The sequence below is a fragment of the Hermetia illucens genome, chromosome 4 (assembly GCF_905115235.1).
Source record: "Hermetia illucens chromosome 4, iHerIll2.2.curated.20191125, whole genome shotgun sequence".
Lineage (NCBI taxonomy): Eukaryota > Metazoa > Arthropoda > Insecta > Diptera > Stratiomyidae > Hermetia > Hermetia illucens.
The window spans coordinates 120,949,237-121,093,415 of record NC_051852.1 but is presented as its reverse complement, the minus strand read 5'-3'; the positions used below and the strand labels follow the sequence as shown (position 1 = coordinate 121,093,415).

Genomic DNA, 144,179 nt, shown 5'->3' with positions numbered 1-144,179 from the left:
TTTGTGTTAAACCTTAAAAAGCAAATACCGTGAGGGATAAATGTTTTCTTTTTATGCAGAAATTCTAGGTATATATATGATTTTATCATATAACAGGAACAATCTACGGATTTAGATGGTTCCATCAAGCATAATTTGGATGCATCCAGTGCCGTTGTACACACTTTTACACAAAAAAAAAGGATGGAAGAAAGTACGAATTACAATATATTATAATAACTATTTTTCTAATTACCATCTTCTGACTTTGTTAAAAAATTAAAATATTAACGCGGCTGGCACGATTCGATTGAATCGGTTTTACGAACTTCCACTTACGAAAGATAAGTTGTCTATGAAGAAGGAAAGGGGATTCAGTGAGGCTGTCACTGATGGAAAGAAGTGGTGATTAGTTTAGTTTATTGGGGGGATACGCAGCTCCGAGCATTCAGGCCATTGTTAGGCGCATTATACTATCCCCGTAAATCGCCTATTCAATAGCTTCCTTAATCCGTATGGATGAGGATGATCCAGTCCGGAAAGTCTTAAAGAGCAATATCTATGGTAGAAAATGGAGACGAGGCAGACTCTGCCATAATTGACATGTCATAAAATTTGGTTGAACTTTTTTTACTTATTCTACACAAAGCAAAATTAAACCATAAAAAAAATTTTCTTCCGCGAAAGGTTGTAGGACTGAAAGGGTTAAAATCGCCATCCGGTTTATCCAACTCATTCCCCAAATTCCCACCGATTAACAGCAAAGACACACACCAGTGGAATCTAACGTTCTGTCGGTAAAGCAGTTTATTGATGGTTCGAAAATTTGCAACAAGTGTCAAAATATGACCTTCAGGGTATGCACCGGGTAGTGAGTCGTAAGTTTCTGGAGCTGGAGCCGGCGGTCACCTCAATATGGAAATCTTAAAACTTTCCACCGAAGCCGATGTCGTTAAGGCCCTTGCAACGAAAATTCAAGAGTGCGCAAAAAAGGCGATAGAAGAGAGTGGAGTGTTCCGTGTTGGTGTTTCAGGTAATTGATGAAATCACACATTTTCCCCACAATTTACTTTCTAAATATTCACTTTACCCACTGAAACTATGTAAGTGCGCTATGTCCTTGAGGAGAAGTGGTTTTCGCTACTTAACTCTGCGAACATATCGTGCCCTTCGTCTTTGCCAATTGTATCATTCCAGGTTCGCGTGACCTTTCTTTGGAAAAACTTCGTTTTTGTTTCGAGCAGACAAAGATTCTTTACTTCTTGTTAATAAGCGCAGCTCCTTTTATGTAGTCCAAATTCTGAAGGCCGCATCTAGATACCACATATTGCCTGAAGTTGCCTGTGTTATATATTTATTTTGGCTACATTCTTTCTGAAATTCAGCGTTTAATATTTCCTATTGCCTTTCGAAAGTTATGTAAGGAACTTTATATTACGAATCCATAAAACAAAGAATCTCTTCTTATAGACTTACTTACGTAAATGCAGTTTTCTTGTAGTATCCACGTCGATGGAAAATGAACTAAACGCAGCCCGACAATGGTTTTAAAAACCCTCGGTCCCCCTTAAAGAGAAGAGAGGAACAAAGTGAGCTCGATATCGAAGTTGACAATCACAGAAAGGTTTCACTGACTTGGTCCCCAATAAAGTGTCTATTAAAATAATATTAAGAACAAATCATCTGATTGTTTTAGGATATAATCAAAATTCGCCTTACAAAATCAACCGCGACAGTCTCATAATTCAAATCCCAATGCTATATAAATAATGGTGGCCTTTTACCCCTTGGTGAAGTCTCAAGACTAACTGAACTTGCAAATCCGATCCATACGGGTGGACCCTTTTGACGAATAGGATAAAACTTAGAGGGCATATCGCAGTTATTATTTTGAGACTTGTTACGGACACAGCAACTGTGGCTCCACGTTGGGTGCCAACCTTTCCGACACGGTTACCGAGGCTGCCGACCAACCAAACCGACTGCGCGAGATATTATATGGAACCGGACCTCACGTGCTGGAGCTAACCCGATTGCCAGTAGATGTGTACCATGGTTCTTGATTCTCACATAGCTGGGGGCCTTCAATTTATCCGCGCTGGCTCAGCAACACCATTACATCTGTACCTCCGAAACCTGACTGGACGATGCCATATTAAACTCCGAGCTCCACGAAGGGTACTCCACTTTCCGCTCTGACAGGGACCGGGATGTATCACGTAAGTCCACCGGCAGTGGGGTCCTAATTACAATAAAAGATGCACTCCCCACCGAGCTCATCTTCTCCTCTTCTGTTTTTCCTTTTGACTGTGATGCTCTTCGTGTATCCCCGCCCAACGTTCCCTCATTCATTGTATGTTGTGTATACGTTCCCTGTGCTTGCCTTTCTCACCTGTATGAAGAATTGTTTGACAGTTTGTCTGAACTCCTTACTGTCAGATTCCCTTCCCTCCCTTTCTTCATTTGCGGAGATTTTAACCTCCCAATGCTCCACTGACCCAATCATCCTAGCCTTTCAGTTCCTTCCAACAACCTCTCCCATTCTTCCCTTCTACTTTCTTCCTTTATGAACACTTGCTCGGCCCTGAATTTCAATACCACCAAAAACTCCTTGGTCCGCACTCCCGATCTCTTCCTTTCCAACCTCCCCGAGCGCCACCTCTCTTTATTTCCTTGCACATCCCCGTATGTCAAAACTGACGCTCACACCCTCACTGAAATTTTAAGCGGAGCTCCCTCGTTCAAAACCCAAAACCAAGCGTAAATCTCGTTCAACTTCCGCAAAGGTAATTTTGACGGTCTGAAGTAAGCTTTAGCGTCTTTCAACTGAGTACATATGTTAAGCAACTCATCGTGTGAGTGCCTACGTTCGTACCCAGCTTGGTTCACAACGGAAATTCTTATTAACATTCGCCTGAACATGCACTGTCGAAGACGTTTCGAGCTTCTAAGAATGACGTCAACCTTGCTCACTTTAAGGCTATCGCTCTGCTGTGAAGTCAATGGTTAGAAAAGCGCGTAAAAAGTACTTATTGAGCGTTGAAGTCGCCCTTGCCTGCGGTAACTTAAAATCCTTTTGGTCTCACGTTTGCAATTCTCGTAATCCCAGTCAATCTCTCCCTTCTATCAGTTTTGCTGACTCCATTGCCAACTCCCCACAACAATCCTCCGACCTTCTCTGCACCTACTTCCCTTCAGTGTTTTCTTCCTCGAGCCCTCCAACCTCTAGACCTCTCATAACTGCAGACTGCTCCGAATCTCTGACCATTCCTCTCCTTATGCCTTCCTTGGTAATCTTGATCCCGATGCGCTTCCTAACCTCTTCCTCCTTAACTGTAGAAAACACATTTCCCTCCCCCTGAGTATAATTTCCAACGAAAGTCTAGAAGAATGCCAACTCTGGAAAGAGGTCCTTATCATCCCTATCCTCAAGAGCGGAGACCCTTCTCTTGCTGTGAACTACCGCCCCATTTCTCTTCTCTCCCCTTGCTCTAAAAACCTCGAAAGATACGTCAACGACTGGTTGACCGCGCACTTCGGTCAACTCATTGTCAAAGAGCAGCATGGTTTCGTGAAACATAGATCTACGGCTTCATACCTTCTTGTCTTTATCAACTTTGTTGCTAAATGGTTTGATTTACGACAGGAGGTACATGCTATTTATACCGATTTCTCCAAAGTTTTTGATACCGTTGACTATAACAGTCTCCTCTCTAAACTTTCATTGCTAGACTTCCCTCCCTCAATCATCTCCTGGCATTCTTCCTATCTTTCGTACCGTTCCTGCAAAGTTTCTTTTCATGGTTACTCATCTCGTTCCTTCTCTCCTTCCTCTGGTTTTCCCCAAGGCTCTATACTTGGCTCGCTACTTTCCCTGTTTTTTATCAATGACCTCGTCTCCATCCTCACCTACCCGTATTTGCTTTACGCAGACGACCTTAAATTGTTTGCCTCTGTTTCGTCTCCGCTGAACTGTGCTCTCTTACAGTCCAACCTTGATAATTTAGCCCGTTGGTGTTCGGTCAACAAGCTAACACTGAATGTCAATAAATGCCATTGGACGTGCTATTCGCTTAAACCCTCCCCAACATCCTTTTCCTATTCTCTCATTAGACAACCCCTTTCACTACTGACCTCCTTCAAAGACCTGGGTATAATATTCGGCGACAAATTTCGTTTCAATTCCCACTTCGTTGACATCATCAACAGAGCTTCCAAAATGTCTGGTTTTATCCTACGTTCCTCCTCCGACTTTACTTCAATTCAGCCATCCTTAACACTCTTCTATTCCCTAGTCAGAAACATCCTTAAATATTCTTGTGTAGTCTAGTCCCCCTTATGCATTCGTGACTGCCCGCTCTTTAAGTTGTACAACGCAAATTCATCCGGACCCTCTTTTACAAAAAGAACGTTCCACGGGTTGATTATCCGTCACGATTCCGCACCCTCAATCTCCCCTCTCTGCAGCAACGCCCTATCTTCCTTGATATGTGTACACTTTTCAAACTCTGCAATTGTCTGATGGACTGCTCCGCCAACTCGGATATTATTTTCCGTATCGCCTCGTCTCATAACACACGTAGGGCGGACATTTTTGATGTATCCTTCGCGGAGCTCGAGATTTACTTCCACTCTCCGATCCCGAGGCTATGCTGGTCCTATAACGCCCTACAGCTTGGGTCCTTTGACTCTATTTCCTTCTCTAGTTTTAAGCGTAGAAAAAAGCCATTCAATTGCTCCTTCGTCTGAGGACAATATGTAATAAGGAATTTGTTTTCTTTGCATTGTTCTCATTAAATAAATAAATAAATATTGTCTCCCTCTCAGGGCACAGAAATTTTATCACTTGCCTTGACTCACGAGTCAACAAAACTAAACCCACCCGAGGTCAACTACTCTATTAGAGACGTGAGGTCTCGAGACGGAGTGATGCCATCGAAGATTTAATTCCCAAAAGAGCTAAAATGCCAAACGGCCTAATGAGGGAGAGGACTAACTAACAAAAAAACATAACGTGCCAGGAATGGACGGGGAAGAATCAACTCTGAGCCGATTCGAACATCTACGCGACGAGTGGCCCCCGTCTTGCTTTCCTCTTCATGGGGGCCAAATGATATGATGGCCCTGCGGCGGAACTCCAACCTGAACGTTTGTCCCCTACCGCTTTAAATATAATGGGGGGAACTCTAAAGATTCCGGAGGATTGACGCTTTCCTGGGAAGTGCCAGAGCAAAACTTTGTTTCTCTACATATTAACATAGTATGGTGGTTCCAAGTCCAGGTAAAGGAGGAGGGCTTGAAGCAACGTACTTTGTACTATCTTCAATAAAACAAAAATAAAATGCTGAGATCAGGGAAAGAAATAAATAAAGTATAGTTGGAGTTATTCCACTATGCTAAATCCTACCCGATCTCTCTTGGTAACACGTCTCGCGACAGGTCAACCAAGCAAATGCATCCTATGTCGTTAGAAATAACACCTCATCGGATTGAGTAGCAAGCTTCGGAAAAATACTAGGGCATCCACTTCAGTTGACGCGGCAGGACGGGCCCCGGTCCTGTCGAGGAATGGACAAGGATTAGCCCGAGCAAAATAAATACGTGTCTGCACGCTAAATGTTGGCACCCTAACTGGAAAGACCAAGGAACTTGCAAGAGCCTTTCGGATAAGGCGCATTGAAATCTACGCTCTACAAGGAGCCCCATGGTTTGGTACTAAAAGAACGCGAACGCGGTAAAAATGACTATAAACTTCTCTATTTTCGTAGCCCACACACTAAATAAGGTGCGAGCATTGCCATCTCAGAGGGTTTTCGTGATGCCATTAAAAAAGTCGAACGATTTGATGATCGGCTGATGAAGCTCACCATTATATCAGCTGATCGCTCTATTCACTTCTTCATCGAATACGCCCTACAGACAAATCGACCTGATGTCGAGAAAGTTACCTTTTGGCAACTTCTCGATTAAAAAACCTGTAACGTGCCTGCTGATGACTATATTATCATTGCCGGCAACCTTAATGGTCATGTGGATAAAAAGGCAGACGATAACATACGCCATGGGGGAAAGAGGTTTGGAGCGCGCAATGAGGGTAGCGAGCGTATAATCGAATTTGCGACCTTATACTTATGAATGCATGGTTCATCAAACCATTGTCTCATCTTCCTACATTTTATAGTGGGAATAGTAAAACGCGAATCGACTACATTCTCATAAGACGCCGACATTTTACCACCGTCATTGATTGCAAAGTCGTTCCCTATGAGACCATCGTACCTCAACATCGGCTATTGATTACAAATTAAGCCACTGATAAAACAGCATGAGGAACGCACTGGCCCGCGCATTAAATGGTGGAAGAAATGATCTCACGCGATTACCAATCATTACGAATGTGGAAGAATCGTGGAACCAAATGAAAGACACGACAGACAATATAGATATATATATGGCAACCATATTAAAGCGTATCTGACGTCTGTTTCTTGACTGACATAAGTACTTTCTTCTTATATTTCATTTTGATATAGATAACATTCTGGTCCATTGGGCGAAGAAGAGCTGTGCAGTTAGCAAGTATGAGAACCATAATTAAGCAATCTTTCATTGCCTAAACGTGACGTACTCCCGAGAAAAACGTTCCCTGAAACAGTCATTGAACTGTTGTTTGGTCATTCATGTATAAGCTGAATTTACATAGGCAAATTTACCCCTTTGAAAGGACATAGATTTTTACACTTGCTGATGATAAGAAAACTACGGTTGTGGGTTTCAAAGGCGTTCCTCTGATATCTTCCGCCCCTCACCCCCGGAGTAGTAAATAAACGCAAACTCTCACTACTTGTTGAAACGTGCCAAACCAAAACTCACACTGCCGAATGGCGTCCTCCCTCACAAGAGTGATATATTGGTAGGCTTTGCCGCTTGCGTAAAGTTTTTCTCATTTAGGGCTAGAAAAATTGCAAGTTGTGTTCAAGAGATGAATCCGCTGAAGAATGTTTCACCTCCTACAACAGAATGGATGCATTTCGTAGACTATGTAACGGCAAAATTTATGAACGATATCACGGCCGTCTGGTTGTAGATAAAATTCGGTTAAAAAGCCTGCGCTGATCGAGTCACCTAATCCGTAAGGCTGAAGATAATTCAGCCCGGAAAGGCTATAAGGGCAATATTTACGGCAGGCTAAGAATCGTGTATGCCACGACGCTACAGAGCTACAAGGGATATCGTATTGGTCCACCTTCAGTTGCTGCACTGTTGGTGAATGTCCAGAAAGGTATCCTTTGCTAGAAAACTACTTTGATGTTGAATCTTCTTAACGGCATTTTAGTTATCTGTAGTCAAGTTTCTAACTAAATGTGCGCCCTAATCTTACATAATTTTTGTGTGTGATTGTCATTACTGCGAGTTTTAATTAGTGTCGCACATACTTTTCGAAAGTGTTTTTCGCTATTCTACAAGGCACGTGAGAAAATCAGTGTTATTGGACTTTCACGTCCGTATGGAATAGTTTTTCGATATGTGGGCAACATCGCCGTGTAAGCTGATTTCTCCCCTTCAAAAGGTAACCAATTCATGGTTGGTATATTGACCAAGGAATATCCATTTTGTATAAAAAAAACCGTGGTTCATGACGATCGCAGATTGCCGTTGGATGAACTTCCTGCAACTTTCACAGAAACCCCCGAATATCGGAAACTATCTGTGAGATAAGTCCCAAAACAGCACACAACACAAGTTGAATCGTGAGCAAACATCCAAAGAGTTTTTGGCGCGATACAAACTGATGGTGATGATTTTCTCCATTTCGTTGTTACTACACGTCTGAAACAAAAAGACATTCTCAACATTGCATCACACCTTTTCACCTTCCGCCAAAAAATACGAAACCGATTTAATTATTTAAGCCTAAAAAAATGGCATCTATGTTTTGAGACCCCATAAAAGCATAATTTTGATTGAATATCTGGCTCAGGGGAGACCATTAACGAAACCATATACTGTCAAACCCTAAAAAAATGGAAAATACGATTCAGAATAGAATGCACGACAACCCTAAGCCTCACACGGCCAAGACCACAAAGTGAGCCCTGGATTCCTTTGGATAGAACGTTTTGAACCCTCCGCTTCTCTGACCTGTGTTCTCAGCTGCTCGTTTCCTCGAAGATGTACATGTGTGGAGCAAGATGCGGTGAAGAAGTAAGCGAACGGGCTGTCGGGAGACTTATCAAGGCATGCATAAAAAACATGTAAGGAAACCGGAAGCTAGACGATTCAGGTATAAAAGGTTTTGTGATTCCTTATATGAGGGACGATAAGTATATGACAGTTTCACATGGACACAGTTAAAAATTCAATTGCGCTATATTTTCCAAAAAGCATTCCGAATTTTATCAAGGCGCGCTACTCCACTAGTCCAACGCAGCATCTGTTATCTTTTATAGTCGGCCAACACTTAGAACCATAGAGAGCGACAGGACGGACGATATTGCGGTAAATTTTAAATTTGAAACGTTCGTCGATACGTCGAGCACAAAGAACACCAGTTGTGGAACGCCACTTCATCCAGGTTGCGTTAATGCGTGAAGCAATTTTATAATGCAGTTCTCCTTTGGCTGATAGCATTGACTCGAGATATTTAAATCGCTCAGCTCTGGGCAGGTCACTGCCGCTGACAGTGATAGTGCCTGTTTCATGAGGATCAGTTATAAAAAATTCAGTGTTATTCAATCTGAGACTGTCGCATGAGGCAATCATTCCATTTTTGAACGAGTTGCACGAGATCATTTCTGCTATTAAACGCTAGGAAAACATCATCGGCATAAAGCAGTGTATAGGGCACTGGATGTTGGATGTCCCATGTGACAGTGTCCATAACAATAACAAAGAGAAGTGGTGAGATGAACACCAACAGAGACACGAAGCGACTTTGATACACCCGCCACACTTCGAATTATACTTTTCGTAACATGGTAAACAATTGAACCCAGCGCACGAGTCCTTCTGGCACTAAGTGTTGTTGTAGAGCATACCAGGTGAGGTGAGTGTGGTACACGGTTAAACGCTTTCACTAGATCCAGAAGTTCAATGTAAAGAGGGCAATGTTTTTCAGCATGTTTCTCCATGAGTAAGCGCGCAGACTATATTGCGTCAGTAACTTACAAATTCTGCCCAACACTCCTATAATAAACTTTTTACCATATAATATGTTGTTTAGTTTTTTTAGAAACTTCTAAACGTTTCTTTATATTTTGGCCTCTACAGTAGTTTACCCCTTTAATTGTACTGCATGATGCTAACTCTGTAACAGATGTAAAGCTTTTTTTTCTGCGGATTTGCGGTCCTGCCATAGAGAGTAAATACAGGGTAGCATGGGCTACGAAGTCGACTGTAGTTGATGTCCAAGTGAATAAACGCATTCTATTGTGGTGATACTCCAGCAGCAATATTGCGGAATCTAAACTGTGGCTTCGATGACTACTTTGGAGAGCCCTGATCTTCGCTTCGCCTTCCTAAAAGCTCACGCCAGTTATGGAACGTATCCTATGTAGATTTTAGATACAAAGGAATTTTCGTTTGCACAAAACATACTTAACTGACCCCGGTTCTCAACAGCAAGAGGCTTGTTGTTTATTATTTTTGGACATGACATGTTCCCATATTGAGTCTCTCTCTATTATAGATCCTTAAACCATTGACGAACTTTACCCGAAAATTGATTAAAAATTCCTTTACTCTATCATCCTAATTTCTAATTGATGAAACCAATTCACTTCCACAATAAATTTCTCATTACTTTTTAATTTTCAGGTGGATCGTTAGTCAAATTCTTAGCAACCGGACTACCAAAAATCTCCACTGACTGGTCCAAATGGGAATTATTCTTCTGTGATGAGAGATACGTCCCAACAAATAATCCAGACTCAACATTTGGTGCCTACAAAGAACACCTTGTGCCTAGTGTACCTTTGAATGAATCTCAATTTATCAGAATTAATTCCGAGCTGCCTCTTTCCGAATGTGCCGCCGACTATCAAAATAAAATTCTACAAAAATTCAAATCAGACATTCCTAGCTTCGATCTCCTGCTTTTAGGAATGGGTCCTGACGGGCACACGTGTTCACTGTTTCCTAGTCATCCACTTCTAGAAGAATCAAAGCTCCTGATAGCTCCTATTTCGGACTCACCGAAGCCACCCCCGGAACGAGTTACTATGACATTCCCATTAGTTAATAATTCAAAATGTTGTATTTTCGCCATGACAGGAAGTGGAAAGGCAGATATGCTTAAGGTTGGTATCAACGTTCACCCAAATGAGTCTTTCTATTAATTAATTTCTTTCTACAGAGGATATTAGTAGATAGAGAACCATTGCCAGCGGGAATGGTTAACCCGAAGAATGGAAAATTATATTGGATAGTAGATGAGGCTGCTGGTCACCACTTACCATGAACATATAAAATATGACAAAAAGAAATTATATTTAAATTTTATATATTTAAATTGTTTATAGCAATAAATTTTTTACGTGGATATAGAGGGAACAAATTAAATGTTTAAATAAAGTAGACTAGTCAACCGCTATGGTCTAGAAATGTGGTAGTCTAACACGTTTCAAGGACATGGTTTATTACAAGATTGGCTGACCCAGCTTTATTTCTGAAGCGGTCGAGTTGTTTGTTATTCTCACTCGGCTGTTGACAGTGGACGATGCAGCCTATTCTAGCTAGTGTGTGAGCCAGTTGATCTGCTTTCCCTTTCGTGTTCGATTTGCTAAAAGGAAGTCTAGGATCCAAAATAGAATGTCCGTAGGAAATGCATGAGAATTTAAGCAACGTTTCGGGTCATTGAGATCAACCTTTTCATAGGAATTTCGGATGTGAAAGGAAACGACAGATACCATTTTTCCGAAGAAGCCTTGTCAAACATCCAAACTCCTCTAGGAAGCAGTAGAGCCTTGACAATTGAGGGGTTTCGTTAGTACGTTAATCAACAAAATTGGTCTTATAGTAAGTTGCGGACGTTTACCAGGTCTTTCTTTCTTTTTGGAATCGATACTACACGAATGATTCTTCATTAGAGTTTATATACTCTAACAGTTGCGTGAAAGCAGTCTCATTCAGGCTGCGCAACGTGCCATCCATCTCGGGCTCACTACTGCTACGGTGGCTTTCCGTACTTGAGACTGTAGACAGGCGATTTGGTTAATTTTTGGAAATGTGATGCTTTGTAAAATTGTTTTGAGTAAACTATGGGCGACCAGAGGCTCTGTCTTTTGAGTAACAGAGGAGGTTGAAATGAGAATTAACTTATTGGTTGTTGTTTATGTTAACTGTGAGGTCCTACGCTAGGGTTGTTTGTTATGATTAGATCCGCCACCCAGCACCACTGTCTTGTTGACAAGATGGTGGCAAGTGAATTTCGCGTAGGCCTTTTTGTGTTTCCTATTCATTTCTTAGTGGAGTATAAGGGCATCCATACAGTCAGACTGTTTCTGTTTCATTATCGTCGCACTTAATGCTGTGCTAGTGATAAGTTCACAGTTGCGGGACAAACACAAGTCGAACGCAGACACCCTTGACGACTGGAATTCGAACGCAGAGCAACGAGGTTGAGAAGTTGAAGCTCTACCCAATAAGTTTGGCCTGGGTTTTACAACGGTATTCAAATCAAAAATGGAAAATCACTGCTCCGTTCATCATACTATAGTTCAAGGTTGTTGTCAATATAACTATCTCAGCATTAATGTTATTAACATGGTATTCAAGAGAGATTTTGTTTTTGCGTAGACTATATTTTATTTTCAAGGATTGGCACACTTTTCCTGCTTTCACAACCACTAAATCACTGGAAATGTCGATACTGTGTGCGATTCTCAGGAAAGGAAGTAGCTCGATTCTGAAATTTGATTTAGCGACTTCTGATAGTCAGAATTATCTGATTTCTTGGGTGATGATTCGTGTCCTTCCTGTAATGAGGAAGCAGAATCCACGGAACATTTTCTATGTGAGTGCCCCGCTTATGGACGCATCAGACATCAGATTTTTGGTGCTTATGTGCTCCAACTGCAGCCGATAGCGCCACATCCACTAAAGGAATCCTGCGATACATAAACGAATCCGTGATATTCCATTAGACGGAATCGAGTACAATGGACTACTGAGGTCTGAGTAGCCAAAAGCTTTGCCTCTCCTCCACCTCAAACACACACATGCAAGTGCTATGGACAAAACCTTACCTTACCTACCTTAAATGATATATTGACAAGAAATTTTGCTGCAGGCCATGCAAAAACTGACTTTTCTATGAATTGCAAATGATGTCGCGTTATGTTCGAACTGTTAGTTTCCCCGTGAGTCATTCCACTTGATGTCCAACTTAATGGGTTATTTTATGACTTTTATGATGTGGTGGAATGCCTTCACCGAAAGCGCTACTATATTTTTGTGATTTAATGGCAATGTGGATCTCGACGACACTTCTGCTAGCTCATCTGGTCAGCAAGACTGACTAGGTAGCCGTCTCAAAAAGTCAACCAGAGTTCGAGTCAAGAAGACTACATTCAGGAGATTCGACGTCCGCGCGTTGCTTGAATTTTCATTGTGGAATAAAAGCACTGTACATGTTCGACATCCTACAATTCCTTGAAAAATGTCGGCCATTTGTTGTGGTATTAGTGAAGTGTACAAGAAAACTGTCTAGTCGTCATCAATACACGCGCCAGTTAGCTACTCCGTACATAATCCGCAATAACATCCGGCGATCATCAACGGCGCAACAACCGATATCCGGTCTAGGCCTGCCTTAATAACGAACTCCAGACAACCCGGTTTTGCGCCGAGGTCCACCAATTCGATATCCCTAAAAGCTGTCTGACGTCCTGGCCTATGCCATCGCTCCATCTTAGGCAGGGTCTGCCTCGTCTTCTTTTTCTACCATAGATATTGCCCTTATCTACTTTCCGGGTGGGATCATCCTCATTCATACGGATTAAGTGACCCGCCCACCGTAACCTATTGAACCGGATTTTATCCACAACCGGACGGTCATGGTATCGCTCATAGATTTCGTCGTTATGTAGGTAGGCTACGGAATCGTTCATCCTCACGTAGGGGCCAAAAATTCTTCCCAAGTCTCCGAGGAATACATGAGGACTGGCAAGATCATTGTGTTGTACAGTAAGAGTTATGACCCTATTGTAAGACGTTTCGAGCGGAACAGCTTTTGTAAGCTGAAATGTTGGCTGACAACAATTGTGCTCGGATTTCATCACCGTAGCTGTTATCGGTTGTGATTTTCGACCCTAGATAGGAGAAATTATCAATGGTCTCAAAATTGTATTCTCGTATCTTTATTCTTCCCGTTTGACCAGTGCGGTTTGATGTTATTGGCTGGTTAGTTTTCGGTGCTGACGTTGCCACCAAATATTTTGTCTTACTTTCATTGATGTGCAGCCCAAGATCTCGCGATAATTACCGCCTGCTCGATCTGGCAGTTTGTACGTTTCGGGTGGTTCCTCCCATGATGTCGATATCGTCAGCAAAGACCAGTAGTTGGGTGGACTTAAAGAGGATCGTACCTCTTGCATTTACCTCAGCATCACGGATCACTTTCTCGAGGGGTTAAAGAGGAGGCATGATAGGGCATCCCCTTGTCGTAGATCCTTGTTGATGTCGAATGGTCTTGAGAGTGATTCTGCTGCTTTTATCTGGTCTCGCACATTGGTCAGGGTCAGTCTAGTCTATCTTATTAATTTCGTCGGGATACCGAATTCTCTCATGGCCGTGTACAGTTTAACCCTGGCTATGCTATCATAGGCGGCTTTAAAGTCGATGAATAGATGGTGCAACTGTTGTCCATATTCCAACAGTTTTTCCATCGCTTACCGCAGAGAGAAAACCCGATCTGTTGCTGATTTGAGTACCTGCCGTGAAGGCTTAATCCCACGGTCCTCTTCGGACACGGATTGATTTTGGGACTACAATCAGGGCCCCGCCATGCAAGCACAGCGGTCCTGGTTTATGCTGAGTGCAGGCTCAGCATTCATACCCGTGGATGCGAGGCCTATTTAACATCTCTGCCGCAACTGAGGGCTACGGCACCCGACTTGTGCGGCGCAACTCCACGCTCGAGCTCTAGGGGGCCAACCGCAAATAACCGGGCCGAGAACACATCCTCCAGGAATTCTCCTGGAGCATATGCTCTCAGAGGGCCATCCCGATTCCCATGGTACCAGATAACCTCCGGTGAGGCTTCGTGGCAGAGAGCCACTTCATATGAGTTCCTTGCAGACTCGGGTCTGATCGCCCTCCTCGAATACGTGGGGACGGAACACCCCAACGGGTTAACTGAATGTATGGGACAGATAATGCCTCGTTGCCAATCGTCAGGCATTGATTCGCTGTCCCATACCTTGAGCACAAGTTGATGAACCAGTTGGTGTAACTGGCCGCCTCCATATTTAACCAGTTTGGCTGTAATTCCATTGGCTCCAGGCGACTTATGATTTTTTAGCCGACGAATTGCACGGACTGTTTCTCCTAAACTCGCCAATGTTCTGATTGTTCAGTAGTTCATCAAAGTACTCAACCCATCGCTCCAATATGCCCATTCTGTCGCAAATCAGATTTCCCTCTTTGTCTCTCACATCCCGTGCCGCCTAGAAATTCGATTTTGTTCCCATGTACGGTATGTAGTTCCCTTGGTTCGAGTACAGATTAATATAAACTAGGAAGCTTTCTATGTGGCTAATTCCATTTACTGGAACAGTTTTGCGTGTACATTTCAAGAAAAAGTAATTAAGTCGGAAAACAAATAACTTCATTTCTTAATACTTTTTAATTACAAATGTTTTTAAAAGTAAATTAGACCTACCTTAAAATTATTTAAAAAGATTTCTGAATATTTTCTTAAATATTCCACCATTCTTATGATCTTCCTCTTCCGCTTCCGCCCAAATTTTTCTATATTTTTCAAGGGTAACAGGATCTGTTGGTCCCCAATTTTTGGTAGGCTTAAATGCGTCGCGAAACTTTTCTGCGAATGTATTACCCGGCTGTCTTATGACTGCAACACACATCCAAATTGGAAATTGAAGAATGCCAAGAGCCGATAAACACCAACCAACAGCTGAAATGAAATTATTTTCAATTAGAAATACAATATTCTCAGATATTTGAAAGATTTTTGCAAATGATATCGAAAATTTGGTTAACAAATGTTGGATCTTAAGAATAAAAACTAGGCATCCAGTTTTATACGATTAAGTGATGATAATTGAATGAAGTAGCGTTCCGCGTTCACCGTCTCTGTGATCGACGCATCAACGAGCGTCTCAAATTGTCCTGTCGTCCTTTATAGTTTAGTACAATGAACGGCGCCTTGCGGTAATTGTGAAAAAGATATTGCGTTGGACCAGTGGCGTAACACGTTATGATCACATCCGAAATGAGTATCCGTGATCACATTTAGAATTAAATGTCAAAAAAAAAAAAAAATCCCGCCCTACTTACCATAAGACCAGGTAGGGTAAGTCGTCCCTTTGTACTCCAGTGGTTCGTATGAAACAAATGTGTAGATTAAAATGACTACCATCAGAAGAGGTGTTATTATTCCCCAACACAGTCGCCAGTATAAACCAGGATTCCTGCCAGTCATGAATTGAGTATCCTTGCAAATCCTTCGAACACCATAAATCCAACCCAAGCAGGTCAATTCAGCAATGGCTAATACCAGGGTAATTAAAGATGCACCGAAATAATCAACTAAGTTCAAAATAAACTGACCACCCTGAAAAGGATAAGAAAACATTGGTTGTGTCCATTGGAATATATAGCAGATAGTGAAAGAAATGTGACCTTAATCTAAGGTAACTCTGGGTTAAAAATAAAAGTAAAATTCATCTTATTACTTACCGGTGTCACATACACCAATCCGATAATGACACTTAGTACAGAAATGCCCACGGCTGCATGCCAATTGCGAACTTTTGGAAAATTGTCGCGGATTGAGGTCATAACACATGATGTCATCGCAATATTGCTACCCACCCCCAATACGAATAACATTAAGAAGAAAAGCACCGAGAAAGCTTGGGGTAGTGTTTCAAATTTCGAAATTGCGTCAGGGTATGAAATGAATGCCAAGCCCGTCCCACCCTTAACGACTGTTCCAACATCTTCTGTACCAACTTCGTGTGCCAAGTGGCCTAAAATTCCAAAAATTGTGAATCCTGCCAGTAATGAAGTTCCGGTGTCCAGTAATGTGACGATAGTTGAATCTCTGGGGAGAAGAAAAGGGAAATTTATGAAGGTTTGAAAGCATTGATATATTGAAAACAATTTTTCTATTAAAGTGAAAACAAGATACATCTCTTTCCTAGTGAAAGTTTGGAATTGAAGCTTATTTAAACTACATGTTTATCGTTTTACTTTCCCAGAAAAGGGGAGCAAATCACTAAGCTTGCTTTGACTACTAAGGCACCTAAAACCTTAAGCATAACCAGGCAGAGATAGGTTTATTGTGGTTGATGACAAATGAGTAAGACTGTACGAATTTATTAAGGAAGCCGAACATATTATTATAAGAGATATAGTCTTGACGTACCCAGGAGAGAATCCACCCATATTGCATTTACACGCATTAAGTATCTAAGTGAGTCAGGCGTGATGAAAAACGGTAAAAATAGGGTATGGGTGGGTGCTCTCCACTCCACACGGCTGAGAGAAGGTAGTCTTCTAATCGTTCCTCGTCATTGATGACATCAGTTCGGAGAAGGTAGGCAGGAGGAATGGAAGAACCTGTTATTATCACATCCGTTGATCGGGATGATCGGAGTGTAAAAGTCTGGATGAGCAGGTTACTCTTGAGTCTCTACGGGCTTTACTCATATATATATCAACCATTCGCTTATGCCAAAAATATTCTTTGTCTTCATTGATTACAAGGTAAAAATCCATCTTTACGTCTTCATGTTCCAACCCAAAAACATTACCTCGCTACATCATGCTTATTCAGATTTGCCGAAATCTATATTAATTTATATGTACGCCAACAAACAAGATCAGAGAAAATCCGGATCCGGGGTGAAAATTATCGGGACCCCCTTGAAACCGCAAAAGTAATCTAATTTTGTTAAAGTGTCCATTCGCAAACTCCAGAGAAAATTCTGGGCTCGATGGAAGTCAATTCCTCCTTCCTCCTATCACGGCGGAGCAACAGTTTTACCAGTTTAAGATTGAGTGGAAGAAAAAGTGTAGGCAAACCTCTTTACGCTAATCTTTTTAATGTTTCAGATAGACGGAATATTTTATAGGGCTTGGAGCTTTTAGTTATCCCAGACGGCAGTGGGCTCATGACCACTGGCTATTCTGCTAGGACTTCTTGTTTCTATTTGATAACCACTAAAACTCTACTACGAAATTTGCTTTTCACGAGAACCAGAGTCAGGCTTGCGATGTCTAGGGTTTACATGTAGAGTGACTTCCCGCCTTTCTGTAGTTAAACCTTCATCCCTTCAAGCCCAAAGTCTAATTCGCGCAGTTGGTGAAACCAACTCTCTAAGCACTTTTGTGCCATGAGGAAAGGCGATCGGAGAAAATCCAGACCCAGAGAGGCTCCTCTCGACTTAATTTTTTCCTATTTTTATCTCCCCAGTTCAGGGATAATCATCCTCCCCCTTCCTCTCCCAGCGGATCTGCAAGCATGAATCAAACTGGTGCATGCTCCATTTTCTCCAGGAGACACGAAAGGAGCTTCGGACTGGATCGACAACACAAAGCCAAACCTGGCAACGAAAACGAAATAACGATTTGCGCATTTCCACATGAAACGTGCGCTCTCTGTACAGAAAAGAAGTTACCAAGCAGCTAGCCGATACATTGTACCAATATAAGGCTTATGTAACAGCGATGCAAGAGACGCGATGGACGGGGACCGGTTTCTTGAAGAAGAGCTACTACACCATATATTATAGTAGCTACCCGGTAAACTATGTGCTTGGAGTAGGTTTTCTAGTCACCAAAAAATGAACCCTGTTGTTATCGGCTTGGAAAACATAAGTGAATGGCTACGCACTCTGCGTTTGGGAGGTAAATTTAGAAATATAAGCCTAATTAACGTTCATGCCCCTACAGAGGAGACTGCAGAGTCGTAGAAGGATACCTTCTATGAAGCAATAGAATGAACCCTGTCCCAGGTATGATATCAAAATTATTCTTGGACATTTTACCAACTAATCGCGAATGCTGCCAAATATGAACGAACCCAAATACGTCAGTAGAGTGTTGTTATCTCGAGTCATTAGCTCAGTCTTGCTCTATGCCGCTCATATATGGACTGCAACATTGACGACTAAGGAAATCAGGAGAAGCCATTTTACACTCGTACAGATTATGTGCTCTGAGAGTGATTTGCTTCTTTCAAACGATATCACACGATGCGGCGTTAGCATAGCTGGGCTGTTGCCGGTTGACATCTTGGTTGAAGAGATGCCACGAAGCTACATCAGAAGAACGACAAACCAAGACGCTGTGCAATTGATCAAGAGCGAGGAAAGGGCATCATCAATAATCAGATGGCAGACCCCATGGGATAACTCAACGAAAGGCCGATGGACGCATAGGTTAATTCCCATCATCCGTATGTGGGCCAATCGTCACGGAGCCTGTAGTTACCTATTTGTTGATTAGATTAATTTCGTCGAGAAACTTGCACTCCTCCTCCGTTGTCCTGCAGGGCTTATGTAAAGTGATAAACTTGAAGACTATCCTGTGATAGTTAATGCCACTGCATAGACCAGCCCGCATTAGAATTGTCACCCTTCCTCAATGTGTGGCCTATCCACTCCCAACTTCTGATCAACACGTCTCCGTATGTCAATGAACTTGTTCATTTTATATTGCCGCAAGCCAGATGAGATGACGTAGACACGAGCTGATAAAAGCTTGAAGTTTTCAAAGTGGTGAATGAAAGGCACATATGTCGATGCAGCGGAATCTTGAACTTTGGGGCTACTACGATTTAGGTATCTCGTCGTGAAATTGCTTTACGCATCAACATAGCCTACAGGAAATAACGCTTCACGACTGTCATTTTTGCGATTGACGCATCAAGGCAGCGTTGTTCACCCTATGGCCTCTACGATACCAACTGCTAGGGAGGTGCCCAAGACAGTAAATGTCACCTCGCGGTCAGTGACCGAATAACCTGTATTCGCTGGTAAAAAGCTGTCATTGAAGCGACGCACATATGCCACTACTACACGATACAAAGGCTAAAAAACAAAAAGAATTCGTTGTATCCTTTATCCTGGAGGTTAGCAACTTGTAGTTTTAGAAATTCGCTAAGCTTCGGAAACGGCTACCACGCCTCGGAATTGGACTAATCTTCCAACTACTGCCTTTCGCTTCTTTGCCATTGAATTGGTGAACGCTCTTCAATGATAGAATTCAAGGTCTCCACAATATTTACATGCTCCAACTTCAATGAAAATTTCAGCGATAAAGGTTGAACATTCTGAGATTCATTGATGTATGTGTATGTGTTTGTGGTGGAGGAGAAACTGTAGCCTCTGAGCACTCACGCCAGGGTGAGCCATTGTACTCGACTCCCCCGTCTAACGGAATTTCCAGAGTTCGTCAACATATCGTCGAATTTCGATTATGTGAATATGATGCTACCCGTTGCAACAAGAGGACATCGCCACCGAAGATGTGATGTCCGATGCGTCCATAAGCGGGGCATTCACATAGCAAATGCTCCGCGGATTCCGCTTCCTCATTACAGCAGGGACACGTATCATCTTGAATAATTCCTATTCTGAAAATATTCCCAGCTACTGAAATTTGGGTGTGTCAGAATGCCTACAATACTCTTGCAAGTCCTCATGCTTTTTGACAGGATAAACTTAGCGGTATACATCTTAATTATGCTTTTCTTCTTCTCCTAGTCCTTTCTAAAAGTTAAGTTTCACCAAGGGTGGAAAAATTGTTGGCCATGTCCGTGTTTAGCCTTTTTTCGGGGAGAATTTTCGAGATATGGATATGGAGATATTTCGAGATATGTCTGGCAAACGTGGACTTTATGTGTTGGTTATTCTTATTTTTAGCGGAATCGCCTCCTTTATATGTCCTAACACCACCTCCTTTATATGTTCTATATAACTCTTGTTGCAGGCTAGGCAGTAAATCTTATAAATGCGTTTTTTCATTACATTCTTTTTGTCCTTGACTGATTATAACCAGGTCCTAAGTAGATATCCCCTGCTAGTCGAAGTGACCCGGAATCAACGTTTGTGAAGCCGCCTTTTGATGTTCTGCGTCCGAGCAGGTCAATGTTATCCATTGCCTAGGTTCTGTGCTCCCATGGGGTTTTGAAAGTTACTGTCTTGAGGTTCTGTTTGATCCGGTTTTCGACGAAGTTCCCCTTGTATCTGTTTTTGTTGACTATTTCTAGGATGTAGATCATCTCTTCTCTTCGTTGGGCAGTGTTGTGACTATCTTGTGAATCATAAAGTTTTATGCCGCCGTCGTATGGTGAAACTCGTGGTTTGGCGTGTATATGATGGTTCGTTGTGTCTGGGTCCTGTAGATGTCGAATTCAAAATCCCTTCTTTCCCGGATTATTTCTAAGTCCAGGAACGGTATCTCCCCTTTCTTTCCGATCACCATAGTTAACTCAATGCTCCTGTGTGCCCGGTTGAGTTTCTCGAGGATCGTTCACGCTCCTTTCATTTTGATGATTGCTAATACATCGTCCACATATCTGATCCAGAATCTCGGGAGTGCCCCAGCTTCCTCGAGGCCATTCTCCAGGTTCTACATGAATATCTCGCATAGCAGCGGTGAGAGGAGGTTACCCATTGCTGCCGCGGAGGAAAAAAATACGTTTAGCCAATAAAAAGGAAAATATCTTGAAAGGCAAATTTTTCACTTATACCAGATGTTTTAAAGTAGATTAAATGACGCCATGGTGAAATTAGTTGCAACCCAACACAATTTCTGAGCGGTAGCGAAAAATATCAACCATACCTTCAACATTTCGGGCTTGACGACTGACCGCTGTGATTTGCCATGCACAGGATGGAGGTGGGAACTATCGCAAGAACACTATTGTAATTAGGCAAGAAACATTACTAGCCTATTTATATTTAGAGTAGACATTTTCTTTCTAAAATAAAACCAAAAAAATATTCTAGCACAAATTGAGAGCTCGCAATAAACAACATTGACAACAGTACGACTGGCTGGGCTTTTGACTTGTTCTCTTCAGCTAATCTCGTCGGTAAACAAAAACAATTAAATTAAGTAATAAAAACTTGTTGTTTCTTTTTCGTTGGTGTGGGTATTTATTCTTGCAAATACCGATATTTCGGGAACCACTTGTTCCCTTCATCAGTGCTAACAAGTTTCGACGGTATTTGCAAGAATAAATACCCACACCAACGAAAAAGAAACAACAAGTTTTTATTACTTCATTTAATTAGTCGTTGGAAACACCGCATAATTTCACTCTGAAAAACAATTAGTTTTATTAATTTTAAAATCGTTGGAAAACTTTCCTACTAACATACCAAAAGCACTATAACTGAGCCAAGATAGACACGTCTGATTTTTCTGGCCACTTACTGAAGCCAATCCAAAACAATATATGTAACCTTCGTGTCAGTTGTCTTTACGACAAACGCGGCGGTCGTTACGATTTCTGAACTTGATAACTTCCAATTCGACCATTTAAACCCGCACTTTCTGGTATTCATCGATCCTTTCAAGCCGCTGCTTATAATTTGTATTAGGAAGAATTACGTAACAGCTTAATACATTTTTTGATGCCCCATTCGGGTTGACCATAGTCAACCGCGGAAGCAGAGTTATCCCAAAACCTGAAGATAAGTGCCTAAGTTCATTGCGCAAATCCTCTAGAAATCTACATAAGTGTAGCTCCACTGAAGTGTCATGTGCTTGTATGAAAACAGGCATACAGGGTTCGGGAATGGATGGTTGGTCCTTTTGGACATTTGAGTTTCTTGGACGTCATTATCGAAATTTCACGTTCCTTTATCAGATTCAATCGCTGGTACTAGAACCTGGCAACGCAATATTGCAGAAGATTAAGCAAACGAATGCGACGCTAAATATTAAAATAAAAACAAACGGCCCTATTATGCGCGAGGAGCCGTGGAAACTTGATCAGTTGTTGACCTGAGTGCCGAGAGAGGGAAGATCTACGACGGATCATAACCTCAATCGATATTTCTCTTTTCGCAGATGTTAATGAGGCGCAACCCTTCAGGCTTTCTTCCCATTTCGGCACCTTCCGGAAATTGTGAGATGCTTGAAATTGTACAACCTACTGGATCTGCCTAGTGTGGTAGACATTATCTCCAAAGATTTTGAGACGAGTTTTGGATGAACATGGTAGGAGATCCACAGCGTGGCCTCCAATAATATGAAGGACTCTAGTTTTTATACCCATTGTTGTCGGTGTAAAGAGAATATAATATCCTTGAAATAGTGCCTACTATGAAATACGAATGAAATACTGTAAACTTACCTGTAAACATCGTGTCCAAATCTGTTGTATGACGAGTACATAATGATGTTTCCAAAGCATACTGACAGCGAGAAAAACACTTGCGTCACTGCAGCATACCAAACCTAAAAACCAAATTTTAATTAATCTGATATCGTTGAGTTTTAAAAATTAAAATTGTTATACTTGTGGATCCAAAATCTTTTCCCATTGAGGTTTGATAAAATAAACAATTCCATCCGATGCACCAGGTAATGTCACAGCCCGAATTAATAAGATGAAGAGGACGACGTAGGGAAAAATGGCAAGAAAATAAGATGCCTTTCCAGAAGTCCTAATGCCACGGATGAGTAGCACACAAACAATAATCCAGGATCCAACTAAGCAAAGTACAAGTTTCCAGTTAGGAGCACCAACGCCTTCGTCAAGAGTATCGACTTCTTTAAGTACTTCTTTCCTACATGGAAAAAGGAAGTGTAATTTTAAGGTTTGAGAAAAAAATTGTGATTATCCGTATCATATTTATACTGTATAACCAATCCCGAGTACTACAAAGTCCAGTCATCCCCTAATTTTGGAATTTTATTTGGAACGGTTTAAGGTGTTTAAATATTATGAAGTGTTAAGTTTTAAGCATTATTTGACCAGCAGAGTCGATAAAATTGGTCTAATTTTCAAGCCCAAAAGCTTAATGAAAGCAAATGAGATGGCTCACAAATTATCACAAAACGAAAATTATACTGAAAAAGCAAAGATTAAAATTACCTGTAAATAGCAGTAGGAGTATATAGTAGTACATAGTTTCTAAATAACAAAAATTCTTAGAAATGTTAGAGTAATAGTAGCGGAAAGAAGCAAAAACCATTTTTGAACTCATTTTCATTTTAGATTTATTAAGCTCATGAGGATGGACTATTCCGTAGTCTACACAATGATGAAATCTATGAGCGATACCATGACCGTCCGGTTGTGAATAAAATCCGGCTCAATAGGTTACGGTGGGGGGGGGTCACTTAATCCGTATGGATGAGGATGATCCAGCCCGGAAAGTCTATAAGGGCAATATCTATGGTAGAAAAATAAGACGAGGCAAACGCTGCCTAAGATGGAGCGATGGCGTAGGTCAGGACGCCAGACAGCTTCTGGGGATATCGAATTGGTGGACCTCGGCGCAAAACTGGGATGTCTGGAGTTCTTTATTAAGGCGGGCCTAGACTGGATACCGGTTGTTGCGCCGTTGATGATGATGATGATTAAGCACATAATCTAAAGAATGGTAAAAACGATTAACAAAATAACTACAGAAAGATATTAACAAGTCGGGAAACCGGAAGCTGGACACTTCAGGTATGAAAGCTTTTGTTTGCTTCTGAAGTAAGTATATTTGAGTGCAGAACTATCCCATTTGTACGTAGCCCGTAATGTATATATTAAGCATTTCCAACTACTCACTTTAACGTAATATTAATATTTAGTATTTTTGGGTTACTGTAAATTTACACGGAAAAGACAATTTTGAGCTACCGTAACTTTATTAGTAACAGTACGATTTTGATCAAAATTGCGGATATCATCATCATCATCAACGGCGCAACAACCGGTATCCGGTCTAGGCTTACCTTAATAAGGAACTCCAGACATCTCGGTTTTGCGCCGAGGTCCACCAATTCGATATCCCTAAAAGCTGTTTGGTGTCCTGATCTACGCCATCGCTCTATCTTAGGCAGGGTCTGCCTCGTCTTCTTTTTCCACCATAGATATTGCCCTTATAGACTTTCCGGGTGGGATCATCCTCATTCATACGGATTAAGTGACCCGCCTACCTTAACCTATTGAGCCGGATTTTATCCACAACCGGACGGTCATGGTATCGCTCATAGATTTCGTCATTGTGTAGGCTACGGAATCGGAATCGTCCATCCTCGTGTAAGGGGCCAAAAATTCTTCGGAGGGTTCTTCTCTCGAACGCGGCCAAGAGTTCGCAATTTATCTTGCTAAGAACCCAAGTTTCCGAGGAATACATGAAGACTGGCAAGATCATAGTCTTGTACAGTAAGAGCTTTGACCTTATGGTGGACGTTTCGAGCGGAACAGTTTTTGTAAGCTGAAATAGGCTCTGTTGGCTGACAACAACCATGCGCGGATTTCATCATAGTAGCTGTTATCGGTTGTGATTTTCGACCATAGATAGGAGAAATTGTCAACGGTCTCAAAGTTGTATTCTCCTATCTTTATTCTTCTTATTCTTATTCTTCCTGTTTGACCTGTGCGGTTGGATGTTGTTGGTTGATTCGTCTTCGGTGCTGACGTTGCCACCATATATTTTGTCTTGCCTTCATTGATGTGCAGCCCAAGATTTCGCCCCCATTGCCGCCTGCTCGATCTGGATGAAGGCAGTTTGTACGTCTCGAGTGGTTCTTCCCATAGTTGGGTGGACTTAAAGAGGATCGTACCTCTTGTATTTACTTCAGCATCACGGGTCACTTTCTCGAGGGCCAGGTTAAAGAGGACGCATGGTAGGGCATCCCCTTGTCATAGACCATTGTTGATGTCGAATGGTCTTGGGAGTGATACTGTTGCTTTTATCTGGCCTTGCACATTGGTCAGGGTCAGCCTAGTCAGTCTTATCAATTTCGTCGGAATACCGAATTCTCTCATGGCTGTGTACAATTTTACCCTGGCTATGCTATCATAGGCGGCTTTAAAGTCGATGAATAGATGGTGCAACTCTTGTCCATATTCCAACAGTATTTCCATCGCTTACCGCAGAGAGAAAATCTGATCTGTTGCTGATTTACCTGGAATGAAGCCTCTTTGGTATGGGGCAATGATGTTCTGGGCGTATGGGGCTATCCGGCCTAGCAAGATAGTGGAGAATATCTTATAGATGGTACTCAGCAACGTGATACCTCTCTAATTGCTGCACTGCGTGATATCTCCCTTCTTATGTATGAGACAGATCGGATATCATGCTTGATATTATACTCGTAATCTATATTACTGCAAATTTTTGCGACTCTTGGGTAAACTTAAGGGGGGGTGTTTAATCAATTTCCTGAAAAACATATCAATATGCTATTTTTAACTTAATTTGAGTAGATATCAATATGGAGAATTTTTTGAGGCCTGGACAGCGTATTACAAACAAGACCTTAAAAAAGTTGCAAACCCAGTTAAAGCAAACCCAGTTCAGTCCCTCACATATCACTGAAAAAAATTTCTGGTAGCCATAATCCAATGCGTAGAACCACGCCACAACCTGAGGAACACACAGTCGCGAGAATTTACCGGAAAGATATGGGAAGCTGAATTGGAAAATAAAAAAATAATAGCTCGACGGTCCGCGTGGAGCCAGAAAAATCTCTTCTTAAAGAGGGTAGATTCACCATGGTTCACATCCATAAGCGATCCTATCCTGTCTCTGATGTTGATGAGTCCCAGCTTTTCGGATCTCTTCTATGCCATCGCATCTTGTGACCATTAAAATTAAAGATATTTCTTTATCATAATGTGTGACTCCAATAGGGAGTTAGGGGGAAGAGGAGGATGGATCCTCAAGAGTTGGAACGTGGATTGAAATTTTATGTGGTTCAATTTCGAAAATAAATTAAAAACAAGTTGGGAAACCGGAAGCTAGACACTTCAGGTATAAAATCTTTGGTATTTCTCTATGTGTCAATTGCCCCTTTTTCCAAAAAGCCATTTACACAAATAATTTGATCTGGAAAGCACTGTAATGATAATAGTCAACCTCATACGCTTCACCGCTTGGAGTTCAATATTATTATATTAGCAAATGTAAAGAAGTTATCCTATAACAGATACAAAACAGGTCGAAATACCGGAAGCTGGTGCTTCAGGTATAAAGATTTTCTACGCGTATTCACACAAAATGTAAAAGTTTCACCTTCTATAACTTTGTTAATAATAGTTAGATTTCCTGTAAACTTATCTAAGTGGCAAATTTGTTAATTAATGTAGTTCTAACATGAACTTAAGAGGGGTTTCCAGATGAATTTCTAAACTATGCTCATATACTATTATTAACTTGTGTGTAGTATCGGAATGGAATGGATTTTGAGGCCTAGATTTCGTTTAGATGCACTACTATGATTTTTTCAGATTTTTCGGTTGGATAGGTTCTGAGGACGAGACCTGTTACCCTTTTTGAGAGTCATATTTTGACCCCTCGCTCCCCTATGTTTCACCCGATATCAAATAAGGAACCAGTTTCGAAAAGTACTAATTGAGCCCTTTCATTTGATACACCACATTACCATATTCTGTGGGAAAGAATTTAAATGAGTCCCTTGCATGTAGCTGTTTGTAAGACAGATTGCGCTCTGAATCCACTTAACTTAAAGGATCGATCCACAGTTAGATACTAGACAGCTACCTCACTCCCCCTTGCCCCTCAAGGGGGGAAATCAGTGCGAGTACACACGATTTCAAATTGTTTTGCCCTTGAGCATGAGCGAGATGTACCGAAAACCCGATCAGCTGTGTTTGACAAACCGCCTGGACTTGCCAATGTATTGGTGAGATTGGCAAGTTTTTGCTTATGCATAAGTGAATACGTGAAACAACTTTTTGCTATATGGGTGAGCACGCCGTAGTACCAGAATAGCAAAAGCTCGCCGATCTCTCTCTTGCCAATACGATTTGACGAAGATTATACCTTTTCCTTATTTAACGTCTCTGATGTGTACAGATAAGCTTCTGCAAGCACATTCGTAAGTGGGGTCATTTTAGTGTGGATACTGCCTATAGTAGATCTACTGTGCCTCTGAGTGCGGTGAAGTCGGAAGTCAAAGGCAATGCACAGCAAACACATAAATTGCTAGTGGCAGCCATTTGTCGATTTGCATTTGTTGAATAGATGGCTGTGTGCTGGAGATTTCTTCACTGAGACGGAGGGATACATGTGTGCCATTCAAGATGGCGTGGTCGGCACCCAAGTTCATAAAAAGCTCATAATGAAAGAGCGGGTGGAGAACGACCAGTGGAGAATGTGTAGTTCGACGTTAGAGACGTTACACCATATCATTTCTGGCTACACTGTTATGGCACCGGCGCAATATATGAAAAGGCACAATGCTGTCGGTAAGGTGATTCACCAAAATTTTGCATACAACCATGCATGTATTGAGACTGAGAAGTTCTAAGTTCTAACCGATCTCCACATACTGTACAACAAACCTGAAGTGCTGTTAGTTGACGAGACGGGTGGTAGATGTAATACGTGGAGAAGAAGGTTAAATAGAAGAGAAGGAATATTTTGAAGCCCGGTATGGATAATCGGCCTGAGTCGTAACTTGGTGATTGGATTTGACTCCCAAGGTGGCTGCCACCGGCAGTCGATTCGACGTCTAGGTTTTACACTGATCGGGAACATGACTCAGCCTGCTGCAGTTATTATGTCACAGCCTATAAAGACCCCTTCAGCAGGTTCGCATAGGCAGCGAATGAAATGGACTGACAAAGTGAACACATCTGTCAATGGCTGCTACTAAGAAGTTACAACGGCAAGTAGTATAACATAATCATCGCCATTGTTACTCCAAATAGTCGTGTTTCCTGCAATATGTGCACGTGATCAAAGGGAGATCAGATCAGAGGGAGCTTGAGGTTATCGCGAAAGCTGACAACCAAGAGTTGTTGCGAGCTAAAGTCGCTGCACCAACAACACCACGCCGCAATGCGGGCAATGGTTTCAATATTCGCAGAGGCACTCCTCTTCACCGTCAGGTCAAAATCTTCGCTGAAGTTTGGGCCGGACATGACGACTACTAAGAAAAGAGCCCAAGCGGTCATGAGGTCGCCCAGGAGTCTTTCTATTCTGCGGAGCATATCAGCGAAAATAAAATTAAAATTTTAATATTGATATTTTAATAGATTAATAGTTATTAGAACAGTAGTGTTAAATTTCCACAAAGGTAGCCGCCACGTGATCGTAACAGGCAACCTTCTGATAACATATTGTGACGAAAATCACTTTGGAAAATTATGTGTGACGCCAATGTAAATCGTAAAGGTCCAATCGGTGTCAGCAATGGGATTACGTAAGGGAAAAACGTAACAATATTAATATTAAAGTAGTAATTTTATTTTCGCTAATATAGTCCGTTCTCCTTAACAGTGAAATTATGCGGTGTTTCCAACGATTAATTATTTGAAATAATAAAAACTTGTTGTTTCTTTTTCGTTGGTGTGAATGTTTATTCTTGCAAATACCGATATTTCGGGAACCACTTGTTCCCTTCATCAATGCTAACAACTTGTTATGAGCTTAGGTAGAGGCGTACTGCACTTTGCGTGCATAAAGTTGACACGCTGTCCTTGCGTTCGGCCGTTTATAAGGCAGCTTTTCCGCAGTCTACACTTAACATGAAGAACCGATTTTTCAATCCTCTGAGAAGTCAGATACTTGTTGCGTCAACGATGGTTATCATAACCTTCCGCCGTAAACAAATATTTCATAAAGGCTTTAAAATTCAGTTATGCGTTTAGTCTCCTTCATTATCAAAAGCGCCGGATCCTAACGGGGAAGAATTAGGTTCCATAACAAATTCTGCCTCAAGTACAATCGGTGATAGCACTCCATTATTGATTAACTAATGTCTTTTCAGCAGCGAAATTATTGACTGTCTGGCAAGTATTTCTGGTCTAGTGACTTATCTGGCACCCTGACTAGGGCAATGAGTTGGGTTAGGTTGAGTTGAATCGACGTGGTAATTACATGTTGGCAATGTGACGGCTCCGTACTGCCAAAGCTTGGGGTAAAGGTGCTGCGTCAATGGTGCGAATGAAGACGACTAAGATACCAACCTCTTATGCAAGCTCACTCGCGGGGAAGAAAGCTGTTATTTTCTTCGAGAAGCGATGCTACGAATTTCTCTACTTTCAAATATTTTCAACAGATTTACCTTAAAATATTTCTTTTTTTTTCCTTCTTTCTGTTTTTTTCCTTTGTTTAACTCCAAGATTTGACTCGAATGCTTTTCAGTTGACAACGCAACGCCGAATCCCTGGTACTGAAAACGTTTTCCCCGTCATCTCTTCGTTGACAAGTTGGTCCACCGGAAACGAAGAACCCGCTATCCTCTGCCTTATATCACCGGTCTCCCATGTTCCATCAGGTTATCAACCAATCATCTAAATTTAAATATTGTGAGGTCAGGATAGGATATGGGAAATTGGAAATGAGATAGTGGAAATTATTAAAGATGCTGGGCAGTTGAAAAATGGGGTACGTTGCGTACAATCAAATGAATTCCTCCCCAGCCGACTCAAGACAATAAGGAAATAAGAAAATGAGCACGTTGTGAAACCGCGGATACTACAAGGCAGCTGGGTTTTCGCGACCCTCTCGAGAAAACACAGCTGAGGACCAACAAAGACATGGCTGCTATATGATATCGAGCTACTTCAAAACAATATCACCAAATACCTGTAAATCGAAGTGTAAATGTCGAAGCCAATCTAGCTGAATAATGGCCGGGCACTAGAAGGGTAATGCATGTCGGAAGAAAATAATACAATATTGCATAGCATACAAATGATTTGAAATTTGTCGTAATTCTTCATGCTTCTTTCAATTACCTATAAATGTTGTAATCGCGTTTAAACAATTTTCTACTTATACAGTCCATCTCATTGTGATTTTCAAGCGCTTTGGTATCGTCTCAGTTTAACTATCTTTGTCAAAATCGGCACAATTGGGTTCAAAACTAAAAGGACTTCGTAAACTGAAAAGATAATCCCATCACCAATAAACACAAATTTATACATACTTACGTGTATTTGTGAAACCCACCACCGAATCATTTTCGAATTCAAAATTTGCCAACTTACAAAAAATACAATTCCGCAGAAGTTACTTTTTCGATGGGGTCAACATTTCTCGTTTGATTTTCTAGGGACGAAATACAACTTGGACCCCATTCTTCTCGGCATATACTCCATGGTAAGATTTTTGCGAATGATGCAAAAAAATAATAGATTGTAAGCGCCATCAAAGATGCATAGTAAGTCGTTACCATGGATGTCGCTATAACTTGACCAACGCCAATCCCTACAGGATATTAGAAGAAAGAATAGTATAGCATAAAAGGGTTGTAATTTTAATTATAAGTAAAAGGAGAACTAGAAATCAATAAAATGCAAGTGTTTTCTCAACAAGATTCAATGGGACTGCATATGACTTCAGGGGAAAATTAATTTGAAGAATTATCAATAAACTTTCGGGTTTCCATATTTTCAAAATTAAAATTGCATCACTCATTACTCTTACTGTAATAATTGAGAATTTGGGACTAAAGTTCAAGGCTCCACTCCGGCTATTATCTCACCAAAACAAATTTTCATGAAGACTGTTTTGAATGCATTATCCTTGGAAAGATGAATTGGATATCTAAATTGCCGTGAAAGCTTTGGTCTTGATAGCACCCCAAGGCTTTAAAGGTTAGTGCTTCCACTGCTTCAGGGTAGGACATATGGCTTAAGATTGCTGGAAGCCTCGAAAATATCCAGGTTGTCCAAACTTCTAGAGGGAGAAAACAAGAAGATAGTTAAACCATCGACAAACTAGTAGCAGTCAGTTTGAAAGACCATGAGCTGACTCCCACAACGGACTGCCTCCGTATCTCCGTTTCCCAACTTGCGCAGAACGTCAACAGCCTAGTGGTAGATGGAACTTTTAAAGGACGAACTTTTACAATAACATTGGATATAGAAGCATTCTATCATCCGCCGCAAGAATTCATCTGAAGACCGCCACTGGTGAAAATACACCATTATGGCAATTGTGAAACATGAATTTAGAATAGGGAAAATTGTTGACGATAGAATTCTGAGCATGGATTTCATGGTAAGGATCCTTAGATCTAGAGTAACAAATTTCAGAACACAGAAATACCCTTGAATCTAAGCTGTGGAAAATCGCTTCTATTATGCATTGTTCTAGGTACCACGGAAGCCATATTGTGGATAAAATTGAGTTGAGATTCTGGTGTAGGTTCATTGTGGTTAGTCGAGGTTGATAGGGAAAATATACTTACTCGAATTATTATTGGACGAACCTTGGTTAAAAGGAAGAAAACTAAGAGTTGTAAATTTGGTAATACGCAAAAACTGTTAAAAATGAAACAATTATTCCATAAGAATTTGCAACTATAACTGCCATAGTTAAAACTGGATTATTTTCAGAAACCAACGGTGGTACAACTTGCAATGATAAAGTGGGATGGGCGATGATCAAAAGACCTTCCTATGTGGAGATGACTAAGAGGAGAGCTATCCAGAAAACGTAAAACTATGGCGAAATTGATCGTGAAGGTCCGCCTGCAAATGATGAAATTCCATCGAAGTGCACCTTCGACACGCACTTGCATGTCTCTCTGTAGGGGGAAGGGGCGGTCCTTTGAAGACTTCGATCCCTCACATATCATCATACAAAATACTACGTGTCCTTTTAACCGATACGTTGGTCCACACCGGAACCTGAAAATTTACAAACAGGGGCATCCTCGAATATGATACCCTGAGGATACTGAGGCATGGCGGCAACTTCGAAGGGCACGGTTCACAATACATTACAGGCAGGAGAAGTAGCGAGCGCGGCACTCGAATCCGGACTTTTATGGTTCCACGCTGATGGTCACGGTAGGTTCGCGGTTCGTGGACTTTCGGGATTCGGTGCGGACCAATGCATCGGTTGGAAGGACATGTGGATATTTGTATGATGACACGTGTATGATGCCATTCCCGAGCCTGCCAAGCATATGTCGACGGGACACTTCGATAAAGCTTCAGTATTTGCGGGTGAAGCTTCACGGTAAATTTCGCAATTTTTTAGGTTTTTGGGATAGCTTTCCCCTCTTGGTCTTCTCCAGCTACTCACAATGGTCTTTTGATAATTGCCAATCTCCATTTGTGTCATTACAAATTTCAATTGTAAAGCACAACTTTGATACTGGTGAAACGTATCCGATCCGTCAAGCTCCCAAATATTACCACTGGCAAAGCGGATGAAGGGGGAAATGTTGATAGAAAAAATGCAGCAAAGTGATTTTATTGTGCCATCAATAAGTCTGCAGAGTTTCCAAGTTGGGCTTGTGAAGAAGAAAATTGGCGGTACTCAGTTCTGTATAGGTTACAGGAAGAGAAACGACATACCGATAAGAGATAGTTACCCATTGCCTCGAAACCATGATACTGTGAACACATTTTCCAGTTTTTTATCTTGGACCTTCAAAGCAAATACTGGCAAGTGGAATTATACGAAAAGGATCCAGATAAAACTGAATTCAGCATTGGTAATGGATGCTGGCGAGGTTAGTGAATATTAGTACATGTGCTGAAAGGTTTGCAGTAAAAAACATGCATACTGTACTTGGACAACATTTATGTAAAGGAAAAAGACTTCGAGAGCTACCTGGAGAACTAACGGGAAGCGCCACAGCTAATTCTAGAAGCCGCACATGGTAAGCGCAGAGAACTGCTCACTGTTCCAGAAAGAGTGAGGTAATAATGGTTATAAAATTACAGCGGGAGGCATATGTACCAACGAAGAGAAAATTGTAGCAGTTAAAAGTGCGCTAAGATCCAGTACCGTACACGAGCTAAGAAGCTTTCTTGGCTAGTCTACTTATAATCATGCCCAGCTTTAAAGACGTTGTAAGCAGTTTGCATGAGCTAACGATGAAGGGTCGTAAATATGCACGGAGTAAGGGGCAATGGGAACCACTTTTGCAACTGAAAATCGATTTTGCAGTATATTGATTTTGGCATGCCTTATTCTGGTAAAGAAATTCGTGTTGTTCCGAGATATCCTGAAGGGAACTATGGTGTCGCGTGAAGATTATTCGTTGCTAACCTATTACTGTGGCTGGTTTTAGTAGAAAAACCACAGGTCTACTTGGAAGAAAGTTTCAAGTGAAAGTCTAACCACATAGGCTTATTGTGCTCAAAAGCAAAGCCTCCATCTCCAGATGAATGTCTTTACCGTGTCTGGGAAATTCGGAATGAAGAAACTTTACAAAAGCTGATCATCGTTCTAAGGGCGAAAATAAATGACATTATTAAAGAGTACCTAAATAATAGTGGCGAACACCTGGGTACGACCAAAAGCGCTAAGCAAATTAGGCCTTGATTTTACTGGGTCGGATGCCAACAGCCCGTGGCCGACTGGGTAGATCGTGCGTGTAACGTATATCCGTTATACATGTGCTCGTCGTTATCGACTATTTTAGCAAATGGTCAAAAATGTACCTAAAACCTGGCCGGTTTGGAGTTCTGCTTGAACTAAATGCAGACCAAGAGAGGAACTTCAAGTCAGAGTTTTTCAAAAACGTACATATGTTAATTATTAGCCATCCGGGAGAATAGAATAACGAAAATACATGATCAATCATATAGATTGTCGACAGATTTAATAGAACATTAGAAGAACACCTTAAGAAGGTATATGCCAAGGATCAGAAGAGCTGGATGAAGCAATACCACTTTTTTGACAGCATATTGATCAGCAATTCATGGTGCAGTCTTAAAAACCCCACCGAAAGCAAAGTTGATACTCAGTATTTCCCAACAAACGTGAGCGTTTACAGCTCCCATCTTTTCGCGAAATTTGGTGCCGCTACAACAGTCTCGGAGAAAAATGCGTGTGACGGATAGGCAGGCAGACAGACGAACCTGTGAGGAGTGGCCAGATCTTCCATCAAGTGCGACCCCAGCTGACGGGTTGAGGCATACCTATTGTAGTGTAAATATGTGTTCATGCACTTTTCTTTTCTGACTGTGCATGGGCTGTGTTTCCTCATCTCAGGTGCAGGGACCAAAATCGCTTTAGGAAGGATACCCAAAACATAAATCCACCACGGAAGACGTGAGAAAGAGGAAAATTACGGTGCAGGGGCTCGGAGCTGGCTTTTGGGAGTGAGCAGGCGGGCTCCCGGTCGTCGATATCCCTCGACCGCAGTGCCTCGGTAGTGGACAACTTGGCCACCGTGGTATTTAATACTACAAGTGTTTCAAATTTGGAACAGGAAGTATTCAACCGAAGTACCACTCTAAAAAGGGCACCAGTAACAAAATTGAAGAAGGATGACGACAAAAACAGCAATAACGCCAACCGCACATATTCAAGGAGGACCAGCTGGAGGTACTTCAGGACCAGGAAAAGGATCCATTCAGAAGAGGCTCGTCAACTTTGAGATCTTCGCGAAAGCCAACATGAAAAAGATAAAACGGAGAGAAGGTCAATGAATGCCAAATGTAAAAGACTATTTAAAAGTACTAATGCGGTTAGGACAGAGGAGTTACCCTTCACACAACTTCTGAGCTGTCCGAGTTTATCAAGGACAAGCACAACGTGCACCATAAAAAACATGGTGGGGGCTATTAGAGTGCTCTACAACAAATCACAGCAGTAGGAACATAATTCCAAGGGCAAGTCGAAATCTGCTGCCCCAACGGTGTCATAGGCGACCCAAGTGACACCTAATCTTATTGCAATCAACCTGCCACCAAACAAGATAATTCGGGAAAAAGATGTGGATCCTCTGGAAAATCAGCAGGCACCTAAGAGGAAAAAGGGCATACAAATAGATGCGAAAAACAGAACTAAATGCACCGAAGTGGAAAAGCAGGTCCCCCAAGTACGAGCTCCGGCGATCGAATCGGCAAAATCCAAGGGTAATGAAAACGGTAGACGGACTAAGGTAGTTAATAAAAAGGCGAAGAAAAAGACAAAAGTGCAAATTCGACCAGAAGCAATTGTGATCTCCAGCAGCGGAAGTTTTTCCTATGCGGAGATACTGAAAAAGGTCAAAGCTGACCCCGACATAAAAAAATGACGGAAATGTCAGCAAGATTCCAAGGACTCACAAGGGTGACCTCATATAGAAACCGTCACGGTGGCGTATGGGTTACAGATTCGACTGATGGAACGGCGATATGGGCATGCAGTCGGCAAACCACACAATGTACTGGAAGTCAGACATACAGCGGCTTTGTGTGGGTGAAAATAAGTATATGTTTACAGCTTTTACGCCCCACCAAGTCTGATACTGTGCGAATTCGAGGAAATGCTTGACAGTATTGTTCTCGACGCAAGGGGTCGTAGTCTAAGGGTGATCGCTGGTGACTTCAATGCTTAGGGCCGTGAATGAGTTAGCAGAGGAACAAATGCAAGGGGCTGCAGTCTACTAGACGCTTTTGCACAGTTGGATATAATTCTGGCCAACGAAGGTTATGTAAATACCTTTAAAAAAAAGGGGGGGAGGGATCTGCCTCAATCGTAGACCAAACTTTTGTCATCCCTGCACTGGAACGTTGTATGTCCTAGTGTGTGTCAGCAAGGACTACACCCACAATGATCACCAGGCAATCTTCTTTGAGCAATTGGTGGAAACACCGGGCAAGAGAGCATCATGTCCGAAACCGAGGAAGATGTCAGACTGGCCTGCTAAAGGTCTGGATAAGCAGACCTTCATAGAGGCGTCGCTAGATCAATCTAACAAAGCAGGCGTCTCTACGGATAGAGCGGCTTATGTAGCCCAATGCATCGTCAAAGCGTGTGGCTCATTCCCCCAGTAGAAAACCAAACTACTGGTGGAATACTGAACTGGGGTCAGAGGCTAGTAGGCAGAATCGACCAACGGAGGAAGAGGAAATGCTTTAAGAAACTCTGTTCGGAAGCGTACGTAAACCCGTGGGAGAGCGCCTATAGAATTGTGATGGGGCGATTCAGAGGCCGATCATTTCTGTAGATTACGTGCCCTTCACTCTTGTTCAAAATTGTCCAGGGGTTATTCCCTCAGCAATAGGAGGGCACAGACCGCTTCAAGCGACCTCTGAATGTCACCAGTCACGAGCTCCTTCGCTAGAATAGGAGATAACAAAGGTCCGGTTGTGATGGCGTGCCGAATAGGGTCCTTAAACTTCCCATGAAATCCAGACCGGACATGTTCGCTGAGTATTTCGAAGCGTGCATGTCCGAGAGGATATTACCTGCATCATGGAAGTGACAGAAGTTAGTGCTACTGCCTAAGACTGGCAAACCTCCAGGTGAGCCAACCTCTTACAGACTTAGGGAAAATGCTAGAGCGGGTAATCTATAATAGATTTCTCCTGGTTGTTGAGAGCCAGGGAGGCTTCTCAGATATGGATTCTGTAAGGCCAGATCACCCATTGGTGCCATCAAAATGGTTACTGGCTTCGCCGAAGATGCAATCCACGAAAAGGGTAGTATTAGCAAATATTGCGTGGTGGCGACCCTGGACGTGAGAAATGCATTCAATTTGGCCAATTGGAACTTAGTATGGGAGTCTCTGGCGAAGATTGGTATTCCCGCCTATCTTGCAACTATTGCCAACAGCTATTTACAAGAACGGAGGCTTTGGTACAATACTGATGACAGGAACCAGGAGTACATTGTCCCTGCTGGTGTCCCACAGGGCTCCGTACTAGGCCCACTGCTGTGGAGCATCATGTACAACGATGTACTTAATCTTCCCTTCCGAGAAGCCACGATGGTGGGTTATGCCGAAGATATAGCGCTTGTTGTGGTCGCAAAGCATCTCGAGGATGCTGAGTTATACTCATGCGAAGCAATCAATGCTGTTAAGGGTTAGATAGCGAGTTCTGGCCTGACACTTGCGGAGGAAAAAATGGAAGCGGTCCCTTTCACCAAGCACCGTAAACGAAATTATGCCCGTATTCCAATTTGGAATCGTATCATCATTTCTAAGCCCGCGATCAAATACTTGGAAGTGATGATAGACGGGAAGCTTAGGTATAAGTGTCCGAATAGCTAGGCTGTCGTACGGAAGGTCGCGGTTCAAATCTCGCTAGCGGCAGTGGGATTTGTATCGTGATTTGACGTCGAATACCAGTCGACTCAGCTGTGAATGAGAACCTGAGTCAAATCAGGGTAATAATCTCGGGCGAGCGTAATGCTCACCACATTGCCTCCTACAGTGTTATGTAGTGTACTGTTACGGTCTTGAATGAAGTGCTCTAACACATTTCAAGGCCCTGATCCAATATGGATTGTGGTGCCAACGATTATTATTTCCGAGTTATCACAATCTCGGCAGATGCCGGATTTTACCTTTATTTAGGCTCGGACGATCCTACCTGCTTAAAAACTAAAGGGGCGCTGGTGGTGGTGGCCGGTGGTAGGTCAGTGGGAGAATCCGTCGAGTACTCCCCGCAACATCGAGCACGTATGCAGAATAGTGTACTTCTGCATGGTTTGAACCAGACTGTGCGAAAGTCCCAGGACATCAAGGGAAGCCGTGAGGGATTTAGGTACAATACCTGTAGCTGACAATATTATGGGAACTGCAACATCCCGCTCGAGACGCCAAATTTCTCTGATTTCCCGAGCCAATGGCTCATATTTCACCTTCTTCTCCACGTTTTTCCGTTCAATGTTGCTATTATGGGGGATAGCAACATCAATAATATACGCGGAGCGACCCGTCTTGTCAACTAACAGTACGTCAGGCTTGTTGTGTGCGGTATGGCGATCAGTCAGAACTTGCCGGTCCCAATACATGCTGTAAGCAGAACTATCAAGTACTGCTTGCGGCTCGTATCGGTAAACCGGACATGTCCCCGTGATCAGCCCATGCTTGTATGTAAGGTTTTGATGGATAACCTTACATACAGCATTATGCCTGGTGATGTATTGCACCGGTGCCATAACAGTACAGCCAGAAATGAGATGGTCCAACGTCTCTAACGCCGAACCACACATTCTGCACTGGTCGTTCTCCACCCGTTCTTTCATGATGAGCTTTTTATAAGCTCGGGTGGCGACCACGCCATCCTGAATGGCACACATGAACCCCTCCGTCTCAGCAAAGAGCTCCCCAGCACACAGCCATCGACTTCCATTAATCGATCCGCTCTTGGTCCGACTTCACCCCACTCAGAGGATTGAAAGATCGATCCTTCAAGTTAAGCCGTATGCAAGGGACTCGCCGGCTCTTTGCTGTAAAAATAAGCGCGCAGCGAGTCGACTTGGCGATGATGTTGTGCCGCCACGTCAACCACGCCCCTACCTCCGATGTCACGAGGCAGGTTCATCCGCTCCACGGCAGACTTTGGGTGATGCATTCGGAATTTGGACATAGTTGTCTGTATCCGCCGCTGGACGTTTTCCAGGTCGGTCTTCGTCCACGGCAATATTCCGAATGCATAAGCCAGTGAAGGGATAGCGAATACATTCAACGCACTTATTTTATTCTTCCCCGAGAGATGCGATTTCAGCACCAGCTTTACACGTCGCAGGAATTCGGACAGCAGAGCATCCCTCAGATCACCAACTCGAGCATGGGTTCCTTGCAGAATTCCTAGGTACTTGTAGAAGTCTGTCTCGGTCATAGCTTCGATGTGGAGGTCACCAATGCTATGTCCGGCATGCGGCTCGTGATGACCTTTGCGGATGGCTTGGATTCGACACTTGTCCAATCCAAACTCCATCCGAATATTACGGCTGAACATGTCTATTATTCGCAACAGACTTCTAAAATGGTTGTCAGTACCAGCATACAGCTTGATGTCATCTAAGTACACCAAGTGTGTCAGCTCGCACTTAGCACGTAGGCAAAACCATGCCCTCTAGCATCATTCAGTAGCCATGAAAGGGGGTTCAGTGCCATACAAAACCAAAGGGGACTCAACGAATCCCCCTGGAAGATGCCCCTTCGTATACGGATGGGCTCTGAGGTATTAGCACCCTCAGATGTACGGACTAATAAGGTGGTATGCCACCCTTCCATGACTGTCGCCAAAAACTTTATTAGTTTCGGATCAATGCGATACAGATGTAGGATGTCGATTAGCCAGGTATGCGGAACGCTGTCGAAAGCCTTGGCATAACCGATATAGCAACTGAAGAGGTTTCTTTGGCCTCTAGTTGCTTGTCCTACAACTACCGAGTCGATAATGAGTTGCTCTTTGCAACCCCTTGACCCAACTCGGCAGTCCATCTGCTCCTCGGACAGAATGTTGTTGGTCTCGAGGTGCGCGTTGATCCTTCCACTAATAGTGGACGTGATGAATTTGTAGAGGGCTGGTAAGCAAGTGATCGGTCTTGTGTCTGCGGGGTCCTGCACCGTGTCCTTCTTAGGGATCAGGTAGGTAATCCCCGCAGTGAGGAAAGGTGGAAATTCCTCCGGCCGACTCATGACCTCATTTATACTGCGTGCCAACCGACTGTGTACGCTGGTAAATTTCTTATACCGGAAATTATGCACCCGATCCAGACCTGGGCCCCTCCAGTTAATAGAGCTGTTTATGGCTCGTCGAACTTCCTCTTCGGTAACATCCGCGAAATTCATGCCAGGTGTATTGGCATGGCGGATGCCTTCGGCGGTGATCCACTCAGCATGCTCAGCATGCTGGGCAGGTAACCCCCAAAGTCCACCCCAATACTCTTTCGCTTCCGTCACCGAGAACTGTATTGTCTGGGCGCTCTGTTGGGATTCGTTGAGAGATCTGAAAAAGCTCCGCTGGTTCCTCGCGTATGTTGCATTCTGGACACGTCTGGAATAACTTTCGCCATACCGTCGTAACCGACTGCATATGACAGAAAGTTTCTGTTTTAATGTGTCCAGAATTTCAACAACGGGTGTCTCACAGGGGATGGCATAGTTCCGGTAAACCCTCTGCACTTTGTTTCTCACCCGTCGGCAGGCATTGCCAGTGCTGATCTGAATCAGTCTAGCAATGTCCTGCCTTAGTGAGTCCCGTCGACGTTCCAAACGAATTTTCCATCGTGGATCTCTTTTGTCACTCAAACCAATAACACGAAAGCGAATCTTCTGACCGTGCAATCTGATAGCCGCAACTGCACCACAATACACAAGTGATTGTAGTTGCAGCAGCGACATGTCAGCACACAGTCGAGATGCAATCTCATCATTGATTTGAGATAGAATTCCCGGAGTTGCTGGAGATGCATAGAGCCTGGGAATGCCTGGTCTATGCAAAGGAGCCATATCCAAGAATTCTATACACGCTCTTTGGAATTCGTCCCGAACCTCAGCGGAAACCTCAGCTGGACGGTGGAGAAGAGTGCTTCGGCGAGTACTGAAACTGTTACCTGCAGTGCGGCGTGGTGTTGTTGATGCCGCCGCCTCTGCCCCCATCGACTCTCGGTCACTAGTTTCCCCGATGACCTCAAATCGAACACGTTCCCTGATGGTGGCCGGGATTATGTCGCTGCGAGTAATAAAGCGGTACTGGTCTGCGACTCGCTGCACAGTCACGTGTGCGAATTGCGGGAAACGCTCGACGAATCTCTGGTTATTATTATTATTAGGTATAAGCAACACGTGCAGTATGCTCATGACAAAGCACCCACTGCAAGTGTGGCCCTGGCAAGGATCATGCCAAACGTGGAAGGGCAACGGCATGCTTCCAGCTTGCTTATAGTTAGGGCAGTGAGTTCGATTCTCCTCGATGCAGCTTCAGTTTGGGGAGTGGCATTCCAGGTTACATTTAACGCTAACAAACTGAGTTCAGTCTACAGAAGAACAGCCCTAAGGTTGTGCTCGGCATTCAGGACTGTCTCAGATGATTCAGCATTCGTCATCTCGGGAATGATGCCCATTGACATCCTGGCAGATGGGATGACGAATATATACAATGCAAAATCTGTCTCTTCTTTATTGCAGACGAAGAACGCCGAAAGGGTGTGATGTCCAAACTGCAATGGAATCCTAGAGGACCCAGAGCACGTATTCTTCTACTGTCCGAGTAGAGAAGAAAGGACGAACCTAGAGGAGACTCTAGGACAGGTGCTCGTACCAGAAAAACTGTGCAACTCCATGGTCGCATCTATCCAAAACAAACTGCGAAAAGGCAGAGGAGACTAGAAAAGTGCGATAACGTACGCCGCGTAGAGACGAAAGATGACCAAGCTAAAGTGAGCTGACTCCGCCTCGCGATGTAATACCTTACGTCTTTTGAAAATCTCCGCCTCCTCAAAAAAAAGAAGACACACAGACAGTAAACCGATTTTAATCAGGTTTTGTTTTGCACAAAACCTTAAAAAGGGGGAATCCCCAAGGCAACAATCGCAATGCGAAGGACCATAAAGGATAAAATACGTCGTCTATCAGAAATAACAAAACTAATTGGGCAGACTGGCATCCTTCAAACGGTCCTGTAACTGGAACGATCCTTTTTCGAGACCAACAACTTCAGGTAGTAGGCAGTGTAACAAAAATCACCTCGGAAAAATGTTTTAAATCCATTGAAATTTGCAGTAATGACAATTAGGCAGGAAATCAACAGCCGGATAAAGCTTATTGGGCTGTTGATGATAATGACACCGATCGCGGAAGTCCCTAGGTTTCGAGTAGGGGGGGCTGTGGCAACTTCAGGTTTTTATGTTAACCAGTGCTGAGCCTCGACATCTAACTAGACATACACATAGGAATTACGTACAATATCTTTTTTTTGAGAAAACAATTGCGTATTGAGATTGCAGATCAACGTCAAAAACATATGACGCATCAAATAAAATCTACTCACCTCTCATTGCTGGGCACAAATCAAATACTTTCACGGATCCGCGACTTGAAAACTGTCCTATCAGCATCTCCAAGTAATAAATAGGCTTACCAACTAGAAATAATACTATCAGATATGGAATAACGAACGCTCCACCACCATTCTCTAAAGCTGTGAAAGGAAATCTCCATATATTTCCTAACCCAACGGACATTGCGATGCAGGATAAAAGAAATTCGATATCTTTTCCCCATAGATCACGTTCTTTGCGATTTTGCTCTTTTGATGGTTGCTGAAAACACGAATGTAATCGAAACTGTGATAATTGCAATAGATGTGTGATATGTTGAGTGTTTTACCGAATCATTAGATTCCTGTGAGGAATCTATGTTTGCGGGAGAATGACTTGGATCATCTCCCTCAAAAGCTTTGTTATCATATGCTGTCATAGTTTCTCTGGAACAGAGAAAAGTTTTTATTTTTTTCTTTAATTTTATTTTTATTTAGAATTATTTTATTATGTTAGTTTTTCTTAATATTTTGATTTTAATGTTTTGATAATTTAATAAAAAACATGCTCACAATTTACACCAACTACTCCTTATAAAATTCTTTAAAATAAATAATCAATCAGGGAAAATTCCACGCTTCCACTTTATGTTTATAATATAATTAAAAACAGAGTGTCTTGTTAATAGGTATCGCATATTTCACTGCTTTTTCAATTCGGGGGTTTTCACATATTCGCGCACTTCACTTCTCTACCAGACAATCATGTAATCAACTATCATAATTATCCGCTTATATTTTCAACCGTTTTTGATGGGAAGAAGTACCACCTTCAGAACGAGTGTCACGACAACATTTGAAATCCAAACGATATACTGCCAAGAAAAGATACGGTCCATTTCATGATTTTTGTAACGATCTATAATTACTTAGTGGGGAACAGAACAATAATTTGTTATCATTTGAAACAATATCTCAAAATGCGTAAGATAATCTTTTGTTGAAACACTTCATTTGAGCTGCAATCCTTGGATATGCCCAACTTAAAAAATAAAAGTATCAAAATTCTTAGAATAAATACGTTGTTATACTTTTTGTAATACTTTTTTGTGATACTTTTATGAGGATATAATTGATTCTATTGTTATGGAATGCACATTGATAAGAGAATACCAGACGTAATATAAAAATAATCTTGTATTTTTGCTGTAAATATTTCCGTACAATAGATTTTTAATCGATATCTGGACTGCAGAGTGATTTAGCGCCTGTAGTTCTCTCAGATATCCACTTTTCTCATAAATTATTGATATAGTAAAAGATTGGTTTCGAAGTGTCATTCCACCAAAAAAATTGATTTCTGAATTCCAGATTAAGTTTCCGTTTGTCATGGTTTTCACTGAATGCCATCCACCAATCTTTCACAATTTTAAATGTGTGGGGGTAAAGGCTATAAATCTTAATCTGGACAAGATTGCAATAATCTTGATGTCTCTTTTCTAATTACTAACCACCATATTTCTACGAATATGTGTATACCTGGAATTGCCTTCACCTGGAATGATTTACAGTTTCGCCTTAACTTTGAATTTTATTGAGAATAAAGTCAAAGAAAAGATTAATATCTCCATATTGTTTTTCTACGGTGTCCGCAATTAAGATTTACAAACTATGTGACCGGAAACCGAACATTTAAGGATTACGAAAATATTAGACCTAACTCTACGGCAGACAGCAGGGTTATGATAATAATAACCGATCGGACAACAGAGTAATTAAATCCTAAACTTTAAAGCGTTTTGGAGAATTTGGTACGCTGAGAGGCAGCTTAGTCAACTGATATCTGTTATCCAACCTACAATAGATTTCACTTTTCCACTTTTGAACCGCGACCGTACGCTGGAGGTTTTCTGCGCTCTAGCCGCTGAATCATTTGAATATGTAAACAAGTACGGAAATTAGAAGCTAAAAGCTTCTGGTATAAAAAGTTTTGTATCTCTGTGAGTAACTTTCGATGCAAGTTCTTCCATTTGTACTTAGCCAAATATTCCTTCTAAATTCAAAGAGATATGAAGAAGAAATAATTATTATGTTCATCCTGCTAAGTAGACATAGCAGTTACTACTGAATAAATACTTATGCGGACACTCAGGTTTATGGGACTGTCCAAGCTGACCTAAGGCCGTCGATATCCAACGATCTCAGTGCAGTGGCTACAGTGGCATCAAATGGTTCAAGCGCACGGGAGGAAGTAGGACTGGCTTCAACGGTAGATCCGTTCAGAAGAAACTCGATTCTTTGTGGTTCCCTACCCTTACGTGCAGAAGCGCTCGCGGTTCAAAAAGCTATCCCCAGTGGAAGAGTTTTGCATTATGGGCCGAAGCAGTTGCAGGATACGGTAAGAAAAAAAAAACAGATGTGAAAAGAAACGTTTAACCACCCGGACAATGTACGATGCAGGAGTCAACCGGAAGCTGTCTTCGTCGCACTGGGTAATCAAATCATGGAGCTTGGTAAAATTATCAAAAAATCCCGAAATATTCATCATAATCTAAGCGCCTTGACAAGAGGCGTCAGGTTGGCGTATGGGCAGACTTAGGCTGCATTAACGGCGAAACGGATCAATATGACGGCGAACCCCCAAAGAAAAAAGGCGCAATTCCCAAGAAGTGGTATAGGAGGACGGTTGAAGCTGTTGGCGAAGCTTATGTAGTCGCAATTCCGAAAAAAGGGAGTGGACAGTATAACGAAGGTAATGTTAGTCTCATTAGACACTCCCAGACCAAGATCTTATCTTGAACCTCAAGCCATTCAAGAACGTACTGCGAACAAATTCTTAAACCAAGCTGGGAAGTTCTTGGGACAACAAGCCAGCACAAGGGCTAGCAAGCCATAGCTATAGCGGAAGGTCGCCCTTCAAATCTCACTCATGGCAGTGGAACTTGTATCTTGATTTGAAGTCGGTTACCAATCGACTCAGCTATGAATGAGTACCTGAGTCAAATCAGGGTAATAATCTCATGTGAGCACGATGCTGACCACATTGCCTCCTATAAGGTCTGTAATCCTGCACTCTAACCTTACGGTCTTGAATGAGGTGCTCTAACACACTTCAAGGCCCTGATGCAATTAGATTGTTGCACCAACGATTATTATTATTATTATTAAGCCAAAGCCCACAATAGCCTAAAAGGACGTAAACGACCGCGAAGGAAGAGTTTCTTGAGGATGAAAAGGATTTGAACAAGTCATCATAATCTTCCTAGTAAATGCAGCACTCAAACTGTTGGGAGCAAGGTGAATAGGAACAGGTTGAGTTATGTGCCGGCTTAGAAAGTACCACAGGTGGTACCGAAACGGTGCTTTATATGCCTTGGCTTTGGTCATATCGTAAAGACATGCATCATTGTGAATTATGGGCCAAAGCAGTGCAGGAGTGCAGTAGGCCATATCAGCAAGTAAAGTGGAGCTGATCCAAACTGCCCATTGTATTATAGGAAGGAAGAAGGGGCCACCGGCACATTGAAAGCAGTAACTATTGCCCGGAGTATAGGAACGCCCTAAATGAAAATCGCAAATAAAGTCGATTCAAATCAATTTTAACCACTACTAAGTGACGTATTACTTACTCTCGCAAACCATCAGCGAGAGTGATCATATTTAATGAGTTATGTCGAAATCAAACCGCCGCTGACAATTGAGTCAGAGATCTAATGGGGATAAGATGGAATTATTAGTACTATGGGCTTGCGTAAAACATGTCTCTCAGGAAGTAATCAAGCATTCGAAGGAGAAATTTTCTTGAACAAAAGTGAAAGTCACCCACATATCCATCTTTGGTACTTCATCCAGCGCTACACTTGCGAGTATATGTAGATGTTAAGCGCTTTGCTTTTGGAGGCGAAGGTAAGTAGGCCGAATGACATAACGTTGCATTTTAATGTGTGAGATCGTGAACGAGGCAATGGGGTGACGAATGTAAAAGGATGTAAATCGCTCGAAGCATTCGCGGAGTTGTTGCAACCACAGACACACACAGATGATTGCATTTGAAGATTCGTCCAATTTGAGACCATTTTCGCAGCACCTAGACCCCCCAACCTATATCTCATTTTCATAGGTCGTAATCTCCCCTAAACTAGTGATCACGATTTAAGATTCTCTTCTTCAAGTTTTCAATATTAACGAAGATACGATCGTTTAAAGTTTTTCAAAAGATTCCCCCCATTTTGAACCCATTTTCCTAGAACCGAGGTCCCGCAACCCATATGCCGTTTTGGACGTCTAATACTCTTCTAAAGTAATGATCACGAATTAAGTTCCTTTTCTCGAAATTCTCAATATTAACAGAGATACAAGCGTTTAACATTTTTCAAAAGATTCTCCTACTTTGAGACAATTTTCCCAGAATCGAGTCCCTCCAACCTAAATACCGTTTTGAAGTCTAATTCTCCTCTAAATTAGTGATCACGAATTAAACTTCTTTTCTCGAAATTCTCAATATTATTGGAAATATGGGCGTTTAAGGTTTTTCAAAAGATTTCCCCACTTTGAGGCCATATTCCTAGCAACTAGACCCCCCAACCCGTATACCGGTTTGAAGAGACGATACAAGAACAAAGGAATTTACTTCAAAAGGTTGTCCGAAGGTGCCGGTATAAACCCTTGGGGTGGGGCTTGCAAAGTAATAATGAAAAAGCTGCAAAAATCACCCACCCGCGCTTCTCAAAAAATTGTTATCATTTTGTTTCCTCACCACCAAAATAGCGTAGGCAAACAGTGGTCCAGCTGAACGAATGTGTATTACCTCCAGTTATTAAGGAGAAACTGCGGGAAATACGTATTATGGCCGACGGCAACAAGGCTTGAAGTTGGCAGTGCAGATTAAGCCCAATCTTTTCAACAAACCCATCGAAGCGTGCCCTAAAGAAGGAATATTTACTGTTCAGTGAAAAAAGCAAATCTTGGTGTTGCCTTCCAGATTCAATTAGCCATCTGAGGATCCAGACCATATCTGCGAATTAGGCAGTCGGATAGAATGGGGAAGATGATAGAGAAAGGTTTCTCGTACACGAGGATTATAAAGGCTTCAAAGAATACACCAACACAGCGAGGGTCCGACAGGGTCGTTACTGGGCTCTCTATTGTGATATATGGTATAAATAATCGAGTGCTCTTTCGCCCTGTCCATGAAGAGACTACTATTGTCGGCTTTGCCGATGACCTGGCTGTTGTTGTTACAGCACCCACGGGATGTTGAAGTATACGCCACAGAGACAGTGAAAGAGATAAAGTCCCAATAAGAAAAGGGCCCGGCTGACCCTGGCGAATGAGAAAACGGAAGCGGTTTTATTATCGTACCGTAGAATAAAAAACATTGTTGAGGTGAAATTCGGTAAACACACGGTCGTTTCTAAGCTGGCCATCAAAATGATGAATGATCCCAACCTGAGCTTTAGAGAGTACGTAGTGTATTCGTGTTAAAAGGCAGCTAGTGTCATTACGACACCTGCAAAAATGTTGCCGAATTTGGCGTTCCGAAAAGGTTTTGAAGGTTGCTTTTAGCGAGATTGGTGTGATCCATTCTGTTATACGCGTCACCTGTTTGGGCGGAGGCACTTACAAACTATGAAAGACGGAAGCGGGTGAATGCCGTTTACTGACTGATGATTCTGAGGATTTGCAGTACTTTTATAGCCACATCAGATGAAGTAATACTGGCGGTGGCGGGCATGATCCGAGTCGATATTTTGGCGAAAGAAATGAGGGTGCTTTACCATGAGTGTGATCAAGTCAGACGCGTGTTTTCTGACAACGCAGATGGGATGATGCTTCAAAGCACCATCAGGCTCATAGGCTTATTCCTAACATTAGGGTTTTGCAGTTCCTTCCGGAGCACATCTGCATGGCTTTGGGGTGGATGATTCGCCAAATGCGGTGGCATACCGAAGTATCCAGAGCATGTGATGTTTCATTGCTCTAGGTTCGCGGTAGAGAAAGAGAATCCGAACCAGGTGTGCGGATTCTGCAGCGTATCTGTACATATTTATGCATCTGAACAGCATGCTTTGTATATATAGGTATATACATGTTTACTGTAACATACATTTATTTATCAATAACTAAAAGTAATAAAAAAGTTAAAAAAAATATATAGAAGATGTTTCCAAACAGCCTCCTAAATATTATATACAGGCTTGTAGTATCTCAGACTATTTGCTCTATTGTGGTGCTGATGTACTATATATATATAGTTGTTATAAACCACGATGTGTGGCATAGCACGTTAATCATACTCACGCACCATCGCTGACGGTTCCTGGTAATATGCTTCAATTCCCCCTGACTTCCAGTGTTAGTTGGTCCGTACACTGACGATGATCTTCAATTGTTATTGCCTCAGGCCAGTTTACTCTGACGACACGACGTAGACATAAGTTGTGGAACTTTAGTCCTCTTGAGTAATAGTACGGTTACTTACCATGTGTTACTCACATATAGCGGAACAGAGAGAATATTGGCACGCAACAGTTTCAATTTGATATTGGTTATGAGAAGTCTGCTATTCCGATGAAACCCACTACCTAATCTGGACTCCTTGCACGAAATCCCGCCTAACTTTCCGCTTACTCAACCTTTTCCCGCGTAGGTGCCTTCATGCTGGGATAGCTTGGTTAGATGCAGGTCTTTTCACTTCTTGTACAATAATTTACAACACATGCGAAAGTGAACAACCCATAAAAGTCCTTAAAAAAGCTAGGAAAACAAAATATTTACGGGGATTTTTTTTTATTTTTCGACATTAGCTCCACACACTTTTTGAAAACCATCTAAAATATCAGATTTTGGGAGATCCTGAAAATGGGTATCTATTTGGCCATGATCTCCTCGTTCGTCACGTCCGCTTTTTAGATCGACCATAAAAAAGTCATTGGGAGCCAAATCTGGTAAAGTAAGTAATCGGTATACTCATGGATGATTGACTGTGCATTCCAGAAAACGGTTGCCAGATGATAGATTTCACCAACCTTGCCTGCTTCGGAACTCGGTCGCCTTTGAAAATATATTGCTTTGACTGTTCATTTATCTGCATATCTACGTTTCATCGATAGTAGTATTGACGCTGAATGAAGTTTACCTTTTGTGGATGTACGGCCACGTTTAAATTCATTTATCCAACTGCACATAACTGCAAACAGAGGTGCAAATGAACTACACACTTATCCAACTCACCTTTAATCGCTTTCAGTGTTAATCCTCTGAAACAAGAGTGTTTAATCACAGCTCGATTTTTTTTTGCAATTTTTGTAAATAAGAAAAGTTTCCCCCATTATGAAGCAAGGTATTCATCTTATATCCTAGAGTTCACATTTTAGCCCTAGTTCCCCCCGCCTCAGTTTCCGGTCCATCGATGACACATTCAGGGCTTTTCTTAAGTAATTAAAGTGCAGTGCCACTGTCTCATAAACTTTGGTTCAATCCTCCGTAATTCTACGAAGAATTTTCCAAATTTTAAAATAAACAACATCTGAGGTGCACACATTCTGTTAAAACAACGTTATAGATTCCGGAACTTCTAGTTAGGTGCCGTCGCAGGTGATAGGTATACTATCTACCGGCCCCTTCATCACTCCTAATTTAGATGTAAGATGAGCAATATATGAACGTAAATTATTTTCCTTGTTCGGAGTTGGAAGGGTGTTAATTAATCCAACCTTCAATCCTGCAGTTACTAGCTAGGCGTTGAATATTCTTCCCGGTTCCTCTAGTTCCGGCAACACTATGTTAGAAGTCTCTTATCCAAGTTGTTCACAGATTCTGATAACTCTTTGGCAAGTGGGTAATTCCAGAGTTTTTTATATTTTTAATCGTTCCCCTAAGTTCAATTTACTTCAATAAATCTTTAATCCCAAACAAAATTGTCTTTCCATTTTGGTCCATTATCCTGCCCTTCCACTAATATTTGAGGTTAATCCCATGCATTTCAGATAGTAGTTTCACGAGCCAGTTTAATCGGAAATAAAACGCTTCTTGATTGTATATAATTTTATTAGTTCCTTGATAATATGGTTAGTCTGCTTCTCAATAGATAATTTTAACCCATTTAAATAATTTTGAGTTTTCTTTTTAACAAAATGCTCACCAATTTTAGAGAGCATATCCATCTGTTAGCTATATGCGCTAGCGACTATTCCTGTGCTCTGACTTTAACGGGGGAGCGACTTAAGACTTTTTCTGGGGATTGAACCTTGATGTCGGCCTACTGCACTGGGGTAGCTCTTCTTTCTGGGGGAGGAGAAATCAGCTATATACACCTAAAGTATGCATGCCATTTCCCAACTGAAAATGAATAACTTGTCGACCGGGGTTCTTCTATTGTTTTAGCGTTTTTATAAGTATCTTAGACATGTGTTTCAAGCTATTGAATTTGGAGCTACCTTTTTGTAGCTGGCAGATATTTGCGCGCGCCATCCCTCGCTGAGGGAAATGCTAAGCTTCTTTGGATCAAGAAAATCATGAAAATCAAAGAATACTACTATTTAATATTGCCCACCTATGTCCAAAGAAAATAGAGGGCAACCGCTGGATACACCATTTTCAACTACTTACCAATCTCAATTTATCCTCCGTAGTAGCTGGCTGTGATGTTGTGATTCCATATAATCCGATTATGACTCACAGGCTCTTCACATCCCTGTTATACCTTACGCCACACCCCTTGAGCACCCCTTCTGATTCTACTAAATTCGAGCAGTTACCGGAAAGTGTGATTCTGATCCAGATATATTCTCTTACAAGCCAAGAAAGTTAAACATTCTTGAGAGATCAGCCGAACGCAGCAGACGTCTTTGGACGGCAGCAGAGTGGTAAAAGTTTTTGAGAATTGCTAATTACAAATTTATTTTCTTTTTTCAGGAGTGGTTATCTTTTAGGTTCCCTTTAGTGATAAGCGTGGATAGTGTTAAGATTTTGTGGGTAGAAAATAGTTTTTGTTTTTTGAAGAATTTTCAGCAGAAATCGTTATGGAGACGAGGGCCCAGAAAGCCCTAGAGGTCCGATTACTATCGGACCAATCCCAAGAAAAACTAATCGCCAGTCTGCAGCGCAGTCTGGATGAAATTAATAAATAGCTAGCCGCTGCGAAAATTGAGATAGAGGAGCAGCGGAAGCAGAACGAGGATCTGACAGCCCTCATTAAAAGCTTGCGGGAGTCAATAGACCTGCAGAACAGGGAGAAAAAAGAAAACGGCAAGCGTTTGCGTATCGAGAGTCCACAAGTGTCGGACTCGGAAAGCAACTCGTCATCGGAAGAGGAGATGTCCACCGACAACACGGACAACACCGCCACCGAGGAGGAGGAAGATGTAGACTTTCCACCTCTGCCGCCACCGAAACCAGTGCCAACTCTTCCGCCCACTTTTTTTAAAAAAAAAACATGTAGTGAAGTCACCGGAAAAGCCAAAGCCTTCAGGACAAGAAAGTCCTAAGGCTAAAGAAGCCGAAAAGGGCACGGTACCCGTAATTTTAAGGCAGCCATCAAAATGGCCAGCCATTGAGAAAGAGTTGCGAAAAAGGAAAATTAATATCCTTCACGCGAGGAGGATTCACCTGGGAGTGAGAATAACTCCAGAGCAACCGAGTGACCACCGGAAGATCACTAAATTCTTTAGAGAAAGTGGAATTCAATTCCACACATATCTTCTCCCAGAAGAGAAGAACATAAAGATTATAATCCGGGGGCTCGAGGGAATAGCGCCCCAAGATGTGATGGTAGACCTTGAGGATCAGGGCTTCCATCCTATAGAGTGCTTCTTCATAAAAATGAAGAACGGGCCCTACAGACTACTAAAGGTGTTAATGCCGAAAAACGAAACCGGCATATACAATGTAAAATCGATCTGCCACCTGATCGTGAAAATCGAGTCCCAAAAACCGAGGACTTCCCAATCGCAGTGCCATAACTGTCAGCAGTTTGGACACTCTGCGAATAACTGTTTCGCTGACGCATGTTGCGTTAAATGCGAGGGGTCGCATCACTTTTCCAAATGCGAGAGGAAGCAGGAGCAGAAGGCAACCTGCACCAACTGCAAAGGAGATCATCCAGCCAGCTACGGCGGATGTCCAAAAAACCCTAAAAACATTAAAAAAACCTTCGCCCAGATGGCGAAATCTAATTCTTCTCCACAGGTATCACAACCAATCAATAAACCGACAGAAAAAACTCCAACAGCACCGAAAACTCCCTCTTCCTCAGCGAACCCGAAGCCTGTGCAAATGGATCAAGTGCTGAGCAGCATGCAAGCACAGATACAAAACATGATGGAGTCAATGATGACTAAAATGATCCAAAACCTGTTTAGCTCTCGGATCCCTCTAGGCAACCCAACTAAGATCCACCATGGTAAGCATTAAGCTTATCATTATCACATGGAACGCAAATTCCGTAAAAGGAAAAATGGGAGAATTGAAAGAATTCCTTTACGAGGCAGATGTAGATATACTACTCATCCAGGAAACGTTCCTCAAACCAACAGACCCACTTAAAGTACCCAACTACGACATATATAGAAACGACCGACTTACTGGCCGTGGAGGAGGAACCGCAGTCCTCATTAAGAGAAGCATCGAGCATCACCGCCTGGAAACACCACTCATCACTGGAATGGAAGCTACAGTCATCGAGGCAAGGACAGGACCAGCTGATATAAAAATCATATCAGCCTACCGTCCTCCATCAGCAGATAATTTTTCAGAGGACCTTCAACTGCTACTCAACGGGGACAGACCGACTTTTCTCGCCGGGGATCTGAATGCGCGTCATCGAGACTGGGGAGCAACCCGAAACACCAAAGCGGGGAGAGAACTGCTCGCTTTCCTAAACGGAAACGAAGCAACTATTCACGCACCAGAGGAACCAACACATTATGGACGCAGCACAACCGGCACCATAATCGATGTGGCTATTACAAAGAATTACAGCAACCACATCACAATCAACGTGTTGGACGACCTCTCGTCGGACCACAAACCGGTGTTATTTTCAATATACAACATATATATTGAAAATCCGCCGAAAATGATAAAAACCACCAACTGGGACACCTACCGCCATATTCTAAGACAATACACCACAACCTCAAAACTAGAAACTTCGGAGCAGGTAGAGATAGAGATTCAAAACCTAACCGCCCAACTAACTTCAGCCAAGCAGGAGAGCTCAACGGAGACAGAAGTAAACGACCAACAATATTTCCGACTCCCAAGAAATATTAAAGAAAGAATAAGGGAGAGAAATCGCATCAGAAAAAGAGGAAGAATGACAGGAGATCCCAACCTGAAAAGAGAAGCGAATCGGCTCACTAACGTTATCAGAGATGACATTGACCGATTCAGAAACGAACAGTGGGAATACTTTCTCCAAAATCTAGACCCGGGAAGCAACAACTTCTGGCGGCTCAGCAAATATTTTAAAAGAGGATCGAGAAGGCAAATACCTACAATTCATGGTCCCAATGGCCTTGAATTTTATAAAGAGGGAAAGGCCGAAGCGTTCGTGGACTCACTCGAACTCCAGTTCAGGGAGAGCACCGCATCGGACGACGAATCTGAAGAAGAGTACGAGTCAGAAACAGAGACAGAAGATGACTCAACACAAAGAGAAGACTGGGAACTGCAAACAGATCAGGCGGAAGTCCAAACCATCATGCATGGACTAAGCAGCAAAAAAGCCCCAGGATGGGATATGCTTACAAGCGAATGCATCAAGAATGCACCGAATAACATCGCCGAATCAATCACAGCAGTAATAAACGCAGTACTCCGTCTCAGAACATATCCAAAAGCATGGAAAAAATCCATCATCATCCTTCTGCCGAAGCCGGGAAAGAACCCAACCTTCCCACAGAACTGAAGACCCATCAGCCTACTTCCAACAATTGGAAAAATTGCTGAAAGGGTGATACGGAGCAGACTGCAGGATCAACTCAACGAGCTCAACATCATCCCAGAGGAACAATACGGATTCCAACGAGATCATTCATGCGAGCTTCAACTGGCCAGAGTAGTCCAGCACATTCGCAGTGGTTTGAACAAGCGGAAATCGACCGGACTAATAATGTTCGATATATCGAAAGCTTTCGATAAAGTCTGGCACGCAGGGCTCGTAGCCAAACTAAAGAAATTTAAAATATCTAATTCCATGATAAGACTGATCCAATCCTTTATTGCAGATCGAAGTTTTAGGGTGGCACTGGAGGGGCACCAATCGACGGAAAAAAGAATAGAGGCAGGAGTACCGCAAGGATCGCCGCTTTCCCCGCTGTTATACAAAGTATTCACGGCGGACATTCCAAGACAATTTAACCGCTTCACAGGGATCTCCTTATTCGCGGACGACACATGCCTCTTCCACACATCGAAACAGGCACGCCTCATCACAAGCAACCTTCAGAAGGCAACCAACACAATGTTGGAATACTTCAAAAAGTGGAAGATAAAAATAAACCCGGAGAAGACCCAGGCAATCTTCATCACAAGAAAGAGAGAACAGAAACCGGGGAAAATCCAAATCGAAAATCAGCCCATCGATTGGAAACCAACCGCGAAATATTTAGGACTGACTTTCGACAGCAGACTAAATTGGAGAAAACACATAAAGTTGAAAAGAGATGCATGCACAGGTACGCTGAAATCCCTCTACCCTTTAATTAGATCTAAGAAACTAAACATTAAGAATAGACTTCTAATTTATAAACAATTAATTCGCCCATCTCTGCTATACGGGAGCAGTATTTTTTACCAAACATGTAAGACATATAAAAAACAACTGCAAATATGTCAGAATATAGCTGTAAGAAAAATTTTCAATGTCCCGCATTATATAAGAAACCTAGATATACATAGCGATCTAAGATTAGAAACCATAGATAAGTATATTAAAGATAAAGCCCTGAAATTATTCCAAAAAATTGATTCCCACAAGAATAAAACTCTAAATATTTTAAAAACAGATAAACATAAAAAAGAAACTTATCCTAGCTTAAGAGCATTAGTATTGTAAGAATGTATAGTATTATAAAGTAATATTGTTAATATTGTTAGTTAAGATAAAATTAGTTAAGTTAAAGTTAGTTAAGATAAAATTATTATTATTATTAGTATTGTAAGTAATTTATAACTAGTATAAGATATAAGTTTTATAACGTTGTTGAAAAAAAAAAAAAAAGAGGAACGATAACCAACCAGAGTAAAGATGGACAACAATGTCCACAGCGAAAAGGGGAGCAAAGGTGTCGAACACCAGCTCAAGATTCATCACAGTTCCAAGAAAGTTAAATACACTTTCATAGTTTTTGATGTGCGCAGGATCGATGTTCCGAATTGAAATATACCACAGAAACCACTCCCCACACTCTCCTGCCGCACTTCTCGCTCTGAAAGAAGATCGGCTATCTCCGGCATAATTGCTCCACCAGGCATTCTGATGCATTTGAAGCATTGTCGTATTAATTTCTTTATTCTTTGCTGTAGCGCGAGAACATTTGCCCCGTACTAGTGTCATTGAGAGAGCAACCTCTCAATGCTGATTCCTCTTGTGGACTGCTCAAGTGCTATTTCGCTAGAATAAAGCGGCGCCTTTGCTCAAAAGGGATGAGCGACTGACCTAAACAGCCGCTTGGTGGAAGCAGTCCAGTTGTCTCCTTCACGGAAAGGTTAAGGGCCGAGTTGAGCCATCTCGTTTCTAAGAAAAGTGCGTGTGGTAAATAGGCGGCGAGAGGGTCAAACGATTTTAATTTAATTAACAGAAACAATTGCGATCTGAATTAGGTTTTCAAAATAAGATCACAAGTAAGTTTCCGAAAACTGATACAAGGGAAAAACTTTGGTTTCTGTTCTGGAGCCTTTTTCATTAATCACATCCCAGCATCTCACAAATCGCACATTGAGAACAACAGCCTCTCACAATTGAAGTGCAGGATCGATAAATTCAATTTAGTTTCAATGAAAAATTATAAAGTCGGAATGCAAATAATTTCATTTTATTTTTTTAATACTTTTTAAATACAAAATTCTACAAAAATAAATTAGGACTATCTCACAATTATTTAAAAACATTCACCCACATTTTCCTAATTATCCCTTCATTCTTACGATCTTCCTCCTCTTCTTCGGCGTAGAATTTTCTGTATCTTTCAAGGGTAGCAGGATCTGTTGGTCCCCAGTTCCGGGTAGGCCTAAACGCACCGCGAAACTTTTCTCCTAGTGAATCACCCGGCTGCCTTATGACTGCAACACATATCCAAATTGGAAGTTGGAGAACACCAAGGGCCGATATACACCAACCAACAGCTGAAATAATTTTTTTTAATTTGAATATTATTTTTTTTTTAAATTAGGGAATCCTAAAATTAAGGATAGGTTTCCATAATACAATCCTTAACTTAGCAACCGAATTTGATATATGATATATTTAAATTCAGGTCAGGCCACAAAGGCAGTCAAAGCTATTGTGCCTCCTAACTCCCCACGTCTCTAGACTTTCTCGTCAAGATTTCGCTCATTTATGCAGCCAGATCTTACTGAGGTTTGGGCTTTGGAAAATTCATAAAAGGGATTTCTGGTCGTAGAATCATAAATATCTGGTTGGGTATGAACCAAATATAGTTACAAGAAGATTAATTCTTGCTGTTGTAGTTACTCAAATCTATTAAAAACAGAGCAGATGGTATATTAGGATGCTATACGATGGAGGATCGACAGTTATTCACTAACGAGCATCAGAAGTGATTAGGGCATCGGATTCGTTGCCACAGGCTGACGAATTGATTCGCTTAAGAGTCCTCAATGCATGAAGAAACAATTGTGCAGCCCTTACACTATGGTGCAATAAAGGAGCGCGAAAACGTTTTTGTCATCAAATTAGTTGAATTCATATTGTTTAATAGATTTGGAAGATATTTCTAACAAACAATCAATTTGGGCGTATGTTTCCTAATATTAGGAACTCCCAAAATTATCCAGTGCCTCTAAATCTTCCTTTTGGAAAACTAATAGCCTGCAATTAGCTTGCAGAATTACGAATTAAACGTTGAAAAAATTATTGTAACACTAACTTACCATATGACCAGGCAGGATAAGTTTGCCCTTTGTACTGCAGTGGTTCGTATGAAACGAATGTGTATATTAAAATGGCTGTCATGAGAATAGGTGTTATTATTCCCCAACATAGTCGCCAATATAAACCAGGATTCCTTCCAATCATGAATTCAGTATCCTTGCAAATCCTTCGAACACCATAAATCCAACCCAAAGTGAACAATTCAGCAATAGCCAATACCAGGGCAATTAAAGATGCGCCGAAATAATCAACCAAGTTCAAAATAAATTGACCACCCTGAAAAGGATAAAAAAAAACATTCGTAAAATCCTTAGAAATATGAAAAATGAAAAAAATGTGACCTTGTTGTAAAAACGCTTAAAATATTATAGATTTAAAGTCTATGTTAAAAATGTAAGCAAAATTCATCTTATTACTTACCGGTGTCACATACACCAATCCAATAATGATACTTATTACAGAAATAGCCAAGGCTGCATGCCAATTACGAACTTTTGGGAAATTATCACGGATTGAAGTCATAACACATGATGTCATTGCAATATTGCTACCTACACCCAACACGAATAACATTAAGAAGAAAAGCACCGAAAAAGCTTGGGGTAGCGTTTCGAATTTTGCAATTGCGTCAGGATATGAAATGAATGCCAAACCAGTTCCACCCTTAACAACTGATCCAACATCCTCTGTACCAACTTCGTATGCCAAGTGGCCTAAAATTCCAAAAATTGTGAATCCTGCCAGTAGTGAAGTTCCGGTGTCCAATAATGTAACGATAGTCGCATCTCTGGGGAGAATAAAAAAGACGTATATTAGAATTGAGAAAAACCGGTTGAAAATATATGTACATAGATATTGTATTAAAAAGAATATATTTCGGTTGTGGCTCATTTCCATCGGTAGTTTTCAGTTAGAGGGCAGTTGAGCCACAATTTTAATGTTCTTTCTATTTAAATTTCAGAAAATGCTCCTCTCAGTGATTTGGATCGACCAGGGGTATGCCAAGAATCCCCAAAACTACCGAAAGCTTGTCTACTAAATTATCTAAAATTCAACCATACTGATTGGCCCGAATTCAGTTTTGCGAGTTTATTAAGGAGTCAAAGGACATCCATTGCAGTCCATCAGAATGAGAGTTAACACCCAAAGCTATAACCATGAACGATACAGAGAAGTCCGAAATACGAGACTGCTCCTAAGGGGTGTATAACCTCACAGTCAGCAATAGGAAGGAGGTCTGGCCAGGGAATAGATTTAAGGCAAAACCAGATGTGATCAGTACCTTCGACTCCAATATTTATTTAAAGATTAAGTCGATTTGAACAGAAGGCCCCACAAGCCCGACCGCTCCAAGCGGTATTTCTCGCCATCATAGAAAGTGTCATAAAAAGGACTCAAAATTAAGCCGTCCTCAGATAGCTAAATACCTAAAATTTTTGAAAACATTCCTGGCGAAATGGGTCAGAAGGTTTAAAACTAATAGCAATGTCACAAATCTACCTGGAAGAGGTCAAGTAGGGGTATCACTAAAGCACAGAGCAAGACCACCATCGCTTTGCTCACGAAGTTGCCAATATTATTTTTGGGTACAGCAAGGGAAAAATTATGAAACAAGAACATTAAGGCGTCATTAAACACAATCAAGAGAAGACTTCGAGAATCCGTTATTACATCCATGTTTACGGATGCTTCTCTCAGGAAGGATTCGGTACACCTCATACTTTCACCAGAAATCTGGACGCAGAGTTTATGGTGAAACTATACCAGAAAGTATTGTTGAAGTTTGCCGGATCGTTACATGAAACGGATTCGAGGGAATGGCTTTTGCAAGAGGATAATGATTCCAAGCGTCACAGCCGGTTGTGTACCCGCTGTAAAGAGGTGAATAGTATCATGCTGCCCAAAGCCTAGACGTCAACCCGATAGAAAATGTTTGGGCGTTGATGAAGCCTACGTTAAGAAGGGGGAAGATAAAAAGTGCTCAACATCTGGAAGTAACATTAAAACGAATATGGAGACAGTTTCGTGCAGAAAATTAAGTGCAAAGCATGGTGGAAAGATGTAAAGTGAGGAAGTTTGGACACCATACTGATCAAAGGGCAAAAAAGCCTTTGTTTACTACTTTAATAAAATGTAAAATTTAGAAGGGAATTCCTTTTTTAATTTAAATTTTGCTGTACACTTTCTTACTGAACACATTCTGTATTTTCACAGCTTTTGTTTCTTTGAAAAGGGGATTTCGTTAAAATACAACCCTATTGTCTGTTAAGTTGTTCATCTGGGGTAAGCTTCCTGGGCGTCTTTGTCGTTGACCATTTCTGTCATATTTGTCGATAAAACTGCGATTCCGGTAGGTATACCAACTAAATTTAACGACTTCCAATCATGTTTGCTCTAATTTATCTCGGTCTTCGAAGATGTACTCTGAGGATGCAATACTAATGAGCGTGGTTCGATGTCTGCCTTATAGTTCTAGTTCTAAAGTTTTCCACTGTCTCTTCATTAAAAGGTCTAAAATTGGTAGATGTCCTTCGTTTTCCAATTCAAAGGTCGTTTCTATACTTGCAGTCTGTTGAGGATGTTGATAGTGTATTCAACCTCCTCTCTTCTGACTAAGACATATTTACGATCTTCCTTTAAAAAAACAACATAACATCCACCTCTAAAAAATAGGGAGTAATTTTCTTCCATGCGGATTCTGAGCAGCATCATATGTTTCTTCATCTTAAATTTCCACTTTATCGTTGATGTAACCAATTTTATACTAGAGCCCTGACATTAAAGACACCAGGATTTCGGTTTCCTTGAGTTCTCCTATCAACTGAAGGAACTAGGCGAATATTCTTGAGTTTTTGAACGATTCCACCTGAACATGTTTCTCCATATTTTGGAATCATTTCATTTAACCATTTAGCTATTTGATACGTTGATGACATTTCCGCAGAAACTCCCATATACGGAATATAAGGAAACTAGACGTGGCCAAAAATAAATCCCCATGGAGACATAACGCTTCAAGCACACATACGCGTCGACTTTTCGATAAGCTTGCCCTCTTTTTCTGCCGTTCTGTGTGGTGTAATACCTGGATGGCCTACGAACATCCTGGGATAGTAGACCCTTTTGTATGGTATAATCGACCACTTTTTTTGACAAAGCTTTTAATTTATTACTTTCTCAGGTCAGACTACCCCACTGACACAATGAAGACATGAATTGATAAAAATTTAGACCTTTCGAATAGCAGTAACGGTTATTTTCCATATGCCATTCCATATGCTCCTAAACGCGTTCCAGAATGATTTTAGTTAATATATTACCGATAGCGGAAAGCAGGCAAAAACCCCTCGAATTGTCGCATTCAATACGAGTGCCTTTCTTTCGAATCTTAACGGCAATCATTCTTTTCCGTTTACTGACACTCTTAGATTCGCAGGATTTACGAGTAAGTGGAAGTGGAGAATCTACGGAGACTGCCGGAGATGAAAGGAACAGTTTCGCAGGGAGACCGTCAAGGCCATACTTAACCACGTTGATAGTAAAGACAATCTCGTTGATTTTGTCATTTAGCATATCACCCACAAGAGGTGGATCTTCGCCGGATGTTATCCGACCCAAAATTATAGTGAATTGACCTTCATATTTCTTCAGCTTCTCTTATCATGGATGAGAAGGATTCTGTTGGTGTTTCAGACAAGACTTATGAACACCTACAGGCTATTGTGAAATCGCTGTTATGTGCAGAACCTTTTCGCACGCACAGAATAGTGGAATTGCTTTTGCCCTTGCCTACACTATACCGTACTACTCCTATTCATACGACAATAAAGATGACCCTAGTCAACAGAAACATAACTAACTTTGTGACGAGCACTGGCGTAGGGTAGAGCTGGCATAGGGTCAGCTGGTAGGGCTGGTATAGGGTCAGCAACGGGATGGTAAAATTTGCAGAATTCTATAAACCTTTTCCCTCGAGGAAACTATTCTGAAAACCCAGTTTAAAAATCACATGAAGCTTTTCAATGCATAGAAAGCCTTCTTATTTGCTATATCAGAAATCTCCATGAGTGGATAACACTGCGCAATTATGATGCAATTTAATCTGAACCGGACCACTAGGGCGCAAGAAGCAGAGGAGCACTTCGGTCGATTCGGTCCAGAATATGTAGGTTTTGATGCTGAAATTCTCGTTCAAGCTGAAGAAAGCCAGCATTCTGGAGGTTTTCGATACCGTTTTAAAAAGCGTATGGAAGTTCCAGAAACCAATCATAAACAGCTTTCGACAGGATTGTACAGTACAGTTGTACTACGGGAAAGGCGGATTCTACTGGGTTCGTAGTTTTCGGGGAGGGAACAGAGCCTAACAAAATTAAATGTATGTTTTGGTCACAAAGAAAGACACAAAAGAACTGTGAATATATATCGAAAAATAGGGTCCGGCTGAGTTGTCAAAGTAAATCGTAGTAATGACAACTAGCCAGGACACCCAAAATTGTATAAAATTAGGGCGAATATTTAGTTAGGATAACTCTTAATAGATGACTCTGATGTCGGTAAGAAGATCTCGCAAAGACGCAAAGTAGTTTTCTAGTAAAATGTTTGCATGCCTTTCTGGAATGTTCCACGGCGTATAAAACGGCTGGAAATCCGCCCGCGAAGTCACTCTAGTTTTAGAATAAGAACAGATCGCGTCTCTGAAGATCTTGACTTAAGCTTTAGTGAATTCAGCGAGCAAGACAGTAGATGCAGTACCTCTTTAGCTAACATTGGAAGCCTTCATCAGTACAAGGACTTCTTATTTATTCACCTTAAAATACTGCAAACTTACTTGTAAACATCATGGCCAAATTTGTTGTATGACGAGTACATAATGATGTTTCCAAAGCATACCGACAGCGAGAAAAATACTTGTGTCACTGCAGCGTACCAAACCTAAAATAATAAATTTTAATAAATCTGACCCCATTTTATTTGAGAAAATCATATTGTCTTACTTTGGGTTCCAAAATCTTCTCCCATTGCGGTTTAATAAAATAAATAATTCCATTCAACGATCCAGGTAATGTCACAGCACGAATTAATAAAATGAAGAGCACAACATATGGGAAAATGGCAAGAAAGTAGGATGCTTTCCCAGAACTCTTAATGCCTCGGATAAGTACAATGTAAACCACAATCCAGGATCCAATCAGACAAAGCACAAGCTTCCAGTTGGGGGCGCCAATGCCATCGTCAAGGGTGTCGACTTCTTTAAGTACTTCTTTCCTGTATGAGCGAAGGAAGTGTTATTTAATAAACTGATAAAAATTTAGTGATTAACCTTATTACGTTTACACTAACTAACTACTAATCCCAATCCATTTGTATGTGATATTTTAAATAAGTTTTCGCTTGATTTGTTTTGAAGATGAGCGGCATGAGATATAATGAATACATTGAATTTAAATCAGAATGAATTGTAGGCATGTTGATCTTTTCCCATTTAACCAAAAGTCATACCGCATCCAAAAGCGAAAATTTATTTATATTAAAAAAGCGCTTAATAACTTACACAAAATATATCTCAGAACTAGTGTGTCGAATTTGGGGCAATGAAGAATTTTCTCCAGCATTGACCATAATCGACCTGTTAAGCATTGTTTGACCATCGGAATCAATACAATTGGGCCAATCTGGATAGCATTTACCCCATGGTACCGGCGATTGAAACGATTCAAACATATAGTGGCAAATGAGAGCGTTTATAGCTGCGTAGTAAGTTAGAAGGATGCAAACCATCAACAGTTGCCCAAAACCGATACCTTAATGAAAGCAAATGAAATTTTTTAAAAATATTAATGACCCATAAATTACCACAAAATAAAAAGAAAAGTTCAAAATCATAGTTGAAATATGAAGGATATTTGTTAACCAATGACAGTATAATAAGAAAAAATTGAAGAAAATTTCCGTTATTGACTAACATTTTTTACTGAATTTATACAAGTACTGTATTCCGGGAGCAAACTGTCCCTTTTATCTTCAAGTACTAATGGTCCCCTTCATCATTGTGAGCTTCCACTTAGAACAATAGTGAGAAAATAAAGAAGAGAGTTAGTTCCCAAAATACGGGAAAGCACTCAACGGGAATCTTCGGTGAGCGGCCACTGATGAAAAAATGAGTTGGTTCTCGAAATATAGTAAAAGAACTCAGTGGGAACACTAACGAAAGGGACAGTTGATTCCCGGAATACAGTATTTGTGTAATTTGAATGAAAATTTTAGCTAACACACATTCTTCAATTAGGTTAGTGATACATGAAAGTGTTATAAGTTATACAGGAAAGACAGATGGAAAGAAAGGAAAAACGATCTAAGAGATGCGTAAATTTTACTATCAAAACGTAAATATTTTTCTAGACATTTTAGAATAAGGACAACGGAAATATTTAGATGTTATTTTTTAAGCACATATATTCCTTTTAAACTGGTTGAGTAGCCGCTATTATAAATTATTAGATAATAACACTGAATAAAACAGCCTTAATGAGAGAGTAGAGATCCTGGACAATCGATTTCTTAGAAAAGAAATAAAACATATTAAAGGAAAAAGCAGTAGACACTGAGATTATATACAAATTACCCTCAGCCAGGGCAAATCAAACATCAGCTCTGCAGCGTAAGAGGCAAATATCCTACGCTTCAACGGCATTGCTCAAGAGGACAACCAATCAAAAAACTTAATGAGAAAATGAGAAAATTTATCCATCAATCAAGCAAGAAAAAGAAAGGAAATTGACCGCAAGTATAAATAAATCTATCGTCCTTGCCGAGCCTAATCGAAAGCCAAATTTGGAAAGTGCGGAAATTTTCCTAATAAAGTATAAACACTCCGGGGTTTCCAGAAAGAGATTTCTGCACCAATGATTCCTTGTCTGAGGACGTTTACTTCATTGAGCCAGTACTTACTCATGAAATGGAAAAAGAATCAAATGGCTAACATCTGGCTGCTTGAAAAATATATTAGTTGCATCGTTATATCTATGTCTGTCTAAATTGCATGGCTGTCAGCCCAGCTAAAGGGGCCAGGCTATCCTCCAATGTGGACTGGGGGTTTTTCGCAAAGGAGATAAAAAGAGGACAAGTACCAAATACGGCAGATAATATTTTATATATTGATATCCAACAGAGTGCTCGACACATCAGACAAAAAAGCGCAATTCCAATACTACCACTCTAGTTTCACGTCCAATCTGGGTAGGTAATGAATGTAATATCACAAAAGTGATACCACCTTTAAATGTAATATCGCGATCCAAACATTACAACATCACCATACCACCACCCAGTAGGGAAGTGATGACGATATTAATCTTGTGATAAGAAATGCTTTGTAATGTCCGCGCCGATGTGATACCATATAGGATGTAATATCACTGTAGCTCAGCCATGTAAATATTATAAAATATACTGAAAATAATCTTCAAAGGGAGTACACTTAACTCATAAATGCAACTATAAAGGCTTCAATACTGGACATCAAGCCACCTAGATCTAATGTTTACCCTAGTTTAGTCCCAAGTCCGGCTATGAAAGGAACAGAGCCGGATAGCATCAGTGTGAACGCCACAATATCTCAAAAGTAGGTGAGGAAAGTGCCTTGCAGATTATTGGGGAAATTATTAGATTGATTGATAGCCATTTATAAAACGAATCACCAATTAAGAGGAAAAGGGAAAATTTAAGGTGCGGTGCAGATAACCAACGATGGGTACAAGCCTGCTGTAGTTGCTTCGCGTAAGCAGCAAATGAAATAGATAGAGAAAATCGACCGCTATTAGTACGAAATTACAATGGTGGAGGCCTGTAGAACATCATATCAGCTGTTACTGCATTAAAGACTAATCAAGCGTTTCTCTTAATACGTGCGCACAACTGCAAAGTGGATTGTAAATCAGTATTACTTATCACTAACAGCGACACAATCCTGGCCGTCATCAGGAAGACTGTTCAATTTGTGGTGCCCATACGCACGCGTTCTGTGCTCGCTGAAGCGTTCTTCTTCAATATCAGTATGAATTCTTCGCTAAGGGCGAATTTCAAAGGGTAGATATAGAATTTTCGGAGGTGAATCCATTGCGTTCACCAGGCATTTCCTGTCTCTATGTATTTCTACCAACTCAAAACTTGTCTTCTTCTTCAGCCTTTGCCCCGTTCACAAGGGGGGTCGGCTCGTCGTGATCGGTTTCGCCATTTGGCTCTATCGAATGCCTGATCTGGGTGCAATCTCGAGGCTTTTAAATCCCCATCCAGCGTATCAAGCCATCGTTGTTTAGGTCTGCCTTTTGGTCGTTTACCATCGACTTCGATGTTCAGACCAATCTTGGCAAGTGAATTCTCGTTAGCACGAATTGCGTGACCATACCATCGAACGCCTCTCTCAAAAATTGTATATCAAATTAAATCACAAATCACTAGTGTTTTGTGTTGAGTAAGTTGCACGGTCAAAATTGGCTTAGGTGGTCCAAAAGATCCACCATGGAACGGTGGCATGAAACACTCGTCGTTAGTGAAAATTACTCTAGGCCTGTTCAGAAACAGACGCGATGAAAGGGCGGAGTCTTGTCGGATCACTTAGCGAATCACACCAGAGTTGGCAATATAGTTTTCGGTAACAAACGCTAAAGGATATTGGGGTAGATTTTCGGGGTTCGGTACTCGTTGCGAGTACTTATTTTCTCAGTACAAACGACAGAATACAGGATCCTAAAGACACCAGACCCTTTACTTGCTTGTCAGCCCTCTACAAATCCAAAACATCCGCTGTAAGTGGAAGGATCAGTGCGCATATCGATTCTAACAAAATTCTGCGCGAGAGGATGAGCTGCCGGGTTAACTGGAAGAGTTGCAAAGAGAACTGGAATTTGTTTAGTTGTTGCATCGGTTATGCGAAAGCTTTTGAAAACATTTCGCATACTTGGGTCATAGGTAACCTATGCCCTTTTCATGGTTACTGAAAGATTCTAGAGAATATGACCCTGTGATAGATACCGCGAGCTAACACACTTGATGCTGATACTGATGACCTTCTTAGAGGGTAATTACGCATAATCACTCGTGACATTGGTTGGGATATGGTATGGGCAAATGTCGAGTCCAAGCCATTTGTAAAAGTTGTTACGCTCTCTACCTGATCTCCGCCAATTGCGAATTTTTACGAATGCTTTAAGGAATCTATGTTCGAATTAGGGATTTGAAAGATTTGCTGCTTTCGAAATTGGAAACTGTGAAGACGGAGCTGAAATGACATTTCTCGGAGAACAGGGAAATAATGCAGGCAAATTCCTTGCATGCATTTGTTTGCAAACTAGATAACATATTATATTAAAGAAGCCAGGAAAGCTAAGTCGACGAATGTCTCCTACATTCATATGAAAGGAAAGATAGTGGTTAAACGCCTATCTCCCCTGAATCTATCTTGCGAATGAATTCACTACTGCTTGCTATCAGTATACTATCAGTTAAGATATACACAAAATTATCGCAAACTAAGCAGTCAACCAAGCAATACAAAGTAATTTCCAAAAAGGAGATAAGCTATCGATCCTTTGATTTTCATTAAGAGATGATTCCTGATGCGTTAAAGGAATCGTGTCAAATTAGGGTCTTTTACTAACAATGATCTACACATTAGTCATTGTTGAAATAATTCTTCCTAATTTAACTGACATCTTGTAATATAATGTGACCATTATGAATTAAACCTGACGTTAGACGTTAGACGTCGTAATCAAAAAACCGGACCTCATATTGGGCATTTTTGCTCAAAATACATGTTTAAGGTCCAATTATAGTCTCGCGTTTAGCTGTAAAAACTTTCAGATAATCTCTTTATAAAACTTTTCGGCGATGTTAGATGATTTTCTTATTCCTTAGTCCTTGTCAACGTCAGTTTGGTGGCTAATAAGAAACCAAGCTTCGGTTTAGCGGTTGAAACGAATAGGAATTAGGATGGCTAATTTTTCACCTTCTTCTCCTTATATGACATTCGATCTTTTGCTGCATTTATGATTTCAATGGTTGATTGCCATTAGGGCGTAATTATTAAAATGCAGTTTGTTGCACAATTCACTTTTGCTGCCACTAATTGTGTTCGAAACGAAAAATCCTTAACGACATATAGGACAAAAAATCCTCCTCCTAACCGCTCAGGAAGGGAGTGAGCCTATCATATGAACTTTGACCCCCCTGCGCTCACATCTCCATTTCCAGGAAAGAAGGCGTACTAGAGGTGTCACTCCGCCTACATCACATTACGGCTAGTTGTAGGTTGGCTCGGTGGTTCACCATCATGATCAGAGAATCTCTGGAGGTGGAGCACTCTCCCACTTTACGAGAGCACTTTGAAATGGCTCCTAGGCTTAGCCAAGCTGTTCGCACCTGACCTATTACTATTGTAGCTCACGAGCTTCATTTTGTGCAAACCCTATCGGCTTTCACCGTTAGAGAAAAGTTCTTGCCTATTGACCGATCCTGTTGTCGGATGTAGACTCTAACTTGCTTTACTTTGCAAGGGAACTTAACTTGCAAGCCATGACCGAGTTTAATGAAAATATTATTCCCCGCCCGTCTGTGAAGGACTTGGATAGTTAAATGAATAATTCACACACTTGTGAGTTTAACTACAAAATGGCACGTACCGGAACTGAATCTGACAATTTCAAGGTGGAAGAAGCAGAGAATAACGCTCTGGAGACATTAGAAGCTGTACATGTACTTCGTTGTTGAAATTATGAGCAAATTAGATATGTCTATGAGGATGGCGTTAAAGAGATATTCAAATACTAAATGTGAACTAGGCTTAAACGAATTCCATTCAAGATGCTATGTATCCACTTTCCCGCTAGCTGCAAGTATAATAAAGTATACAGTTCTCTTTCCCAAAAACGGACGAGACACCAGAAAGCCCTTAAGTGGACCAGCATGGTTATTAGGTTAATCAAACCAGTCTAATATTAACAAGTCGGGAAACCGGAAGCTAGACGCTTCAGATATGAAAGGTTTTGTGTATTTCTTAGTACGTAGCACGTAATATATCCATATATTATGTGACAGTATCTACTTTCGGGTGATATTCATAGTCTCCAATTTTCAAAAAAACCACAAATTTGATGTATTATAACATTGTTAGTAATAGTGCGATTTCCATCAAGGTAAGATGGTAAGATCATGCTCTACATTATAGCCTATATCACTGCAAAATTTCATAGTGCTAGGATGAATTTAAGGGGGGTTTCCAGCCAATTACAAAAAATTATAGTAATATACTATTATTAACTTTATTTAAAGAGATATCGGCATGGAAGGTATTTCGGAGTCCAGGCACCATAAAGTGGGAGCCTTCTGATTTTTTTTTGAGATTTTTCGGTTGTGTAGTTTCTGAAAATGGCACCCTTAAAGAAATTATTACTTTCAACCGCCCGCACTCCAACAAATGTCAAAACTGGCTTCGAAAAGTACTAACCGGGACCTTTAATTTGATACCCCACATGACTATATTTGATGAAAAAACAAATTTACACCCCCTTTTGCATGTATGGGAACCCCCCCCCCTTAAATTCAATGTAAAAGGATGTAACTCACTGTATGCGTGAGCGTTCACAGTTCCCATCTTTCTACCAAATTTGGTGTCAATCGCTATAACCGCCTCCGAGAAAAATGCGTGTGACGGACAGACAGACAGACAACGATGGGACCAGTCAGAAAAGGATCATTGGACTTATAGGTTGATCCTTTCCATCAGGGAGTGGCTGGAGAGAAAGCATGGGGAGTCGGATGTGGTTTTAGTAGGTAAAAATTCCACACTCTGGCGTGCCCAGGCCAGAATCTTTTCAAGATTTCCGCCTCCTTAAAAAAAAAGACAGACAAACAGTAAACCAATTTTAATAAGGTTTTGTGTTTACACAAACCGTATGAAATTTGCCAAACCGTATGAAGTCAAGCTAAGTTAACTCTGGCTCTGAAGGTATTTCTAGAAGGGTTATGATAACTTTCTCCCAGAGTATTTGGTCTTTATTGAAAGCCATCCTAATTGAGATGTTTACAAAACTGTATTGAAAATGGAAAAGGTCAATATTCTCTTCTAATAAAAGTGAACAAATCATTTCAATTTACGCTACAACAGGCATATTACTCAGCCATCTTCTAAAATTGATTAAATTAATTATGCTCTCAAGCACGTTTTTCGTTCATGAGGATTTTCATTGCGCTATGTCCAAAGTCATCTCGCGTGACACCATCTACCCCACTTCATCTACATAGTATGCAAAGTATGATTTTCATATCATGTAATACTAATCAACTATTGAGTCAGCTTTGTATCTAAGTGATTTTAAGTCTTCAAGAATTATATTGTGGCATCTCTTGATTGAAGTCTATCAAACTTAATTGAATTGTTGAGGTGATTGTGTTCAATTGCGCTCCGGGGGTCAATCAAACAATTGTCATCTTTCATTGTTTCATTGAAATTTGCTGTAAATCAATACTATTCAATTTCTGTGTAGATATTATCTTTTTTAATATTTCTAAAAATTTGCAGACTCACCCCATCCGACCCCTAGATACAGAAGGTTATAAAGTAGCTCAAAATATGTGAGTAACATGTTGCATTTAGAAGGAGCTTGACTTTCAAAGAAAGATGATCAAAAGCCAGCTTTGAGATGTTTCAGGATGAACATATATATATAAATCTGATATTATTTTTGGTGACTACACTTGAATGGTAGGGTGCAACTTATACCAAATGAAATTATTGCAGGCGATATATTCCAGAGTTAAAAAACCTCTGCCTTTTAAGATTTTTACCAGAGCTCATTGTCAATTCTGTTACTAAATATTATTTTGCAGTGTATCTAATGATTGATGCTCATTTAATATCTATGAAAGCTTGGTGCAAATTGATGATAGGTGCTTTCTCTTTCAGTTGGAATTCATTGATCGTTCCCCGATATATCATCAAGTCTCGGTGCTTTATTTCCTCGAACTTTTCTTATACCAACTTAAAATTGTTCCAGTCTACTCATTATTATTGTGCATTTTATGATGTGCTGATAGTCATTCGTTACATGAAAGTGGGATTACAGGGCGGCACCGTGATCTGGAAGACGGCTGGCACAAGTCCATGTTTTTCAGGACCAGTTTTTGAGATCGACAGTTCTGGTATGCTACGCTGTGATAACTGGGTGTTTTGCTATCAAAACAGCAGACAGAGGAGCGCAGAGCAGAGCTTTCCGTGCCTCAAAACGAAAAAAAAAATATTCAGGCCGGCCCTCCTGGTAGGGTGCATTGTGGGAGCTTCTCCAGGAAGTATCACGGAACAGCATTAACGCTCCAAGCAACGAAATGACTCTGGAGCGAAGTAAATTATTGTGAACCTTACACAATAGTTACCAGCGGCAAAAAGCGAGGAAGCAGAGAGTTCAATGCCCCTTTGTCATAAACAACATATGTAGGCAGCTGGCAACTGATTTCAAACCGATCAATGAACGAATGTGCTTTATCCGTTTCAAAATGAAGTTTCTCAATGTGTGGTATATCAATTTCCATGCGCCAACGGAGGACAAAAATGATGTCATTAAAGACGAATTCTACACCCGATTGGACAGAATTTTTAACAGGTTGGCCTCCAATGACATCAAAGTATTATTGGGAGACTTCAACGCTAAAATGGGCAACGAACTGTTTTATAGAGGCATAACAGGAGGACAGAGTCTTCATAATCAGGCAAACAATACTGGCCAAAGATTCATCGACTCCGCCAGCAGCTAAAATTCAGTCGCAAGCTTCACTTGTTTCCCTATTAGAACATACGTGAGATGACGTAGACATCACCAGACGGGCAGACATTCAATCAAATCGACCAGGTCCTCATCGAAAAATCAACTGCTTCAAACACATTGAACGTGAGGACGATACGACCTCTTGAACGCAGCCTTTGTCATTCCGGATGACCCAAACAGAGAACAAGTGCCCGCACCCCCGATTTATGTACGAAGCAGCCGTGTTTAAGTAAAAATCATATAAAGCTCCCGGGATCAATGCAATCCCACCCGAGCTATTAAAAGAGGGGGGAATAGAGCTCACCAGTCGAATCTACAAACTAATCAGCATGATGACTGAGAGAGTATACAGACAACATTATCGGGGAATACCAAAATGGCTTCAGATCAGGACCATCGACAATGGACCAGATATTCGCAGTTAAGCAGGTATTTGAAAAGTGCTGGGAATATGACATCGATGCACACCAACCGTTCGTTGACTGCTATCAACGTGCCTGGCGTGCGTTAATGTAAATCGCAATACTCTCAACAGAATAATGATCACGCCAAAAATCCCACCGAAGCTAGTCCGGCTAGTGCAAGCCACTATTAACAACGGGAGCCTGGTAAAAATCCAAAATGAACAAAGCTTTCCTATAGTGACACAGCTTAAGCAAGGGGCCTCGCCCCCATCGCCTTTAACTTGGTGCTCGAATACGTTGTCAGAAAGGTAACCTTATTTGGTACCAGAGGTACGTTACTGGTAAAATCCGCGCAACTGGTGGCGTACACAGATGACGTCGATATTCTTACCCGATCGATACCTCGTGCGAAGGAAGTGTTCAAGTAGTTCTAGTCAGCAGCAAAATCGAAAGGCGGTTACTAGTATACAGAACATTGCAATGGACGAACACAATTTAGAACAGGTGGACCAATTCGTCTACCTAGGCGCCCTACACTCTAAGGACGAAAAGGAGAAACACGAAATCCAAAGGCGGATTACTTCTGCTGATAAACCATTTTATGCGATCCTCCATATAATGAGATCGAGAAAAATACACAGGTGCAACAAAGTGCGCATCTACAGGATATTAATTGGTCCCGTGCGGCTGTATGTATGCAAGACGTGGACATTGTCGCAAATGTCCGAAAGATGCCAAGCGAATCAGATTCAATCATGAATTGTATGAATTATTTGACGACCTCACCAGCATCGAGACTAGTCGAAATCCGGAAAATGCAATCGGCTGGTCACATCGAACGAATGCACGAGGGAAAGTTTTCAAAACAAGTGCTGAAAGGTAGAGCCGAGGGTACCCAACTAAAAGCCAACCCAAGCAAACGTTGGGGAGACTCAGCGGAGATTCCAAATCAATTCTAAGATTTTCTAACCGGAGGACGGGGTCTTTGGATCGGGATAATTAGTGGCGATCCATCCGGGACGCCAAGGCTCCATTTGTGCTGTAGCTCCTTCGAATGATGAATGATAATCGTTGGAAATGCTGTGCCTATATTTTATTAACTTCGTCAGAGTTGCTTTTAGTTGTAAAGATCCCATCCAATTGGATCAGCGTCTTGAAGTTTGTTAGAGAACTTCATTCAAGATCGTAACGGTACACTACAGTACACTGTAGGAAGAGATGTGGTCAGCATTGTGCTCGCCCGAGAGAACTGTGTCGGCTGGTATCCGACATGCAGTCACGATAACAAATTCCTCTATCACCAGTGAGATTTGAACCGCAACCTTTTGCTACGAGAGCCCAGCCCTCTAACTACTTGAGCCATCCGGATACCAGGAAAATTATGCAAAAAGGAATTGAAAAGTATTATTCAAGATCGACACCAGTATCAATAAATGTCTCAGATCTAAAATTTACCACAATGTTGTTCGGCCTGTCGGTCTCTATGGTTCTGAGTGTTGGCCGACTATAAAAGACAATGAACTGCGTCTTGCGGTAATGGAGACGAAGATGTAGCGTTGGACACGTTTTGATTACATCTGAAATGAGGATATCCGCGATCGTGTAAAAACTGCGAGAGAAGCTTCTTAGATAGTATGTTCACGTAATTCGCGCCAACGAGAATTCACTTGCCAAGATTGCTTTGAATATCGAAGTCGATGGTAAGCGACCAAAAGGCCTTATATAAAATCTGAAAAGGCAGTTATTCCAACATGAAGATGAAGGTGAGACTGTTCTGTGCTAGCGTTCTGCTATATGGCAGTAGCACACTAAAAGTGACCGCCACTATTACTCAAAAAAATCCAAGCTTTCGTGAACACTTGTTTGTGTCATGGAGCATGCTGGCCTGATACTATTTCGAACAAAGAACATGGTTGGCACATAGGCCAATTATCTGTGTGCGATGTGATCAGAAGGCGGAAGTGGCAATGATTAGGTTAAGGAAGGGCAACAATTGCATTGCTGGCTGGTCCATGCAGGGGAACCCAATGTCCCAAGATGCCGGCGAGTGGGTTGCCCCGGAAGCATTTGGCGCAGAACAGTAGAGGAGGAGTACGGCCGTCTCGGGAGGTCCTGGAAGGAGTTAAAGCAAATTTCAGCAAATCGTGAGCGATGGCGCGTAGACGTTTTTCCTCAATTGAATCGGCCCGTCATCAGGGCTCCCTCTTGCTAAAAACCAAACTACAAGCGGGGTGTTTCTATTTTTGTCATATACGGATATTCCGGCACCCAGGTGCTGGTTTTCGTGGTGATGTTGTCTTTCTTGAGATAAAGTAGCATAGAGGTATATTACGTGCCGAGGAAACATTTGCGGTTCCGCATTTAGGTACGGATAGACTAGCGCGGTTACCAGTCGCTTATGTGTTGTATAGCTCTATCTTCCTGGCTAACTGAAGTTAACTCAGGATGTGTCTTATGACTACTCCACTATCCAATCTTCATCACAAATTCATGACATTGCTCATATACAATACCTCATGATGCGATGAAACTGAAATCGGATTATATTGATTCATATTATTTTCTATCATTATTTCAATCGGGGTTAAATTATATTTTCTATTTATACCGTCTATCTTAAAGCCATTCTGTTGTCTACAGCTATATTTTTAAAAGTATCCTCTCACATAGCTTCTCTATTCTTTTAAAGTGAGACAACTGTGTAAAGTCTTGAAAAATGTACATAATACATTCAAAACTAAGAGGAATCATGACTTTTCAAATTTTGTACGCATCCTAAAACATAATTCCAACACCAACAAGCATAAATATGTACGTATGAAAGTGTATTACTGAAATCCATCACCAAATAATTTTCAAAATCAAATTTTGCAACTTACAAAAAATACATTTCCGCAGAAGTTACTTTTTGACTGGGATCAACGTATTTCGTTTGATTTCCTACGGACGAAATACAATTTGGGCCCCATTCTTCTTGGCATGTACTCCATGGAAGGATTTTTGCGAATGATGCAAAAAAATAAAAGACAGTAAGTCCCATCAAAGATGCGTAGTACGTCGTTACCACGGCTATCGATATAACCTGACCTATGCCAATTCCTAGATAGTTTTAAGAAAGTTAGAATAGTGTAACATGCGAGGGTTGTAAATTTAAATAGAAACATTTTGAAAGTGTCAAGATTTTGAAAATGATATCTTTTTTGAGAAAACAATTGTATATTGAGATTTCAGTTCAATATTGAAAACATATAATGTTTCAAACAAACTTCACTCACCTCTCATTGCTGGGCACAAATCGAATACTTTCACGGATCCACGACTTGAAAATTGTCCTATCAGCATCTCCAAATAATAAATAGGCTTACCGACTAGAAATAATACTATCAGATAAGGGATAACGAACGCTCCACCACCATTCTCTAAAGCTGTGAAAGGAAATCGCCATACGTTCCCTAACCCAACAGACATTGCGATGCAGGATAAAAGAAATTCGATTTCTTTGCCCCATAAATCACGTTCTTTGTGCTTTTTATCCTTTGATGGTCGCTAAAAGCATGAATATCATCAGGATTATGATAATTGTAATAAAAGAAATATGTGGTAAATTGTTTACCGAATCATTGAATTCCATTGGATGGGTAGCCGCTGGCGGGGAGGAATCTGTGTTTGTGGGAGATTGACCTGGATCATCTCCCTCAAATGCTTTGTTATCACACGCCGCCATGGTTTGTCTGAAACAGAATAAAACATTTAAATTTTTTAGTTAATGTTTTCTGTTTGTTTTAACTTCATTTAAGGTTTTGATCTTTTTCTACTATTTTAATTTGAATTATTAATTACTTATCAGGAGAAAATTTCGTTAATTATATTATATTATTCTAGTTTTTGCATCACATATTCGTGAACCTCATTTATTTACCAAGCAGCCATGTAGCTAACTACCATAATTATCCACTTTATGCTTAACTCTCTTTACTAAGAGAAAGTACCATCTTAAGAACAAGCTACACGATAATATTTGACACTCAGATAATTTACCGAGAAGAAAAGATAGGCGCAGCTCATTTTACGATATTTTAAACGCCTAGTAATATGGTACTTCAGTGAATATCTGGAAATGTATAAAATAATCCTACATGTCAGAGTAGACTTCATTTAAGATACGATTCTTAGATATCCCTAGCGAAAGAAAATGAAAATATCGCACTTCTTGCAATAAATACCTTGTCATTATCTAATTTATACTTTTATGCGGATAGTATTAATTCTATTGTTTACAGTGTGAACATTGATAAGAGAATACCAGAAGTGATATAAAAATAATCTCGTGTTTCTGCTGTAAATATTTCCGTACAATAGATTTCTAATCGATACATGGACTGGAGCGTGATTAAGCGGTTGTAATTCCCCTAGACATCTACTTTTCTCATAAATTATCGATACATAAAGGATTAGTTTTGAGGCAGGAAGAAAAACACTTCACGTGAGTCGTTCACTAATAATTCAGAATCTTAAATCTGTGGGGTTTTACGCTCATAAATTCTGGTCTGGAAAAGATTACAATAATCTTAATCTTTTTTTAAAGTAACTTACGGTATGATATTTTTACAATTATATACTCTATTACCACCTTCCAAAAAACGGAATGATTTACGGTTTCCCCCTACCTTTGAACATGAAGTTTTATTGAGAATAAAGTCAAGGGAAAGGTTAACAACGCTTTGTCATTTTTATACGGTGTCAATAGTCCAATAACCAATTGGGGATGATGAATATGTAGACCTAACTCCACCATAAACAGCAGTGTTAATAATAGCTGATCGGGCAACAGTCTATTTTGAACCGAGGCTTCGAAGCGTACTAGCGCACTTGGTACTCTAAAAGACAATATGCTCAAGCTTTACACTTGCTCCCCCATTCACACGTGAGTCAAATGGTATCAGTTGTCCAGTCTGCGATGCAAATTTCTCTTCCACCAATGAGATTTGAATCGCGACCTTACGCTTGAGAAGTTAACCAGAAACAAGTTGGAAAGCGGAACTTCAAAAGCGGTGTCATTGACTGCATGAATTTTGATTCACATTCAGAACCTTGAAACCTCAAAAGAAGGTACTGCGATCAAGATAAAAGTGGGCACTCAACCCAAATCACGCTAATAACAGTAATTACTGCATTTCGTAAACTTTCCCTTGCATCGTCGTAGGAGTAACAAATTTCCGTGCAACAAAGTATTCTGGCTGGTCAAAAACTACCAACCAATCTAGAATCTGGCTTTAATTGCTTATTTTCCAAAAGCAGATCGAAACTCAACTAATCAGTGAAGTTATTCGTTTCTGGGGATGGTGAGTACTTAGATGGGCGACCAAATGGGTACAATTTTTGTTCATTTATGTCAGAGTGTCAAAAGTAATACATAAAATTTGTAAAACTATTTAAAATCAATTTCGAATAAAATAGAAAAAAAACTGAAAAATTAAAGCAAACAAAATCTGAGTCTCATCTGATCCCTTAAGTTACGTGCTGAACTGAGCTTGTGGGACAATTATGGCATTTGAATTCTAATTTTTTTTAGCTTTTTTATTTTATAAATATACTAAAGATTGGATGATATGCATATAAGAATGAACACCTAAAAATCAGTATTTATCTGACGCTGTTCTTAAGTTTCTTAAACGTTAGCCTCTCAAATTTACTGCTCCATTGGGAAACCAAGTTTCAGGTTCGTCATAAATGTTTTTGTTCGTGTTCGTGCTTGTCCCGACACTATAAGTTTATCACACGAACATGACTAAGTGCAGTGGTAATAAAAGGACCAATGTCACGAGATAGGATAATGTTTTGATGCCTACACCCTACCACGGGGTGAACAGGGGACATGTTAATATTAGTCATTGTTCTTTAGTAATACATTTTATTTTACAACTTGTATTTAAAATTACTTTAATTAAAACATTTTATTTTACAACCTGAATTTACAATTATTATTTTAGTCGACCAGTCCGGTCGATGGTTAACAACTGACCAAAAAACATTCAATTATTTTATACAATTTAAATTGGATGGCCAGGCCTACTACGCCACGGAGAACACCGGTGGTGGCAAGTGTCAATCGAATTAACAACATTCGAAATAAAATTCGCATACACGAGTCCAATTCCTTGGGAGCGCAGACAGGTGCGGATGTGTGTCGGGTGGGTGAAGGTCTGTGAGACCCGATCTTTTGTCGAAGACCGGGTCACTTGGGAGCCTTGGGTTCTCCCCGTATACCAGCTCCGCGAGGCTGGCAGCAAATTTCTCTGGGCGGGTTGTTCGGAGGCCAAGTAGGACGAGAGGCAAGACCTGAGTCCAGTACGGATCATCGCGGGCCATAATGGCGGATTTCCGCGTCCGGCGCCAACGCTCTAGCATCCCATTGGATTGCAAGTGGTAGTCCGCTGGCGTTTGAATCCCAGGAGTCTGCGTAACTCCGAAAAAAGGGTGAACTCAAATCGCATTACCTGGTCACTGATAATCACTGCAGGGACGCCAGGGCGAGGGATCAATTCTCGACAGAGGGCTTCGGCACAAGATTGCGCCGTAATGTCCTTCAGAGGTATTGCCTCAGGCCACCGCGTAAACCTGTTGATGATTGTAAGACAATGCTTGAAACCGTGCGAGTCTCGCAAAGGGCCTACAATGTCGAGGTGTATTGTGTGGAATCGCTTGGTATCGCGTGGGAATGAGCCCACTTTTTTTCTTACATGCCTAGTGACCTTACACCTCTGGCATACGAATAAGTGTAAACAAGTCGAGAAACTCGGTGCTCCAGGTATGAAACATTTTATTTATTTTTTACGTAAGAAGATCTCGATTCACGAGTGTTCTGTTTGTACTAATCTCGTAATGTCTGGATTTAGAAAAAACTTAAAAAGCGCGACACCTTTTATTGTTCATATATGTAACTACTGTACTCTCTCTACTCTTGCGTTCAATCTGACGCTGGAGCAGCAAGCTGTACGTACGTTGACGGCGATCACAAAAGGCACGCTGCTCTAAAAGTCTTGCTAATTTGTCGCAATTGTGGACGATATAAACATGCCGGGATCTTTCAGATCAGTAAGGAAGATTTTTATGAACCTCGACAAAACAACAGGTCTACGAATTAATGAAAAAAAGACGAAAATTATGATACGAAAGAGAAAAATGACGCCCACCAGAAAATATATAACGATCGACGAGTACAAGAGTGTAAAGTGCAAACCACAGACAGGTTCATATACTTCGGTGTAAAACTGACGAAAGATGGAAATGAAGAAAAAAAATGAAAAATGAAATAAAACGACCAATTCAGCTGACAAACAAAAGTTTCTACCCGGTCCTGCCGATTTTAAAAGCCAGCTGCCTAAATATGAAAGCAAAGCTCCGAATATATAAGACCTGTGCTATGCAACGGAAAAACTGATCAGTAACACTTGTTGCCTTCATCAGTGCTAACTAGCCGGTATCGGTATTTGCAACCATAATAAATATCACTAGCGAACAGAAAAATTATTAATTAATTATTTCAAATAATTTAATCGCTAGAAATACCGCGAAGTTACACTTAGATGGTCAGTACCTTCGAGAGGGGTACATATAATTATAAAATGAACCCTGACCTGAAATATTCGAATTAATGAAATTACGGAAATTGCAAAGCCCAATTCACCTAAAGGGGTATTTGAAAGGAGAGTAGAAGGACGAAGATCAGTAGGAAAACCGCGAAACCGCTTAGCAGATTCTGTTGACGAAGACAAGGATCGAGATGGTAAGTTTGTCTTGAAGGTTAAGGATAGAAATGGGCCAAGGAGAATCTCCATTGTGGTGGTACCGGGCAACGTTGTATTTACTTTCGTTTGCTAGCCGTGATGTAGTAGGCGAATGCTCTAAAAGCCCATTAGGGCGATCAGACCCAAGTCTACACGTCAAGTCAAACCTTACCATACCCGTGAAACCGACTACCATAGGAACCGGGTAGTCCCCTCGATTCCTGCCTCATGCGTTGGTTATAGCGGTTGGCCCGCCAGTGGAAGCTTCATGGGGTTGTGGTTACGTTCAAGAAAACAGAGACCTTCGGGCCTCGGCTTGGTGTTCTGCTTCAACACGCGTGCCATTCTCCTTAGTGTGTAGAGATTTAGATAGGTCTTGCATACACCAGTAAACTAAGCATGCACTCAGTATAGACTGGTACCGTTGAGCTTGTCTCAGCGGGGCTCTGTTATGGTCATAATATCCGTATCTTAAGAAGACCGTGGATTAAGTCCGCGAAAAAGGTACTCACGTTAAACCACAAAGACGTAGCTGACCTAACACAAAAATTGCGACAACCCATTTTGTGTAGCTGTTTTTGGTTTTGTTTTTGGACAAGGAGAAAATAGAAATACTGTTGTGAAGATTTAATTAGACATCGGTAAGAAACGGCATTTGTTCTTATATCTTAATATTTTTTTAGCAATACGGCTTATCTCACACTTTGATACACTTCTGGTTCCATTTTCCAAAAATATAAAATTATGACATAAAAATCATCCTCAACGTACCGAAGTGTCACAACTGGGCTATTTGTGTAGGACTTAAAATGATGAATTTCCTGATGTTTCTTTTCTGTATTTGTGAGACTGAATATGGAAACAACGGTCGAAGCTTGAAAATCTTTAAGACAACATGTTAAATATTGTGAAGGGACCTGTTGTCGGCTGGACATTTTGCCCCCGTTCAAGTCGAATTTGAGAATGGACCCTTGAAGCAAGTGACCACTTTCTGACTTAAATTTAATGTAGAAGATATTGTTTCTGAGAATGTTGCGTGTGGTAGGCAGACAGACAGATATACAGTAAACTGAATTAAATTAGGTTTTGTTTTACATAAAACCTTAAAAAACGACTTTTATCTCACCATCAAAGTTACCATAAGCGGTACTGAGAAAATGGGTACTTGAAATGGAGGACCAATGGGAAAATGAATAATAGTAGAGAATAGAATTTCTTATGAGATCTACATACAGCAGTTCCTTATTCAAAATTTCACAATGAAAACTTTTATACCTGAAGTTTCCAGTGTCCAATGTGATTTTTTTACTTAAAGGCTAAGTGCTTCAGAACTATTAAAACGTGTTGGTAAAGACGAGTTTCATAGTATGTATGTGTGTATGTTAGGGAGGTAAGGTCTCTGATCACTCAAACCCTAGTGGTCCATTGCACTCGATTCCCCCGTCTAAGGAAATACCCCGGGTTAGTTTATGTATCGAAGGTTTTCCACTAGTGGATGTGATGGTATCTGGTGCACCAGCAATACATCAGCGCGAAACTTCTGAAGTTCATAAGTGGGACACTCATATAGAAAAGGCCTCATAGGTCTCGATTCCTCATTACGTGATGGATAAGTATCATCTTGGAGAATCCCTATTCTGAACATATATCTAGAAAGCGAATTATGGTCAGTCAGAATGTTCACAATACTTCTACAAGTCTTTTTGATAGGTTAAACTTTGGAATATGTTTGGTTCGTAATTTCCGATACCAGCGTTTTCCAATGCTAGTGACACTCCATGGGGAAAATTGAATCTTCTTTTCTAAGTTATCCGAAATATAATTTCCCTCTATACCGCAATGGCCAGACATCTTCAGTAGTTGCACATTATTGAATCTAAAAATAGAGTTCAATCAGTTTCTACATTCCTGAACGATTTTCGACATGATCAAAGGACTGCTCCACACCGTCAGTGCAATTTCACTATTGCTGGAGATTGCGATGCGCCTATTCTTTAATCTCTTGTCAATTACCCAGGATAACGCCCTTAGAATCGCAAACACTTCAGTCTGAAAGACCGGTGCATATTGGCCCAAGGAAAAATCATACTTCTAGTTTCGATTAGAGAAGAGAACTTCTGCTCGAGAACTGTGTTCTATTTTAAGACATCAGTGCAGAAAACCTCAATATATCTAGCATTGCTCTCTCCTGGTTTGTGTCAAATTTCTCTACAATTAAGCATAACTTCATAATTCCCACAAAACAGATGCATAGGAATCAGTTCTTCAAATAACCCTTCCAACGCTCGGTGACCCTCAAGTTTATTATCTTCTTATAGACATAATCCAATTAGCCTATGTGCTGCCCTTATCATCTTTGGAAGGCAGATACCATTCAGTTTCCTCCCTTTTGTAAATAATACCATTGTAGTTTTATCTGGATTACTAAAAGCCCATGCCAGCATCAACTGTCACTCAAATCATTCAATTAAAGTTTCATTGACAGCTTGCTTTCTAACGGCATCGCAAAGTTTCTGGAGAGGCGTTCAGTCAAACGACCCTTCAATGTCCACGAACAAACCTATCGCCTACTCACATTTCAAGTTTGTATACTTTATATTCGCAACCAAGTGATGCAGAGTAGACTCACTGAACTTATCAAACTGGTAAGCATGCTGGTTTTCATTTAGTGGGTGTGCTGCTCGACTAGTCTCTCCAGACTGGCGAATATGATGTTAAGCGGATTTGTCTGGAGTTCTTTGAATTTGAATAGTTATCTTTCCCAGACTTGGGTATGAAGACTACCTTAACCTTCTGCTAACGGGTAAGCTCGTAGCCCAGAGCAAGACATCCTCCAAAAAATGCTGTATACCCTCCCTTCGCATCGCTGGGTAGGTGCCATCTATACCAGGTGCTATGAAGTGTTCAACCGACACTTTTTCATTAGTAACCACCGCACGCAGTATGCCTATTCCCCTTGTAACATTTTCATGTTGCTTGCAAAAACCGTCAATTCTGTCCCTCCCTCTTCCATCACCTGATTACTTGGAACTCTAGGGTTCCAAAGAGCTCCATTAGGTTTTCTATTAGGGGCTTTTTTTTGGGTGGATAAACAGTCACCAGTGTAGGGTTTTTGATTGAGTCAGTACAATTTGTCCTTCCTTGAAACGTATCTTTTTCACATATCAAAGGGAGGCGTCAGTCCAGGTCATTTTTTGGGAACAAATTTGCAATAGTGAATGATAATATACACGGAATTGAATGCACCTTTTGCACAGTTTACTGAGATGCTAGATACCTTAATGCTAATGACAGAACTTGGGTGAACGACTTATCTAACAGAAGCTGTGTTAAAGGTACAGTTTCTTAATATCTGAGACCAATTCTCCTCCTTTTCGCTTTGAATTAATTGAAAGCGGGCTGAAAGTAGACTCCACTCTTACTTTCATTGACTAATTGATCTGTAGAGGGTAAAGCATGTTTTGCAACATAATTTCAAGGTGTTAAATATATACATACATTTCGGGATCTAAATGGTTTATAAACTCAAAATTGCTCAATCTCCACTGAAAAGATAAGCTTGGTTCGAAGAATAGCAAAAGTATACTGCTCAGTTGAATAGAAACATGGTATTTATATATACCGAAAAATTCATGATTTTTAATAGTAATACGGTTGGTTTGGAAATTACTCTGTTAACATTTAAACCACATTTAGTATGCAAGACATAACGTAATCTCAGCCCAAATGGTCTACGTGCGAATCGTTAAACTGCAGAGGCGTTGTGCGTTTTAAGATAAAACATATTATAAATTTCCAAAGTACCTACATGTTTGAATATTGCATTACATATATCTTTTTTAAACATAAAAATTGGCTAATTATTCACAATGTTCAAATATAGTTAGAAAGATAAAGTCAAAGGCCATGAAAATTTGACGTCTAACATATTTGCCCCAAAATTGCTCAGATAAACGGACTAAAAATGGAAGATTTGAAAGTCTGATAAAACTGAACAACCTTGACATCCCGAAAATAAATTAGTTGTGATAAAATTAAATTTCAATTGAATCGCTTCACTTTGTGAAATGACAAAGGTCTTTTGTTTGAGAGTGAATGACTATGAAAAACCCGTGGAAGTTAACGTCCAGGCATTTTTGGAAAATATAATGTTGACTCGTTGGTGAGCCAAAATATTCTTCCCAAACGAGGGGTGGATCTATCCCTGAATACAACAAGGAATTAACTTAAAAAAATAGGGATCCAAAAAATTTCCTTGAGGAAAATTAACTATGAAAGAAACAGGTGTAAAAATGACTATGAATGAGTTTAGTGAGTGGTAACTTCACTGACGAGCTGCATTTTTGACTACCTACAGCGGTAAAATTATCATCTAAAGAAAGCAAGAAGTGGCAAATACTCAAACCTATCATAAGACATCCTCTGAAAGTTCCTATTTATGAATGCCTTTCGGCGTAGGGCACTGGCGAGTTGATCTGTTTCACTTCTTTTATAAAATGACCGTTTGAAATCGACCCTTGGTCTTTGGAGCGCTTTGTGATTATCTGTATGGTAACTTTAATTGCTTCCACTTGTATGGAAATCTTGGGGATCCGAGACCCAAAGAGTGAAAGAAAGGGATGATCGTTAAGATCCCAAAGAAGGGGATAGTTTTGAGCGTGACATTTGGAGGGAGGTCTGCGTGCTCCCTGCTGTCACAAAGATAATTGCTAAAATAATCCTCAAACGCATCAAAGAACATATCGAAAGCTTAATCCACAGAAAACAGGCTTGTTTCTGCTCCCGATCCTCCTGCATTGACTACATCGAAACCCTACGGATCATTTTGAAATAGTGCACGGAATGTAGATCTTCGCTGCCCCTACTCTTTATCGATTTCGTGAAAGCTTTCGATAGCGTGAACAGGGAGAATATCTGAAGCGCTCTACGTAGGAGCGGCATATCGACATATGATGACGCAAAATGTCCCGTGCTGCACCGAGGTAAAATCTTGGCGGATTTTGAGGTCCAAAGCGGAGTCTAGCAGGGTTGCATCCTATCACCGATACTATTTCTTCTTGTTATCGGTGACGTTCTTCATGCTGCCTTGCCCCGAGGACGTGGAGGAACCCTATGTACGATGATATCTTTCCTCAAACACCTCGACTACGCTGACGACATCTGTTTGCTCTCACCGGGTCATGGACCTTAACCAAATGGCTCTGGGTCTGAAAATAGAGGCAGGTAAAGTTGGACTGAAGATAAACACCAACAAAACCACAGTTTAACAGGTCATTTCACTCTCCCTATCTGCATTAATCGCCAGAGTAGCGAAGACGTCGATCATCGATATCTAATAAGCGTGGTTTCTGCCGATAGCGGCATCGAACTGGATGTTGCGCGAAGCATCAACAGCGCTAGATCCGCTTTCGCTGCCCTGTCTAAAATCTGGAAATGCAGTTATTTCAATACCAAGATAAAGTTGAGACTGTTCTGTGCTAATATTCTTTCTGTGTTGCAATATGGGAGCAGCACCTTAAAAGTGGACCCCTGTTACTCGAAAACTCCAAGCTTTCGTCCGTGTCGTCGTCATCGGAATACGCTCATCTGACACTACCTCAAACGAAGAAGTTTGTCGGCGCACAAGCTTGGCACTCGTACGTTATGTGATCGGAAAACGGAAGTGGCAGGAGGAATCTGTCTGCAGAATCTTCCCATATATTTCAGGGCTTTTCAGGTAGTCGTTTGACTTCCACCATGCTTTGTAGGCGTCTCCGAATTTGTCGTTAATTTTCTAGTATACTTGGCCATTAGAACTTTCGACGCTCCGATTCGCATATAAGATATACCACCCTCTATTGCACTTAATTCATTGTATTCCATCCTCCTTGCCCTCAATGGGCATTGTCCTTTTCCTTCGTTGGCGTCTGCTTTGGAGTTTGTGTTATAAATCTCGTCTTCTCGTTAAACGTCACCAAGTCGTCTTTGGTGCTCATTTTTAAGTTTTTTTTTTAAAAAAAAATCTTATTAAAATCGTTTCACTGCTGCCTGTTTGTCTGTCCATCCGTCTGAAAAAGTTTGAAACTGTGCATACAGTAAGTATAATCTTTCTAAGTTGCGTTTAAAGGGTGTCCCTATACATGCAAAAGGGGGAGCGTGTAATTTTTTCTTCACCAAATATAGCCATGTGGGAGGTGTCGATTAAAGCATTTTTTTTAAATCGATATTAGTTTTGACATAGCTTGCAAAGGGGAGGAGTGCGGGATTCGAAATGGGGCCAATTATTTCTAAGTTCCGTTCTCAGAAACAATTCAACCGAAAATTCTAAAAAAGATCATGGTGGTCTGCACACAGGGAATCTAGGCTTCAAAATACTCCCCGTCAGAATATCCGCTCAGCAAAAGTTTATAATGATATATTATTATAATATATTGTGAAAATTTACTACGAACCTTCCTTAAGTTCATTTTGGTTCGCAAAATGTTGCAGTAAAGTAGATTTTAATCGGAAGGGTCATATTGGAAAATTTGGGTGAAATTCTACTGGCATTAACAAAGTTGTAGTAGGTCAAAGATGCCCCTTTCGCATCAGATTACTACTCCCTCTATGAGATAAAATATCAGTACCAACCCAAATAGACTACCGGACATAATCAACGTGTGTATTGTATAAATAGAACCAACGTATACCCAAATACCCTTATATAAAAAAAAACAAAACCTTTTGTACCTGCAACCCCGAGCTTCAGGTTTCCAACTTTTTACCACTTTCTCCTTTTTGTTTCCGTATTTGAAATGTTTTTTTTTTGTACTCTATATCGACCATAAACGTTTTGAGAATATCTTTGGCGTAATCCACCACCGTGGCTTCCTTTCCTACTTTTCTCACGTCCAGGGTCTCCACCACGCAATATTTGCTTTTACTACCCTTTCCTTGAATCGTATCTTGGGCCAAGCCAGTAACCAATATGATGACATCAATGGTTCATCTGGCTTTACGGAACCCATATTGCCGATATGAAAGTAGTCAATTGTAGATTACTCGCTCTAGAATTTTTCCCATAGTATCAAAAAGACATATACGGGGATGACTTACCTGAAAGTTTACCAGCCTTAGGCAATGGTATTAACTTTTTCCGCTTTCATGTTGCAGGAAATATCCCCTCGGACATGCACGTTTTGAACAACAGAACGAACGGTCTGGATTTCACGGGAAACTGAAGGAACCAGACCCGACATTTCTGCCATGTATTCTACTGCATATATCTAACAGATCGTGGAATTGCCGTCACATTCACATTTGATTTTTAACAACAGAGAAGGGCATGTGATCTTCGGAGACGAATGGTCTCTGAATCGCCCCCATTCTATAACCAACCCCCCTCCTTCCACAGGTTTATGCCCGCCCCCAGAAAGAGCTCTTTATAGTATTCCCTCTTGCTCTATTGGATGGCGAGGGAATTTTGCGGGTTTCCTTATAGGCGCGTTTTTTATGGCCTTGATCAATTCTACTTGTCACCCTCCGAGTATATCTTCTGACTCGGTCGCAGGTTGATCGAAGGCTGGCCAGTTGACTATTCCCTCAGTAGCTGGGTCTTCTAGTGGGGAACGAACGCCGTCTAGTATTGTGCACGTGGCATGCTTTGGCGGTGTATTGTGCCAAATGGACACGTCTGGTTAATTAGGTTGATCTAATCACACCTTTATGAAGGTATGCTCATCCAAGGCTTTGGCAGAGCAGGCTGAAATCTTTCTCTGCATGCTGCTGTTTTGCTTTGTGCCTCCACCCATAGTCCACAGAAGATAGGCTGATGATCGCTGTGGACAGGGCATACCACTCGCCAGTGCAGGGTAGACGAAGGTTCGATCTGCAATTGAGGGAATTCTTCCTTTCTGAAAGTTCTTCACCTTCGTTGGCCTGAACTATATACAACTACGCAGAAGCACCTAATAAGTTATGTCTCCTTGCATTTGCTTCTATGCTACCGCACCCAAAGGCCCAAGGGTTGAATCTGTCTGCCTGTGTACCTGACTGTTTCTCTGTCTGGCACACGCACTTTTCTAAGAATCGGTTGCAAAGATCGTCACATTTGGTGGAGAGGTACGAACTGGAAACGGCTACACATGCAGTGAGTTACATCATTCTACTATCATCATCATTCCAGACACCCCGGTTTTGCACCGAGTTCCACCAATTTGACATCCCTAAAAGCTGTCTGGCGTTCTGAGCTACGCCGTCGCTCCATTTCAGGCGGGATCTGCTTCGTTTTTTTTTTTTTCTACCATAAATATTGGATTGAGAGACCCGCCCACCGCAACCTATTGACTCCGGATTTTATCCACAACCAGACAGTCGTGGATTCGCTCATAGATTCCATTAGTGAGTTTTAAGGGGCTCCTCATACATGCAAAAGGATGTAAAATTTGTATCAAATGCAAGGTCCCAATTAGTACTTTGCGAGGACGATTTTTATTTTGACCTTAAGTCCATCCGAGAACCAGAAAATTTTGTAGCAACATAGGCTATAACATAGAACATGTTTGGTGGCAATCGCAATATTACTCCCAAAATTATAAAAAGTCAAATTTGTCGCTTCTCTGCAAATTCAAGACTTTGAATGTCAATATCACTTGAAAGGGGATATTTTCACATAATGTATGCATATATTACGTGGTATGTACTAATGGGACAAATGCACACTCAAATATCTTTATAAAAGAAATACACAAAACCTTTCATACCTGAAGCGTCCAGCTTCCAGTTTCTCGACTTGTTTATTTGGAAAAGTTGCTCGCCGTTTGCATATTTTCCATTCTATCAGAATATTGACACCGATCCCCACTCAGACAACAAATATTTTGAGTGTGCCTACGCGTCAAGACTTCTCCGAAAATCCGTAATTAATTCCCTTCAAATCCAATAAAAGATAAAATGAACATTTACTTCCTACAACTCTTCTTGGAATTTTAACGCCACCAGTCAACATTGTTGCTGAACAGAGTGAATGTGAACAACAAGAAACCTTCGTATAAATTCTAAACAACTCGCTTGACCGAGAAATCTTCAGATCCGGTTCATTGATTGGAATAAGAATTCCACAAGAACAAAATAAATATATGGCTTAACAGTTACCTAGAAAAGATCTTCTGATGTCAATAAAAGATTGCGAAATGTATCTGGCATACTTTTTGTTTCATGCATACATATATCACTGCAATAACTTCTAAACACTAACCCATTTAAGGTACAGGTACTGCAGTTAGCAAAAGCGATCTACGTCCATTGCGTGCATGCACACATGCATACTTGTAATATAATCTTATAGATTAAACATTTTCACTTTTATTCAAGCTCTGTTTTGACCATGAAATATTTATGTAGTGTCGGTCAATAAACGTAGACGAAACATCGGGAAAATCAGAAATTCAAGGTAAGTTAGGTATGACGAAACACGTGAATGGCAAACAGGTTACCAGCGTAAGCATGTTCACGATGAAAAGTATTTTACCGTTCTCAGTGGGAGATATTTTGATCTAGTAGTTTTGTGTTAATACTTGTGGGAAGGTAAGCTTTAAACGATTAAACATAGAACTTACGTACTAACCGAAGATGAATTTGTAATGCATGCTTTTATTGGGGGTCCCCTGCTTCCTTATTATAGCTTGTGAATTCCATTCAGACATTTGATGAGCTCATAACCACATCATCATATCTGCTGGTCTTTGGAAAAACATCGGATTTGCATATGTATTTATATAACCATATATAACTATAAATTCTAGCCAGAAGCCAGATACTAAATGTTTCAAGTTTGGAAGATTTAATAGTTTTTTTTTTCCATAAAAAGCTTAGACTAGACCTATAAAATGTAAGGAAGATATGTAGATGATCCACTTTGGATTGTGAATGTTGTTTACGATGGGTTAGTTCCAGTTTTTTCTCTGATTTTTAATGATCCTCAAATGGAAAGTCGATATCAACAGAACATATAACCATGCGGTTGCCATTTCTCCATCGCACGAGGTTATCGATACTGAGGCTAGTTCTAAACTCGCGCGACTTTCAGGTAACCATATTTCGAATTCCACTAACATTTTTTGCATTAGCACTTTTGTTGATGGATTATGTGTCTGCGTAGGTTAAGTATCTATACTTTGATTTGGTGAATATTCTTGCCAACAATTTCCTGATGAACATCCATTTACATGAATATAATTGATGTAGTTGATTACGAGCAAGAAGAAAATGGGACATTTATTGATTGAATGCCTGGATATGGCCCTGGGTGTACCTTATTCTTCTCCTTTACAATAAATATTCTATCTTCATTCCGGGAGAGAGGAGGTTGTCTGGATAGAATCTTTTGCAGTCTTGATATTTTTGGTGGCTTGCTCAATCCCTTCACAGATTATCCTAAGGTTATTCTCACTTGTTGTACGTCTTCAGTGGGTTTTGAGATTTTGGTTTTAGACTTCTATCCTCATTCTGGTTAGGTTGCGGTTCCACCAGAGTATACTCCTAAGTGAAATAAATGTTTTAGCTGGACAGTTGGCCGCATATGCATCAGCAATGACTCCGTTGACGTTATTACCCCTGCCCTCAGTTCTAGTTCTCTTCTGGTATTAGCACTCACCTCTAAATGAGCCACGTTAAAGATCATCTTATTTGCGAATCCCAATGTGCTCTCTTGGGGGTCTTTACTTCATTTTTAAGGTTTTATTTGCAAAACAAAACCTTATTGAAATCGGTTCAATGTCTGCCTATCCGTCTGTTTGTCTGTCTGTCTGTCACATGCACTTTTCTCAGAAACGGCTACACCGATTGCCACGAAATTTGGTGAAAAGGTGGAACTATTAACGCCTAGACATGCAGTGAGTTATATCCTTCTACGATGAGATTAAGGGGGGGGTCCCCATACATGTAAAAAGGGGGTGTACAATTTTTTTTCACCGAATGTAGTCATGTACTTTTCGAAGCCGATCTTAGTTTTGAGATTTGTTTGAAAGGCGGGGAGTGGGAGGGGTGGAAAGTGATGATTTTTTTAACGGACCCATTCTCAGAAACTACCCAACCGAGAAATTTGAAAAAAATCATGAAGCTACCTCTATATGGTGTCCAGGCCTCAAAATACTCTCCATATTGATATCGGCTCAAATTAAGTTAATAATAGTATATTTCCATATTTTTGGGAAAATTGAGTAAAAACCCCCTTAAGTTTATCCCAAAGTTATAAAAGTTGGTAGTAGTATAGAATATAAGCATGTTATCCCTAAGTTTGATCCAAATTATACTATAACTAACAAAGTTACAGTAGCTCAAAGTTGACTTTGTCATGTAAATTTCCTGCAACTAAATATCAATATCACACTAAAGTGAGTACAGATGGGTTAGTTATGCACTCAAATATACTCGCAGAAGAAACAAACAAAACCTTTCATACAAAATCCTTCGAATGTATATAATGTCTCCTAGAGTGTTTTATGTGGAATGGCTCAAGGATTGATCCCATGGTAGAGGTGAATTAGAATTTAATGAGTTGTCTCAATCCTCGGCAAAACTGTCAGTGGCTTTTTAAGGCCAGGAAATTTTCCATTTGTTAACTCGCGGAGCCAGATCGAAGTATCTTGAGAGTACGCTATCTGTAATTATCTAACAACGGGCACTCAACACGCCACTGATAACATCAACGGCAGACAGTGTTTCAGGCTATCATCTGTTGCATTATCGCCCACTGTTTTCTTTTCCAAGAGGTGGCACATTGTATAGTTGTAAGTAGATATACAGTATATATTGTTTATAACATAATAATAATAATAATCGTTGGCGCAACAATCCATATTGGATCAGGGCCTTGAAATGTGTTAGAGCACTTCATTCAATACCGAAACGGTAAACTCCAGTATACTGTAGGAGGCAATGTGGTCAGCATTGCGCTCGCCCGAGATTATTACCCTGATTTGACTCAAGTACTCATTCACAGCTGATTCGACTGGTATCCGACGTCAAATCACGATACAAATCCCACTGCCACCAGTGAGATTTGAACCGCGACGATACGATAGCCTTGTGCTCTAACCACTCAGCTATCCGGAAACATTGTTTATAATAACATCGGATATAACGACATAAAGGTTTTTACGACGAATTTCAAAAGTCCCGGTCAGAAAGAGTAGTTTTGTATGTACGATTTACCGTTTATGACGACATCGGATATTACGAATAACCTTTTATAGCGACGAAAAATTCAGCAACGAACTGACTAAATTTGAATCTTATAACGACGGACTCATGAGTGCAGTAAGTAAATGCCAAGGATTATATATAAATAGAGCGATTATCACCTGTCGCCACTTTCGGTCACACTACTCCCAGTACAGAGGTGAAGCAGCATCGGATGAGTTGCCTCTGGGTTAGACGAAATCGTTAGTCAATTTTCGTAGATAAGATTTTCGGCATTACGTTATCAATAATTTCCATATTACAGCCCTCCTATAGGATTTAAACTGGGAAACCGAATCAAATGATTAGAGATACTTTAGTAATAGTCTTTTTCCGCACTTGTAGGAGACTGACCGATGGAGCCCTGAAACTCTTCAAACTTTTATCAAACAGAATTTTTCACACTTCACGAGGCGGAATCAAAAATTGTCCGTTCGCACGACAAGCTCGCTCTTGTGAGATGCCCGGGGAATTTTCGTTGTAACTTTCGGGTGTCGAGGACAATAAATAGAAAAGTCGAGATCGGAGCGAAAGCAAAGGAAAGGTTGGACTTGTAATGATTTGACTTGATTTATTTTCACTATTTTACTCTTACTTTTTTGATTATAATATTTTTTTTAATGATCGCGCTGAAGTGTTCCGTGTCGCGGCTGGGAACAGAAGAGACCGACTTATTTCTATGCGGTCCTTACTGTCCCAACCAACGGCACTTTTTTACCGCTGGCTCTCCACTTCCCCGGTGCGTTCTGAAAACGCGTGAGTGGAGAGTTTCCACGTTCAGCGCCATCTACCCGTCCGCATCCGCAACATCCGAAATAAATTTCGAATGCTGCAGATCCTGCCGCGCCACATCACTCCGCCCCCAGACGAAACCTAGGGGGTTTCGGCGACGGATCCCCGAACTTCGTTCGCCGTTAATCCACAAAGCGGACACGACGTTGCTTCGGGGCGCACACGGGTTTCAGCCTGGCCAAAGAGACCGCCTTTTTGTGACCACCGATCTCGAGCTGGAAGAAATGTTCTCCCCTCTCGAGGACGCGGTACGGGCCCTCATATGGAGGCTGCAGCGGCTTCCGGACGGCATCCGTCCTGATCAGCACGTGCGTGCACGTGTCCAGTTCCTTGGGCGAACAAGCAGGTATGGACGAGTGTCGAGTGGGCGGTGGCGCTTTGATGCGTCGGAGATTGTCCCTCAGCAGACGCACCAACCCCGACTCCGTGAGACCCGATCTCTTGTCGAAGACCGGATCGCTTGGGAGTCTTGGGTTCTCCCCGTAAACCAGCTCCGCGGGGCTGGCAGCAAATTCCTCTCGGCGGGTTGCTCGAAGGCCGAGTAGGACGAGAGGCAAGACTTGAGTCCAGGACGGGTCGTCGCGTGCCATAATGGCGGCTTTCAGCGTCCAGTGCCAACGTTCTAGCATCCCATTGGACTGCGGGTGGTATGCAGTAGTCCGCTGGCGTTTAAAACCCAGGAGTTTGCCTAACTCGGAGAAAAGGGTGGACTCAAATTGCATTCCCTGGTCAGTGATGATCACTGCAGGGACGCCAAAGCGAGGTATCCACTCTCGGCAGAGGGCTTCGGCACAAGATTGCGCCGTAATGTCTTTCAGAGGTATTGCCTCAGGCCACCGCGTGAACCTGTCGATGATTGTGAGGCAATACTTGTAACCGTGCGAGTCTCGCAAAGGCCCTATTATGTCGAGGTGTATTGTGTGGAAACGCTTGGTAGTGCGGGGGAATGAGCCCACTTCTTTCCTTACATGCCTGGAGACTTTACACTTCTGGCATGCGATGCACTCTCTGGCCCAGGAATTGATATCCTTGTTCATGGAGGGCCAGAAGTATTTTCCGGTGACTAACCGGTTTGTTGTCCTGATGCCGGGATGCGCCAAGTCGTGAACTGCGTGGAACACTTCCTTGCGAAATGTGGCCGGAATGTATGGCCGAGGTCCCTTTTCCGAGTCTTCGCAGCAGAGCGAGAGGTTTGAGCCGAAGATGGGCAACTCCCGAAATTTGTATTTGGGGTTGGACTTGAGGCTCTGAAGTGCTGCGTCATCCACTTGCGCCTTGGCAATAGCCGAGAAATCGAGTGAGGCGGGGATGTTAACTTCGGAGACACGAGACAAAGCGTCAGCAACAATGTTGTCCTTCCCGGACACGTGCTGGATGTCTGACGTGAACTGGCTTATGAAGCTCAGGTGTCGAAGCTGACGAGGGGACGCTTTGTCGGGCTTCTGTTTCAAAGCGAACGTGAGAGGCTTATGGTCCGTGAACACTGTGAACGGCCTGCCTTCTAGGGAGAAACGGAAGTATTTAATGGACAGGTATGCGGCGAGCAGTTCGCGATCGTAGGTGCTGTAGTTCCGTTGAGCGGAATTCAACTGCTTCGAGAAGAAGCTCAACGGCTGCCAAACTTGGTCCACCTTTTGGTGAAGGGCAGCACCTACTGCGATGTCAGAGGCATCAACAAAAACGGCTAGGGGTGCATCTTGATGAGGAAATGCCAAAAGTGTAGCATCAGCCAGTTGCTGTCTGGATTTATTGAACGCGCAGACAGCCTCTTCAGACCACACAATCTCTCGTGTGTCTTTTGTTTTGGGGCCAGACAAGTACGCGTTCAAAACGGACTGGTGATGGGCGGCCTTGGGCAGGAAACGACGGTAAAAGTTTAGCATGCCCAAGAACCTCCTCAACTCCCTCACTGTTTTTGGACGCGGGAAGCTTGTTATTGCTTGCACCTTGTCTGGGTCGGGCTGTATTCCTTCAGAGGAAATGGAGTGGCCGAGGAATCTCACCTGCTTTTGAAGGAATTTGCACTTCTCAACGTTTAAGACTAAACCGGCCTCAAGGAGACGTTGAAAAATGCACTCGAGATGGGCTAAGTGCTCAGACTCAGTAGAAGAAGCGACCAAAACATCATCCAAATAGACGAAACAGAAATCGAGGTTTCGCAGGACTGAGTGAATGAACCTTTGAAAGGTTTGCGCCGCATTGCACAATCCGAAAGTCATTCGGGTGAACTCGAAGAGTCCAAAGGGTGTGCATATTGCCGTCTTTGGAATGTCTTCAGGAGCTACTGGGATTTGGTGGTATGCCTTGGCTAAGTCCAAGGTCGAAAAGATGCGGCAATTCGCGAGGTGATGCGCAAAGTCGTGGATGAGTGGAATCGGATATCGGTCAGGAACAGTCTGTGCGTTTAGCCTTCTGTAATCCCCACAGGGACGCCATTCGCCATTTGGCTTAGGGACCATATGTAAAGGGGAAGACCAACAGCTGTTTGAGGGCCTGCAGATACCCTGTTGAACAAGTTGTTCAAATTCTTTCCGCGCGATAGCCAGTTTCTGGGGTGGTAGAGGACGCACCTTTGAGAAAATCGGGGAACCAGTAGTATTTATGTGGTGCTGCACATTGTGCTTTACTGGTTTCGAGAGACTACATTCGGTAGTTATCTGGCTGAACTTTTGGAGGAGTGTCCGAACACGAGAGTCGGAGATGTCTTCCAAAAGAACGGAAAGGTTATTGTCAGCGTGAGATACCATTTGGCCCGACGAATTTAGTTTGGTTGTGGGGTCTATAAGGGACTTATGTTGCAAGTCCACCAGCAACCCATAGTGACACAAGAAGTCTGCGCCTAATATGGGGAAGCTGACATCCGCCAGGATGAAACGCCACGGAAACGTCCTACGCAAGCCAAGACTCACGTCCACTTGCCTGTACCCGTATGTATTGATGCGGGATGAATTTGCTGCCGCCAGTTTGAGGGGTTGTGGATATAGTCGATGATGCTGGGGTACGGGAAGAACCGAAACCTCCGCACCCGTGTCGACGAGGTAGTTGCGCCTGCTGAGGGGGTCGAAAATAGTTAGGCGACGTGGCGCTGCGCTCTGGGTGGCCGTCGCCAAGACCCCCCGCGGACCTAGTTTTTTGTGGTAGGCGCGAATTTGCAAGGTAGCGTACATCTTGTCGCTTTATCTCCGAAGTTACGATGATACCAGCAAATACCCTGGTCCGCAGGCTGTCTTGACGACCTGCTACCCGAACGCCCTTTTCGTGTGGCAGACCGTGAGCGAGCTCGCGGCCAGGCACTCGAACGCTGAGCGTCCAACGTCGCCCGCATCTCGGCCACGCTGGCAGTTAAGGCCGCGATCTCGCGCCGTAAGTCGCCGACCTCATCCGACGGTGGTTGAACGGCCGCTATGGTTGGGCGAACGTACACCTCCTGTACTTGATCGGCCGTTGCTGCTAGTTCCTCCAAGGAACCGGAGACGCAGGCTAGGATCGCCTGGGTGCCCTCCGGGAGCCGACGCAGCCAGAGCGACTTGATCAGGTCGTCGCCGATCTTGCTCCCACCCAATTGCCTCATTTCACGAAGCAATTGGCTGGGAGTTCGATCACCCAACGTTAAACCCGCCAGCAAGTGGTCTAATTTTGCCGACAGGTGCCTGATCAACTCGCTCTTGAGCTGAGCGTACGATGCCGACTTCACCACGTCGGACACCAGAAGTATGGACTCTTCGTCCAGGGCGACCACCGCGTAGTTGAAACGGGTCGCGTCCGATGTGATACCGGACATTTGGAACTGTGCTTCCAAATGCACGAACCACAGCTCGGGGTTCCGACGCCAAAACGGAGGAACGCGTACGGCGAGGGCGGTCACTTGTGGGTCCGATGGGCCTGCCGCGTCTTTATTGTCAAACGACATTTTCCTACCGAGAAGTACGAGATTGTGATGCAGACGCGGTGAGTTTATACTGAAACGCGGTGAAATTTACACCGACACGGCAGGCCGTACCCACAAATGCACGCACGAAACGAGAAAAAAGAAAACGACGACCGAAGCGGACGCTCTCCAGCGCAGACCAAAAACACCGGGAAAACAGAGAACTTGCGACTTGAAACACCTCAACGCCGTCTCTTGCAGCGGCTTTAATTTTATTGATTTCCGTTTTTTTTTTATTATTTACAATATTTAAATTAATTTGTTGTAACAATTTATGCACGAAATCACTTAATTTTGCAAATAGTAGTAAATGTAGTATAGTAGTAAATAATAATTTAGTAAATGACCTAATTGTCCGCTGTGGTAGCGGTGGCTACGGCGTCTGCAGCGGCTACGACGTCTGCGGTGGCAACGATGGTGGCTATGTCTGAAGAGACGAGGACGACGATGATGATGATGATGAAAGTGTTGGCGGTCAGGTTGTTAGAGATGTCGATGCTGATGATGTAGAACTCTGCTGCTCTAGATACTTCGGCGGCTTCCAACAGTGTAGTTCCTGGGGACGTCCGTTTGCTGCACAATGACGCGGCCACTGACGGCGAGGAGACCGGGCGGTTGTTCAACTTATCCTTTCCGAACGCTGCAGCGCCCAATTGCTCTGAACCTGATCGCGGGCTGGGCACAGACTCGGAACAGCTGCGAGCGACACAGCCACAATTCAAAGCGATAAGCAAAAATGTCTGGCGTTTACAGGAATTCAATGTGGAGATCTCGTCGACACTTTCTTTTTGTTGGCGAACGTCGTCAGATTTTTACACCCTTAATCCGCACACACACATTGGGAACACTTCTGAAGCGCGGATAGTATTTCCTGCAAAGATTGTCGGAATCTCGTGGCAATGATGGCTGGTCCGGTGTGTGAAAGGCGTTTGAAAGTTCTATTTCTGCCGTGTTGCTCGGACGAATTTTGTCGTCAATAGAACTTCACCAATGGCGGCGATGGCGGATAATTTGTTACTTGTTCTTTATCGGGGTCACCACTTTAGTAATAGTCTTTTTCCGCACTTGTAGGAGACTGACCGATGGAGCCCTGAAACTCTTCAAACTTTTATCAAACAGAATTTTTCACACTTCACGAGGCGGAATCAAAAATTGTCCGTTCGCACGACAAGCTCGCTCTTGTGAGATGCCCGGGGAATTTTCGTTGTAACTTTCGGGTGTCGAGGACAATAAATAGAAAAGTCGAGATCGGAGCGAAAGCAAAGGAAAGGTTGGACTTGTAATGATTTGACTTGATTTATTTTCACTATTTTACTCTTACTTTTTTGATTATAATATTTTTTTTAATGATCGCGCTGAAGTGTTCCGTGTCGCGGCTGGGAACAGAAGAGACCGACTTATTTCTATGCGGTCCTTACTGTCCCAACCAACGGCACTTTTTTACCGCTGGCTCTCCACTTCCCCGGTGCGTTCTGAAAACGCGTGAGTGGAGAGTTTCCACGTTCAGCGCCATCTACCCGTCCGCATCCGCAACATCCGAAATAAATTTCGAATGCTGCAGATCCTGCCGCGCCACAATACAATGATTTGTGCTAAGAGAAAGAAGTAGAATCAAAAGTTGGCCACTAGACAGTAAATCGACGGTTCCCGGATATACCCCCCACACCACAAACGTTTTGAAGGTAATGCCAACAGATGTACATCATCCTGCTCGAAACATCATATATATCTACTTCCAAGCCAATTCAAAAAAAGTCTAATAGCTATAGAAATTTCACCTGGACCGGACCATCTGTAATTTGATAAAAACCGAAGGGAAAACACTTTAGGATTGGTCGGATTGGTGGCAGATTCCACTTATTTTGCTGCTTACAACCACATGCCGCTGATATTATACCTTAGTCTTTGTCGCGATTTCGCCTATCCATTTTTCATAGCATCATTAGGGGCGGATTTTGTTAAAACAAGAGCTGTCCATCGATTGAATCTGTCGATAAGCAAAATTTTCCTCGCCCAAACTTTTTTCCGCAAATAATGAAATTGGTTCAATTCTAAAAGAGTTTCCAGCCCTGGATAACACCATATTATTACAGAAGGCACTCTTCCCTCAGCATGCACTCGAAGGCTGGATCCACAAAAATGATAAATAGCCCAGTCGGAATTTGACTTTATAATGCGATTAGGTATTTCCCGCCTACCATCCTCATCTGTAGCCTAACCCAACAAAGCACGAAACGAATCAAAACGAAATGGAGGCTGCAAGCTGTTAAAAGCAACTATTATACAATTTTTGAGAAAATCCCCTTACTAAATACACAATATTACAACTTAAATACACATGGTAAATAAATAGTTTCAGAAATCATGCTTTCCACCAAATCCCGGCAGCGGGAAAGGATTACAATCAGTGCAATTTTTGAACTCTTCGAATCCTTATGCATTTTGGAGTAAAAAACGCCGGCGCAAACCTTCCATTGGCTCATTACCGGGATAGCTGATTGCAATGTTACCCGTCTGTTACACCGACGGCATCCTAATAACTAGCTGGTGCTTAGAAGAGTACAAACAGCGCCTACTCATCCTCTTCTTTAGAATAAATGCATACAAGATAAAAGTCAATCCCAGCAAATGCACTCTTGACGTCAGAGAAATCGATTTTCTAAAATGCCTTTTCTCAGGAAATATCTCCCTCAAAGAAACAAACGCAAAAGAAAATATTCAGCATTCAATAGGGATTTAACTCGCCCTCAAACATTTCTGACATCCAATAAAAGGCAGGAACCGTACCGTCAGTAATAATATAAAGAACTGGTTACAATTTTGTCTTCCAAAACAGAGAAATCTCCAGCATCGACCAACCCATTAGACTGCATACCCAAACTCATTAAGTACGCTAGGCATATGAAAGGCGCTAAAAATATTGTACAATAATAGATACCTTGTTTCAAACAGCAATCAACTGAAGAGGTTAGATATTATCTTCTATTTGTAGTTAAGTGTAAAATTGATAGACTAGTAGCTTACTCCAAACTACAATTTTATTTTCGGAAATAAAAGTCGTGCATAAGATCATCAGTCGCAGCGCACATAGTCGAGGAAGTCCATACCATTCAACGCGAAAATCTTAAACTCTTGCGCCATAAAAACCGAACGACAACCTTGGACCCTTGGGAAAGTCTAGAAATTCTGAGAGAAGACGCGACGCGGTTATTAAACACGGATTCCGGTAATTACCACTCAAAATTAATAAAACTTGCCGCGGTAATTAATAGATAATTAGGTTAATAATTTAATGTTTTTCATTTTTTTTTCTTTAAAATTTAGGTAATTAGCGTTTTTAGTATAAATAGAACCATTTCAGTAGCTTTGTACTGATCAAGGGAGTAATTTGCTCCCGAAATATACATATATATATATATATATATATATATATATACATAATAAAATAAAATTGTAGTTTGGAGTAAGCTACTAGTCTATCAATCAACTGAAGTTACGGAAAAATACTTAGCGTTGAAGATCTAGTCGAAAAACAAAAGGAAAACGACCAAAGAAACTTTTAACAAAATTCACAAACTTTCAGACCCTAGCATTAGATGCATATGAAAACTAATAGTATCTAAATATTTTTGGCCAAAGATGAAATCTATAATCTAAAAGTGGACAAAAGAAAGACATACAGCTGTACAATTAAATTCATGTAGTGCAGAACGCTACACAAGACTGTCCAAAATTTGGTGGCTCACTTCGCAATATTATGGACCATCAGAATGGACCAAGGAATCCAGTTTGAATTCTCTCTTTTCAAATAAATATTTCAAGTACTGAGAATACATTGGTCTAGAACGTCCATTATCTGAACTGCTACCAGGCGAATTGATAGCTTCAGTGCGTTTTAAAAAAAACTTTACAGAAAATAAAAAGAAGTATCAAACTCCAATTTAAAAATAGTAAAATGTAAAACAATATTTTCTTGCCAAACAGCATAGAAAATTGCACCCACGTATTTATCAGCCAAAAAGGACATAGAGGTAGTTTAAATTTGTCAAACGAAGGCTCATACAAGATATTAAAGAAAACTAAAAAATTGTTCAAAATGCTCATAGATAACATAACCGTAAGCATTTTAATATATAGATTAAGGGGGTCATCCCGTGTGTCGGATCCGCGAAATCGAATTTTTTTTTGGCATCAATTGTATCTACATATAGTGTAGAATATATGGGTAAAGTGATTTTTTGATAGTCGAAGTCATTCGGAAATTATAGTGTTAGATACGTGATAAGTCACATGCTAGATTTATGTCGATCGCCGTAATAAAGCGCGTATTTATCGGTTCGAATGACGTTCGAATGACTTCACTAAAAGGATAAGAATTGAAGCCAAGGATATACATGTATTTTTTGAATAAACCTAAGGTTTATGGACTAGGTATAGCACATTAATGGTCTGTTAAGATTTTATGGCTAAAAATCACATCTTATTTTTTAAATGCGTTTTCCTGGAAACCGCATGTTGAAAGGCCAAAATCTATCCAACGAAATTCTTTGAAATTTTCACAACTTATTCAGAACATATTTATACGGTCCGCAAACTAGGATAATTGTGATTCATTCAGTAGTTTTTTGTTATTCATTGAAGAAGCCTTAAAAAAACACTATAATTAAAAAAAAGAGTTTAACACGGCACCAAAAATTTAGTTTTTAATATTTTTTAATAATAATAGTTTGCGGACAGTACTTAAGTCTCTACGTTAAAGTGCCGTTTATTTTTTCTCTAAGATGATCGTAGCGCCCTCTAGCGTGGCAGCAGAAAAACATCTTTTTTAGATGTGGGTGTATAAATTGCCCTGTATTTCAATAACGAACTATGTGATCAGGCAGGAAAAAATACTATGCACGCTCAAGATATTAATAAATTTATGGTGAAAAATTCGTATTTGTATCTTTCTCCAGTTCTTCACGTAAAATTTCTAAAAAAAGCCAAAAAAAACGGCCTTCACAAGGGATGATCCCTTTAAGGCTTGCTTTCATTTTGAAATGGTATTTACATACAGACAAAATGAATACCACAACAAGAAACTATTCAAAATTTCTAAATTTGAAATTGAATGGAATTAAAAATCTTACAGGAAATAGAAAAGTACATCATATTTAAGTTTATATGTATGTAAATAAGTAAGAATCAGACGCAATCAAAAACTAAATGCATACCTATGATCAAAAAGTACCGGAAATCTTTAATTTAAATGAACCGCGCATGACAGAACCGGCTATTTTCGGTCTTTACAAGTTGGTACTTCCTTAACTGACATGCATGTCAATATTTTAGCGCTAGTGCATCATTAGTTTCTCCGTGGCATTTGTTGAAAGGGGATAATTTTGTTAAGCAAAGAGTTTGTTTGAAATTTTGTATTGCTAATGAAATTTTGGGTGCTGATGCATTGAAAATGTTACAAAAGGCTGTTCTGTCGAAAACTCGGGCATACGGGTGGTATAAAGAAGTTCCGAAAATCACCACATCAGCTTAAGAGAAATGATTGCATACCAAGTGGAAAAGATCTGAATTTCCTGCAAAAATATTGCTGAGGAAATGATTTCTGAATGATGGCATTACCTTCAAAAGGATCAATGATTATTATTAATTTCACCATCCTCTGTGATCGTTGCCTCTAATTTATATTAATTTATCATATTACTATATTTTCGTTACACTGGCTTGTGAATCGGTACGTAAACAATTCTGTTTAAGTTTAATTAATTAAGCATTCCCAAAAATTGACTATTAATGTAAATGTTTTATGAGCATATTTCGGAAATTACTTTGTTGTCGGATTAATAAATTTTCACGTCAAGGTATTGACCTCTTTATTTTGTACAATTATCTCCTTTGAACGATGATTCCTATGTAGTTTTCAACAGAAAATTCGCATCGTACCCGCAATGACTCATTTTCCTCTAAAGGTAGTGGCAAAATAATTCAGGATTCACAAAATGTGATACCAAAATATAGCCAATATAGGAAGAAATGCTAAAATGCAAACCAAATTCAAGCAGAAACGGCAGTGCAAATTCATATCAAAGGCAAACGATTGGTATTTCCAAATTTTATCAGATATGTTTAAATATGAAATGACTTTTGAAATGAAACAACGAGAAAAAGTCCACTCAATGCGATGCTAAACCGGTGCTTGGCAAGGCAATAACCCCGTTTAAGATCTGGTCAACTACAACATTTTGTGTAAGCGCAAATTACCTTAATTTTGGTTTGCTGTCACGGGAGACAAGTGACGACAGAAAGTGGAATAAATTTATCTCGCGATTTGATGGAAAGGCCATTGCGTTAGTGATAAATTTTTGTTTCTTGTGCACTTCCGAAAGCATAATATATTCGCATAACAAACAGTTAAAGGTGTGCAACACTGATATACACCTATAGATTATATCGCTTGAGACACAAAGGAGTAGGCGTAGTGGACGAGGTCACCTGATGCAAAATGTTTTGATGGAAGCTACACATTTTGCCACTTACAAGGAATTGGCATCAAGATACGAAAAGTCTATAAAAATATACAAATGTGACCCGTTGACATATATAGAAAATTTCCAAAAGTTGATTGGGTTTTGGAAATTTTTCTACTACAGGCATACCTCGAATTGGTTCCAAGAAAGTGCGTTATGAGTCGAAAATGTCATAAGTCGAAACGTAAGAAATACCTGCTCATATGCATAGGGTGAAGAAGAGTATAATTCTTCTTTAATTGTCGCTTGTTGCTTATGAAGTACCAAAAGAGAATCGATTCAAAATACATATAAAAATGTAAACGTTTTTAGTTTATATGTATTATCAAAATAAAGAGGATTTATTAGAAAATATTATAAAAGTACGCATGTATATAAATATGAATATTTATGAGTCATTCCTCATCACTTGATGACAAATCACGATGAATCCCCGCTGAGATTTGCAGTTGAAAAGCTGTCCCAGATGTTGACGGTTTGTGCAATTCCCGATGACCTTCAACACTTTTACTTATTGAAAAGGACACCGCTTTCTTTCATTGTCTCGATCATCCTCCAAATATTCCAATGCCTTCTCAATGTGTTCCAAAAATTTAGAAATTTTTTTGGTTGGAAACTCTTTTCCTCCTTCGTCTAAATTTTGTTGTACCAATTCTATGTCACCTGTTACAATATTCAACAATTCTTTGTTAGAAAGCGGCATTTCAGGAGTATTAACTACGTCAAATATATCCTCTCCATCGATTTTGTCAAAGCCTATAGTTTTCGCAATCTCAAGAATTTCTCTGTTGATTTCTGAATCGCTGTCGATATCAATGCCAGCAGAAGACTCAACTGCTTCTGGGCAGATTTTACGCCAAGCTTTGTTCATTGTGCCACTAGCCCCCACCTCTTTCCAAGAAGCTTCGATATTTTTAACAGCCTTGAGAGTATTAAAATTTTTCTAGATTGCTCTAATTGATAATTGCCTATCTTTATCCAATGCTCTTATATCGTCTAAACGTTCCACCAACTGCCTGAAAGTTCGACGCAGATAGTATACTTTAAAGGTAGCAATTACAGCTTGGTCCATGGGTTGCAGCAGGGAAGTGGTATTTGGCGGTAGGAAGACCACTTCCACATTTTCATCGCTTTGGATGAAAGTTGCAGGATGTCCAGGAGCATTATCGACTAATAGCATAACCTTGTGCGATAAGTTATTCTTCCTACAGTACTCTTTGACTCCTAGACAAAACTCATTTCTAAACCAATCAGTGAATAACGCCGAAGTTACCCAAGCCTTTTTATTATGTCACCAAATAACTGGCAGCGTGGTTTACGAAATATTTTTTTGGTCCTTGGATTTTTCGATTTTTGGAGACTTTGAAGCCTGGTGTTGTAGCTTCTTCCTTGGAAATAAATTTACGTGATAGTAAACGCTTCCAGTAAAGTCCTATCTCATCGACATTAAAAACTTGTCTCGGGCTGTAACAGCCTTCATCAATAATACTTTTAAGCATGCCGGGAATTTTTTTCGCTTTTTCGTAATCAGCACTAGCCGCTTCTCCAGTCAATTTTAAATTATGCAAACTAAATCTTGATTTGGACTTGCCGAACCATCCTCGACTTGCATGAAATTGGAAGGCTTCGTTTTCACTTCTGATGGTATTGAACAAACTCTTCGGCTTTTCTTGGATGACTGCAATTGAAACTGGTATGTTTCTCTAGTTCATATCGAGAATCCAGGCATACAGCAATTTTTCCGTCTTCTCTAATACAAAGCGTCGGTCGTTTATTATTATGGGACTTCCTGGTGAAGAAATGCCCGCATTAATATGCTCGCAAATTTTTTCCGCAATCCTTTTTATCTATCTGATAGCACATGCCTTCAATCCTAAGGAAACAACAATTTACGCGGCCCTCTCTCCTGCATCCAAACAATTGATTGTTTCCATTTTTGTTTTTAAATGAATAATTTGCCTCTGCCTCTTCTTTTTAGGCGAGCTGTATCCTTTACCCATACTGCTATGTGGGTTTTTCATCCTTTTTCTGTTAAAATAATTTTGACGCTTAGAATAGGAACGTCCGTTTAAAAAGAAATTTTCTTACCAAGTTTGAGTCGTTACTTTCTTAGTTGAAATCAACCCAATATCGTATTAGGCGTATTAGTCTTGAATTCTACTACCAAGATTGAATGAAAACTAACGAGGCTTCTTTTATTTATGTGTCAGATAATTATCTAATAGTTGGTTGGATTTCAATATTTGCAACGTCCGGTCCTTTCAGGCTTTATTTGAACAGATTGCTTACATGCAACGGATCCCTAACCAGCGTTATTTGAAAGTGTAATTACCTAACTCGCTCTCAATGTTTACCTAAGAATAATCTTTTAATATCCTTCCGTGTTCATGCAAACTTGCAACAATATATATATGACGTATTGTATTTTTCAGGAAGTGTTGGACTCCCGTAACCGCATGCCGTCGGAATACCTATCAAAGACTTTCCCGTCATGAGAGAACTAGCTTGGAACCATTTGATACATGATTTCAAACTAACCCTCCGCTCTCCCGGTTTAAGGAGCTTCAAGTCAGGGAATTCCTTTCACCAGTAGAGGAAGGGAGTTATTAGCTGAAGGAAACCCTTGTTATCCTATTCCTCCAACGAGCGATTTCCATCTTCTTCGCAACAAAAAGAACCCAAACGAAATGCGAAAGATGGCTGCATATGCCAGCGCTCCTCAGCACCTCTCTGGCAATTTGGCTAGAGAGAGCTCCCCTGTATTGACGAAACACCAGTTTGTAACCTTTCACGGCAATACCATCAGCACCATCTGGTCGTATTTAGTATGCAGGTTTTGCGCAGAGCCCTGATTTTCCTTGTGCCAATTTCTGCCCTTCACCAGTAAATAGAAGGCTCCTCATGGCTCGGGTCTCTTCGGGGTATGGGAACTCCACAGGCTGTCGTTACCAGGTTCATCAATGAACTTACAACAGTGTCAGCTGGGACGCTACCACCACCATAGAATCTTCCAGAGCGACTCCGCCTGCTCCAAGTGCTTCGAGTAATCTCCCGATGTTCACCCACGCGCCGGTGGAACGCCAGGTTTTTGCACGCTGACAAACAGCGTCAGCTACTCCAAACTTTTATTTTATTATGTATATATACATTTCGGGAGCGACTTACTCCCTTCATCAGTAAAAAGCTACCTTTGTACTGATGAAGGGGAAAAGGTAAATGCTAAAACAAACGTTATCCCTAAACGACGAATCCAGACTAAGCCATTCGCTCGACCTTGAGCAAGAACCCGAAGTCGGATTTCGTCCCTAACCTAAGTGGCAGCGGTACCCGATAAGTCGAGATGCCATGAAACCGGATTGTTGTTCCTGTATTGCTCGCTGATTAGCACTAGATCAGCTTTCACCTTCACAGCAAACTACGCTAGCAGCCCGTGAGTGGTTGCATTTCGGTACATGCTCATTTATTGGATGCGGATCATGCTAGTCGCGCCTTAGCCCTCTCTAGCTTACACCTTCAGGACGAAAAAGGGAAAGCCGACGGACAAAGACCAATGGGAGAACTAAAAAAGCGATAGATAAATTCAATAGAAGAAGACAATGCCCAAGGATCAGAACTTTTGGTGACCTGCAATCGGCAGCAGAACCTCAATGTCGACCACAGCAACTACATATATATTTAATGTATGACATTGGATTCTTAGGGCAAGCTTTTTTGATTATTACTTTTGAAAGATTTCATCACTAGAGTGACTCTTATTTGAAGTGTTCACTTTATGAAATGGTCAAGGAAGAATTAAAGGAGGCTGGATATATTCAATGGAGCTATTACAATCAATAATTTCCATGTGTAAACATATTGGTTGGCACACAAATTAATACACTTCAACAATTAAAATTAAGCCTCCAGATTAAGCACATTAAACTCTTACACGTGCTCTTTAATTGCTAATAAAGAGAGAAATTAGGTCACACGTTTGTAATGAAATTTATAATACTTACATATGTAAGTTTTAGCTGGCCTGAATGGCTGTTTTAGGTTTGTATATACAATATATGTGCGTTCCGTAAAAGGCTTACTGTTTCGATTGTGGTACTTTTCTTCTGTAAATTTTCTATGCTTATGTATTTACAGAAACCTTTAAAAGATTTTATTCTCCATACCTCTGGCAGCCTCTAGGGGGGTTCTGAAGGTAATTTTTAGAATCATCATATTTAGTAGAAAGGAAGGTTGAAGATTGAAGGTTATATTATTCGACAGATAATTTATGGAAATTGGTATCTCCTGGTTGTGGGTTATATATTCTGACCCCTCACTTATCTATTTTGTAACAGTTTTCAAGTGTTGGAGGATATATATATTGCAACCATGTGAAAATCGATAAAAATTTAACTAGATCAATAAAAGAACATTAAGGGGACGTACAATTGACTTAAATAGTATTATGATGATAACATCTATTGTACATAGGTGATGACAAAATGAGAGTGGCCGGTGAAAAAATGAATCAAGTTGCATTATCTTCTATCCATTTTCTTCTCTACTATTCACTAAATCCAACTAGAAATTCGAGTAACAAATTCACAAGATTTAACCATCGAAAGATCTCGCTAATACGGTCGCAGTGGTAAAATTCCTCCAGTAAACATAACATGTATCTTCATATAAAACAGAATGTTTAGTTGACCGTTATATTCATACCAAAAAATTGATGCGTTTTCCATTTGAAGAAATGCTTTGAAGAAAGTGAAAGTACATATCTGTAATTTGAACATGACTAAAATGCAAAGGTCGTATTTGGTGTGGTTACGTTTTGTTTACATTTTTTCTAAGATTTATGTTACATTGGACACAATTCACTTGAAAGGTTTACCAAACGAGGTAATTTTTACCTTTATGGTATGGCTTCCGTGGAAATTTCCTACAATTACTGATGCAACAGAAATTAAGTTCCCCCATGGTGGCATTTTGGAGAAAAGTTATGTATTTATATATTATATTTTCGTGAAAGAAAACATTAAGTGTTATATTAACAACTAAAAAACTCCGGCGCTGTAATCACAATTACGATAATGGACATCGAGGAAGTAGCAGTGGAGTGTAAGCAACCAATAAATTACAATGCCATTTAAAATTGAGTACGTGTATCTAGAGAATTATAAATATCTTTAGTTGAGCAACAGGCGCGGTTAAAGTAAAAAAAAACGATTTTATCGGAAATCATTCCACTAATTGAATACCAAAATTTAAACTGTCTGATCAAGAGGAAACAACACCAATTTGGCGGCAAAGTCCAGGCAGCTGCATTCAGATTGATAAGTTATATCTATAATTAGAATCAAATTCTAATCAAAATCATCGCTCAGATTAAATTTGTGAAAGTAATTGATATTTAGATTTACATCGTAGTTCAATTAATCTCTGGCCTTCTTTTTTGCGTGGATTCTAGTAATTGGCTTCTCTTTCCTCTTATAACAAGCAGAAATTGGATGAATAGTCAAAAGCACAACGAGTCATTTGGGAGCAAGCGAATACATTGTTGTCATCTCTATTTTCAATCTTTGGAATGTTGCAAAATGTGAACCACTTTCTTCGGAGGAAAACTGCTGCGTCACTTGAATGGATACATATAGTCTTAGGAAACAACATGATTTACGAGCCCATCAGTAAGTGAACTGAGAGAGCTACTACCTTTTCATTAAATTAAAAAGCAAATACTAAGTCTAGTACTACAGAAGTGGAATATCGGTGGCCTACATATCTTATGACCAAGAAGTAAGAAGATAATCTAATGTAAAACTACATTCGAATTCTGAGTATCGATTATTTTTTGATTATGTTCGCTGCTAGCAAAATAATTGAGGAAAAGTGGTTTTCAGAATGTACGAGGATTTAGTTTTTAAACTGTAACTGAAATGGACATTCTGAAGGAGCACTCTCTGACTATTTATTGAAGAATATTGTGGAGACTTTATCCTTTGGGAATAACAAATAATTTAAGTGAAACATCTAGCTGAAGCCTTGAAATAAAAAAGGCTTCTCCCATTTGAGATTGCATTTGTTACTCACTCATCAAATATTTAGAGACTTCAATGACAGCCTATTAAGAGTTCAACACCACTTGATTCTGCATTTTGTAGTGTCCGTAACAATGGTCACCCTCCCATAAACTCGAGGATCTATTTACATTCGAACAATGCTAAATTTAATTTATTAAAAATTTCCGATGAGTGCTAGCGAACATTGAACAGGGAAAATGTAATGTAGCCGTCATTTGCTTCTGGACGCGGCATGGTGAGTGTTGTTGTAGTCGTTGCTTTTGCGGTGCCTACGTTGAATTTGGAATTTCAAGGCTTTAGTCAACGGAATTAGAATTAGGAGGATCGGTACCGACTGATTGGATGGACAGCTGATCAGCTGGACATGGGGAGATCGTTTTCGTTTTTCGAGTCATGAAGATATAAGGAAGAGCTGGTGCGGTGAAGTAAATTTGAATTATTCTAATTTGCGCCGTTTTCTAGTTAGTGCGTTGATTTTTGACCGGTAGTCCGTGCTTATATTCTGAATCCCCGGGAAAAAGCCAGTGTATATGTTGGATCCCAATTTTTTCGAAAATGGATTTGTATTTAGCCTCACCTCTCGTGCTGACATTGAGGATAACCTCTTTGGATTCATCTACTGAAGGTAGTTAGATGTAGCCAATATGTCGAAAAACAATAAGGCGCCTCCAGCCACAGCATTCCGGACCGGAAGCCAGGAGTCCGCCGTCGAAGAAGGCCAAGCCATCAAGAGAGCCAAGGAGTGCAATTGAATTCATCAAAGTTTCGTGACCATATGGGTGGATGGATTATCTAGTGAATTGATTAGTTTTTCCTTAAGTTAATTAGCGATTTTGACCATTTTTTGTTGAATTTAAGGGGGGCTCCCCATACATGCTATGTGAAAGTGACGTGTAAATTTTTTTTTCACCGAATATACTCATGATACCCCAAATGAAAAGGCTCAGTTAGTGCTTTTCGAATGTGATCTTATTTCCGATATTGTGCTCAAAATGTGTGCCCCAAAACGTGAAGCCGGTCCCGTTCTCAGACCCTATGCAACCGAAAACTCAGAAAAAAATTCACAATGGTGCACCTAATCAGGTATCTAAGTATCAAAATACACCCCATCCCGATATCTGTCCAAATAAAGTCAATAATAACATATTAAATCCAATAAAATCATAAATTTCATGTGAATTTATTTCACCCTAGACGTTATGATGACGTCATCATCATATTGATTTGATCAGTTGATCTTATAAGAGCGGGGGATTCATGGGGATATTTTAATTTTCTATTTTTAGCTCTTTTTAGTTATTTGTATATCAGTATGACTCACTTATGTAAGAACTCCGCCATGCTATTAACATAGTATGCAATAATAATAATAATCGTTGGCGCAACAATCCATATTGGATCTAGGCCTTGAAGTGTGTTAGAGCACTTCATTCAAGACCGTAACGGTACGCTACAGTACACTATAGGAGACAATGTGGTCCGCATTGCGCTCGCCCGGGATTATTACCCTGATTTGACTCAGGTACTCATTCACAGCTGAGTCGACTGGTATCCGACGTCAAATCACGATACAAATTCCACTGTCACCAGTAAGATTTGAACCGCGACTTTCCGTATGACAGCCTTGTGCTCTAACCACTCAGCTATCCGGACACAAAATAGCAATAAACTTCTCTATTTTGGTATCCCAGACTTTAAATATGGTGCTGGCATTGCCATCTAAGAGGGTTTCCGTGATGCCATTAAAGAAGTCGAACGATTTGATGATTGGCTGATGAAGCTCACCATTATATCAGCTGATCGCACTATTCACTTCTTCACCGCATATAAACCACAGACAGGCCGACCTCATGCGAAGAAAGATGCTTTCTGGCAACGTCTCGATGAAAAGATTTGTCACGTGCTTGCTGACGACTCTATCATCATTGCCGGCGAACTTAATGGTCATGTTGTTGAAAAGGCAAGCGGTAGCAGGTGCCATGAAGGAAAGGGGTTCGGAGCGCGCAATGAGGATGGCGAGCGTATAATCGATTTTGTGGACACCCATGACCATGTACTTATGAATACATGGCTCATCAAACGATTGTCTCATCTTCCTACATTTTATAGTGGGAACAGTAAAACCGAAATTGGCTATATTCTCGTAAGATGTCAACATTTTACCACTGCCACTACTGCGAAGCCGTTCCCTATGAGACCATTGCACCTCAACATCCGCCGTTGATTGCCGACCTGCGAATTAAGCCACCGATAAAACAGAGGGAGGAGCCGCTCATTAAATGGTGGCGATTTCGTGAAAAGAACGAAGAAATGATCTCACTGATGCAAAAGACGCTGCACGGTTACTCATGGAGAAGCACCGTGAGAAGCATCGCCCTCTTTACATTGTATTTCTTGATCTAGAGAAAGCGTTTGACCGTGTGCCACATGAACTCATCTGGTATGCTTTACGACAACACTTAGTGCCAAAATGTTCTACCACGATCCGAAAAGTAAAGTTCGAAGTATGGCGGGTGGATCAAAATCGCTTCGTGTCTCTGTTGGTGTTCATTAAGGAAGCGGTAGTCCTCTTTATTCTTGTTATGGACACCGTTACACGGAAGATTTCACGTCCAGTGCCCTAAACACTGCTTTATGCACATAATTTTTTCCAAGCGTCTCATAGCAAAAGTGATCTCGAACAACTTGTCCATAAATGGAATGATCGACTCATGCAACACGGTCTCAGATTGACTCTAAACAAAACTGAATTTTTGACGACCGATCCCCATGAAATAGGCACAATCACTGTCAGCAGCAGTGATCTGCCCAGAGCTGAGCGATTTAAATACCTCGGGTCGACGCTATCAGCCGATGGAGAACTGCGTTATGAAATTGTTTCACGCATTAACGCAACCTGGATGAAGTGACGTTCCACAATTGGTGTTCTTTCAACTATTCCTGCTTCAACTTTAGGTCGTTTACGGAACGGATTTTCCTCTTTCAGCGATCAAATGTCAGTCAATCTTTTTTTAGAATGACTTGAATTTTTAAGGACGTGTTCTCAGATAGCTATACTTAAAAAAAAACTGCGATTAAAAAGGCGATTTTTTTTAGAGTTGCAGATGAGGTTAACCCCTTAAGTTGACAAACAATATATTTCCAATGCCATCTGGTAGCAACATCTGCCTTTCATTGGAGTAATCTTAACTGTTAAGGTTTTATATAAAAACAAAACCTTAGTTGTTGACGGTACGGTTCACTGTTTGTCTACATGTCTGTCTGTCACACATTTTTCTTGGAAATGGCGATATCTATTGGGGTCAAATTTGTGAACATATGTAGTCTTTGAAATGCGGCGCATACTACACGCATGATTCAACAAGGAGTTCAAGGGGGTAAGACAAGCGACAGGGAGTGTAAATATTTTTTTCTTCTAATAATGCTGTGCTGAAACGGGACAAAAACCTAAAAACGGGACAAATTATACCAACTGGTCCTCCAGTTTGGGGGTTGGGTAGGGCTGACAACCCTACACGGAAAACAACCTGTTACGAAGCCACAATAGGAGCCTCGGATAGGATGGATTTTAAAACGACGGACCCGGCAACGACAAAGGAACAACGATTTGCGCATTTTCTCATGGAACGTGCGCTCCCTGTACAGAGATGAAGCTGATAAGCAGCTAGCCGATACCCTGTCCCAATATAGGGCTGATGTAACAGCGTTGCAAGAGATGCGATGGACAGGGACCGGTTTCCTGGAGAAGAGCCACTACACCATATATTATAGCGGCCATCCAGTAAACCATGTGCTCGGAGTAGGTTTCTTAGTCAGCCAAAAAATGAAACCTGCTGTTATCGGCTTTGAAAGTATAAGCGAACGGCTATGCACTCTGCGCTTGCGAGGCAAGTTTAGAAATATAAGCCTCATAAACGTTCACCCCCCTACAGAGGAGACTGCAGAGTCGGAGAAGGATACCTTCTACGAGGCAGTAGAAAGAACCCTCGAAGCCTGTCCCAGATATGATATCAAAATCATACTTGGGGATCTTAACAGCCAAGTAGGGAAGGAGCCCGTATTCAGGCGATACGTTGGCTCCCATAGCTTACACGAAAAAACAAATGATAACGGACTGCGGACTATTCAATTAGCAGGGTCACACGAAATGGTTGTTGGAAGTACCTGGTTTGCACGGAAAGCGGTCCACAAACATACGTGGGCCTCTCCAGATGGGACCACTTTCAACCAAATTGACCACGTGTTGATTGAACGCCGCCACCTCTCAGCCTTGATGAATGTCAGAACATATAGGGGGCCAATATAGACTCGGATCACTATCTCGTTGGCATGGTGCTCCGAGCTCGAATAACAATACCACCTAGAATCCCCTCTGACAATCAGGTGAAAGTGAACACTGAAGCCATCCACAACACAACCCTCCGCGACACCTATAAGAGGGAAATGGATGCCGCAATAACCGCAGTCAATAGAGGACCTGGAGATGAAGCATCAACTAATGATCTTCACAACCACCTGAAGAACGTTATCATTGATACGGCCACAAATATACTTGGCCCCAGCCGCAAAAGGAGTCGGAACGGCTGGTTTGACAATGAATGTAAGCTAGCAACGGAACGGAAGAATGCCGCATACCGAGTAATGTTGCATTCTCAAAGAACGCGGGCACGCGTAGAGACTTATCACAAACTCCGTCGAGCGGAGAAGCGACTTCACAGACGGAAAAAGGAAGCCTGGGAGAACCAACAAGTCTGTGAACTAGAAAAGTACAGGGAGCAACCGCACCAGGCGCGGAAGTTTTACCAACAAGTCAGCAGGATGAAGCCTTATACACCTCGATGCTCATCCTGCCGAGACAAAGAGGGAAATCTGATTTCCGACAGAATGGGCATATTAGAGCGATGGGTTGAGTACTTTGATGAGCTATTGAACAACCAGAACATCGGCGAGTTGGAGGTCCCGCCAACTGAAGACGACGGACAAATACTGCCACCACCAAGTTTAGGAGAAACAGTCCGTGCAATTCATCGGCTAAAAAATCATAAGTCGCCAGGAGCCGATGGAATTACAGCCGAATTGGTTAAATATGGAGGCGACCAGTTACACCAAGTGGTTCATCAACTTGTGCTCAAGGTATGGGACAGCGAATCAATGCCTGACGATTGGCAACGAGGCATAATCTGTCTCATACATAAAAAGGGAGATATTACACAGTGCAGCAATTATAGAGGTATCACTTTGCTGAGTACCATCTATAAGATATTCTCCACTATCTTGCTAGGCCGGATAGCCCCATACGCCCAGAACATCATTGGCCCATACCAAAGAGGCTTCACTCCAGGCAAATCAGCAACAGATCAGATTTTCTCTCTGCGGCAGGCGATGGAAAAACTATTGGAATATGGACAACAGTTGCACCATCTGTTCATCGACTTTAAAGCCGCCTATGATAGCATAGCCAGGGTAAAACTGTACACGGCCATGAGAGAATTCGGTATCCCGATGAAATTAATAAGACTGACTAGGCTGACCCTGACCAATGTGCGAGGCCAGATAAAAGCAGCAGGATCACTCTCAAGACCATTCGACATCAACAACGGTCTACGACAAGGGGATGCGCTATCATGCGTCCTCTTTAACCTGGCCCTCGAGAAGGTGATCCGTGATGCTGAGGTGAATGCAAGAGGTACGATCCTCTTCAAGTCCACCCAACTACTGGCCTATGCTGACGGTATCGACATCATGGGAACAACCATCCGAGACGTTCAAACTGCCTTCATCCAGATCGAGCAGGCGGCGCGAGATCTTGGGCTGCACATCAATGAAGGCAAGACAAAATGCATGGTGGCAACGTCAGCACCGAAGACGAATCAACCAACAACATCAAACCGCACTGGTCAAACACAAGCACGAACAAGAATAAGGATAGGGGAATACAACTTTGAGACCGTTGACAATTTCTCCTATCTAGGGTCGAAAATCACAACCGATAACAACTACGATGATGAAATCCGCGCACGGTTGTTGTCAGCCAACAGAGCCTACTTCAGCTTACAAAGACTGTTCCGCTCGAAACGTCTCACCATAGGGTCAAAGCTCTTACTGTACAAGACTATGATCTTGCCAGTCCTCATGTATTCCTCGGAAACTTGGGTTCTTAGCAAGAAAAATTGCGAACTCTTGGCCGCGTTCGAGAGAAGAATCCTCCGAAGAATTTTTGGCCCCCTACATGAGGATGGACGATTCCGTAGCCTACACAATGACGAAATCTATGAGCGATACCATGACCGTCCGTTTGTGGATAAAATCCGGCTCAATAGGTTACGGTGGGCGGGTCACTTAATCCGTATGGATGAAGATGATCCCACCCGGAAAGTCTATAAGGGCAATATCTATGGTAGGAAAAGAAGACGAGGCAGACCCTGCCTAAGATGGAGCGATGGCGTGGGCCAGGACGCCAGACAGCTTTTAGGGATATCGAATTGGTGGACGTCGGCGCAAAACCGGGATGTCTGGAGTTCCTTATTAAGGCAGGCCTAGACCGGATACCGGTTGTTGCGCCGTTAATGATGATGAAAGGTTTTCAACGGCACTTTACGAATTATGCTGTAACGAAATATTCTAACATACCAAATGCATTATTATAGTATGAAACTTTCGTCGAATTATTAAAATTAAAATTTTATTTCAAAATAACTTACTTTTTTCAAAAAAATAACCTCAACACTATTTGTAGTTAGGGTTTATACCTAAGTTAAAGAAGCAAACTCATTTCAAACACTTCAGTAGTTCTTTAAATTCCTATAAGTCAACATACTACTAGTTTGGGAACAGCAGTATTAACAGTGCTATAAAAAACACAGAATATAGTAGTTCCAAGGTCATCAAAAATGAAACTTAGCAAAAACGTTTGAAAAATTCTAAATTTTTTTCTAATTTCTATCAAAATTTATTAATAGCACTCATGATGACGAACTACAATAGGTAGCGCATTTTAGTAACACACTAACTAATTTTCTAGTGACTATAATCGGTTATAGCAATTTAACGTAATCCCACAAGAGCATTATTATGATCATGTAATACGCAGCGGTGACAACGAAATTATCGCTCACATAAATACGATTCTAAATTCGGTAATTGCACTTCAGAAGTGAATAGCAAATTATTTGTTACCAATTATAGTTCTGAGATAATTTAGTTCGCTGAAATTTTGGTTTTTCAATGTTAGCATTTGCGAAATTAATGACGTCAATAAAATAAATTCAAATAAATATACTGGATCACTTTATAGATTTCCTTCACATATGCTAACTGTCGCTCATTTACCAAGGAAACATTTAAGTAAATCGTCTTTTCCGAAAAAACAAGTTAATCAAGTATGCATTTACCTTTTTTCGAGAAAAGCATTAATATTCCGGATTTGCGTGCTTTTGAATTTTTAAGATTCAAAGATGATACTTTAGCGTATTTTGTTCCCTTGATATATATATGCATGTAGTATTGAAACTTCACAAAACTTGGGTATTATACGTATTTGTACATATATACAACTATTGTATATGTGAACTTGAAAGTCCGAGATATCTGCAAAAACCTTTTACACTTAAAGAACCTTTCACTTAAATTTGTGTTCGGTGTTTTTGTACGTTCCTATAACCGAACATGCATGTAATACCTTCCTATATATAATTAATTTCTTAATGCCGCTAATTATTTTTCCATTGTATATACAATATTTTCAACATTAACACGGAATTTTATGTTTACTAGGATCCAATCACTCTGCAAACTGCTGGCTAGTGACCGGTTTTGGGGCTGTTCATTTCACGTTAAATGCCTAGGTACTTTTGATTATTTCTAACAGTAAATCCCTTGACAAATACGGCAGGAACATTCAATATATCTCTTCTGCATAGCTATCTGTAACACTGCAAGTTGGAACTCCGAAAGCAGCTGCCACTGCCTGAGTAGCCCGCAATTGAACGCGTGTAGAGGGCGATGTTTGATCTCCCAAAATCAAGCCGATTCTATGTAAAGTTTTGAAGTTTGCCGCAAGTGTCAATCATATGGACCACTTCTAACTGCACCAATATTTCAGAACCCTTTATCTGCACAACGAAAACGGCAGCCAAAGGGAAAACATGAATTGGTACCCACGATGCAGCACAAAACCAGGGAGACGCCTGCTGAGCAAAAACCAATAGCTATACTACCAAAGCCAATCTACACCTTCGTTGGGAGCTCTTTCTTAACGAAAAGCTATAGATGGAGAAGAATGGAATCGAACCCTTCGCGTCTAAAGATGGTATAAAACCCGTATTCAGGCGATACGTTGGTTCCTATAACTTACATAAAAATACCACTGTTAATGAACTGCGTTTATTCAGTTAGGAGTATTGAACAAAATGGTATGTATGAATGTAAGGCAGCAATAGAACGGGAGAATGCTGTATACCAAGTAAAGTTGCACTTTTAAAGAACGCGGGCACGCGGAGAGATCTTCCACGAACTTTGTCAGGTTGAGAATCGACTTCACAGATGGAAGAAAGAATTGTAAGAGAACCAAAAGGTCTGTGAACTGTGAAAAGTACAGGGAGAATCCGCACCAGGCGCGGAAGTTTCACTAACAAGTCAGTGGGATGAAGCCTTATACACCTTGATGCACATCTTGCCAAACGATTGTTATATTGGAGTGACATGTATTTTGATAAACTTCTCAACAACCAGAATATCGGCAAGTTGGGGACGGCAAGACGGGATGGCTTATTGTGCTACCTTTTTAACGTGACTTTGGAAAAAGTTCCTTTCCCTACAAGAGCCGATATAATGCTGAAATCTATGGGCGATACCATGATCGTCTAGTTGTGGACAAAACACAGCTCAATAGGTTACGGTGGGCGGGTCATTTAATCGGTCTGATCCAGCCAGGAAAGTCTATAATGCAATATCTATGGTAGAAAAAGGAGAAGAAATCGTGGCAGACCCTGCCTCAGGTAGGAAGAGAGGGTATCCCAGGACGCCAAACAACTTTTAGGGATATCAAATTGGGGGACCTCGACACAAAACTGGGATGTCTGGAGTTCTTTACTGACGTAGGGCTAGACCGAAAAGTGGGTTTGCACCCTCAATGATGATGAAAACTACTTTGATATCATCCCTGCATCCTCGTCCCAAACTTTCATTTCAACGGTGATTTGCCGGTTATGTTCTCAAGGACAAAGTTGTGACCGTTTCGTGTTAAAAATGGACATGTAATACTCATTTGAATTCACACCTGTACTCGACGAACATTCGATAGACTTCAACATTAACTCCCAGCGCTTCTCCAATACCTTCTCACGGCGAAGAGCTTAGCTGGAGTCACTCCTACTCGGTTTCTCATTGTGACAGATCCCACGACAGGCCAACCAAAAAACTCACTCAATATCGTTGCAAAAATTATCCTTGACTAAGAATAATAATAATAATCGTTGGCCCCGTAACCCAATTGGATCCAGGACCTTGAAGTGTGTTCGAGCACTTCATTCAAGACCGGAACGGTACACTACAGAATTGCAGTGCCCTGTACGAGGCAGTGTAATCAGCGTTGCGTTCGTCCGAGGTTGTTGCCTTAGTTTGACTCAGGTATTCATTCACAGCTGGCACCTGACGTCAAATCATGATACAAGTCCCGGTGTCACCAGTGAGATTTGAACCGCGACCTTCCGTACAACAGCCAGCTATCCGTACACGCACACGACTAAAAAGTTTCAAAAAAATGCAAGGTGGACCACCTTAGTTGACCCCGTAAGACAGGTCTCGGTCCTGTTCTGAAATGCGCAAGGTTTTTGGACGCATGTGCTGCCTTTGGGCGTAAGTTAAGGCAGAGCATGAGCTCTTCTGAAAACGGAGGTCAGTGGGTGCGCTCTACAAGAATCTTGCAGTGCCAAAAGCTGCGATATAAAATGCGAACACAGGAAAAATGGTTATAAACTTCTCTAGTTTTGCAAACCATGCACTCATTGTAATGACGGCATTACCATTTTTGATTTTTGTGAGAAATCGAGAGTCGACCGTACGATTTGTCTTTTCACCATATAAATATCGCAGACAGGTCAACCCGATGCCAAGAAAAATGCCTTTAAGGCCACTGCTGTACACAAAAAAACTGTAACGTACCTACAGATAACTATATCAATTGCTGGTCAATAATGGACATGTGGGCGAAAGGTAGATGTTCACAAGGGTTGTGTGGAAAGATTTCTATCAACTTGCCAAAACCCGACGCCAAGCGCAAAATAAATGCAACATTTCTGTTGCTTTAATGACAAGAACGGTTCTTTAATTACTGAATGGATAACTCCTAGGAGATTTCAACAAAAGAATCTGCTCTGCTTCCACAAACACTGTCAATATTTGGAGCAGCTTCATCTGCCAACGTCGTAGAAATCGAGAAATCAGTGGCACGATTGAAATCGTTAAAAGCAGGAGGTCCTGACGACATTACAACTGAGCTCTGGAAAGTGAAGAGCTATGACCTAACCATCTGAGTCCATGAGTTCCGGCAATGCGTTATTAAGGAGGGGAGAATACCATCTCACTGGCAAGAAAGCACGACAGTTCCAATATGCAGAAAGAAAGGTAATCCAACAGAGTGTCCAAACAACAAAATGGGGTAATGCTCCATACCAAAAAGAATTTTGTACATATTCGCAAAATTCTTCAAATTATCGTGAACCATGCGCATTCCTGGATCTGGAAAAGGCAAGATCTGGTGCGCTGGGTTAAATTGCTCTACCATGATCCGAAAAGTAAAGTGTGGTCGATATAACAAAACTGCTTCATATCTCTGTCGGTGTTCATCAAGGAAGCTTCTTCTCGCCAATTCATTTGATGTTGTAATGGGTGCTATCACACCAGACATCCTATGTCCAGCGCTCTACACAATGCTCTGTGCAGATAATATTTTCCTGTGTCTCACACAAAGATGATCTCAAGCAACTTGTCCAAAAGTGGCATGGTTGCCTTATGCAGTGCGGTTTGAAACTAATTTTGAACAAAACTGGATTTTTGAGGGCCGACTCCAATGAAGCAGGCACTATCACTGTCAGTGGCAACTGAGTTATTTAAGTTTAATATCTTAGATCAATGCATGGGGGCAGTTGGCAGTTGGATGTGCGACGTTGCACAACTGGCGTTGTTTGTGTGTGTATGTATGATATGTATGTGTATGTATAATATGTATCGATCATTTAGAAATTGGGAGAGAGGTGTCTTTGACAATATAGTCATATAATTGACGCACGGGTGGCAAGTGAAAATATCTGAATGTCAGAAAGAGGGAACTGAGACTGAAATAGTTCTAGCAAACTACTTCCAAAACCCAGCAGAAATCTTCTAGAAAGCTGATGCTTAGATTCTTGTTGACCAAGTTACTCGTGGTTCTTCCTAAGTTGTCTGTCAAAAGTATAATTTCGCTGATGCGAACCCCACATTATGAAGGTGTAAAGTAAAGGAAATAAAAAGCTCCAATCAGCTGACTAAATAAGGCAACAAAACCATCTAAACTTGAGATAAATGAAGTTTTATCATTCAAAAAATTCTGGTTTATTATTATTACTTGATAATAGTTTTACTATAATATTTTCACATACCGGTATATACCGAAGTGAATATTTTAGCTGAATATTAGTCTAACTGCCAGACGTAGACTAAAGATAAGTATTTTATTCTCTTCTTCAATATAACTACAAGCAATAATGACCACGTTAAATAAAAGATAGTCTACACGAAAGGTAATTGCAACTAATTAGACAGATAAACACAGTGACAGATAACGTTAGATAATTTTTGCATTTTATTTTGTCAATGCATTTTGTTACAGACAGAATAATCAAAATTGCTTTATGGTGTTTGATTAAAAGATACATATCTTATGGGAACTATGAGAGAAAATTAATTCACTTACTAAGATCTAGAGGTATCAAGCGCGACGATTACTGAAATTGTATTGTTTTATTGCATGCAAGTTTGTTTGACTAGATTTATAATCAAGGAGCCTTTGTATTCAATTGAAAGTCATGATCCTTACTTATTCGTTTTGAAAAGTCATCAGATCATCATTAAATATCATGCGTCAATTGAAATTTAATTCTGAACTGAGAGCATGTGTAGATTGCTATCCATCTAAAATTCGTCTTACGTAAATACATATATGGATACTAAATATTATATATAAATAGAAAAGCGCAAAACATCGCGTTAGTAGGGGATATGATATCTCATCACTTTTTTGAAAAAGTGATAAGTCAATGTACTTTGTAATATGTAATATCACCAACATCACATATTACTCTTGGCAGTCGTTATTACTAAATATTAGTTATCATCAGGGTGATATTCCCTGCATTTATCACAGTCATTGTTAAAAAAATGCGACAGCGCCAAGTAGATATGTAATGAAAATAATAAACAGCAGGAGTCCTCTTTGCAGGCCTTTTCTCTTTGTTCACAGCATATCTTTCCTTTCCTCTAACCTTTCTGAAGGTTTCCAATGTAAGATATGTTCACATGCAAAAAACGGGGAATGAGCAGAACGATGTGAGGCATCGAATGCATTATAATACTCGGTGATATTTAGTCCTATGCTAAAATGTGATATTGTTTTTATTGCTTTGTTCGGGATTGGTCGTAAAGCAAATATTGCCCATAATTGCCCAAAACATTACTCATCACAAGAATAATATCATTATGACTTCTCTGATGTTATGATTTTAAATGATGTTTTAATATTTGAGTTGCCCTCGATGATGGTAGCATAATATTATCCTTCAATGTGATATCACTTTTGTGATATTATATTCAACATATAGGTGTATAATAATTGACCGAACGAATCCTTAACAAGTCGTAAGATGCGAAAGCTTGATGCAGACACTATTATTAACAGAATTGCGCGCTTTTCACTGCTGTCAAGTAGGAACTAGTACATGGGTGACATGTGGACCATTTTGCGAAGTTTTCGTTTTCCGAATTACGTTACCCACAAAAAAAAAATTAATTGAAAGGTAAATATCATCCCCGACTAAAAACTATAAAATATAAATTTTCGTATCTGTTCCACTTCAGTTCATTGATGATATCATTCATTCATAAATAAAATGTTATTATTAAAATGATCCAAGGTTCAAAACTATGTGAGGAACAATATCGACCAACCACACAAAGACCATTTGGTAAATTGCAACTCAATTATTTTCCAGTAATAAAATGTCCAAGTTTGTAAAATTCCTCCTACCAGTTCATAACCACAAACTAATTTATAATATTTCCCATTTGCAATACTTTAGTGGGTTGTGGAATCTCAAAAGAGGCATTTCGCATATTTGAGGTCATAGAACTCAATTAAGCATCATCGTTAGAATCTAAGTCAATGTCGGACTTGCAAATAATCACTGGAACGTCTTTGAAATTCTTAAGGTAACCAACCGCCGTTCCAATTCTTACAGAAGCGCCTTTCACTCAATCTTCAATCTTTCTTCTTTCCAAATAAAATTCTTGTTTACAAATTTCCCCTGAAGTTTCTTCAATTTGGAAGATGATTATTTGTTAATAGCGTGGAATAGTGCTTTTGCTGCCCGCCAATTTGCTGATGCCGCAATAAAATTGACTATGATTCAACCAAGGTGCTCCGTGACGCTCAAACCAAACCAGTTTCTGGTAATTGTATCTTTTGTTTGTACGGTTGTAAATTAAATTCAGATTTGTGGTGATTCATAATTTATTTGTTAACTATTCCACGTAAATTTATTAGATGCAGTTTTCAAGGAAACCACAACAAATTTAAGTCGATGCATTAACCAGAGTAGAAACAAGGTTTCATCATCCAAGCTTTGATTTTTTTGCCATGAATAAATGTAAATAGAAATTATGCATAAATTTTTAGTTTGTTAGATCATAAATCTCCCCTTGAGTGTGCTAGCTCACAAACAAATATGAAATGGGAAAATTTCCTGTGTTTTATCGGGGCCTACGAAGGAATCTGGAGATCCTTCTAAAAACGGCACAATGGGCTACAATTGTATTTTTTTTAAGGATTGAGGATCTGCATCCAGTTAATGTCAGATCGGACCAATTGGGACGAAACATTCTTCCACATTTGTGGACCACCGACCTCTCTTTTCGACCTAAATACCCAGTTTGTGATCCATGTGCAGATAATTTGCTCAGTTTGCTTACTAGCTTCTAACTCAAAGTAGATTACCAACAAACAAATTCTGTACTTTTTGTTGAGGATACTGGGAGTCCTGAATCCGCATCCACTTAATAACGGACCGGACCACTTGGTAAGTAACTTACTTCCCTCTTGTGGTCCACGGACTCCTCTTTTTGGGTTAAATACCCAAGTTTCCAATTCGTTATATTTATTTATTTACTTCTTAGAGGAAGATACAAAAAAAAAAACCATTTATACTATGCTTTACATGATCAAGTAATCATAGGAAATCAAGGCATTTTGCAAGAACATTCGCTAAGTCTCCTTTGGTTTTGTTTGGCATTGAACTCCTACGTCGGAATTAAATATGATAAGCGGGGGCTGACGCAGTTGATTGAGATGACATCAAGTTGGATGCTGGTATTTCTGACCATCTGGGAAATCTACTCTGTGTAGATAACATACTCATCGTGAACCGCAAGCCGGACAAAGCATTAGTGACCTCCACATCCAAACTACGATCGAAACAGACTTCCATAAGTATATAGAAATTCTGCAAGGAGCCCATGCTCAAATTGCTCATTTGAAGGATATTCTGTTGTCTCAAATTTTGCGACGGGTGAAGCCTATACTAAAGTCGCATCTCTTGGAGAAAAAGGAAAGAACTGGATTGAATATGTTCGTTACTCCTTCATTGATATGTGCATTCCGGCGACTATGAAGAACTAAGTCATATGTCCAAATTTAGAATGCATTACTCAAATATGACCGCCAGGTCGACAGTCGGGAACAGGCGTGTCCCCTTGCATGCGGCTATCTGAAAAGCAGTTTGTAGGCTGACTCCAATCCACTTAAATTAAATGATTTTTCATTTCTCTGAGTAACATGAAATTAAACCAAGACCAATTCGATGAGTGGAAGTAGATGCTAATACATGGTAAACATGTGAATTATTCCATTCATCGGTCTCCATTTGCCGAACGGGAGGGGGAGGGCTTGAATCGGAGAACTTTTTGTAGAGAGGAAGAGATCCTGGTCAACACCCCTACTTTTGGTGAATTTCCTGTAGAAGAAGATGCAGGCAACAATCATGTTAGACTTTATCCCTTCTACATTCGGATGGGACCGGTGGAATACAAAGACAAGCGTAATGCAATTGGTTCGTCGAAATGTTGTATACATGCATAGGTTGATCACAGAAACATGTCTGTTTTACCGATAGGCATCGCAGTCACTACTTGATAGTTTTACATACAGGATGTATTGTGACCAGAAATTTTAGCTGAACGTCATATTCCAAGCAACAGGAATATGCGGAGAAAAATATGAACAATGAGCTTCTCCTTCAAGAAATAAAAGAAATTTGGCGTCCTCAGAGGGTGGTTCTAGTTCTGCTGCAGGTTTTGTGTCGAAATCCCTCACATGTTTGTCAGGCGTCGGGGCACTCCATATACATGAGTATGTCATCCGGGCATTCTCAATACCCTACCACCGGATACCACAATCAAAACCATATAGATTTTAAGATTGTGTGTGAAACAAAATCTTACTAAAATCGATTCAATGTCTCTCTGTCTGACACACCCAATTTACTTAAAAGTAACTAAACCGATTGTTATAAAATTTGGGAAGAAGGCTAATCACTTTAAATATAGCCAGTGGAGCCATACACGCAAAAAAAAATTTCACGAAATATGATCATGTGGGCTATCCAGCGAAAGAGCTCGATTATTACTTATTTCTTATATTAGGCGAAACATAGGGGAGTTGGGACTCAAAATATGTGCCTCAAAAAATGAAAGAGGTTTCGTTCTCAGAATCAGAATCTGAAAAAACTAACTCGCATCTATGCGAAATCTGGGTCTCAAAATATATCCCATTCCGAATCCTCATCAAATAAAGTTAACAATAATATATTACTAAATTTTGGAAAGTCACCGAAAAATTCCCCTTTAAGTTCATCAGTTAACTGTACTTCTACAGTTGACATCAGTACAGGCGATGATATAGCACATAATTCTAGAAAGTTTGAATGCAATTTAACTACAATTAATAAAGTTATAGAAAGTCAAAGTTTTGTATTTCACGGAAGACCGCCTGAACCATTCTACGTTTTACACCTGAATAGACAAAAGTGGGAAAATTTTTTTTTACCATTTGATCACCGGGGATGAGAAGTGTTTTCTTTATCTCTTGATCTTACCAAGTTTGGTGGAAATCGCACTATTACTAACAAAGTTATAATAGGTCACTTCTTTACAAATTCAAGATTTTGAATGTCTATATCACCCGAAAGTGAATATTCTCAAATAATATATGCGTATATTACGTGTTACGTACTAATGGGACAAATTTACACTCAAATGTCTTTATAAAAGAAATACACAAAACCTTTCATACCTCAAGCTTCAAGCTTCCGATTTCCCGACTTGTTTTGAATTATTTGGGTTGGGTAATTTCTGAAAATGAATACTGCATCACTTCAATTTGGCACTCACCACTCACTTCCTTAGTTTGCAATCGCTGATAATATCAATCACAAGAGACCTTACGTTTGATACATCCCAGGGCTATAATCGGCGAAAAAAATGTTACACCCCTCTTCACTTGTATACTTTAACTTCGCGCCTTTCTCGTGGGATTTAAAAGTCTGGCATTGTCAAGTCAATAATCAGGATTAGTCACGTAGTATACAAATGCATTTTATCTCATTTCGCGAAAAAAAATCAACAAGATTTCCGATTTCTTTAAAAAAAGTACTTTATGTATGTATATATTACGGCAATGATGATAGAGTCGTCAGCAAGCACGTGACAAATCTTTTCATCGAGACGTTGCCAGAAAGCATCTTTCTTCGCATGAGGTCCGCCTGTCTGTGGTTTATATGCGGTGAAGAAGTGAATAGTCCGATCAGCTGATATAATGGTGAGCTTCATCAGCCGATCATCAAATCATTCGACTTCTTCAATGGCATCACGGAAACCCTCTGAGATGGCAATGCCAGCACCATATTTAAAGTCTGGGATACCAAAATAGAGAAGTTTATTGCTATTTTGTGTCCGGATAGCTGAGTGGTTAGAGCGCAAGGCTGTCGTACGGAAGGTCGCGGTTCAAATCTCACTGGTGGCAGTGGAATTTGTATCGTGATTTGACGTCGGATACCAGTCGACTCAGCTGTGAATGAGTACCTGAGTCAAATCAGGGTAATAATCTCGGACGAGCGCAATGCTGACCACATTGCCTCCTAGTGTACCGTTACGGTCTTGAATGAAGTGCTCTAACACACTTCAAGGCCCTGATCCAACATGGATTGTTGCGCCAACGATTATTATTATTATATATATTACAAACTCGTGACCCTAACAGTCTCTTTTAGTTGGTTCTTACTCTTTTTTCTCAATCGTTATCCATTTATTGCTTGACGTAAGTTGTTTTCAATTTTTTTCATATTTGTCTTCCACCAGCTGATACTATCGTTTTCCCCTTGGCTCATTCGACATCATTAATTCATCTCTTTTTTGTTGCCACTCCCTCCTTTATATCGTCCAAGTCTCCATTGGCTGATGAACAGTCCAGGTGACGAGACCATTACATTATCATTTCTGCTTTGCTATTTTCTCAACAGTTCAAAACTTCTGTTCCTTGCCTTATTTTAACATTTTGAAAACTTTCTAGGAAACAGAACCTCATTAAAATCGTACACAGTCAGTCTGCCCTTTTCATGATTGAAGGTGGAAATCTTAAAAAGACCAGGTTTGCCGTGAGAGAGATGCACCAACTAAAATCAACCCCACTTTCTTCTACTTCTTTTCTTACGGCACTGAAACAGAGCATTACTTCATGGGGAGGGCTTTCCTTCAAATGACCATGTCTTTTGCACGGCTTGTACCTTCGGCTTTGTCAAAATTCACTGCGAGCTAGTTCTCCTCCGGTCTGGGCTCTCCTCTCGGAGTAACATTGTAGAAAGTAGAAGATGGCATGCGCTAAATGTTGTGTGCTATCGTATTGAGGACATATAGAGAATCATCCAACATGAATCGGTACCGATACTTCCAGTAACCACTACGTCCAGTCTAAAGTTATGCCAGGTCGCCGTGTGGTCGCTGAATCCGGACACTAACCGTATTTCTTTCCTTATGCTTGGTGGTCGACCACTTCTGGCACGTTTTATAGGGCCGATGGTTTTACCAACAATTGATCCATAACATTACTTTGGTCTATGCCTAAAATTCTGGAGCAATATGTCAAAGACTTGTTTTTTGCCTTGCTTCGGACATCACATTGTAGCAAAGCTGCATGAGTTTCGGAGAAGGCGCTCGACCGTAATTAACGTGTTGAAGTTAACCAACTTCTCATAAGGTTTTTAATCACGTTGACCATTCCTTGCTCCTCAAAAAGCTCGGGTCGTATAGCTCTTTACCATCTGTGTTCTCCTGATTGAGGTCTAACTTATGCGGTCGAGCTTTTTCAACAATTGAATCTCAACTCTTTTCCCTTTTCCCTTTTTCATGAATGGCCTTCCGGTGTTATTTGCTTATCCTCTTCTCTCCCTCTTCTTCTCTGCGTAAATGATTTGAAACTATTTTCTATCATTGAATCGCCTGCAAGAATTAATTGCCTACAATCATACCTCGACTATCTCTCTATCGCTTAAAGTTAACAAACGTTTCGCGTTAATTTTTCCCCTAAAACTCCTCCGCCGTTACCTTTTTAATACTTGAATGGCCACTCTCTTTCAGTTCTTTTCTATTAAAGGATCTTCGCGTAACATCCGAGAGTACGGTTTAATTTTAAACTTACAGAATGCCTAGCTTCGTTCTTCCCTTGTCTTATCAGTTCAAGGATTCTGTATATATCCTCCTTTATCCGAAATATTCTTTAGTATGCATCTGAGGTAAGGTACCCTTACCATTATTGCCAGTGTCATGAAATTGAATCGGTTTACAGGAAGTTTAATCACTCTCGGTTTTTTAAATAGAGCTCATTATTCGTGTTACTTTGCCTTGCATTTCTTAACTTATCATCTCGTCGCCAGCGCGGTTGTCTGGTGGATGCTAGTATTCCTTATAAACTATGCCACGGTCAAATCAACAGCTGTTTAATCTTTGAGATTCATTTGAAAGAATATTCATCTTCATCGCTGCTAATGTTTTCGGGATGCCTTTCGCTGAGTTTCTACGCTAATTTTCCTGTTCCGTGCCAAAAATGCTATTTGAATACAGTCGCTTGCAGCTTGTCCCTTTGTTCTCATCATTCAATGTGTTTAAGAAAACTGTAACTTCTGTTCTGCATTTAGTATTTTTTTTATAATTTTCTTCCCTTTATGTATATTATTACAACATCCTTTTCGGATCTCTGTGTTTGTTTTACATTTGAATTAAATAAATAAATAAGTAGAATATACTATAACATCTTCATTGTTTAATAATGGCAACCATAGCGAAATTATCCGCGAGACCGTTATCGTAGCCTCCTCCACCACAGGGATGATGAGAAACTCATTCCACATCAGCCTACACAGAGAGAACCCAGTACTGTGGTCCCTTGACGTGACAGTATAGCCTTTAGGTTCTGCATTTTTCTCTTGTGTGTTTTTGGAGGGCTGACTTTCTATTATCTTCTGTGTGTGTGAGGGAGAGGTGTACCCTATGAGCACTCTCACCGTAATGGCCCATTATATACGATTCTCCCATCTAGCAGAATACACCGGATTCGTTAATGTATCGCAGGATTTCCATTTGTGACTGTGTTGCTACCCGCTGCAACTGAAGTGCATTACCACCAAAAAACTGATGATTGTTGCGTCTATAGGCGGGGCACTCACATAAGGAATGTTCCATGGATGCCACTTCCTCGTTTGAGGATGGACACGTACCATCTTATAGAGTTCCTATTCTGATTATATGCCCAGTTAGTGTATTATGACCAGCTAGAAAACCCACAATGTTTCTGAAAGTCTTCCTGCATTTCGACAACATAAACTATTCAGTATGTTTGTTTGGCTGTGCCAGAAAAAGTTTGGCCTGTCTAGCTGCAATTAGGCTCTGCCAGTAGTCGTTATGGCAAGCTTTCTCCTAGTTTTTGATAGTAGCATTAGCTAATGGTACTGATACTCCAATCCCTGCAAACGAAAACATCGTGTTCCGAGTTAACGACCATGTCTAGGTCATCGATTGTTCGTTTTCGATCCGATGTGCCATCCCTATATGTCTGTCAAACACTGGCAAGAAAATACGGGACTATAAGTGCCCATTCATTCGGAAAGTGGCATAGGTTAAGTTTAAAGAGGATTTATATACTGCAAATCCGTCTAAGTTGACTTTACAATCATGCAATAATATAAGCCATTCAATAAGGCGCGATATTAAAAAGTTTGGTGAGAATGCTACTATTATTTAAGTCGAAATTGCCGGTGCGATTGATATCTGATTCACACCGTAACAAGTGAACTAGTCATTTATATACAAAAGAAGATCGTATCGCAGGTTCGGATGGGGTATTTTTGGCGGGGAAACTCCCATAGTGCTGGGAATTGACGTTACTGGGATGAGTGGTACTTCGTTTGAAAAAACGTATGATTCAACAACGTTATATAAAATCTCCAAGTTTTTCAAAATTGTTAGATAAGCGCTACGATGGATAAATTCACTCCTACCCACTTTTTAGTATCCCTGTTGCATCCTAATCATACTCAACATTAAGAACTATCTTTTAAATTATCATTAATGCAAATTGACATTGCGACCTGGTATAAATAAAATAGTCATAAAGTTAATGTAATGACCGTACTTAAAAAATATCCCACGCCTTCCTGGGTTATAAATCTATTTGTACAGCAATCAAGAACTATTATATTTCTTGATCATTAGTTTTTGGATTTGCATATTTTTATATTCAGGCCATGGGATTCCCATCTTTCGGTTCCATATTCAGATAGGTTAGCTAACGATTGAACAGCTGTTATTTCCAAACAATAAAAATATGCTGCTCTCGTCATTTTAGCACGTATCTTGCATTTCTTAGAAGCGGGAAAGGTAGACGTGATTTAAGTACATAGGTATTTATCAACATTACCTGGACAAGTGCTTATTGCGTATATGCTATATTACAGTAATAGATGCAGTTGTTAGCTTTGCTCAGTAAGAGATTCATTACAAATGAGGTATACATACCTATATGAGGGTAGTTTTAAAAGTATGCCACTGGTGCAATTAGCGATTTACAATGATACTCGTATTTGTAAGAAATAGATTCTTGGTGCCGCCTCGGAAAATTTTAGATATGTACTTATCTGGTTCATGCAATTTCTTGTTTTACCCGATTGATTAAATAGTAGGCATATTTTGGCTGAAATGTGTTTAAAATTGTAGATTATCCCCAATTACTAACGAATACATTGTCAGGAGAACTGATCAGATTTGGTGATATCGCAGGAAGTCCGTTGTGCGATCTTCATTCTTTCAAAATCCTTTCGCTGTAAAAAATTCTACCCTTCTGGAATGTGATTTTCACCAGCAGTAAACCAACAAATCCGAAACTAAAAGCTAAAAACTTCAGGGATGCATTTGTACATATATGTTTGTATATTCGTAAAAAATCCAATTGAGAATCCCTATTCAAGACCCATGTTAACATTTCCCCAAAGATTTGCTTCTAAGGACTATCATATCGAGAATAGCCCACTTGGCATCTGCCGCCTTGGCGGGAGTTGAGTATCATTTATTAGTTCTCAGTAACAATAGGTGCAAAATATCAATGAGAAAAGTAATGTATACTTGTTTATTTATTGTTCTAATCTGACCACTTTTATCTAGTCTAGAGTGGTTGACTCTGATTTCAAACTGATTATAAAGCGACAAAATTAAAATCGAATATTTTCTTTGGCTCCACCTCTTAGCTGCTAACTACTTCCAATAACACTTAACCTCAATGATGAAAAAAAGATTTGTTCTTCACTACTAGGTACGCTTCGAGTTTACCTGACTAGAGTTTTTTCAGTAACTGTTAATGTAATTTCAATAGTCGGTGTTCAAGGGTTCAAGGGTTCTACTAGGGAGCCAGACACGCGAGTTGTTTTGTTGACGAAGATCGCAGCGGATAAAACCGGAGTTTTTAAGGTTTTGTGTGAAACAACACCTTATTAAAATCGGTTTACTGTCCGCCTGTTTATATGTTTGTCGTCTGTTACACGCATTTTCCCGGAGACGTTTGTAGCGATTGGCACCAAATTTGGTGGAAAAGTGGGAACTGTGAACGCCCACGCATATCGTGAGTTACATCATTTGTGGTCAAATTTAAGGGTCCTTATACATGCAAAACGGGGGTGTAAATCTTTTTTTCACCAAATATAATCATGTGGAGTATCAAATGAAAGATCTCGATCAGTACTTTCCCAAGCCGGACTTAATTTTGACAATTATTGGAAAGGCGGGGAGTGAGGGTGGTTAAAAGTGATCATTTCTTTAACGGAGCCATTCTTAGAAACTACCCAATCGAAAAATCTGAAAGAAAACAAGAAGCTGGCAGTGCGTGGTGCCTAGGCTCCTACCCTTCATACCAATATCTGTTCAAATAAAGTTACTAATCGTATATTACCGCAATTTTCTGTAATTGGCTACAGAACCCCCTTAAGTTCATTCTAGCACCATGAAATTTTGCAATGTAGGCTATGATATAGAGCATAATCTTACCAAGTTTGGTGTTTTTTATTGTTGGTTCACGAAAGTGTAAAAATTTTTGAAAGCAACCTTCGCTCCGGCTCAACCACGTAAGCGTTGCATCCACTAAAAACCACCCCCCGTCGCTCAAGCCCCAGTTTCGTAGAACCACCATTTAAGTATTACTTCGCAGGATGGGTTTCCCACCTTTTACTTCATTTGGCAACTCGTTCTGTTTTTTTACAATAGCGGGGGAAATCACAAACTAGTTCTCTTCGATCCTAGTATTTCTGCAACTATATTTTTTGGGGTCTCCTTCCTTTCTGATGGTCTGAAAGCGCCCCGAACTTTCAAACCATAAGCCGGTAAACTGGGTTCACCCACTTCTATCTCTGACAATTTCCAGGCCAGACAGGTAATGCGAAAAGCAGATCGGATCGCACCACTCCGACTAGAAGCAATCTGCGACAATGTGTCGGTGGCACTAGCTGCCTTTTGAGATCTATGAAGATGCTTAGATTTTCCACTGCCACTTGTAGTCCAGCCTAAAATTAATTATTAGCAAGAAGTAGCTTTCTCCAAACTACAATGTTTTGTTTTAAACGTATATCTATATTTCGGGAGCGACTTACCCCCTTCTTCAATACAAAGGTAGCTTGTCTATTGATTCTATGAAGATGCTCTCTTAAACTCATTTGGTCATTAATCATCACGGCCAGGGTATGTGTTAGCAGGCTTCGGGACGACCATATCTCCACCAATTTCTACTTTCACAGTATTCTTTTTTTCTACGAGTGGTTATTAATATCATTTCCGTTTTCTCATCCTCGGGGTCAGCCTGGCATTTAGCAAGGACTTTACTGCTTTCACTGTCTCCGTCACATAGACTTTCACATTCGCTAGGTGGTTTATTGGGTTTACAAACTTCGCTTTTTTAACTAAGCTGGGAATATTCCTCCTTTAGACACGCGTGGAGGGTGTTGGCTGCCAAAGTCAAGTCTGCCAAAAGAAATACAACTTCAGACCTGACCAGAAAGGGGAAAAATGAGTAGTTCCATCCGAGTCCGGAGCTTTTTCAGGAGCCCAGAATGAAAACATGAATGAGATAAAGAGATAATATTTGGGATTGCATAATTTTCACATTCCATTTTCTCCAGAATCTCAATATTAGAGGAAAATAACTTGCAAGATATTAATAGTTTGTTTAACGTTCAACCTGACCCAACTTGACAAGGCTTGAGACCTTTCAGCTAAAGAGTAAGACATCCGTTGCTTTGTTTGTTTTGAGTATGCTCAGCAACGGTGGATAAAATACAGCTTCATCCATTGGATATAAGGTGGTTCTCGTTCTTTACGAAGAGATGAGAATTTTTGGTTATCCCGAGAGGCAATGTGCTGATGGTGACTGGCTGCTTTACTATGATTTTCTACTCCCATCTAATCCGCGAACATATGTACTTGCTTCTTACGAAAATTGAACTAAGGGAAGTCTCGCTTCATGGATAGTTCATTTTTTTAAAAATCCATCGTGGGGAATATCCATGCTCGGATGAAAACTTTGCTAGCTATCGGCGTACTTTTATGCAAGTCTCTAATTCGCCTCCTCCCGCTAGACCCGCGAAAAATATCTTTTCTCTTTTAAGGTTTTGTGTAAACACAAAACCCTATTAAAATCGGTTTTTTCTCTGTGTGTCCGTCTGTCTGTCTGTCTGTCTATCTGTCCGTCACACGCATTTTTCTGGGAGACGGTTATAGCGATTGACACCAAATTCGGTACAACGGTGGGAACTGTGAACCCTCACACATACAGTGAGTTACATCCTTTTACGTCTAATATAAGGGGAGGTCCCCATACATGCAAAAGGGAGGTGTAAAATTTTTTTTTATCAAATATAGTCATGTGGGGTATGAAATTAAAGGTCTCGGTTAATACTTTTCGAAGCCGGTCTTAGTTTTGACATTTGTTGGAAAGTTGGGGAGTGCGGGGAGTTGAAACTGATCATTTCTGTAAGGGGGCTATTCTCAAAAACTACCAAACCGAAAGATCTGAACACCAGGGGGCTGTTGTATATGGTGCCTGGGCTCTGAAATACCTTCCACACCGATATCTGTTCAAATAAAGTTGATAATAGTACATTGCTATAATTTTTAATAATTGGCTGGAAACCCCCACCCTAAAATTCATCCTAGCAACACGAAAGAGATGTAGGCTATAATGTAGAGCATGATCTAACCAAGTTTGGTGGAAATCGCACTATTACTAACAAAGTTATAATTCGTCAAAGTTGTTGCTTCTTGAAAATTGAAGACTATGAATGAATATATGGATATATTATGTGCTACGTACTAAGAAATACACAAAACCTTTCGTACCTGAAGCGTCCAGCTTCCGGTTTCGCGACTTGTTCTGGCTGGTCTGGGTATGAAAATCTAACTTGGCTGCTTATTCTAGCAAGAACTAAAAACAGGCAGTGAATAGAATGGTTTCAAGTAGGGTAACCGGTACTAGACGTTTTTCTACTAAACCACTGATCATAGGTTTGCGTTAGTATATTGAAATAGTAGGCGAGCTGTTAAGGGTATCAGGGTGGTATCGAAGTGACATTCTTCTTCATATTTACCTCTGGGATGGCACTGCATTGATTTTTTGCATTAACTAACGCTTCAGTGCCTGCTTTGGTGTGATTCTTGCTTAAATTAAGCGCTTAATTATACTAAATAGCCCTGACCTAACTTCTGTTAAAATGTTTAACATCTGGCGGCGATGCTTTCATCAGTATTCTCCAAACAGGGTCATAGGAAGCAAATCCGAGCTCGGGATAAAACTATATTGAGTCGCTCTTATCTCAAAAACGCAACTGACTAAAGGATCAATATCACAATTTTCGAAGAAAGAAGAAGAAGGAAAAAAGAGGACAATCCCCTCGAGACCGAAATTTTGTAAAAAGTTCGGAAGAGAGACTTTATTTAAATAAATGAAGGAATCCGGGTCCGAATTTCCGCTCTTCAACACTTTGACCACTAAGCATTCCACAATCGTACCTTATGCTATGGCGACCCTCACAATAAATGTGAAATAAAGTTTTTGATCATTTTCGAAAATTAGATAACATATTATTATTAACTTTGCTTGAGTCGATATCTAAATGGAATGTATTTTAAGGTCTACATTTTGTTCATGACTTATTTCCAGAATTTTCGATTAGCTAGTTTCTAAGGAAGGGTTCGGCACCACTTAAAGTCTTATGCATTTTTGACTATTTTTTACAGAAAATAGTTTGGTGGTGATGCTTCATTTAAAAAAAGCAAAAGATTCCATATACTATAGAAAGATATTTTCACCAGCAAACAACAGGGAATCATGAATTTTGCTTATGAGCATTAATTCATCTAGAGTTCATATAGCTAAAAGTTATCATACACAAACCCCAAATCATTTTTGCTTGCCAAAACCAGGGAAACAATACTAACAGATTCGCAACGAATACTCGGCAAAGACTCGGCACTCTATGGAGACCACCGTCACTTTACTACGAAGAACGGTGATATATGATGATACTCTGTATATCAAATTACACATCACAAAACATTATTAATCGCAAGAGCAATACAATTATCATTTCTCTACTGGGTAATACTAGGATAATGTTGTGATGCTGTGTTGTTAAGTGATGTTATGATATTGGGTGATGTTTGAATTGCACACAATGGTGCTAATGTGATATTACCCTTCAAGGTACCTATCAAATGGCGAGGGAATGTCAAATAAATCTTGGTATATAAAGTAAGAGCTTATTCAAGAGTTCGTAAGGTTTTTGAACCCTTTCAATACAATGCAATTGCAGATATGCAATATTTAAATAAAAAAAAACTGCATTAGAATATCAAACCAAAACCAAAGCAATTATTTAACTCAAATATTCTTACTTGCAAAACAGTGACATGGGACTCCACGCCATTTTATCTTAACGATGTATAACTAGGTCGAATGTAATGTACACCATCAACATAATGGTTGAAGATAATATTGCTAATAATTACACCTTATGAGAGTGAATTAATTTTCATAATGGGGTTATTGAATGAGTCTACCTCAAAGCGATAGGAAGTAGCCTTCAGAATTTTGAATGAGTGGAGACTACAATGGCAAGGGGGAAGAATGGGGTAATGTTTGTTTACTCTTAAATAGGATAGTAGGCGCATTGGGGCAGATTAATTAATTAAAAACTCTATTTCGAAAAAGGAAGTTGAGATACGTTTAAAAGTGAAAGTACCAATTTTCGCAAGACTTATACTCAACTTACATAAAACAACGAGTTGACATAAATTGATGTTGTAGATTATATACGAAATGTTTGCGGCAGTCGTCATGAAATCATACAAAACAAATGAAGTTCCTGAAGACGTAGCAAAAAGCTGAGGCATTTTTTGAGCTTCAATTTCATCCTAATTTTGCTACAGCAAAAGCAGTTCTAACTATTGCATGAAAATAATCTCTAAATAATTCTTTCCCACTTCACTAGTCAGAAACCGCTAGGTTTATTCAACTATCCATTTCTTATGCAAGAATGTATGGTGTACATGCCACAAGTATGTTAGGCTATTGACTCTAATCTGATGCTATATTCTAACCAGATGAGTGGTGTAGTAAATTTACAAGAAAGGAGCAATTTTGACCTAGAATAAACTTTCAAGCAATATGCCAGTCCAGGTACACTTTCCCGTTAGAGAAGACGACTCCAATTCTCCTCAATCTTGTCGTGATGAGGAAGATCCTCTAGTGAACTAGTGGTGACACCTGAAGCTAAACGATAATGAAAACCTCAAGCGAAGGTGTTACTATTGTGCCGGAGGCTGAATGGTCACAGGAGTGGCCGTGAACAGAGAACTCTAAGTAACAGACAACCTCTAATTTCCACTAGCCTTGTCTTGGCATTAAAGAGCTCTGTCAGGGTGGACTTATTTTCCTCGGCAAAACAAAGGCCATGGTAACCAATTATAAATAATCCAATAACTGAAGATAAAAACTAAAATTAAATTTCGATCATGCCGATCCCTCCCTGAAGGGCAACACTGAGCTCACAACTGGAGAATCTGTGTTTAGACTCAGATTTTCCACTCATCTATTATAGTTGGGGACCTATCCAATGGGATGCCATTCTTAACGAATGTACCGAGATAGGTACCACCAGTTAGCACTCGTAATCCTCCAGTCTGCGCCACTTTTTGAAGCCGAAGTCTGTCTTCATGTAGAAAATAACCGGCAACGGCTGAATCTTCATTTGCAATCCAAACCATCGGCGTCGATGAAAACGTCTTGCATGGTGACACCAATCCATGCGGCTACGATACTGAACGGTGCAAACGGTTTAGGGGAAATCCTTCTAGCTGTACGGACTGCATACTCGCAAAACATCAAGTTTTGCTTCAAATTCGAGAACTAGCAGGCCACTGGCTCTACTATGGACTTGCGTCCGTCACGTCCTCTTCACTGTGTAAGTGTAGAGGACGTGGCTACACGCCCAGTGTATAGGACGTGCAGCCCAAAACATTTTCATCTGAAGCGTAGGTGGCATATAATATTTCCCAAATTAATTTGCAGCATTTTAAAGCGGAAACTGCACTACTCAGTCGTCAGATCAATAGTTGTAACCCACAAAAGAGCCATGGGTTATTGGTGGGGTAGTCAAAGGATTAAACTTCCGACATGTTGACATGTTGTATGCCAGTAGAATGCCAGACCAAACTCGGGAATGGTGATTTCAAAACCACAACCGCCAAACTCACCATAAAGGTCACCGGGGAGAAAGGAAGACTTTTTGGGTTTCTGCTTATTTTCCCTATGACGTACGCAAAGTTTCCAGTGGAATGTTCGCCACAGGTATGCAATATGCGAAAAGTAAAACTTCATGTCAGAGACCCAAAAGGTTCAGAAAGCTGTCGAGAAGAGGATAAGGTCGACTAAATGCTTCTGAAAGGAGGCTAACTCCTTTGAAGCAATCTCACAGTTGGAGAGCATGCTTGTCAAATAACGTAGTCAACAGCTGGGTTATCTATGTTCATAGAGCGGGAGGTGCATAGAAAGCGATAAACGATAAAGAAACGGCAAATCTTTTGCATGAAATGTACTTCCCAAGCTGCATCCAAAATCTCAACTCGGGACCGACAATTGCATACATCCGTCAATCGGAGCGAGTTATTTCATTCCATAGATACTGGTCTGCGGGTATGGAAGGAATGGATGCATTGGGTGAACATATTCGGAATATATAGCGAGCATACCTAGGCCTGCTTATATTCCCGCTAGCTGGCACAATGTGAAGGTAATATTTATTCCCAAACCTAGAATCACAAAAAGTGCCGGCAAAGCGCGCTGTTAACCTGGTGGATCCTTCAAATGCTGGAGGGTTCGCACAAAAGTTAATTCAGGCAGAATGTTTTAGAAGCTGGCCGCCGGAAGTTGTTATCTGCCATTTGTCATGGTTCCCGGAACCCTTGCTATGGTTCCCGGAAGATACAAAGGCCTTTACACAAGCATTTGCGGACCATCTAGCCGTAATAATTATAGGCAAGTTCGCGGGCACACTGCGTAACCGTTTGAATGCAATTCTGTAGGCATACCTCGGTTAATGCAATTGCTCTGGTGCTATAGAACTGCGATAGGTTAGCCGTATGAACTTTCACTGCAACAAATTCATTGGATGTACACATCTAACTTTGCTAACAGCAGGAAGTTGTTGGCACAGATTCAAAGGCTCGGGATTTGCTAGAACAATGAGTACTACGCCAACCGCGGCAGTCGAAGCTATCCTAAATATAGCCCACATTCATTTGTAGATGAAACGGAAAGCAACTAATGAGGCGTATAGACTTGAAACCATTTGCGCGTGAAATGGCGATCAGTCATTATACCTCCATTTAAAAATTCTTTGGCAAATTGTATAGTTTGCAGACATCAAAACCACAAGATCTCTGTTGCCTGCAGCTTATATGGTTTAAAGAGTTGCTTTTGAAAGGACATATCCCGTGCTAATCACCAAGGGAGAAGAATAGTCGGTAAATAACCATGAGTCTTTTAGGATTTCAGACAAAGTATTTGTCACCGACGGGTGAGTTTTGGGAGATGTAACCGGTGTATCCGGTTATGAAATTGGTCCGACCTTTTTCGAAAAATGAGGGTCATATTCCTGGCAGAGGTATATGCAATTTCCTATTATATACATATATATATAATGGTGCGGCCAGAGCCAAGTTTTGGCATCTGGTAATCCACTGTCAAGTCTACTTTGAAGGGTAAAATTGTAGGAATTCACACAGTCGAACGGAGAAATTTTAGCTCCTGGTGGCAAGCGAAAATCTTTGTAAATGAACTTGGGCGACTCGAGCAGGCTTTTAACGGGACATTGCCCTTTAACCACATGGAACAAATTGGAAAGTTGGTCTCGACTATATGTAGTCAAAGTGAGGCGGAGGAAGAAGCGGTCCTGTATTTCAAAGGAAGCTACCCCGCCTCCTCAGATTTCGAAGGAAGATACCTCGGTAAGGCTTTCTTCAACAGAAAATTTGCGCACTCTTTATTTCTGAAGGATGTTCTCAGATGCCCAAAATCCCGCGAACTCTGCAGGCGATTTTAGGGGATAGTGCAATGAACCTGACAAAAGGGCTGCGATTTCCTACACTTGGAAGCTATGCAACCGTGGTTTGAGAACATCGAAACGGTAGTCACCGCAAATAAAATCAATTGTACCAGATACCACCATGATTCTGCAATGGATTTTGGACTAATAAGACTAACTTCTATTGTATTGAAGACCCTACGACGCACTCTGCATATCTTTTTAAGAAAGATCAAATCTTAGCACCGCCGACCTCAAAGTAAAATCCGTATTGAATGTTCTTCACGAATTAATTAGTACGATCGCCTTCTCGGATAAAGAGGCAGGAAGCCAGCTATTTTGCGATTGAATAGCTCCGGATAGAGCCAGGCTGATGGCGCTAAGCAAACAATTCTTTGGCAACCTAGAAGAAATCTCCGGTTGAAAGGTGGGAAAGCTGCCATCTTTCCTGAATGCGACGGACTGGCTTTGAATGTCTGCACCGCCTAGGTTCAGCTACCCGTACTCTTCTCGTAACAGTTCCGGTCTTGTGATAGCGTGGTATCACACCCGGACAGCATAACGTTGATTGGGCTCCTCAGAACGTTACGTACACATCCTTTCCAATAGAAAGTCTAAAGTCTAAAAAAATATCATGATAAATCTAGACCTCAACATACATCCCATTCTTATATCTTCTCAAATAAAGTTTACAATAATATAATACTTAATTTTCGAAAATGCGTATTAAGTTCTTGCTAGAAGTATAAATACTAGACGATTAGTTGTGACAATTGTGGTTTCTAGTTCTGCTTCGCCTTTGAAAAGTCCTAACTAAATATTTATTTTCCAGAGGGCAACGAACTGTCCTCATTTTGGATGTAGTGAAAAACAGATTCCATTAAATCTTTCGGGCCAAAGGTTGATGACATGATCACCATTTTTTTATTAAAAAGTATCTGCAAAGCCAAGCGGTATTGAATATCACAGCTCCATTGTTTATACGGAGATTACAGAGATGAGAAACACTTTTTTTCATAACCAATGCAGAGAAATGTATTCCCAACTTCACTTTTAATTTTGACCACTTCTGGTGTATCCCCCTTTTGCAGCAATAGGTAAAATTCAGTCCGATAGAAGAGGTTACAATGCCTAGTAAAGTAATGATGCAAACTAATGTCTCATTGGTCTGACAAAAATCACCGTGAGTAACACAAAATCCCATCTCAAAAGGCTATATTATTCAGTATTGTCAATAGGAATACCAAATGATTCAAAAGGCAAACCAATTCCAGCTAGTAGTTCGTACACGACCGTGAAACATAAACCCTAATCCAAGCGTCTAGCGAATTTAAGCATTTTTATACGGCATCTAGTTCCGGGATTCTTTGACATGTTAGCACATAAGACACATATTGTAAGAGTCCCTCTGCTAGAGGGGTAACATACTCTGTCATAACCATTTATTTCCATAATATTTTTTTAATAATGGCTTGATTTTGCTAATACTTTTCAAACGAACAAAAGAATATATTTGAAGCAAACCTATCAAACTTGAAATCTACTCAACGGCATTCCACCAACATTCTTTTTGTTATTTATAACCACCTTGAACGTTGCTGTATACTTGTAATGCTGACGTTCATGAGTAGGTAACAGGTACCTGTAAGCTCTAATGACTATAGTTGAAATACTTGTGGGGGTCATAAATAAAGCAGCTTTTAAACGTTTACTGGAAAGCAGAAGTAATACCTCAATTCAATCATCGTAAGTTTGGTTTATAACAAAACAAACGATTGATTTGGTTATTATCACTCAAACTTCGGTATGGAAAACGTTGCATGGTTATCGTATTGACTATAACAAAAGAAAGTAACTCTATCTACTATCCAACTATGCAAACAACCTCCCCCTCATTGACACCACAAATATGGTAATTACTAGCCGCAAATCCAATAATTCACTAATTGCAGCTTTTAGATAGCCAACTAAGATTGCGCAAAAGTACATGCATCATAATCCCAGTTCAAGCTTACCGTTGTTAACTCGTGTTGTCTTTAAGATATACTATCAACAGCCTTGTCCGCAGCACAGCCACTGAATACGGTCGCTAGTAAGTGAGTTAAGTTTCAACCCAACTTTTGCTTCTAAGCTCTTTTGTCTTTTCCACTGTAAACCTTTGGTTCAATAAGCAAGTTAGCCTTACATTACACAACTCGAAAAATAAAGTTAAAAAAATTTAGTTGAGGGGATAAGAAGCATTAACACAGAAACGACACTATCTGGAAGCCATTCATTGGTCATGAAACTTTTGTTAACACTTTTTCGGCCCTTTCTATCACATCCCCGTACTTTTACTTTTTAAATACTCGAAAGACGTTAAAATTGTTAATATCAAACAATTTATCCAATTTATCACAATTTAGGCTAAAGAAAAGACTAAAACTCGAATGATATTCGATGGAGCAACTTCGATAAAACGCGCGATACTAAGTTACCGATTTCCAAGCTTTCCATATGAACCAAGTATCCACCGATCGCGCCAAAGGTTCCCTCTAAACTGAAAGACCGAACCCGCGAGTCGCGCAATTTTAATAAATAAAGTATGTGCACAACATCAACACAACTTTTTTTAAAAATGTTATTTGATTAATGAAAAGCCTTGTCTTTGATGGAACTAAGTTTTTTTGGAGAGATGACAAAAATTAATGGTGATTTTTAAGTGAGTTTGTGGTGATACCACAATGGTTGGACGTAGGCCGACAGAAACTGCCGCAATTGTTGTTTGAACCCGATCAAGTTGTAACCGAAATCGAAATTGATGCTATTCGAGATGGAAATGAGGAGAAATAATTGGAAGATGGTTAGTTTTATCTGGCTCGAATGAATATAAAATTGCTTCCTGACAGTATTATTTAAATGATTTTTCTAGAAAATTTGCTGACCCTCGAAGGAACTCTACCACGAATAAGAATTTTCTGTCCGACATCTGGAGGTCAGACTTAACTAACATTTTATTGTTTATTCATTGTGTCATCTATGTCAGCTTAATGCACTTCACTTTTTTGCAGGTTTCATGAAAATGTTATCACGTGCTTTGAAACTCGTCTTCAATTAAAGCGCATTTAAAATTTTTAGATCCTCAGAAGATGAAGAAGTAACAATGGCTCTCTCCAGGAACTTACCCGAAAAACACTACGCCTGTACATTATTTCCGAGTTATCACAATCTCGGCAGATGCCGGATTTTACCTAATACTAGCACTAAGTGCCAAGCATTTAGGCTCGGACGATCCTACCTACTTAAAAACTAAAGGGGCACTGGTGGTGGTGGCCGATGGTAGGTCAGTGGGAGAATCCGTCGAGTACTCCCCGCAACATCGAGCACGTATGCAGAATGGTGCACTTCTGCATGGTTTGAACCAAACTGTGCGAAAGTCCCAGGACATCAAGGGAAGCCGTGAGGGATTTAGGTACAATACCTGTAGCTGACAATATTATGGGAACTACAACCACCCGCTCGAGACGCCAAATTTCTTTGATTTCCCGAGCCAATGGCTCATAGTTCACCTTCTTCTCCACGTATTTCCGTTCAATGTTGCTATTATGAGGGATAGCAACATCAATAATATACGTGGAGCGACCCGTCTTGTCAACTAACAGTACGTCAGGCTTGTTGTGTGCGGTATGGCGATCAGTCAGAACTTGCCGGTCCCAATACATGCTGCAAGCAGAACTATCAAGTACTGCTTGCGGCTCATATCGGTAAACCGGACATGTCCCCGTGATCAGCCCATGCTTGTATGCAAGATTTTGATGGATAACCTTACATACAGCATTATGCCGGGTGATGTATTGCACCGGTGCCATAACAGTACAGCCAGAAATGAGATGGTCCAACGTCTCTAACGCCGAACCACACATTCTGCACTGGTCGTTCTCCACCCGTTCTTTCATGATGAGCTTTTTATAAGCTCGGGTGCCGACCACGCCATCCTGAATGGCACACATGAACCCCTCCGTCTCAGCAAAGAGCTCCCCAGCACACAGCCATCTGTTCGACAGATGTAAATCGACAAATGGCTGCCAAAGACAATTCACGTGTTTACCGTGCATTGCCTTCGACTTCCATTCATCGATCCGCTCTTGGTCCGACTTCACCCCACTCAGAGGATTGAAAGATCGATCCTTCAAGTTAAGTGGAGTCAGTCCACAGTCTGCCTTACAGACAGCCGCATGCAAGGGACTCGCCTGCTCTTTGCTGTGAAAGTAAGCGCGCAGCGAGTCGACTTGGCGATGATGTTGTGCCGCACGTCAACCACGCCCCTACCTCCGATGTCACGAGGCAGGTTCATCCGCTCCACGGCAGACTTTGGGTGATGCATTCGGAATTTGGACATAGTTGTCCGTATCCGCCGCTGGACGTTTTCCAGATCGGTCTTCGTCCACGGCAATATTCCGAATGCATAAGCCAGTGAAGGGATAGCGAATACATTCAACGCGCTTATTTTATTCTTCCCCGAGAGATGCGATTTCAGCACCAGCTTTACACGTCGCAGGAATTCGGACAGCAGAGCTTCCTTCAGATCACCAACTCGAGCATGGGTTCCTTGCAGAATTCCTAGGTACTTGTAGAAGTCTGTCTCGGTCATAGCTTCGATGTGGAGGTCACCAATGCTATGTCCGGCATGCGGCTCGTGATGACCTTTGCGGATGGCTTGGATTCGACATTTGTCTAATCCAAACTCCATCCGAATATCACGGCTGAACATGTCTATTATTCGTAACAGACTTCTGAGATGGTTGTCAGTACCAGCATACAGCTTGATGTCATCTAGGTACATCAAGTGTGTCAGTTTGCACCTAGCACGTAGGCCATATTTTATTGCAAAACCATGCCCTCTAACATCATTCAGTAGCCATGAAAGGAGGTTCAGTGCCATACAAAACCAAAGAGGACTCAATGAATCCCCCTGGAAGATGCCCCTCCGTATACGGATGGGCTCTGAGGTATTAGCACCCTCAGATGTACGCACCGATAAGGTGGTATGC

The 144,179-nt window shown here is 40.8% G+C and overlaps 3 protein-coding genes across 4 annotated transcripts; 1 reads left to right on the top strand and 2 right to left on the bottom strand.

Annotated features, from left to right (window-relative positions):
- Nucleotides 1-821: 821 nt before the first annotated feature.
- LOC119654595 (6-phosphogluconolactonase) lies at nt 822-10,530 on the top strand. The gene is made up of 3 exons (XM_038060064.1): nt 822-1,012; nt 9,796-10,277; nt 10,334-10,530. Exons 1-3 carry the CDS (start codon nt 895-897, stop codon nt 10,436-10,438), a joined length of 705 nt encoding a protein of 234 aa, XP_037915992.1. The 5' UTR covers nt 822-894; the 3' UTR covers nt 10,439-10,530.
- Nucleotides 10,531-14,805: 4,275 nt separating this feature from the next.
- Nucleotides 14,806-42,978, bottom strand: LOC119655047 (sodium-dependent nutrient amino acid transporter 1-like). The gene is made up of 9 exons (XM_038060734.1): nt 42,632-42,978; nt 42,409-42,505; nt 42,071-42,341; nt 30,371-30,590; nt 22,703-22,973; nt 22,538-22,641; nt 15,901-16,267; nt 15,499-15,775; nt 14,806-15,115 (listed from the first exon to the last, which is right to left on the bottom strand). Exons 2-9 carry the CDS (start codon nt 42,496-42,498, stop codon nt 14,868-14,870), a joined length of 1,848 nt encoding a protein of 615 aa, XP_037916662.1. The 5' UTR covers nt 42,499-42,505; nt 42,632-42,978; the 3' UTR covers nt 14,806-14,867.
- A 13,097-nt stretch (nt 42,979-56,075) lies between these two features.
- Nucleotides 56,076-141,707, bottom strand: LOC119655055 (sodium-dependent nutrient amino acid transporter 1-like). Of its 2 annotated transcripts, none has more exons than XM_038060745.1 (9): nt 141,165-141,707; nt 75,011-75,128; nt 74,673-74,943; nt 62,728-62,977; nt 62,171-62,441; nt 62,005-62,108; nt 57,597-57,963; nt 57,176-57,452; nt 56,076-56,407 (listed from the first exon to the last, which is right to left on the bottom strand). In XM_038060745.1, the coding sequence occupies exons 2-9, from the start codon at nt 75,119-75,121 to the stop codon at nt 56,160-56,162; spliced, it is 1,899 nt and encodes a 632-aa protein (XP_037916673.1). In that variant the 5' UTR covers nt 75,122-75,128; nt 141,165-141,707; the 3' UTR covers nt 56,076-56,159. The 2 variants fall into 2 exon arrangements, with proteins under 2 accessions (XP_037916673.1, XP_037916674.1); XM_038060746.1 differs by lacking the exon at nt 62,728-62,977 and adding an exon at nt 74,277-74,496 and having other exon boundaries at nt 141,165-141,706.
- Nucleotides 141,708-144,179: the final 2,472 nt, after the last annotated feature.

Coding starts and splice junctions, on each gene's coding strand:
- LOC119654595 (XM_038060064.1), top strand. CDS start 895: ATGGAAATCTTAAAACTTTCCACCGAAGCCGATGTCGTTAAGGCCCTT. Junction 1,013..9,795: donor GTTCCGTGTTGGTGTTTCAG/GTAATTGATGAA, acceptor TTTAATTTTCAG/GTGGATCGTTAGTCAAATTC. Junction 10,278..10,333: donor GAAAGGCAGATATGCTTAAG/GTTGGTATCAAC, acceptor TTCTTTCTACAG/AGGATATTAGTAGATAGAGA.
- LOC119655047 (XM_038060734.1), bottom strand. CDS start 42,498: ATGACAGCATATGATAACAAAGCTTTTGAGGGAGATGATCCAAGTCAT. Junction 16,268..22,537: donor TTTGGACACGATGTTTACAG/GTAAGTTTACAG, acceptor TCTTCTCCCCAG/AGATTCAACTATCGTCACAT. Junction 15,776..15,900: donor GATTGGTGTATGTGACACCG/GTAAGTAATAAG, acceptor TATCCTTTTCAG/GGTGGTCAGTTTATTTTGAA.
- LOC119655055 (XM_038060745.1), bottom strand. CDS start 75,121: ATGGCGGCGTGTGATAACAAAGCATTTGAGGGAGATGATCCAGGTCAA. Junction 57,964..62,004: donor TTTGGCCATGATGTTTACAA/GTAAGTTTGCAG, acceptor TATTCTCCCCAG/AGATGCGACTATCGTTACAT. Junction 57,453..57,596: donor GATTGGTGTATGTGACACCG/GTAAGTAATAAG, acceptor TATCCTTTTCAG/GGTGGTCAATTTATTTTGAA.